The following is a 133,293-nucleotide window of genomic DNA, read 5'->3' on the forward strand; positions in this document are numbered from 1 at the left end:
TGTATATGAAGAATGTGAAAGGAATCTTAAAAAAGAAATTGGAAAAGCTATAAGAAGATACGAGGTTGCTTTGTCAAGTAAGGAAAAAAATAAATCCAAAGGGTTTCTACAGTTATATTAATAGCAAAGGGATAGTGTTGGATAAAATCGGTCCCTTAGAAAATCAAAGTGGTCAGCTATGTATGGGGCCAAAAGAGATAGGGGAGATTTTGAACAGTTTATTTTCTTTGGTACTCACTAAGCAGAAGGATATTAATTTTTTGTAAGGTCAGGGAAACAAGTATGGAATTTACGGAAACAATGACGATTAAAGAGGAGGACGTACTGGGATGTACTTCCAATACTGCAAGTAATATAAAAGTGGATAAATCTCTGGTTCCTGACACGATTTCCCTCAGGACCTTGAGGGAAGTTTGTGAGGAAATAGCAGGGGCTCTGACAGAAATATTTCAAATGTCATTAGAAACGGGGATGGTGACGAAGGATTGGCGTATTGCTCATGTTGTTCCATTGTTTAAAAAGGGTTCTAAGAGTAAACCTAGCAATTATAGGCCTACCAATTTGATGTCAGTGGTTGGAACATGAATGAAATTATTCTTAGAGATGGTATATATAATTATCTGGACAGACAGGGTCTGATTAGAAGCAGTCAACATGGATTTGTGCGTGGAAGGTCAGTTTTGCCAATTTTTATTGAGTTTTTGACGAGGATAAAGCTGTGGATGTGGTCTATTTGGACTTCAGTAAGGCCTTTCAAAATAATTCCGCACGGAATGTTAGTTAGGAATGTTCAGCCGTCAGTTATAAATATTGAAGTAGTAAAATGGATTCAATAGTGGCTGGATGAGAGACCCCAGAGAGTAGTGGTGGATAACTGTTTGTCAGGTTGGAGGCCAGAGACAAGTGGTGTGCCTCAGGGATCTGTACAGGGTCCAATGTTGTTTGATATATACATTAATGATCTTGATGACGGGGTGGTAAATTGGATTAGTAAGTATGCAGATGATACTAAGATAGGTGGCGTTGTTGAAAATGAAGTTGGCTTTCAAAGTTTGCAGAGAGATTTAAGCCAGTTAGAAGAGTGGGCTGAAAGATGACAGATGGAGTTTAATGTTGATAAGTGCGAGCTGCTACATTTTTGTAGGAATAATCCAAATAGGACACACGTGGTAAATAGTAGGGCATTGAAGAATGCAGTAGAACAGAGTGATTAGGAATAATGGTGAATAGTTCCCTGAAGGTGGTTTATCATGTGGATAGGGTGGTGAAGAAAGCTTTTGGTATGCTGGCCTTTTTAAATCAGAGAATTGAGTACAGGAGATGCGATGTAACGTTAAAATTGTACAAGGCATTGGTAAGGCCGAATTTAGAGTATTCTTTACAGAATTATAGGAAAGATGTCAACAAAATAGAAAGAGTACAGAGAATATTTACTGGAATGTTACCTGAGTTTCAGCAACTAAGTTACAGGGAAAGGTTCAACAATTTAGGTCTTTATTCTTTGGAGCGTAGAAGGTTGAGGAGGGGGTACTTGATAGAAGCCTTTAAAATTATGAGGGGGCAGATCGAGTTGACGTGGATAGGCTTTTTCTATAGAGAGTTGGGGAGATTCAAACAAGAGGGCATGAGTTGAGAGTTAGGGGGCAAAAGTTTAGTGGGAACACGAGGGTGAATTTCTTTACTCAGAGAGTGGTAGCTGTGTGGAACGAGCTTCCTGTAGAAGTAGTAGAGGCAGGTTCGGTATTGTAATTTAAAGTAAAATTGGATAGGTATATGGACAGGACAGGAATGGAGGTTTATGGGCTGAATGCGAGTCAGTGGGACTACCTGAGAGTAAGCGCTCGGCACGGATATAGAAGGGCCGATATGGCTGTTACCGTGCTGTAATTGTTATTTGGCTATATGTTTATGATAAAATCCTTGCATCAGTTCTCAAACTAATACCGTTAACCCACTGTGTGCCCACCGCCCTGTATCGGTCTCCAAACTAATCCAGCTATCCTACCCCCGCCCCTCAGATCTATGTCACTCACTAAAATAATCCCACAGTTGTTCCCTTTCCTCACAGCCCGGCATCTATCTCCAAAATAATCACACTCTACTGTGCTGTCCTCACCGGCATGCGTCAGTACCAAAATAATCTCTATACTGATCTCTCCCCACTGCCCCCTGGCAGTTTTCAAAATATTCCCACTGCCCTGTCCTACCCCGCCAAACACGTGTCGGCCTCAAAATGTTCCCATTTTACAACCCTGCCCCCTACCCACGTACAGTCTACAAACAAATCCCAATGCCCCCTCCCCTTTCCCACAAAACTACTTCAGTCCGTAAACTAATCACACGTTCTCGCACGAGGACGATGACAATATCCAACTTTCAACCCACAGATCAGTCATAATCTCACCCGTTTTCGCATTTTCTATTCCAGTATGCATAGGCTTTGTACACAAGATTGCCGGATACGAAGAGCTGGGAAATAAAATTTACTTGATTAATGCCAAGTATCGAAAACTAATTACGGAGCTTCTCTCATTAGGTTACAACAGGAATCCGTGATGGGACGGTGTGGAGGGAGCTTCACTCAGTGCCTGACACGGGTGTGTGTAATGGGACAGTGTGAAGGGGACTTACCTCTGTGTCTGAAGCCGGGTATGTGTGATAGGATGATGTGGAGGGTGATTCACTCTGCATCTGAACCTGTGAGTGTGTGCTGGAAGTGTATGCCGGGTGTACGCTTTGTGTCTGACTTCGGGAGCGTGTGATGGAACTCTTTGTAGCAAGCTTCACTCTGTTTCTGACTCGTGGAGTGCGTGATGTGTCGGTGTGGAGGGAGATTCACTCTGTGTCTGACCCCGGGAGTGTGTGATAGGACGGTGTGGAGGGAGATTCACTCTGTGCCTGACCCCGGGAGTGTGTGATGATTCCTGTCTTACTGTGGGATCTTCCCGTGCTGTGACACATACCGCATCATCCTTTGAATTGATTTCCAGCAGCCTTGAATAACGGTTTGAACATTCTTGCATCGCTTCTTGGAAAGTTGTTTCAGACGTGGATACGTAATAACACCGGTCTTTATTTCTGACCCAGTCCTCGGAACACGTTTGCTCTGAAAATCAGGAACAAGAGATAGTGAGACACAAAGTGTATCTCCCTTTACACCTCCCCATTACACACACCCGGGGTGACACACAGAGTGAAATTCCCTACACGGGGTCCCATCACGCACACCTGAGTTCAGGCACTGTGTGAATATCCCTCCGCAACGTCCCATCGTAAATTAACAAGGATCAGACACAGTGAAGTTCCGTCCACACCATCCATCACACACTCCCGGGGTCAAGACACAGAGTGAATAGAACATAGAACATGGAATAATACGGCACTGTACAGGCCCTGTGGCCCACAATGTTGTTCCGACACTTAAACACTTCCACCCATATACCCTCTACCTTAATTTCCTCCATATAACTGTCTGGTAGTTTTTTAAATTTCACAAGTGTATTTGTCTCCACATACAACTCCGGCAGTGAATTCCAGGCACGGACCACTCTCTCAGTAAAATAAAACTTCCTTTAATAGCCCCTTTGAACTTCACACCCCTTAACTTAAAGCCATGTCCTCCTCTGTTGAGCAGTGGTGCCCTGGGGAAGAGGTGCTGGCTGCCCACTCCATCTATTCCACTTAATATCTTGTATACCTCTATCATGTCTCCTCTCCAGGCATGCGTCATCGTTCCCAGGGTCAGACAAACACATGACCCCACCCCCAAAACACCTCACCCATCCCCTTTTCCCGACATAGCTACTCATCACACGCGCACTGTGTCAAACAGTCCTATCATACATACACGGGGTAAGGCACAGATTTATGATCCCTGCACCGTCCGATCACACACTAACACGGTCAGACGCAGGTTTAATCTCTCTCTCCACGGACCCATCACACACTCCAGGCGTCAGACGTGGAGTGAAGCTCCGTGCACACTGGCTTTTATAAACGCCCGGGGTCAGACGTGGAGTTATGCTCCGTGCACACTGCCTTTTATAAACGCCCGGGGTCAGACGTGGAGTTATGCTCCGTGCACACTGCCTTTTATAAACGCCCGGGGTCAGACGTGGAGTGAATCTCGGTGCACACTGCCTTTTATAAACGCCCGGGGTCAGACGTGGAGTTATGCTCCGTGCACACTGCCTTTTATAAACGCCCGGGGTCAGACGTGGAGTGAATCTCGGTGCACACTGCCTTTTATAAACGCCCGGGGTCAGACGTGGAGTGAAGCTCCGTGCACACTGCCTTTTATAAACGCCCGGGTTCAGACGTGGAGTGAAGCTCCCTGCACACAGCCTTTTATAAACGCCCGGGGTCAGACGTGGAGTGAAGCTCCGTGCACACTGCCTTTTATAAACGCCCGGGGTCAGACGTGGAGTGAAGCTCCATACACACTGCCTTTTATAAACGCCCGGGGTCAGACGTGGAGTGAAGCTCCGTGCACACTGCCTTTTATAAACGCCCGGGGTCGGACGTGGAGTGAAGCTCCGTGCACACCGCCTTTTATAAACGCCCGGGGTCAGTCGTGGAGTGAGGCTCCGTGCACACTGCCTTTTATTAACGCTCGGGGTCAGACGTGGAGTGAGGCTCCGTGCACACTGCCTTTTATTAACGCTCGGGGTCAGACGTGGAGTGAAGCTTCCGTCTGCAATGTCGCATCAAACACTCTCGGAGTCAGACACAGACACTCATTCCAGCGGTCAGGCGCGAAGTGAAGTTTCTTGCACACCGTCCTGTCACACTCTTCCGTGGTCAGATTCTGAGTTTTACTCCTTGCACACAGCGTCTCACACACTCCCTGGATCAAACACAGAGTAAAGCTCCCTCAACACCGCCCCTCACACACTCCTGAATCAGGGAACAGAATTCAGATACCCCACCATGTCCAATCACACACAGCTTGATCAGACATAGTTAAATCTCTCTCTCCACGGCCCCATCACACACTCCAGCGTTCAGACACAGAAAGAAACTCCCTCAGCGCACACGACGAATATCGGAGTGAGAGTGATTCTCCATCGTCTGCTTCTCAACGCACCACATAGATAATTTCTGACACAGAGTGAAGCTGCCTCCACACGACCCCATCTCATACTCCCGAGTCTAACACAGTGTGAATCTCCATCCTTACGTCCCATCACGCAATTCCTGGCAGGTCACAGAGTGAGGCTCTCTCTGATCCGTTCCATCACACCCACCTGTGTTCTCACACAAAGCGAAACTCCGCCCACACCCTCCCATGGCAAACTCACGGGGTCAGAATCCCACCACAATATCCAATCAGACAATCCGGTGTCACAGAGACTAACCATCCATCTGCACTGTCCCATCACACACTCCTGGAATCAAACACAAACGCTCTCTCTCTCTACAATCCCATTACACACTCCGGGAGTCAGACACAGAGTGAAGCTCCCTCTGCAATGTCCCATCACTCACTACACGAATCAGACACATACTGTAGCTGTCTCTCCACGATCCCATCACACACTCCCGGATTCAGACGAAGATTGAAACCCGCTCTGCAACGTCCCATCACACACTCCCGGATTCAGACACAGACTGAATCTCCCTCCACACCATTCCCATCCCACACGCCCGGGGTCAGACACAGACTGAATCTCCCTACACACCGTGCCGTCAAACAATCCCGGATTCGGAGTGAAAATATCTCTCCACGGTGCCATAACACACTTCAGGGGTCAGACATGGGGTGTATCTCTCTGGGCAGTGTCCCATCAGACAAACCCGCTGTCAGACACAGAGTGAAGCTGGATCCGTACTGTCCCATCACACTCTCCTGGATTCAGTGACAGAGGGAACCTCCCTCCATGCACTCCCATCACGCTCGCCGGGTCAAGCATAGAGTGAATCACCCTCCATACCATCTCTTCACACACTCCCGATGTCAAGCACAGAGTGACGCTTCCTCTCTCCATGCTTGTCCTGTGATGAGGAGCGGGTGAAAGAGGGGGATGATGCCTCACCTCTTCTGCTGGTCAATAATTCACAGATTTGAGCCTTGGTTTCGTTGACAGATCTGTACTTCGTTTCCATCTCAGTGAACTGGTGACGGAGATCGCTGTGCATTCCTTTGAGAACGGACAGATTAGAGTTCCGGTGACATGTTTCGTACGACTGACGAATCTGTGATACTGAGAGAGATGGTGAAGGATGTTTAGCGTTTACAGTGACACGTGAGTCAGCGTCACGCTACCGAACGGGTCACAGAGAGTGTTGTGTCAGTGTCACAGTGAAAGGTGTGCTGGTGGCACAGTGGTAGGCGTCGGCGCCACCTTGAGGGGCGTGTCTGTGTCACGCTGTGTGGTATAGCAATGTCCTGGTGAAGGTTTTGTTGTTACCATGCGGGTCTGCATCAGTATCGTGCGGGGCATGTCCGAGTTTCAGTGGGGAACGTGTCGGTGTCACTGTGATAGGAGATTCTGTGCCCCGGCCAGAGTTGTGCCAGATCACAATGAAGTGTATCTCGATGTCAAGACGTGGAAAATGTCAGGGTGAGGGGGCTTGTTGAGACACGGTGGGTGGAGTGTCTGTGCCATGGTGTGAGGTGGGCTGGTTTCACAGAGAGGGGTAAGTCTGTGTCACGGTGAGAGACGTCATGGCCACGCTGTGTGTGAGAGGGTCACGGAGAGGTGTCACGGAGAGGACTATGTCGGTGTCATTGTGAATTTAGGTGTCGGTATCTGTTAAGGGGTTTGCCTGTGTCAGGGTGAGGTGAGGGTAATTGCCTCAGTGAGCGGTGCATTGGTCTTATGTTGAGAAGCTAAACTGTCTCGGTAAGGGGTGTTACAGTCACTTCTGAGTCTTTTTAACGATGCGATGCGGAGCTGATCACATTGAGGAGCGTGAAGATGTCACGGTGTACGCAACCTCAGCGTCACGGTGAAGAACGTGTCGGTGTCATTGTGAGGTGGATTTCGGTGCTTCCTTGAGGAGTTTATCAGTAACACCGTCAGGGGCATGTCCATGTTACTGAAGGGTACCATGCGGTCAGTGTGACTGCCATGTGCGTGTCCAGGCGACGGTCGTGTCGGTGTCGGGTTAGGAGTGTATCTGTGTCTCGTTAAAGGTCGTGACCGTAATAAGTTAAGAGGATTGTTTATGTTATTGTGAATGGCGTGTCGGAGTCAGCATGAGTCTGCATTGTGTTTTTAGTGTCCCTGTTATAGAAGATAGAGCATAGAATTGTACAGCACAGTACAGGCATTTCGGCCCACAATGTTATGCCGACCCATAAACCCTGCCTCCCATATAACTCCCCACATACCTGTCCAGCAGCCTCTTAAATTTCACTGATGAATCTGCCTCCACTACTGACTCAGGCAGTGCATTCCACGCACCAACCACTCTCCGAATAAAAAAAAACTTCCTCTAATATCCCCCTTCAACTTCCTACCCCTTACCTTAAAGCCAGGTCCTGTTCTATTGAGCAGTGCGCCCTTGGGGAAGAGGCGCTAGCTGTCCACTCTACCTATTCCTCTTAATATCTTGTATACCCCTATCATTGCTCCACTCATCCTCCTTCTTTCCAAAGAGTAAAGCCCTAGCTCCCTTAAACTCTGATCATAATTCAGACTCTCTAAACCAGGCAGCATCCTGGTAAATCTCCTCAGTACCCTTTCCAATGCTTCCACATCCTTCCTATAGTGAGGCGACCAGAACCGGACACAGTACTCCAACTGTGGCCTAACTTGAGTTTTTTAGAGCTACACCATTACCTCACTTTCCTGTGGAAAGTGGTCTGTGAGTGAGTGGGCCAGTGAAGGTGTGTAGATTTGAGGCTTTGACTCGAGAGACATCGACGAGAAGAGGCGGTGGACGAGCTTGTTCCCTGTTAGTCTTTGCAATGCCTCCTGAGACGGTGATGTACCTCTCCTGTGAGATGTGGCAGTCTTGGGGGAACTCCCCTCTCCCGCAGAGTCACATCTGCCAGAGGTGCTTGCGGCTGGCCGTTCTGCAAGACCGTGTGAGGAATCTGGAGCAGCAGCTGGATGACCTTCGACTCATTAGGGAGAACGAGGCAGTCATAGCCGAGAGCTACAGGGAGGTAGTCACACCTAGGCCGCGGGAAGTAGGTCGTTGGGTGACAGTCAGAGGGAGGAAAGCGAAGGAGTTTAGACAGTTAGTGCAGAGCACCCCTGTAGCCATTTCCCTGAATAATAAGTTTACCGTCCTGGATGCTGTTGGCGAGGATGACTGACCAGGTGTTAGCCACGGTGGCAGGGCCTCTGGCACTGAGTCTGACCCTGTGGTGCAGAAGGGTGGGACGGAGAGGAGGAGAGCTGTCGTCATTGGAGACTCTATAGTCAGGGGAGCAGACAGGAGATTTTGTGGACGTGAAAAGGAAACCCGCGTGGTTTGTTGCCTCCCGGGTTCCAGGGTCCGGGATGAATCAGACCGTGTGCAAGACATCCTGGTACGAGAGGGAAAGCAACCAGAAGTCGTGATAGATGTTGGTACTAACGACATAGGCTGAAAGAGGGATGAGGTCCTGAAGTGTGAGTTTCAGAAACTGGGCAGAAGGCTGAAGATCAGGACCTCAAGATGGCGTTTTCAGGATTGCTGCCAGTGCTACGTGATAGTGATGGTAAGAATTGGAGGAGATGGCAGTTGAATGCGTGGCTGAGGAGTTGGTGCAGGGGGCAGGGTTTTAGATTTTTGGATCATTGGGATCTATTCTCGGGAAGTTAGGGCGTGTGCAGATTGTATGGGTTGAACCTGAACTCGAGGGGGAGCAATATCCTTGCAAGTATGTTGGCTAGCATGGTTCGGAAGGGTTTAGACTAATTTGCAAGGGGGATAGGACCCGGAGCAACAGAACAGTGAAAGAAGTGCATGGAGTAAAGCCAGATCTAAAATATAGAGCGGCATTGAGGAAAGAGAAGCAGATTAAAGGGTGTAAAGGTAGTAAGGCAGAAGGGCTAAAGTGCGTGTACTTCAATCCAAGAAGCATCAGGAACAAAGGTGATGAACTGAGAGCTTGGATACATACATGGAATTCTGATGCAGTGGCCATTACAGAGACATGGCCGACACCAGGGCAGGAATGGATTCTCAATATTCCTGAACTTCAGTGCTTTAAAGGGGATAGAGATGGGGGAACGGGGGAGGAGGGGTGGCATTGCTGGTCAGAGATACTATTACAGCTGAAGAAAGGGTGGGTATTGTAGCAGGATCCTCTTTTGAGTCAGTATGGGTCAGTCAGGAAACGGAAGGGAGCAGTTGGTGATAAGTGATGTGGAAAATCTAGACAGGTAGAGGAAGGCAGCATACATGAGGTTTAGGAAGCAAGGATCAGATGGGTCTATTGAGGAATATAGGGTAGCAAGAAAGGAGCTTAAGAAGGGGCTGAGAAAAGCAAGAAGGGGGCAAGAGAAGGCCTTGGCGTGTAGCGAAAAAGAAAACCCCAAGGCATTATTCAATCATGTGAACAAAAAAAGAGTGACAGAAGTCAAGATAGGACCGATTCAACGTAAAGTGGGAAGATGTGCCTGGAGGCTGTGGAAGTGAACGAGGTCCACAATGAATACCTCTCCTCGGTATTCACCAATGAGAGTGATCTTGATGACGGAGAGGACAATATGAGTGAGGTTGATGTTCTATAGCATGTTTATATTAAGGGAGAGGAGGAGTTGGATTTGTTAGAATGCATTAGGACGGATAAGTTCCCGGGGCCGGACGGAATATTCTCCAGGCTGCTCCACGAGGCAAGGCAAGAGATTGCCGAGGCTCTGGCTAGGATCTTTATGTCCTCGTTATCCACCGGAAAGGTACCAGAGGATTGGGGTCAGGCGAATGTTGACCCCTTATCCAAAAAAAAAAAAATAGCAGGTATAGGGATAGGGTAGTAGGGATATAAAAAACTGCTTAGGCCACACATGGGGTACCGTGTCCAGTAGGAAGGATGTGGAAAGTGTGGAAGCACTGGAAAGGATACAGAGAAGATTTACCAGGGTGCTGCCTGGTTTAGAGAGTATGGATTATGATCCGAGATTAAGGGAGCTAGGGATTTACTCTTTGGAGAGAAGGAGGATGAGAGGAGACATGATAGAGGTGTACAAGATATTAAGAGGAATAGACAGAGTGGCAGCCATAATTATATTAATTAAAGAACAGTGAGACATACGACTGTGATTGGAAAGCTGTTGGAAAAGATTCTTAGAGGTAGGATCTATGGGCATTTAGAGAATCATGGTCTGTTCAGGGACTGTCAGCATGGCTTTGTGTAAGGCAGAAAGCGTCTAACAAGCCTGATAGAGTTATTTGAATTGGTGAGCAGGCATATAGATGAGAGTACTGCAGTAGATGTGATCTACATGTATTTTAGTAAGGCATTTCTCAAGGTTCCACACGGTAGGCGTATTCAGTAAGTGAGAAGGCATGGGATCCATGGAGGTTTGGCCGGGTGAATTCAGTATTAACTTGCCTGCAGAAGGCAGAGGGTCGTGGTGGAGGGAGTACATTCAGAATGGAGGGTTTTGATTAGTGGTGTACCACAAGGATCTGTTCTGGGACCTATAATTTCCGTGATTTTTATTAGCAACCTGGATATGGTAGTAGAAGTGTGGTTTAGCAAGTTTGCAGACGACACAATGGTTAGTGGTGTTGTAGATCATGTAGAGGATCGTCAAATATTGCAAAGAAACATGGATAGGATGCAAGAGTGGGCTGAGAAGTAGCAGATGGAGATCAACCTGGAGAAGTGTGAGGTGGTTAACTTTGGAAGGATTGACTCCAAGACAGAGTACAAAGTAAATGGCAGGATACATTGTAGTGTGGAGGAGCAGAGGGATCTGGAGGTACATGTCCACAGATCCCTCAAAAGTGCTTCACAGGTAGATAGGGTGGTTAAGAAAGCTTATGGGGTGTTAGCTTTCATAAGTCGATGGATAGAGTTTAAGAGACGCGATGTAATGATGCAGCTCTATAAAACACTGCTTTGGCCACACTTGGAGTACTGTGTCCAGTTCTGGTCACCTCACTATAGGAAAGATGTGGAAGCATTGGAAAGGGTACAGAGAAGATTTACCAGGATGCTGCCTGGTTTAGAGAGTATGCATTATGATCAGAGATTAAGGGAGCTAGGGCTTTACTCTTTGGAGAGAAGGAGGATGAGAGGAGACATGATAGAGGTGTACAAGATATTAACAGGAATAGATAGAGTGGACAGCCAGCACCTCTCCTCCAGGGCACCACTGCTCAGTACAAGAGGATATGACTTTAAGGTAAGGGGAGGGAAGTTCAAGGGGGATATTAGAGGAAAGTTTTTCACTCAGTGAGTGTTTGGTGCGTGGAATGCACTGCCTGAGTCAGTGGTGGAGGCAGATCCAAGAGAGAAGTTTAAGAGACTACTAGACAGGTATATGGAGGAAATTAAGGTGTGGGGTTATATGGGAGGCAGAGCTTGAGCGTCGGCACAACATTGTGGGTTGAAGGGCCTGTAATGTGCTGTACTGTTCTATTTTCTATGTTCTCACCACTCTTAAACGCTATCCCTCGACTTTTGAATGCTAATACCCCATAAGCTTTTTTAAGTACCCTATCTACCTGTGAGGCAAATTTTAGGGGTCTGTGGACTTGTACATCTAGATCCCTCTGTATCCTCCACACTACCATCTGGCCTGGCATTTACTTTTTACACTGCCTTGGAGATTGTCCTTATAAAGTGTATCTCCTCACACTTTTCCGTTTTGAACACCAACTGCTACTTCTCAGTCAACTTCTGCATCCAATAAATGTCTCTCTGCAATTTTCCACAATAATCGACATTATCTACAACGCCACCAAACTTTGTGGCGTCTCTAAACTTGCCAATCCACCCTTCTACCCCCACATCCAGGTCGATAATGAAAATCACGAAAAGTAGAGGTCCCAGAACAGATCCTTGAGGGACACCACTGGTCACAACCCTCCAATCTGAATGTACTCCCCCCACCACAACCCTCTGTTTTCTTCAGAAAAAAATAAATACCGCATTCACCTGGCCAAAAGTCCCTGTATCCCATGCCTTCTCATTTTATGAATTAGCCTACAGTGTGGAACCTTGTCAAACGCCTTACTAAACGCCATCTATATCATATCTACTGCACTACTCTCATCTGTAAGTTTGGTCAACTCCTCAAGTAAATCTATCAGGTTTGTTAGACACGATCTGTCTTTCATAACGCCATGCTGATGGTCTCTGTTCAGACCATTATTCTCTAAATTCTCAGAGATTTTCTGTCTAAGAATCTTTTCCAACAGCTTTCCCACCAGCGACGTAAAGCTCACTGGTCTATAATTACCCGGACTATCCCGACTACCTTTTTCGAGCAAGTGGACAACTTTCGCCTCCCCCCAATTCTGCGGTACCATTCCGGTGGAGAACGAGGACATAACGATCCTAATCAAAGGCTCAGCAATCATTATCCTCACCTCGTGGAGCAGCCTGGGGAAAATTCCGTCAGGTCCCTTTACTTACCCGTTCTCATGAATTTTAACAACTCCAACACTTCATCTCCACTGCAATCAACATGCTCCAGCACATTCAACGACCTTCATATTGTCCTCACTGTCATCAAGTTCTATCTCATTGGTGAATACCGAAGATAAGTATTAATTGAAGACTTCGCTCTCTTCCGCATTCTCCAGGCACAACTTTATCCCACCTTTATCTCTAATCGGTCCTTCCTTCACTCCTGTCTTCCTTTTATTCTTCACATAACGGAGGAATGCCTTACCCTACACTCCAAGGCCTTCTCATGTCCGCTTCTGGCTCTCCTGAGCCCCCTCTTAAGCTCCTTTCTTGCTGTCTTATGTTCCTCAATAGAGGCCCCTGGAGTGTGTGATGGGACGGTGTGGAGGGAGATTCACTCTGTGTCTGTCCCCGGGAGTGTGTGATGGGACGGTGTGGAGGGAGATTCACTCTGTGTCTGTCCCCGGGAGTGTGTGATGGGACGGTGTGGAGGGAGATTCACTCTGTATCTGACACCGGGAGTGTGTAATGGGACGGTGTGGAGGGAGATTCACTCTGTGTCTGACCCCGGGAGTGTGTGATGGGACGGTCTGGAGGGAGATTCGCTCTGTGTCTGACGCCGGGAGTGTGTGATGGGACGGTGTGGAGGGAGATTCACTCTGTGTCTGACCCCGGGTGTGTGTGATGGGACGGTGTGGAGGGAGATTCACTCTGTGTCTGACCCCGGGAGTGTGTGATGGGACGGTGCGGAGGGAGATTCACTCTGTGTCTGACCCCGGGAGTGTGTGATGGGACGGTGCGGAGGGAGATTCACTCTGTGTCTGATCCCGGGAGTGTGTGATGGGACGGTGTGGAGGGAGATTCACTCTGTGTCTGACCTCGGGAGTGTGTGATGGGTCGGTGTGGAGGGAGATTCACTCGGCGTCTGACCCCGGGAGTGTGTCATGGGACGGTGTGGATGAAGATTCACTCTGTGTCTGACCCCGGGAGAGTGTGATGGGACGGTGTGGAGGGAGATTCGCTCTGTGTCTGACCCCGGGAGTGTGTGATGGGACGGTGTGGAGGGAGATTCACTCTGTGTCTGACCCCGGGAGTGTGTGATGGGCCGGTGTGAAGGGAGATTCACTTTGAGTCTGGCCCCGGGAGTGTGTGATGGGACGGTGTGGAGGGAGATTCACTCTGTGTCTGGCTCCGGGAGTGTGTGATGGGACGGTGAGGAGTGAGATTCACTCTGTGTCTGACACCGCGGGGTGTGTGATGGGACGGTGTGGAGGGAGATTCACTCTGTGTCTGACCCCTGGAGTGTGTGATGGGAGGGTGTGGAGGGAGATTCACTCTGTGTCTGACCCCGGGAGTGTGTGATGGGACGGTGTGGAGGGAGATTCACTCTGTGTCTGTCCCCGGGAGTGTGTGATGGGACGGTGTGGAGGGAGATTCACTCTGTGTCTGTCCCCGGGAGTGTGTGATGGGACGGTGTGGAGGGAGATTCACTCTGTGTCTGTCCCCGGGAGTGTGTGATGGGACGGTGTGGAGGGAGATTCACTCTGTATCTGACACCGGGAGTGTGTAATGGGACGGTGTGGAGGGAGATTCACTCTGTGTCTGACCCCGGGAGTGTGTGATGGGACGGTGTGGAGGGAGATTCGCTCTGTGTCTGACGCCGGGAGTGTGTGATGGGACGGTGTGGAGGGAGATTCACTCTGTGTCTGACCCCGGGAGTGTGTGATGGGACGGTGTGGAGGGAGATTCACTCTGTGTCTGACCCCGGGTGTGTGTGATGGGACGGTGTGGAGGGAGATTCACTCTGTGTCTGACCCCGGGAGTGTGTGATGGGCCGGTGTGAAGGGAGATTCACTTTGAGTCTGGCCCCGGGAGTGTGTGATGGGACGGTGTGGAGGGAGATTCACTCTGTGTCTGGCTCCGGGAGTGTGTGATGGGACGGTGAGGAGTGAGATTCACTCTGTGTCTGACACCGCGGGGTGTGTGATGGGACGGTGTGGAGGGAGATTCACTCTGTGTCTGACCCCTGGAGTGTGTGATGGGAGGGTGTGGAGGGAGATTCACTCTGTGTCTGACCCCGGGAGTGTGTGATGGGACGGTGTGGAGGGAGATTCACTCTGTGTCTGTCCCCGGGAGTGTGTGATGGGACGGTGTGGAGGGAGATTCACTCTGTGTCTGTCCCCGGGAGTGTGTGATGGGACGGTGTGGAGGGAGATTCACTCTGTGTCTGTCCCCGGGAGTGTGTGATGGGACGGTGTGGAGGGAGATTCACTCTGTATCTGACACCGGGAGTGTGTAATGGGACGGTGTGGAGGGAGATTCACTCTGTGTCTGACCCCGGGAGTGTGTGATGGGACGGTGTGGAGGGAGATTCGCTCTGTGTCTGACGCCGGGAGTGTGTGACGGGACGGTGTGGAGGGAGATTCACTCTGTGTCTGACCCCGGGAGTGTGTGATGGGACGGTGCGGAGGGAGATTCACTCTGTGTCTGACCCCGGGAGTGTCTGATGGGACGGTGTGGAGGGAGATTCACTCTGTGTCTGACCCCGGGAGTGTGTGATGGGACGGTGCGGAGGGAGATTCACTCTGTGTCTGACCCCGGGAGTGTCTGATGGGACGGTGCGGAGGGAGATTCACTCTGTGTCTGATCCCGGGAGTGTGTGATGGGACGGTGTGGAGGGAGATTCACTCTGTGTCTGACCTCGGGAGTGTGTGATGGGTCGGTGTGGAGGGAGATTCACTCGGCGTCTGACCCCGGGAGTGTGTGATGGGACGGTGTGGATGAAGATTCACTCTGTGTCTGACCCCGGGAGAGTGTGATGGGACGGTGTGGAGGGAGATTCACTCTGTGTCTGACCCCGGGAGTGTGTGATGTGACGGTGTGGAGGGAGATTCACTCTGTGTCTGACCGCGGGAGTGTGTGATGGGACGGTGTGGAGGGAGATTCACTCTGTGTCTGACCCCGGGAGTGTGTGATGGGACGGTGTGGAGGGAGATTCACTCTGTGTCTGACCCCGGGAGTGTGTGATGGGCCGGTGTGGAGGGAGATTCACTTTGAGTCTGGCCCCGGGAGTGTGTGATGGGACGGTGTGGAGGGAGATTCACTCTGTGTCTGGCTCCGGGAGTGTGTGATGGGACGGTGAGGAGTGAGATTCACTCTGTGTCTGACACCGGGGGTGTGTGATGGGACGGTGTGGAGGGAGATTCACTCTGTGTCTGACCCCGGGAGTGTGTGATGGGAGGGTGTGGAGGGAGATTCACTCTGTGTCTGACCCCGGGAGTGTGTGATGTGACGGTGTGGAGGGAGATTCACTCTGTGTCTGACCGCGGGAGTGTGTGATGGGACGGTGTGGAGGGAGATTCACTCTGTGTCTGACCCCGGGAGTGAGTAATGGGACGGTGTGGAGGGAGATTCACTCTGTGTCTGACCCCGGGAGTGTGTGATGGGACGGTGTGGAGGGGGCTTCACACTGTGTCTGACCCCGGGAGTGTGTGATGGGACGGTGCGGAGGGAGCTTCACTCTGTGTTTCACGCCGGTATTCCATCCTCCATCCGTCTCGTACTCGGGACCTCAGTGACTCACGTCTGATATTCGAGCCGATATTAACTGTCTGCGGGCTACAGGAGGGGGACGGTTAGCCAGGAAGGGGGTTAATTTGAGACGAGATCCTGGGCACCCAGACTCTGCCAGTCCGACCTCCCTCAGCCTGGAGCTGAGACGCGACTGTGTCAGTGTGAGGAGCTCCGACCCACTGTTACAGTGCACAGGGTGCGGGGGGCAGCGGAAACCTCAAACAAACTCAAGTCCGACACCAAGGCAGGAAGTTAAAGCGGTTTATTGATTTCATCATGATAAATGATAATTAAACAGTCTGTGAGCTGCTGACTTGCGGGAATGAATACACTGTTGTAGCGATGTACTATGTACAGAGTTAGAGACAACGACACGCAGTCGGTGAGTCTGTTCCAGACTAGTTTATTCAAACTTCGCGGCGCTGGCATTTAATCCCTGGGTATTTGTGAGCCGATGCGCCTGCGCATTTAATCCCGAGCGCCCGCCCTCTCCGAGCGGAAATGACGTCAGAGGTGCTCACCGCGCTGGCTATTTGTGAGTCCATGCGCCTGCGCAGAAAGTGGGTCGCCACACTGTTCCCGACTCACTCACAATTAACTGACCGGTAACAACGGGTGACCGGTAGATTAATCAGTCCCGTCTCTCACCGTCACTCTGCATCCAATCACACTTCAGGGCCGTGTCCGGGATCGAGGGATTTGTCAATTTAACACCATTGTATCGGCCAGACAGCCGAATGCACCGTCCTCGGCAACGGGAGCAAAAGGATTCTCTCCCGGGACACCGGTGTCCCAGACTGAGCCCCGCCCCCCCCCCCCCGGGACACCGGTGTCCCAGACTGAGCCCCGGCCCCCCCCCCCCGGGCTCCTCCTGTCCGGGTAATTCCCCGGGGGGGTCACGCGGGAGAGTCTCGTACACGCACATCCGGCGGAAGTGCGTCACCGCGGGAGCGCTTCCGATATCACCGAGCTCGAGACCGGAGCCAGTTCCGTTAAAACCGTTGGGAATCAGCCCCGGCGCGCGGCCGTTAAAGGTAAGGGCGGGAGGTTAAAGGGGAGGGGGAATTAAAGGGGAGGGTGGAGTTAAAGGGGAATGGGGAGTTAAAGGGGGAGTTAAAGGGGTGGGGGGAGTTAAAGGGGAGGGGGGAGTTAAAGGGGAGGGGGGAGTTAAAGGGGAGGGGGGAGTTAGAGGGGAGGTGGGAGTTAGAGGGGGAGTTAAAGGGGTGGGGGGAGTTAAAGGGGAGGGGGCAGTTAAAGAGGAGGGGTAGTTAAAGGGGAGGGCGGGGAATCGGCTCCATCCCGCGGGCGGGGATGTTCACACATTCAGATGTTCAGATGATCCACTCTCAGTCCGGGTCTGAGTTCCTCCAGAGATCTCAGTTCCTTCCACCCGGTCTCACTGAACCGATTGTACCGCAGCCTGAAACAGAATGGAGAATGAAGATGGAATAAACAGATTACACAACAGTGTCAGTAACAGGGGACCGGGGTTAATGTTTCAACAACACTCACAGACAAATATCACCAGAAAACCCGCGGATCCGCTGACATTTTATCACATTGAACATTAACACAAACACTCACCGGATCCACTCCAGACTCGGGAGGGTCAGTATGAGGCGGCGGAGACCGGGGACAGATCCGTCTGTCAGAGAGTTGAATGTCAGGTTCAGCTCCGTCAGTGATCGATTTGTACTGAGAGCGGAGACGAGATCCTCGGCACCAGAATCTGAGAGACCGACACCCCTCAGCCTGGAGATGAGAGAGAGTGAGGGTGAAGGACACAGAGAGACAGGAGACGGTACAAATCCCCAGTGTTTATCAGTAACACTATTACTGATTACATTAATGTTCAGTGTCAGACACCCAGTGACTGTAAACACAATCTCCCACAGTCTGGTACTTACCACAGTGTCTGTATTTTACACTCCGGGTTCCTCAGAGCCGACAACACCAGTTTCACTCCTGAATCTCCCAGTTTATTACTACTCAGGTCCAGCCCCGTCAGTGATGGGTTTGTACTGAGAGCAGAGACGAGATCCTCGGCCCCAGAATCTGTGAGACCGACACTCTCCAGCCTGGAGATGAGAGAGAGTGAGGGTGAAGGACACAGAGAGACAGGAGACGGTACAAATCCCCAGTGTTTATCAGTAACACAATTACTGATCACATTAATGTTCAGTGTCAGACACCCAGTGACTGTAAACACAATCTCCCACAGTCTGGTACTTACTCCAGTTTCTGTATTTTACACTCCGGGTTCCCCAGAGCCAGAAACACCAGTTTCACTCCTGAATCTCCCAGTTTATTACTACTCAGGTTCAGCTCCGTCAGGGATGTTTTTGTACTGAGAGCGGAGACAAAATCCTCGGCACCAGAATCTGTGAGACCGACACATTTCAGCCTGGAGATGAGAGAGAGTGAGGGTGAAGGACACAGAGAGACAGGAGACGGTACAAATCCCCAGTGTTTATCAGTAACACAATTACTGATCACATTAATGTTCAGTGTCAGACACCCAATGACTGTAAACACAATCTCCCACAGTCTTGTACTTACCCCAGTTTCTGTATTTTACACTCCGGGTTCCTCAGAGCCGCAGACACCAGTTTCACTCCTGAATCTCCCAGGTCATTATAACCCAGGTCCAGCTCCGTCAGTGTTGGGTTTGTACTGAGAGCGGAGACGAGATCCTCGGCACCAGAATCTGTGAGACCGACACCCAACAGCCTGGAGATGAGAGAGAGTGAGGGTGAAGGACACAGAGAGACAGGAGACGGTACAAATCCCCAGTGTTTATCAGTAACACAATTACTGATCACATTAATGTTCAGTGTCAGACACCCAGTGACTGTAAACACAATCTCCCACAGTCTGGTACTTACCACAGTTTCTGTATTTTACACTCCGGGTTCCTCAGAGCCGCAGACACCAGTTTCACTCCTGAATCTCCCAGTTTATTCGCCCCAAGTCTAAACACAAACAGACAAATTGATGAACAAAGTCATACAAACCGTGGGTTTGCGGGTAATTCTCTCACGCGGATATTTCAGGAAACATTAAACCCTTCCGTAAAGCACTGATCGGAGTTCCCATCACTGTCAATGTCCCTCACTGCCCAGCTCCAGGGTATTCACCCAATTTCAGTCATTTAGTCTGTTGCTGTGACCCTGTGAACTCCACATATTCTGTCTCGTTCTCCGTTGGCTAGAAAAGTGTTACTGACCACAGAGTGTCAGAAGGGGCAGGGATGGGGGTGATATAGCCCCACAGTGAGGAAGCTTTGTGAATCGGGAAATGTCGATGGGAAATGGAGGAAGAGACCCCACCTGAGGGAACGGAGGGAAAGACACAAGAGGAAAGGGATGGGGAAACGAGATCCCACAGGAGGAAGTGGGATGGGGAAAAGAGATACCACAGTTATGAGGGGATGGGGAAGGAGAGATCCCACCGGGGGATGGGGAAGAGAGATCCCACAGGAGAAAGGGGGATGAGGATGAGAGATCCCACAGGAGGAAGGGGGATGGGGATGAGAGATCCCACAGGAGGAAGAGGATGGGAAAGAGATATCCCACAGGAGGAAGAGGAAAGGGGAAGAGAGATCCTAGAGGAGGAAGTGGATGGGGAAGAGAGATCCCGCAGTAGGAAGCTGAATCGGGAAAAGAGATCCCACAGGAGAAAGGAGATTGGGAAAAGAGATCTACAGGAGGAAGGGGATGGGGAGGAGATATCCCACAGGAAGAAAGGGATGGGGAAGAGATATCACACAGGAGGGAGTGGATGAGGAAATGAGATCCGGCAGGAAGAAGTGGGATGGGGAAGGGAGATCCCACAGGAAGAAGGGGATGGGGAAGAGGTCCCATAGGAGGAAATGGATGGGGAAAAAGAGATCCCACAGGAGGAAGGGGGATGGGGAAAAGTGATCCCAAAGGAAGGAAGGGATGAGGAAAGGAGATGCCGCAGGAGTTGGGGGGATGGGGAAGAGAGTTCCCACAGGTGGAAGGGGTTAGGAAAGAGAGATCCTATGGGAGGAAAGGGAATGGGAAGGAGAGATCCCACAGGAGGAAGGTGGATGGGGAAGAGAGATCCCACAGGAGGAAGGGGAATGGGGAAGAGGTCCCATAGGAGGAAGGAGATGGGGAAGAGAGATCCAACAGGAGGATGGGGATGGGGAATGTAAGAAGAGAAAGGGTTAAGGTTAGACTGTGCTAAGATCTAAGCTTACAAAACATATGCTGACACATTGCTAAATAAGGATATAAGATTCTTGCAAAACTGTATAGGTACAATCTGTACCTTGTGGTAATCATGAAGAACTAAAAAGGAGTCATTAAGCTAGGAGCTGAGAGCGGAGGTGGATGAAACAGATGGAGATAAGCTGTACTCTTGTGGCTAACTCCAAGGCCGATAAGTGTTTGAAAACTTGGCAGACATGGCTCTGCGGATGGCTAACTCCAAGGACAGAGGATATGAGAAAATGTGTATGTGACCCCCGAAATGTACAAGCCTGTGGGGAGGGGGAGAGTGGAGCTGACTATGAATAATTGTAGGAATGATACAGCAACTGAGGGACACGTGATAACCTACTTGAAACTGTATAAAAGGAAATGAAATGTAATGCTCTGGGCTCAATACTGCTGGAGCAGTTTTGGGTCCGACTCTGCAGACTCGTGAAAAATAAAGCTTTGCCGCTTTGCAGTTTGCTGAGACTCAGAGTGTAAGATTATTTCTGACAGCTGGGGGCTCGTCCGGGATCCCCACTCCGGTCGTGGAGGGCGAGAGGAAGGACATCGGAGAAGGTGCACCCTGCCGAGTTCGGCAGTCCCTGATTCCTTGCTCGTCGTCTGAAACGGCTTGAGCGAGTGAGATCCGGACAGCGCAAGGCGGCAAAGCAGGGAGGAAAGGAGACGGTTCTACGGCACACCGGGTAAGTGAGACTAGCTAACTGAGATCTAGGTGGGTGTGACCGGGTAAAGTAGGTGTGACGACACCTAGAGTAAAAAGAACCGGGCCGGGAAGGGAATAATGGGAGGGGGAAGCTCAAAGGAAGAGGAGCCGGAGAGTTCGGGTTTGTTCCCGAAGGTACCTCCTGATAGCCCCCTCGGTAGAATGTTTGCAGGATGGGGATATGGACGAACAAAGGGAAAGCAGAAAAAGAGAATGGTAGAATATTGCAAATTATGGTCCAAACAGCCAATAACAGGGTCCTCGGTATGGTGGCCACCATTTGGGTCAGATGAGGATTGGGTTAGACAGGCCTTAAACATATATGTAAACTCTAAACCAAATGTGAGAGAGGAAGAAAATGAGTATGCCTCTTGCTGGGTTCCCGGACCAGGAGACTCCGCAAGAAGTTTTAAACTAGAAACTAAAACTAAGGAGGAAGAGCCTCCTTGGGAAGTGTTGAATCATCTACCTCCCCCTTATGTTCCCCGGCCCCAGCAGCCCGAACAAGCTGCTAGTGCTCCGCATCCGGATGATCCACAACGGCAGGCGGAAGAGGAGAGAGAGACGAGGAGAAACAGAAAAAGACCGTTAGGATAATGGTTCAGACAGTACAGCAAGTAACCACAGAAAACAGGGAAAAGAGGGGAACGTGGTCAGACCGAGGCAATGGCCAAGAACCAGGAAGGAAAACGCGAAGGACTCTAAGATGCTTCCACTGTAACGAGGAAGGACATTTTAAACGGGAATGTCCTAAGTATCGGCGAGAGGTCAGGTCATATGCCATGATGGAGGACGAAGACTAGGGGGGTCGGGGGTTCCTACCCTTGGGGAGAAGAAACTATCGACAGGAACCCCTGGTAAATCTGAAATTAGGTCCCCAAGGGTCAGATACAACCTTTATGGTAGATTCGGGTGCTGAAAGATCCAGTGTAATCCAGATACCTCCCGGCGCCCCGAACAGGAACAAGAGTAATGAAGGTATCCGGTATCGGAGGAAAAACGATACAAGTGCCCATTGTGGACAATGTGGAAGTCGGATATGAAGATAGGGCAACAAGGCAAGACCTTCTCCTGCTGCCCTCGGCAGGATTCAACCTATTAGGAAGGGACCTGCAAGTGCAACTGGGCATTGGAACAGTGCCGAACAATGGAGAAATAATAGTAAAATTATTCGCATTAAAAGAAGAGGACGACCAGAAAATAGAGCCCGAGGTGTGGTATAGAGAGGGAAATAGGGGAGGATTGAACATCAGCCCTCTACAGATCACCTTGCTACCGGACGGTCGCCCAGTAAGGAGGAAGCAGTATCCCATTGCGATGGAAGGAAGAAAAGGGCTGCAGCCGGTAATTGAAGGGCTGATCGCAGATGGACTGCTGGAAGAATGTATGTCGCCATATAATACCCCCATCCTCCCGGTGCGAAAGTCGGACGGGACTTATCGGATGGTACAAGACCTGCGGGGTCTAAATGCAGTAGTCCAGACCCGATACCCGGTAGTACCCAACCCGTACACCCTGATGAGTAAAATCTCCCCTGACCATGAATGGTTCAGTGTAATAGATCTAAAAGATGCTTTCTGGAGTTGCCCGCTAGAAGAAAGCAGTCGGGACATGTTTGCGTTTGAATGGGAAAATCCTACAACAGGGCGGAAAAGACAACTCAGATGGACGGTCCTGCCGCAAGGATTCACTGAGTCACCTAACCTATTCGGGCAGGTCTTGGAGCAAGTACTAGCGGAATTCCAATGTGCTCCAGAGAACCAACTGCTACAGTATGTGGATGATTTATTACTATCCGGGCCAACACAGAAAGGGGTGCAGGAAGATACCATCAGATTACTGAACTTCCTAGGGAAAAAGGGGCTACGGGTCTCCAAGAAAAAGTTACAATTCGTGGAAAAGGAAGTAAGGTATCTGGGACACCGGGTCAGTAAGGGACAGCGAAGCATTACCCCAGAAAGGATAGCTGGAATAACAGGGATGTCGCTACCTCGTACCAAGAAGGAGATACGACAGTTCCTGGGGTTAGTGGGGTATTGTCGAATCTGGATTGAGAATTATACTCCCCTGGTGAAATTTCTGTATGATAAACTCGGGCAAGATGAGCAAACAGTAAAATGGACAAAGGAAGAGGAGCAAAAATTCAACTATATCAAGGGGCAATTGATCCGTGCTCCGGTGTTAGTCTTGCCAGCCCTGGAAAAACCATTCCAGCTGTACGTCAACAATGCCGAAGGAATGGCCCAAGGGGTACTCACCCAACTAAGAGGAGGAAAGCGGCAACCCGTGGCTTTCCTGTCAAAAATGTTAGACCCGGTATCGCGTGGATGGCCCACCTGTATCCAAGCAGTGGCAGCGACAGCGGTATTGGTAGAGGAAGCCCGGAAACTAACCTTTGGAGGGAAGATCACAGTGCATTCTCCCCACTCGGTCAGCACCCTACTAGCCCAGAAGGCACATCGGTGGCTCACTGACTCCCGCATTCTAAAGTACGAAACTATACTGATGACCGGAGAAGACCTAAACTTCGCAAAGGATTCCAGTTGCAACCCAGCCCAGTTCCTCTATGGAGGACTAGAAGAAAAGGAGTCAGAACACGACTGTATTGAATTGCTGGACTTGCAAACAAAGAGCCGGGAGGACTTACGGGAAGTTCCCCTGGGAGAAGGACAGGAATTGTATATAGATGGATCCTCACGATGTATTGATGGAGTACGGCACAGCGGATATGCCATCATTGACGGAGAGACTGAAAGAATAGTGGAGTCCGGGAGATTACCGGGAAACTGGTCGGCCCAGTCATGCGAATTATACGCACTCCAGAGGGCTCTGAGGATATTGGAAAAGAGGATCGGAACAATATACACTGACTCTAAGTACGCCTATGGGATAGTACATACCTTTGGGAAGATATGGAAAGAAAGAGGACTGATAACGGCCAGAGGAAAGGGACTGGCACACGAGCAAATGATAAGTATGACATTGGAAGCCCTGGCCCTACCAACTGAGATTGCGGTAGTACATGTACCCGGACACCAAAAAGGATCAACACCTGAAGCAGTAGGGAACCGTCTAGCCGATGGGGAGGCCAAACGAGCAGCCGTTGAAGACCCGATCCAACTCCTGACCTTGATACCAGTGAGGGAAGGACTTACTAAACAACCTATGTTTACCCAAATAGAGATTGATAGCATGAACCAACTAGGAGCCCGAAAAGACACTGATGGTAAATGGACGGTCCCGGATGGGAGACAGGTACTAAATAAGGAAGTAACCCGCAACATCCTCCAACAGTTGCACCATCAAACCCACTGGGGAGTACAGGCCATGTGCGACACAATTCTGAGGGACTATGTATGCAAAGGAATATACACACTGGCCCAGCAAGAGATAACTGGATGTCCGACGTGCCAGCGGATAAACAAGAAAGTGATGCGATCCACTCCAAGAGGTGGCCAGCCACTGGCCATGAGACCGTTCCATAGAGTCCAGATCGACTTTACCGAACTACCCTCAGTGCAGAGATGGAAGTACCTGTTAGTAATAGTGGATCATTTTACCCACTGGGTGGAAGCATACCCGACCACAAAGGCCGATGCGCCTACAGTAGCCCGAATACTACTAGAAAACATAATCCCCAGATATGGGATCATGGGGTCCATAGACTCGGACAGAGGGACACACTTTGCCTCCAAGACGCACCAGTTGATTTGTGATGCATTGAGTATCCAATGGAAATACCATACCCCGTGGCATCCCCAGAGTTCGGGACGGGTGGAAAGGATGAACAGTACCTTAAAGGCGCAATTGACCAAATTAATGCTAGAAACCAAGTTACCCTGGACTAAGTGTCTCCCCATCGCCCTGTTAAGAATCCGAACAGCACCCAGGAAGGATATAGGAATCTCCCCCTATGAAATGCTGTTTGGACTCCCGTATTGGAATAAGGTAGAAGGGTACCCCACGCTACAAGGGGGTGATATTTTTATAAGGAACTATTTACTGGCACTATCTCGTTCCTTTGCAGAACTGCGGAAGAAGGGTCTCTTGGCCCAGACTCCGCCGCTCGACTTTGCTTTACATCAGATCGTGCCTGGAGATTGGGTTCTGGTACGGACCTGGAAGCCGGAGAAGTTACAACCACAGTGGGAAGGCCCTTTCCAGGTCCTGTTAACCACCGAGGCGGCCGTACGAACAAAAGAGAAAGGGTGGACCCACGCATCCAGAATAAAGGGACCAGTTAAGCCTGAGGGACACACGGAGTGGACCTGTGTTCCCAGTGAAGAACCGTTGGTGGTGAAACTGAAAAGGCAACAAAAATGAACTCAATGTGGACTGTTACATTATTGACTGTAATATATTTAATTCTGTATGTGGGAAAAATAGAAGGGAAATGTGACAAGTGTAGGAACCGAGTTTTGGAGAAAGGAAAAGAACGACCCGGGGCCCTTGTGTCACATTCACATGTAAATGACCAATGTTATGGAAAAGAAAAAGAGGAATGTGAAGAGGGAGGAATAAAATATACCCTGAGAAAGAACAGGGGATACCCCGGTGGATCAGTGAGAGAAGAAAAAGGAGAAGGGAGAAGTTGGAGTGTACGAGAAAGTACATGCCCTGAGACAGAATGGATATGTGAAAGGAAAGAAAAAGGAAGGGCAGAGTTTGGTGGAGTCAGAGAAGAATGGGGAACCTATGGAAAAACAAGACCGGAAATGAAGGAAAACCTGTTTATAGACTTAGCAACTCGAATAGCTACAAGTTTAAATGTAAGTGACTGTTGGGTTTGTGGGGGACCCCACATGAGCGAGCAATGGCCATGGATAGGTGAGAGTTTGAGTGTGTGGGAGCTATTGGCTCATGATTGGGATAAGAAAAGGACTGGGAGGACGCAAGAATGGAAGTTAACAAACTATCCGGAAGGACAAGTATGTGTAGAAAGAAAAGGGAAGGTGAAAGTAGGAGAAAGCCCATGTCAGAGTATAAAGTTGGCTAAAACAAAAAATAATGCCACTTGGTGGCCCGAGGAGCCGACTTGGTACATAACTAAAGGGGCAAAGGACAATTGTACGGCTATGGGAAACAATTCGGGAATCTGGAATTGCAGTGGGCATAACCCGTACGAAGGAATTCCCAGTGTTTGGAAAGCCTGGCGGAAAGCAAGGAAAGGAGGATTTGTCCCAGAAGGTCTGTTCTGGATTTGTGGGAATCAGGCATACACCAAATTGCCGAAAGGATGGGGAGGAGTTTGTTTCTTAGGCCTTATAAGGCCAGAGTTCTTCCTCCTACCCCAGGATGAAGATAGGGAATTGGGAATCAAGTTATTTGACTCACTGAGAAGGGAGAAGCGGGAGATAAAGGTGGGAGAATGGGGCGACGAGTGGCCTCCAGCACGCATCATTGAATATTACGGACCAGCAACTTGGGCCCAGGATGGGTCATGGGGTTACCGAACCCCGGTATATATGTTAAATCGAATAATACGCCTACAAGCTGTAGTAGAGGTGATCACCAACCAAACCGCATTGGCTCTGGAATTGCTGGCTGAGCAGCAAAGCCAGATGAGAACAGCCATATACCAAAATCGATTAGCATTGGATTACCTATTGGCCTCCGAGGGAGGGGTCTGTGGAAAGTTCAATCTGACAAACTGTTGCCTAAAGATAAATGATAATGGAAAGGCAGTGTTGAAAATATCCGACAAAATTCGGAAGTTGGCCCATGTGCCAGTACAAACTTGGAGATCCTTAGGGAACCTGAGTTGGCTGGATAGTCTGCTGGGAGGAAGCTGGTGGCGAATAGCCCTGTTAATATTTGGCGGAATACTCATAATGATAATCATATTACCATGCTTAATACCCTGCTTGAGAGCATTAATAACGCGAGTAGTAGTACAGGTAATGCAGCCAGGGAACCCAGCTGACCCGGCTAAAATGCTGTTGCAACGAGGCAGGGAACTGAAAGAGTGGAATCCCTGGACAAATCCTTAGCACACTCTAAAAAGAAAAAGGGTGGAATTGTAAGAAGAGAAAGGGTTAAGGTTAGACTGTGCTAAGATCTAAGCTTACAAAACATATGCTGACACATTGCTAAATAAGGATATAAGATTCTTGCAAAACTGTATAGGTACAATCTGTACCTTGTGGTAATCATGAAGAACTAAAAAGGAGTCATTAAGCTAGGAGCTGAGAGCGGAGGTGGATGAAACAGATGGAGATAAGCTGTACTCTTGTGGCTAACTCCAAGGCCGATAAGTGTTTGAAAACTTGGCAGACATGGCTCTGCGGATGGCTAACTCCAAGGACAGAGGATATGAGAAAATGTGTATGTGACCCCCGAAATGTACAAGCCTGTGGGGAGGGGGAGAGTGGAGCTGACTATGAATAATTGTAGGAATGATACAGCAACTGAGGGACACGTGATAACCTACTTGAAACTGTATAAAAGGAAATGAAATGTAATGCTCTGGGCTCAATACTGCTGGAGCAGTTTTGGGTCCGACTCTGCAGACTCGTGAAAAATAAAGCTTTGCCGCTTTGCAGTTTGCTGAGACTCAGAGTGTAAGATTATTTCTGACAGGGAAGAGAGATCCCACAGGAAGAAGGAGGATGGGGAAGAGATCCCACAGGAGGAAGGAGGATGGGGAAGAGATCCCACAGGGTGAAAGAGATTGGGAAGAAAGATCCCACAGTCGGAAACGGAATCCGCAGGAGAGATCCCACGGGAGAAGGGGAAGGCAATGAGAGATCCCCCGGAGAAAGGGGGATGGGGAAGAAATTTCCAGCAGGAGGAAGTGGATCGGGAAGAGTGATCCCACAGTAGGAAGCACAATCAGGAAGAGAGATCCAACAGGAGGAAGGAGGATGGGGAAGAGAGATCCCACAGGAGAAAGGGGGATGGGTAAGTGAGATCCCACAGGAGGAAGAGGGATGGGGTAGAGAGATCCCACAGGTGGAAAGGTGATGGGGAAGAGAGATCCCACAGTAGGAAGGGGGATGTGGAAGAGAGATCCCACAGGTGGAAATGGGTGGGGAAAAAGAGATCCCTCCGGAGGAAAGGGGGATAGGGAAGAGAGATCCCACAGGAGGAAAGGGGGATAGGGAAGAGAGATCGCACAGGATGAAGGATGATGGGGAAGTGAGATCCCACAGGATGAAGGATGATGGGGAAGAGAGAAGCCACAGGAGGAAGGGGGATGGGGAAGAGAGATCCCACAGGAAGAAGGAGATGGGGAAGAGAGATCCCACAGGAGGAAAGGGGGATAGGGAAGAGAGATCCCACAGGATGAAGGATGATGGGGAAGAGAGATCCCACAGGATGAAGGATGATGGGGAAGAGAGATGCCACAGGAGGAAGGGGGATGGGGAAGAGAGATCCCACAGGAAGAAGGAGATGGGGAAGAGAGATCCCACAGGTGGAAATGGATGGGGAAAATGAGATCCCTCCGGAGGAAAGGGGGATAGGGAAGAGAGATCCCACATGAGGAAGGGCGATGGGGTAGAGAGATCCCACAAGAAGAGGTGGATGGGGAAGAGAGATCCCACAGGAGGAAGGGGATGGGGAAGAGAGATCCTACAGGAGGGCGGGGGTTAGGAAAGAGATCCTATGGGAGGAAGGGCAATGGGACGGAGAGACCCCACAGGGGGAAGTCGGATGGGGCAGGGAGATCCTACAGGAGGGCGGGGGGTTAGGAAAGAGATCCTATGGGAGGAAGGGCAATGGGACGGAGAGACCCCACAGGGGGAAGTCGGATGGGGCAGGGAGATCCCACAGGAGGAAGGGGATGTGGAAGAGAGAACCCACAGGAGGAAGGCGGATGGGGAAGAGATATCCCACAGAAGGAAGGACGTTGGGGAACAGTGATCTCTCTGGAGGAAGGGGGATGGGGAAGAGAGATCCCACAGGAGGAAGGGGATGGGGAAGAAATTTCCGGCAGGAGGAATTGGATGGGGAAGAGAGATCCCACAATAGGAAGCAGAATCAGGAAGAGAGATCCAACAGGAGGTAGGGTGATGGGAAAAAGAGATACCACAGGAGGTAGGGGGATGGGAAAGAGATACCACAGGAGGAAGGGGATCCGGAAGAGAGATCCCACAGGAGGAAGGGAGATGGGGAAGAGAGATCCCACAAAAGGAGGGGGATGGGGAAGAGATATCTCACAGGAGGAAGGGGATGGGGAAGAGAGATCCAACAGGAGGAAGGGAATGGGAAGGTGAGATCCCGCAGGAGGAAATGGATGGTGAAAAAGAGATCCCACAGGAGGAAGGGGGATGGGTAATTTCAACATGCAGGTGAACTTGGAGAAACAGTTTGGTGCTGGACCCCAGGACAGGGAGTTTGTAGAGTGCCTACGGGATGCATTCTTGGAACAGCTTGTACGAGAGCCGACCAGGGACAAGGCTATTCTGGATTTAGTCTTGTGTAATGAACAGGGTTTGATAAGTGATCTTGAAGCAAAGGAGCCATTAGGAGGTAGTGTCCATAACATGATATGTTTTTATCTACAGTTTGAGAAGGATAAGGGCAGCTCGGAGGTGTCAGTGTTGCAGTTGAACAGGGGAAACTATGGAGCCATGAGGGAGGAGCTGGCCAAAGTTGACTGGACGGATAGCCTAGCAGAAAAGACAGTGGAACAGCAATGGCAGGTATTCTTGGGAATAATGCACAAGGTGCAAAATCAGTTCATCCCCAGAGAAGGAAGGATTCAAAGGGGGGAAAGGGGCCACAGTGGTTGACAAAGGAAGTCAGAGATTGCATAGCATTAAAAAAAAAGGAAGTATGACAGAGCTAAGGTGAGTGGAAGGATGGATGATTGGGAAGTTTTTAAGGAACAACAGAACTTAACTAAAAAGGCAATACGGGGAGAAAAAATGAGATACGAACGCAAGCTAGCCAGGAATATAAAGGAAGATAGCATGAGCTTTTTTAGGTATGTGAAGAGAAAGAAGATAGTTAAGAACAATGTTGGGCCCTTGAAGAATGAATTGGGTGAAATTGTTATGGGAAACAGAGAAATGGCAGAAAAATTTAATGAGTACTTTAGATCTGTCTTCACTAGGGAAGACACAAGCAATCTCCCAGATGTATGGATGGGCCAAGGACATAGGGTAACAGAGGAAATGAAACAGATTGACATTAGGAAGGAAACGGTGATGAGTAGACTGATGGGTCTGAAGGCTGACAAATCCCCAGGTCCAGATGGTCTGCACCCTAGGGTACTAAAGGAGGTGGCCCTGAAAATTGCGGATGCATTGGTAATCATTTTCCAATGTTCCTTAGATTCAGGATCAGTTCCTGAGGATTGGAGAATGGCTAATGTTATCCCATTTTTTAAGAAAGGAGGGAGGGAGAAAACAGAGAACTAACGACCTGTCATCCTGACATCGGTGGTGGGGAAGATGCTAGAGTCCATTATTAAGGATGAAATAGTGGCATATCTAGATAGCAGTGATAGGATTGGGCCGAGCCAGCATGGATTTACCAAGGGTAAATCATGCTTGACTAATCTGTTGGAGTTTTTCGAGGATGTAACCAGGAAGTTAGACGGGTGAGATCCAGTGGATGTAGTGTACCTCGATTTTCAGAAGGCATTTGATAAGGTCCCACATAGGAGATTGGTGGGTAAAATCAAAGCTCACGGCATCGGGGGGGAAGACATTGACATGGATAGAAAACTTTTTGGCAGATAGAAAGCAAAGGGTAGCGGTGAATGGGTGTTTCTCGGAATGGCAGGTAGTGACTAGTGGGGTGCCACAGGGCTCGGTATTGGGACCACAGCTTTTTACAATTTACATCAACGATTTAGATGAAGGCATTGAGAATAACATCAGCAAATTTGCTGATGATACTAAGCTGGGTGGCAGTGTGACATGTGATGAGGATGTTAGGAGAATTCAGGGTGACTTGGATAAGCTGGGTGAGTGGGCAGATGACGTTTAATGTGAATAAGTGTGAGGTTATCCACATTGGGAGTAAGCACAGGAAGGCAGATTATTATCTGAACTGTGTAGAGTTAGGTAAGGGAGAAATACAAAGAGATCTAGGAGTCCTTGTTCATCAGTCACTGAAGGTGAATGAGCAAGTGCAGCAGGCAGTGCAGAAGGCTAATGGAATGTTGGCCTTTATTACAAAGGGAATTGAGTACAAGAGCAAGGAAATCCTCTTGCATTTGTACAGAGCCCTGGTGAGACCACAGCTGGAGTATTGTGTACAGTTTTGGTCTCCAGGGTTAAGGAAGGACATCCTGGCTGTAGAGGAAGTGCAGCGTAGATTTACGAGGTTAATTCCTGGGATGTCTGGACTGTCTTACGCAGAGAGGTTAGAGAGACTGGGCTTGTACACACTGGAATTAAGGAGATTGAGAAGGGATCTGATTGAAACATAGAGGTTTAAGGGACTGGACAAGATAGAGGCAGGAAATATGTTCCAGATGCTGGGAGAGTCCAGTAGCAGAGGGCATGGTTTGAGAATAAGGGGTAGGTCATTTAGGACAGAGTTAAGGAAAAATTTCTCCCAGAGAGTTGTGGGTGTCTGGAATGTACTGCCTTGGAAGGAAGTGGAGGCCAATTCTCTGGATGCTTTCAAGAAGAAGCTAGATAGCTATCTTATGGATAGGGGAATCAAGGGATATCGGGACAAGGCAGGAACCGGGTATTGATAGTAGATGATCAGCCATGATCTCAAAATGGCGGTGCAGGCTCGAAGGGCCGAATGGTCTACTTCTGCACCTATTGTCTGTTGTCCCACAGGAGGAAGGGGGATGGGGAAGAGAGATCCCACAGGAGGATGGGGGATGTGGAATAGAGATCCCACAGGAGGACGGGGGATGGGGAGGAAATTTCCAGCAGGAGGAGGTGGATGGGGAAGAGTGATCCCACAGTAGGAAGCAGCATCAGGAAGAGAGATCCAACAGGTGGTAGGGGGATGGGAAGAGAGATACCACAGGAGGAAGGGGATCCGGAAGAGAATTCCCACAGAAGGAAGGGAGATGGGGAAGAGAGATCCCACAAGAGGAAGGAGAATGGGAAAGAGAGATCCCACGGAAGGTAGGGGGCTGGGGAAGAGAGATCCCACAGGAGGATGGGAGATGGGGAAGAGAGATCCCACAGGAGGAATGGGGCTGGGGAAGAGAGATCCCACAGGAGGATGGGAGATGGGGAAGAGAGATCCCACAGGAGGATGGGAGATGGGGAAGAGAGATCCTACAGCAGGATGGGAGATGGGGAAGAGAGATCCCACAAGAGGAAGGAGAATGGGAAAGAGAGATCCCACTGGAGGTAGGGGGCTGGGGAAGAGAGATCCCACAGGAGGTAGGGGGCTGGGGAAGAGAGGTCCCACAGGAGGTAGGGGGCTGGGGAAGAGAGATCCCACAGGAGGAAGGGGGCTGGGGAAGAGAGATCCCACAGGAGGAAGGGAGATGGGGAAGAAAGATCCCACAGGAGGAAGGGGGCTGGGGAAGAGAGATCCCACAGGAGGATGGGAGATGGGGAAGAGAGATCCCACAGGAGGAAGGGGGCTGGGGAAGAGAGATCCCACAGGAGGATGGGAGATGGGGAAGAGAGATCCCACAGGAGGAAGGGGGATGTGGAAGAGAGATCCCACAGAGGGAAGGAGGATTGGGAAGAAATTTCCGGCAGGAGTTATTGGATGCAGAAGAGAGATCCCACAATAGGAAGCAGAATAAGGAAGAGAGATCCAACAGGAGGTAGGGGGATGGGAAAGAGAGATACCACAGGAGGAAGGGGATTGGGAAGAGAGATCCTACTGGAGGTAGGGGGCTGGGGAAGAGAGATCCCACAGGAGGAAGGAGAATGGGAAAGAGAGATCCTACTGGAGGTAGGGGGCTGGGGAAGAGAGATCCCACAGGAGGATAGGAGGATGGGAGATGGGGAAGAGAGATCACACAGGAGGAAGTGGGCTGGGGAAGAGAGATCCCACAGGAGGATGGGAGATGGGGAAGAGAGATCCCACAGGGGGAAGGGGGCTGGGGAAGAGAGATCCCACAGTAGGATGGGAGATGGGGAAGAGAGATCCCACAGGAGGATGGGAGATCAGGAAGAGAGATCCCACAGAGGGAAGGAGGATTGGGAAGAAATTTCCGGCAGGAGTTATTGGATGCAGAAGAGAGATCCCACAATAGGAAGCAGAATCAGGAAGAGAGATCCAACAGGAGGTAGGGGGATGGGAAAGAGAGATACCACAGGAGGAAGGTGATTGGGAAATTTCCAGCAGGAGGAGGTGGATGGGGAAGAGTGATCCCACAGTAGGAAGCGGCATCAGGAAGAGAGATCCTACAGGTGGTAGGGGGATGGGAAAGAGAGATACCACAGGAGAGAGGGGATCCGGAAGAGAATTCCCACAGAAGGAAGGGAGATGGGGAAGAGAGATCCCACAAGAGGAAGGAGAATGGGAAAGAGAGATCCCACTGGAGGTAGGGGGCTGGGGAAGAGAGATCCCACAGGAGGATGGGAGATGGGGAAGAGAGATCCCACAGGAGGATGGGAGATCAGGAAGAGAGATCCCACAGAGGGAAGGAGGATTGGGAAGAAATTTCCGGCAGGAGTTATTGGATGCAGAAGAGAGATCCCACAATAGGAAGCAGAATCAGGAAGAGAGATCCAACAGGAGGTAGGGGGATGGGAAAGAGAGATACCACAGGAGGAAGGTGATTGGGAAATTTCCAGCAGGAGGAGGTGGATGGGGAAGAGTGATCCCACAGTAGGAAGCGGCATCAGGAAGAGAGATCCTACAGGTGGTAGGGGGATGGGAAAGAGAGATACCACAGGAGAGAGGGGATCCGGAAGAGAATTCCCACAGAAGGAAGGGAGATGGGGAAGAGAGATCCCACAAGAGGAAGGAGAATGGGAAAGAGAGATCCCACTGGAGGTAGGGGGCTGGGGAAGAGAGATCCCACAGGAGGATGGGAGATGGGGAAGAGAGATCCCACAGGAGGATGGGAGATGGGGAAGAGAGATCCCACAGGAGGATGGGAGATGGGGAAGAGAGATCCCACAGGAGGAAGGGGGCTGGGGAAGAGAGATCCCACAGGAGGATGGGAGATGGGGAAGAGAGATCCCACAGGAGGAAGGGGGCTGGGGAAGAGAGATCCCACAGGAGGATGGGAGATGTGGAAGAGAGATCCCAGAGGAGGAAGGGGGATGTGGAAGAGAGATCCCACAGAGGGAAGGAGGATTGGGAAGAAATTTCCGGCAGGAGTTATTGGATGCGGAAGAGAGATCCCACAATAGGAAGCAGAATCAGGAAGAGAGATCCAACAGGAGGTAGGGGGATGGGAAAGAGAGATACCACAGGTGGAAGGGGATTGGGAAGAGAGATCCCACAGGAGGAAGGGAGATGGGGAAGAGAGATCCCACAGGAGGATGGGGGATGTGGAATAGAGATCCCACAGTAGGACGGGGGATGGGGAGGAAATTTCCAGCAGGAGGCATTTAGGCAGGAATAATCCAAATAGAACATACAGGGTAAATGGTAGGGCATTGAGGAATGCAGTGGAACAGAGAGATCTAGGAATAACAGTGCATAGTTCCCTGAAGGTGGAGTCTCATGTAGATAGGGTGGTGAAGAAGGCTTTTGGAACGCTGGCCTTTATAAATCAGAGCATTGAGTACAGAAGTTGGGATGTAATGTTAAAATTGTACAAGGCATTGGTAAGGCCAAATTTGGAATATTGTGTACAGTTCTGGTCACCGAATTATAGGAAAGATATCAATAAATTAGAGAGAGTGCAGAGACGATTTACTAGGATGTTACCTGGGTTTCAGCACTTAAGTTACAGAGAAAGGTTGAACAAGTTAGGTCTCTATTCATTGGAGCGTAGAAGGTTGAGGTGGGATTTGATCGAGGTATTTAAAATGTTGAGAGGGATAGATAGAGTTGACGTGAATAGGCTGTTTCCATTGAGAGTAGGGGAGATTCAAACGAGAGGACATGATTTGAGAGTTAGGGGGCAAAAGTTTAAGGGAAACACGAGGGGGACTTTCTTTACTCAGAGAGTGATAGCTGTGTGGAATGAGCTTCCTGTAGAAGTAGTAGAGGCCAGTTCAGTTGTGTCATTTAAGGTAAAGTTGGATAGGTATATGGACAGGAAAGGAGTGGAGGGTTATGGGCTGAGTGCGGGTAGGTGGGACTAGGTGAGATTAAGAGTTCAGCACGGACTAGGAGGGCCGGAATGGCCTGTTTCCGTGCTGTGATTGTTATATGGTTATAGGAGGTGGATGGGGAAGAGTGATCCCACAGTCGGAAGCAGCATCAGGAAGAGAGATCCAACAGGTGGTAGGGGGATGGGAAAGAGAGATACCACAGGAGGAAGGGGATCCGGAAGAGAATTCCCACAGAAGGAAGGGAGATGGGGAAGAGAGATCCCACAAGAGGAAGGAGAATGGGAAAGAGAGATCCCACTGGAGGAAGGGGGCTGGGGAAGAGAGATCCCACAGGAGGATGGGAGATGGGGAAGAGAGATCCCACAGGAGGAAGGGGGATGTGGAAGAGAGATCCCACAGAGGGAAGGAGGATTGGGAAGAAATTTCCGGCAGGAGTTATTGGATGCGGAAGAGAGATCCCACAATAGGAAGCAGAATCAGGAAGAGAGATCCAACAGGAGGTAGGGGGATGGGAAAGAGAGATACCACAGGAGGAAGGGGATTGGGAAGAGAGATCCCACAGGAGGAATGGAGATGGGGAAGAGAGATCCCACAAAAGGAGGGGGATGGGGAAGAGAGATCCCACAGGATGAAGGGGATGAGGAAGAGAGATCTGACAGGAGGAAGGGGGATGGGGAAGAGAGATCCCATAGAAGGAGGGGGGATGGGGAAGAGAGATCCCACAGGAGGTAGGAGGATGGGGAATTTCAACATGCAGGTGAACTGGGAGAAACAGTTTGGTGCTGGACCCCAGGATAGGGGGTTTGTAGAGTGCCTACGGGATGCATTCTTGGAACAGCTTGTACGAGAGCCGACCCAGGACAAGGCTGTTCTGGATTTAGTCTTGTGTAATGAACAGGATTTGATAAGCGATCTTGAAGTAAAGGAGCCATTAGGAGGTAGTGACCATAACATGATATGTTTTTATCTACAGTTTGAGAAGGATAAGGGCAGCTCGGAGGTGTCAGTGTTGCAGTTGAACAGGGGAAACTATGGAGCCATGAGGGAGGAGCTGGCCAAAGTTGACTGGACGGATATCCTAGCAGAAAAGACAGTGGAACAGCAATGGCAGGTATTCTTGGGAATAATGCACAAGGTGCAAAATCAGTTCATCCCCAGAAAGGAAGGATTCAAAGGGGGGAAAGGGGCCACAGTGGTTGACAAAGGAAGTCAGAGATTGCATAGCATTAAAAAAAAAGGAAGTATGACAGAGCTAAGGTGAGTGGGAGGACAGATGATTGGGAAGTTTTTAAAGAACAACAGAACTTAACTTAAAAGGCAATACGGGGAGAATAAAATTAGGTATGAACGCAAGCTAGCCAGGAATATAAAGGAAGATAGCAAAAGCTTTTTACGTATGTGAAGAGAAAGAAGATAGTTAAGAACAATGTTGGGCCCTTGAAGAATGAATTGGGTGAAATTGTTATGGGAAACAGAGATATGGCAGAAGAATTTAATGAGTACTTTAGATCTGTCTTCACTAGGGAAGACACAAGCAATCTCCCAGATGTATGGATGGGCCAAGGACATAGGGTAACAGAGGAACTGAAACAGATTGACATTAGGAAGGAAACGGTGATGAGTAGACTGATGGGGCTGAAGGCTGACAAATCCCCAGGTCCAGATGGTCTGCATCCTAGGGTACTAAAGGAAGTGGCCCTGGAAATTGCGGATGCATTGGTAATCATTTTCCAATGTTCCTTAGATTCAGGATCAGTTCCTGAGGATTGGAGAATGGCTAATGTTATCCCATTTTTTAAGAAAGGAGGGAGGGAGAAAACAGAACTATCGACTTGTCAGCCTGACATCGGTGGTGGGGAAGATGCTAGAGTCCATTATTATCGATGCAATGCTCCTCAGACAGGATGAAGAGGTCAATACTCCCCAATGCCATTAGGCTTTACAATTCAACCGCCAGGACTTAAGAACTTTTTAAAAGCTATTATTAATGCTTTTTGAGATAGTGATTTAGATGCATATCATTTTTTTTTACTGAGTTAAGTATTGTATGTAATTAGTTTTGCTACAACAAGTGTATGGGACATTGGAAAAAAAAAGTTGAATTTCCCCATGGGGATGAATAAAGTATCTATCTTTCTATCTATCTATCTATTAAGGATGAAATAGTGGCATATCTAGATAGCAGTGATAGGATTGGGACGAACCAGCATGGATTTACCAAGGGTAAATCATGCTTGACTAATCTGTTGGAGTTTTTCGAGGATGTAACCAGGAAGTTAGACGGGTGAGATCCAGTGGATGTAGTGTACCTCGATTTTCAGAAGGCATTTGATAAGGTCCCACATAGGAGATTGGTGGGTAAAAATCAAAGCTCACGGCATCGGGGGGAAGACATTGACATGGATAGAAAACTTTTTGGCAGATAGAAAGCAAAGGGTAGCGGTGAATGGGTGTTTCTCGGAATGGCAGGTAGTGACTAGTGGGGTGCCACAGGGCTCGGTATTGGGACCACAGCTTTTTACAATTTACATCAACGATTTAGATGAAGGCATTGAGAATAACATCAGCAAATTTGCTAATGATACTAAGCTGGGTGGCAGTGTGACATGTGATGAGGATGTTAGGAGAATTCAGGGTGACTTGGATAGGCTGGGTGAGTGGGCAGATACTTGGCAGATGATGTTTAATGTGAATAAGTGTGAGGTTATCCACTTTGGGAGTAAGAACAGGAAGGTAGATTATTATCTGAACGGTGTAGAGTTAGGTAAGGGAGAAATACAAAGAGATCTAGGAGTCCTTGTTCATCAGTCACTGAAATTGAATGAGCAAGTACAGCAGGCAGTGCAGAAGGCTAATGGAATGTTGGCCTTTATTACAAAGGGAATTGAGTACAAGAGCAAGGAAATCCTCTTGCATTTGTACAGAGCCCTGGTGAGACCACAGCTGGAGTATTGTGTACAGTTTTGGTCTCCAGGGTTAAGGAAGGACATCCTGGCTGTAGAGGAAGTGCAGCGTAGATTTATGAGGTTAATTCCTGGGATGTCTGGACTGTCTTACGCAGAGAGGTTAGAGAGACTGGGCTTGTACACACTGGAATTAAGGAGATTGAGAAGGGATCTGATTGAAACATAGAGGTTTAAGGGACTGGACAAGATAGAGGCAGGAAATATGTTCCAGATGCTGGGAGAGTCCAGTAGCAGAGGGCATGGTTTGAGAATAAGGGGTAGGTCATTTAGGACAGAGTTAAGGAAAAATTTCTCCCAGAGAGTTGTGGGTGTCTGGAATGTACTGCCTTGGAAGGAAGTGGAGGCCAATTCTCTGGATGCTTTCCAGAAGAAGCTAGATAGCTATCTTATGGATAGGGGAATCAAGGGATATCGGGACAAGGCAGGAACCGGGTATTGATAGTAGATGATCAGCCATGATCTCAAAATGGCGGTGCCGGCTCGAAGGGCCGAATGGTCTACTTCTGCACCTATTGTCTATTGTCCCACAGGAGGAAGGGGGCTGGGGAAGAGAGATCCCACAGGAGGATGGGGGATGTGGAATAGAGATCCCACAGGAGGACGGGGGATGGGGAGGAAATTTCCAGCAGGAGGAGGTGGATGGGGAAGAGTGATCCCACAGTAGGAAGCAGCATCAGGAAGAGAGATCCAACAGGTGGTAGGGGGATGGGAAGAGAGATACCACAGGAGGAAGGGGATCCGGAAGAGAATTCCCACAGAAGGAAGGGAGATGGGGAAGAGAGATCCCACAAGAGGAAGGAGAATGGGAAAGAGAGATCCCACGGAAGGTAGGGGGCTGGGGAAGAGAGATCCCACAGGAGGATGGGAGATGGGGAAGAGAGATCCCACAGGAGGAATGGGGCTGGGGAAGAGAGATCCCACAGGAGGATGGGAGATGGGGAAGGGAGATCCCACAGGAGGATGGGAGATGGGGAAGAGAGATCCTACAGCAGGATGGGAGATGGGGAAGAGAGATCCCACAAGAGGAAGGAGAATGGGAAAGAGAGATCCCACTGGAGGTAGGGGGCTGGGGAAGAGAGATCCCACAGGAGGATGGGAGATGGGGAAGAGAGATCCCACAGGAGGAAGGGAGATGGGGAAGAAAGATCCCACAGGAGGAAGGGGGCTGGGGAAGAGAGATCCCACAGGAGGATGGGAGATGGGGAAGAGAGATCCCACAGGAGGATGGGAGATGGGGAAGAGAGATCCCACAGGAGGAAGGGGGATGTGGAAGAGAGATCCCACAGATGGAAGGAGGATTGGGAAGAAATTTCCGGCAGGAGATATTGGATGCAGAAGAGAGATCCCACAATAGGAAGCAAAATCAGGAAGAGAGATCCAACAGGAGGTAGGGGGATGGGAAAGAGAGATACCACAGGAGGAAGGGGATTGGGAAAGAGAGATCCTACTGGAGGTAGGGGGCTGGGGAAGAGAGATCCCACAGGAGGAAGGAGAATGGGAAAGAGAGATCCTACTGGAGGTAGGGGGCTGGGGAAGAGAGATCCCACAGGAGGATAGGAGGATGGGAGATGGGGAAGAGAGATCACACAGGAGGAAGGGGGCTGGGGAAGAGAGATCCCACAGGAGGATGGGAGATCGGGAAGAGAGATCCCACAGAGGGAAGGAGGATTGGGAAGAAATTTCCGGCAGGAGTTATTGGATGCAGAAGACAGATCCCACAATAGGAAGCAGAATCAGGAAGAGAGATCCAACAGGAGGTAGGGGGATGGGAAAGAGAGATACCACAGGAGGAAGGTGATTGGGAAGAGAGATCCCACAGGAGGAAGGGAGATGGGGAAGAGAGATCCCACAGGAGGATGGGGGATGTGGAATAGAGATCCCACAGGAGGACGGGGGTTGGGGAGGAAATTTCCAGCAGGAGGAGGTGGATGGGGAAGAGTGATCCCACAGTAGGAAGCGGCATCAGGAAGAGAGATCCAACAGGTGGTAGGGGGATGGGAAAGAGAGATCCCACAGGAGGATGGGAGATGGGGAAGAGAGATCCCACAGGAGGATGGGAGATGTGGAAGAGAGATCCCACAGGAGGAAGGGGGATGTGGAAGAGAGATCCCACAGATGGAAGGAGGATTGGGAAGAAATTTCCGGCAGGAGATATTGGATGCAGAAGAGAGATCCCACAATAGGAAGCAAAATCAGGAAGAGAGATCCAACAGGAGGTAGGGGGATGGGAAAGAGAGATACCACAGGAGGAAGGGGATTGGGAAAGAGAGATCCTACTGGAGGTAGGGGGCTGGGGAAGAGAGATCCCACAGGAGGAAGGAGAATGGGAAAGAGAGATCCTACTGGAGGTAGGGGGCTGGGGAAGAGAGATCCCACAGGAGGATAGGAGGATGGGAGATGGGGAAGAGAGATCACACAGGAGGAAGGGGGCTGGGGAAGAGAGATCCCACAGGAGGATGGGAGATCGGGAAGAGAGATCCCACAGAGGGAAGGAGGATTGGGAAGAAATTTCCGGCAGGAGTTATTGGATGCAGAAGACAGATCCCACAATAGGAAGCAGAATCAGGAAGAGAGATCCAACAGGAGGTAGGGGGATGGGAAAGAGAGATACCACAGGAGGAAGGTGATTGGGAAGAGAGATCCCACAGGAGGAAGGGAGATGGGGAAGAGAGATCCCACAGGAGGATGGGGGATGTGGAATAGAGATCCCACAGGAGGACGGGGGTTGGGGAGGAAATTTCCAGCAGGAGGAGGTGGATGGGGAAGAGTGATCCCACAGTAGGAAGCGGCATCAGGAAGAGAGATCCAACAGGTGGTAGGGGGATGGGAAAGAGAGATCCCACAGGAGGATGGGAGATGGGGAAGAGAGATCCCACAGGAGGATGGGAGATGTGGAAGAGAGATCCCACAGGAGGAAGGGGGATGTGGAAGAGAGATCCCACAGAGGGAAGGAGGATTGGGAAGAAATTTCCGGCAGGAGTTATTGGATGCGGAAGAGAGATCCCACAATAGGAAGCAGAATCAGGAAGAGAGATCCAACAGGAGGTAGGGGGATGGGAAAGAGAGATACCACAGGTGGAAGGGGATTGGGATGAGAGATCCCACAGGAGGAAGGGAGATGGGGAAGAGAGATCCCACAGGAGGATGGGGGATGTGGAATAGAGATCCCACAGTAGGACGGGGGATGGGGAGGAAATTTCCAGCAGGAGGCATTTAGGCAGGAATAATCCAAATAGAACATACAGGGTAAATGGTAGGGCATTGAGGAACGCAGTGGAACAGAGAGATCTAGGTATAACAGTGCATAGTTCCCTGAAGGTGGAGTCTTATGTAGATAGGGTGGTGAAGAAGGCTTTTGGAATGCTGGCCTTTATAAATCAGAGCATTGAGTACAGAAGTTGGGATGTAATGTTAAAATTGTACAAGGCATTGGTAAGGCCAAATTTGGAATATTGTGTACAGTTCTGGTCACCAAATTATAGGAAAGATATCAATAAATTAGAGAGAGTGCAGAGACGATTTACTAGGTTGTTACCTGGGTTTCAGCACTTAAGTTACAGAGAACGGTTGAACAAGTTAGGTCTCTATTCATTGGAGCGTAGAAGGTTGAGGTGGGATTTGATCGAGGTATTTAAAATGTTGAGAGGGATAGATAGAGTTGACGTGAATAGGCTGTTTCCATTGAGAGTAGGGGAGATTCAAACGAGAGGACATGATTTGAGAGTTAGGGGGCAAAAGTTTAAGGGAAACACGAGGGGGTCTTTCTTTACTCAGAGAGTGATAGCTGTGTGGAATGAGCTTCCTGTAGAAGTAGTAGAGGCCAGTTCAGTTGTGTCATTTAAGGTAAAGTTGGATAGGTATATGGACAGGAAAGGAGTGGAGGGTTATGGGCTGAGTGCGGGTAGGTGGGACTAGGTGAGATTAAGAGTTCAGCACGGACTAGGAGGGCCGGAATGGCCTGTTTCCGTGCTGTGATTGTTATATGGTTATTGGAGGTGGATGGGGAAGAGTGATCCCACAGTCGGAAGCAGCATCAGGAAGAGAGATCCAACAGGTGGTAGGGGGATGGGAAAGAGAGATACCACAGGAGGAAGGGGATCCGGAAGAGAATTCCCACAGAAGGAAGGGAGATGGGGAAGAGAGATCCCACAAGAGGAAGGAGAATGGGAAAGAGAGATCCCACTGGAGGAAGGGGGCTGGGGAAGAGAGATCCCACAGGAGGATGGGAGATGGGGAAGAGAGATCCCACAGGAGGAAGGGGGATGTGGAAGAGAGATCCCACAGAGGGAAGGAGGATTGGGAAGAAATTTCTGGCAGGAGTTATTGGATGCGGAAGAGAGATCCCACAATAGGAAGCAGAATCAGGAAGAGAGATCCAACAGGAGGTAGGGGGATGGGAAAGAGAGATACCACAGGAGGAAGGGGGATGGGGAAGAGAGATCCCACAGGAGGAAGGGAGATGGGGAAGCGAGATCCCACAGGATGAAGGGGATGAGGAAGAGAGATCTGACAGGAGGAAGGGGGATGGGGAAGAGAGATCCCATAGAAGGAGGGGGGATGGGGAAGAGAGATCCCACAGGAGGTAGGAGGATGGGGAATTTCAACATGCAGGTGAACTGGGAGAAACAGTTTGGTGCTGGACCTCAGGATAGGGGGTTTGTAGAGTGCCTACGGGATGCATTCTTGGAACAGCTTGTACGAGAGCCGACCCAGGACAAGGCTGTTCTGGATTTAGTCTTGTGTAATGAACAGGATTTGATAAGCGATCTTGAAGTAAAGGAGCCATTAGGAGGTAGTGACCATAACATGATATGTTTTTATCTACAGTTTGAGAAGGATAAGGGCAGCTCGGAGGTGTCAGTGTTGCAGTTGAACAGGGGAAACTATGGAGCCATGAGGGAGGAGCTGGCCAAAGTTGACTGGACGGATATCCTAGCAGAAAAGACAGTGGAACAGCAATGGCAGGTATTCTTGGGAATAATGCACAAGGTGCAAAATCAGTTCATCCCCAGAGAAGGAAGGATTCAAAGGGGGGAAAGGGGCCACAGTGGTTGACAAAGGAAGTCAGAGATTGCATAGCATTAAAAAAAAAGGAAGTATGACAGAGCTAAGGTGAGTGGGAGGACAGATGATTGGGAAGTTTTTAAAGAACAACAGAACTTAACTTAAAAGGCAATACGGGGAGAATAAAATTAGGTATGAACGCAAGCTAGCCAGGAATATAAAGGAAGAGAGCAAAAGCTTTTTACGTATGTGAAGAGAAAGAAGATAGTTAAGAACAATGTTGGGCCCTTGAAGAATGAATTGGGTGAAATTGTTATGGGAAACAGAGAAATGGCAGAAGAATTTAATGAGTACTTTAGATCTGTCTTCACTAGGGAAGACACAAGCAATCTCCCAGATGTATGGATGGGCCAAGGACATAGGGTAACAGAGGAACTGAAACAGATTGACATTAGGAAGGAAACGGTGATGAGTAGACTGATGGGGCTGAAGGCTGACAAATCCCCAGGTCCAGATGGTCTGCATCCTAGGGTACTAAAGGAAGTGGCCCTGGAAATTGCGGATGCATTGGTAATCATTTTCCAATGTTCCTTAGATTCAGGATCAGTTCCTGAGGATTGGAGAATGGCTAATGTTATCCCATTTTTTAAGAAAGGAGGGAGGGAGAAAACAGAACTATCGACTTGTCAGCCTGACATCGGTGGTGGGGAAGATGCTAGAGTCCATTATTATCGATGCAATGCTCCTCAGACAGGATGAAGAGGTCAATACTCCCCAATGCCATTAGGCTTTACAATTCAACCGCCAGGACTTAAGAACTTTTTAAAAGCTATTATTAATGCTTTTTGAGATAGTGATTTAGATGCATATCATTTTTTTTTTTTACTGAGTTAAGTATTGTATGTAATTAGTTTTGCTACAACAAGTGTATGGGACATTGGAAAAAAAAAGTTGAATTTCCCCATGGGGATGAATAAAGTATCTATCTTTCTATCTATCTATCTATTAAGGATGAAATAGTGGCATATCTAGATAGCAGTGATAGGATTGGGACGAGCCAGCATGGATTTACCAAGGGTAAATCATGCTTGACTAATCTGTTGGAGTTTTTCGAGGATGTAACCAGGAAGTTAGACGGGTGAGATCCAGTGGATGTAGTGTACCTCGATTTTCAGAAGGCATTTGATAAGGTCCCACATAGGAGATTGGTGGGTAAAATCAAAGCTCACGGCATCGGGGGGAAGACATTGACATGGATAGAAAACTTTTTGGCAGATAGAAAGCAAAGGGTAGCGGTGAATGGGTGTTTCTCGGAATGGCAGGTAGTGACTAGTGGGGTGCCACAGGGCTCGGTATTGGGACCACAGCTTTTTACAATTTACATCAACGATTTAGATGAAGGCATTGAGAATAACATCAGCAAATTTGCTGATGATACTAAGCTGGGTGGCAGTGTGACATGTGATGAGGATGTTAGGAGAATTCAGGGTGACTTGGATAGGCTGGGTGAGTGGGCAGATACTTGGCAGATGATGTTTAATGTGAATAAGTGTGAGGTTATCCACTTTGGGAGTAAGAACAGGAAGGTAGATTATTATCTGAACGGTGTAGAGTTAGGTAAGGGAGAAATACAAAGAGATCTAGGAGTCCTTGTTCATCAGTCACTGAAATTGAATGAGCAAGTACAGCAGGCAGTGCAGAAGGCTAATGGAATGTTGGCCTTTATTACAAAGGGAATTGAGTACAAGAGCAAGGAAATCCTCTTGCATTTGTACAGAGCCCTGGTGAGACCACAGCTGGAGTATTGTGTACAGTTTTGGTCTCCAGGGTTAAGGAAGGACATCCTGGCTGTAGAGGAAGTGCAGCGTAGATTTACGAGGTTAATTCCTGGGATGTCTGGACTGTCTTACGCAGAGAGGTTAGAGAGACTGGGCTTGTACACACTGGAATTAAGGAGATTGAGAAGGGATCTGATTGAAACATAGAGGTTTAAGGGACTGGACAAGATAGAGGCAGGAAATATGTTCCAGATGCTGGGAGAGTCCAGTAGCAGAGGGCATGGTTTGAGAATAAGGGGTAGGTCATTTAGGACAGAGTTAAGGAAAAATTTCTCCCAGAGAGTTGTGGGTGTCTGGAATGCACTGCCTTGGAAGGAAGTGGAGGCCAATTCTCTGGATGCTTTCCAGAAGAAGCTAGATAGCTATCTTATGGATAGAGGAATCAAGGGATATCGGGACAAGGCAGGAACCGGGTATTGATAGTAGATGATCAGCCATGATCTCAAAATGGCGGTGCCGGCTCGAAGGGCCGAATGGTCTACTTCTGCACCTATTGTCTATTGTCCCACAGGAGGAAGGGGGATGGGGAAGAGAGATCCCACAGGAGGATGGGGGATGTGGAATAGAGATCCCACAGGAGGACGGGGGATGGGGAGGAAATTTCCAGCAGGAGGAGGTGGATGGGGAAGAGTGATCCCACAGTAGGAAGCAGCATCAGGAAGAGAGATCCAACAGGTGGTAGGGGGATGGGAAGAGAGATACCACAGGAGGAAGGGGATCCGGAAGAGAATTCCCACAGAAGGAAGGGAGATGGGGAAGAGAGATCCCACAAGAGGAAGGAGAATGGGAAAGAGAGATCCCACGGAAGGTAGTGGGCTGGGGAAGAGAGATCCCACAGGAGGATGGGAGATGGGGAAGAGAGATCCCACAGGAGGAATGGGGCTGGGGAAGAGAGATCCCACAGGAGGATGGGAGATGGGGAAGAGAGATCCCACAGGAGGATGGGAGATGGGGAAGAGAGATCCCACAGGAGGAAGGGAGATGGGGAAGAAAGATCCCACAGGAGGAAGGGGGATGGGGAAGAGAGATCACACAGGAGGATGGGAGATGGGGAAGAGAGATCCCACAGGAGGAAGCAGAATCTGGAAGAGAGATCCAACAGGAGGTAGGGGGATGGGAAAGAGAGATCCCACAGAGGGAAGGAGGATTGGGACGAGAGATCCCACAGGAGGATGGGGGATGGGGAAGGGAGATTCCACAGGAGGAAGGGGATGGGGAAGAGAGATCCCACAGGAAGAAGAGTGATGGGGATGAGAGATCCCACAAGAGGATGGGAATGGGGAAGAGAGATCCCACAGTAAGGGGGATGGGGAAAGTGATCCGACAGGAGGAAAGGGATCGGGATGAGAAATCACACAGAAGGCAGGGGGATGGGGAAGAGAGATCCTATAGGAGGAAGGGGGATGGGGAAAAATGATCGCTTGGGAGGAAGGGGGATGGGTAAAGGAGATTCCACACGAGGAAGGGAATGGGGTAGAGAGATCCCACATGAGGAAGGGGATGGGGTAGAGAAATCCCACAGGAGGAAGGGGGATGGGTAAAGGACATCCCACACGAGGAAGGCGGATGGGGAAGGGAGATTCCACAGGAGGAAGGGGGATGGGTAAAGGAGATCCCACACGAGGAAGGGGGATGGGGAAGGGAGATTCCACAGGAGGAAGGGGATGGGTTATTGAGATCCCAGAGGAGGAAGGGGATGGGGAAGAGAGATCCCTCAGGAAGAAGAGTGATGGGGATGAGAGATCCCACAAGAGGATGGGAATGGGGAAGAGAGGTCCCGCAGTAAGGGGGATGGGAAAAGTGATCCGACAGGAGGAAAGGGATCGGGAAGAGAGATCACACAGAAGGAAGTGGGATGGGGAAGACAGATCCCACAGGAAGATGTGGGATGGGGAAGATAAATCCCACAGAAGGAAGTGGGATGGGGAAGACAGATCCCACAGGAGGAAGTGGGATGGGGAACAGAGTTCCCACAGGTCGAAGGGGGATAGAAAAGAGAGATCCTACGGGAGAAAGGGGAATGGGAAGGAAAGATCCCACAGGTGGAAGGCGGATGGTGAAGGGAGATCCAACAGGAGGAAGAGGGATGGGGAAGAGAGATCCTATAGGAGGAAGGGGGATGGGTAAATGAGATCCTACACGAGGAAGGGGATGGGGAAGAGAGATCCCATAGGAGGAATGGGGATGAGGAAGAGAGATCCCACAGGAGGAAGAGGGATGGGGAAAAATGATCGCTTGGGAGGAAGGGGGATGAGTAAAGGAGATTCCACACGAGGAACGGGATAGGGTAGAGATATCTCACAGTAGGAAGGGGGATGGGTAAAGGACATCCCACACGAGGAAGGGGGATGGGGAAGGGAGATTCCACAGGAGGAAGGGGATGGGTTATCGAGATCCCAGAGGAGGAAGGGGATGGGGAACAGAGTTCCCACAGGTCGAAGGGGGATAGAAAAGAGAGATCCTACGGGAGAAAGGGGAATGGGAAGGAAAGATCCCACAGGAGGAAGGCGGATGGTGAAGGGAGATCCAACAGGAGGAAGAGGGATGGGGAAGATAGATCCTATAGGGGGAAGAGGGATGGGTAAAGGAGATCCTACACGAGGAAGGGGATGGGGAAGAGAGATCCCATAGGAGGAAGGGGGATGAGGAAGAGAGATCCCACAGGAGGAAGTGGGATGGGGAAACATGATCGCTTGGGAGGAAGGGGGATGGGTAAAGGAGATTCCACACGAGGAATGGGACAGGGTAGAGATATCCCACAGTAGGAAGGGGGATGGGTAAAGGACATCCCACACGAGGAAGGGGGATGGGGAAGAGAGATTCCACAGGAGGAAGGGGATGGGGAAGAGAGATCCCATAGGAGGAAGGGGGATGAGGAAGAGAGATCCCACAGGAGGAAGTGGGATGGGGAAAAATGATCGCTTGGGAGGAAGGGGGATGGGTAAAGGAGATTCCACACGAGGAACGGGATAGGGTAGAGATATCCCACAGTAGGAAGGGGGATGGGTAAAGGACATCCCACAGGAGGAAGGGGGATGGGGAAGAGAGATTCCACAGGAGGAAGGGGGATGGGGAAGGGAGATTTCACAGGAGGAAGGGGATGGGTTATCGAGATCCCAGAGGAGGAAGGGGATGGGGAACAGAGTTTCCACAGGTCGAAGGGGGATAGAAAAGAGAGATCCTACGGGAGAAAGGGGAATGGGAAGGAAAGATCCCACAGGAGGAAGGCGGATGGTGAAGGGAGATCCAACAGGAGGAAGAGGGATGGGGAAGAGAGATTCTATAGGGGGAAGGGGGATGGGTAAAGGAGATCCTACACGAGGAAGGGGATGGGGAAGAGAGATCCCACAGGAAGAAGAGTGATGGGGATGAGAGATCCCACAAGAGGATGGGAATGGGGAAGAGAGATCCCACAGTAAGGGGGATGGGGAAAGTGATCCGACAGGAGGAAAGGGATCGGGATGAGAAATCACACAGAAGGCAGGGGGATGGGGAAGAGAGATCCTATAGGAGGAAGGGGGATGGGGAAAAATGATCGCTTGGGAGGAAGGGGGATGGGTAAAGGAGATTCCACACGAGGAAGGGAATGGGGTAGAGAGATCCCACATGAGGAAGGGGATGGGGTAGAGAAATCCCACAGGAGGAAGGGGGATGGGTAAAGGACATCCCACACGAGGAAGGCGGATGGGGAAGGGAGATTCCACAGGAGGAAGGGGGATGGGTAAAGGAGATCCCACACGAGGAAGGGGGATGGGGAAGGGAGATTCCACAGGAGGAAGGGGATGGGTTATTGAGATCCCAGAGGAGGAAGGGGATGGGGAAGAGAGATCCCTCAGGAAGAAGAGTGATGGGGATGAGAGATCCCACAAGAGGATGGGAATGGGGAAGAGAGGTCCCGCAGTAAGGGGGATGGGAAAAGTGATCCGACAGGAGGAAAGGGATCGGGAAGAGAGATCACACAGAAGGAAGTGGGATGGGGAAGACAGATCCCACAGGAAGATGTGGGATGGGGAAGATAAATCCCACAGAAGGAAGTGGGATGGGGAAGACAGATCCCACAGGAGGAAGTGGGATGGGGAACAGAGTTCCCACAGGTCGAAGGGGGATAGAAAAGAGAGATCCTACGGGAGAAAGGGGAATGGGAAGGAAAGATCCCACAGGTGGAAGGCGGATGGTGAAGGGAGATCCAACAGGAGGAAGAGGGATGGGGAAGAGAGATCCTATAGGAGGAAGGGGGATGGGTAAATGAGATCCTACACGAGGAAGGGGATGGGGAAGAGAGATCCCATAGGAGGAATGGGGATGAGGAAGAGAGATCCCACAGGAGGAAGAGGGATGGGGAAAAATGATCGCTTGGGAGGAAGGGGGATGAGTAAAGGAGATTCCACACGAGGAACGGGATAGGGTAGAGATATCTCACAGTAGGAAGGGGGATGGGTAAAGGACATCCCACACGAGGAAGGGGGATGGGGAAGGGAGATTCCACAGGAGGAAGGGGATGGGTTATCGAGATCCCAGAGGAGGAAGGGGATGGGGAACAGAGTTCCCACAGGTCGAAGGGGGATAGAAAAGAGAGATCCTATGGGAGAAAGGGGAATGGGAAGGAAAGATCCCACAGGAGGAAGGCGGATGGTGAAGGGAGATCCAACAGGAGGAAGAGGGATGGGGAAGATAGATCCTATAGGGGGAAGAGGGATGGGTAAAGGAGATCCTACACGAGGAAGGGGATGGGGAAGAGAGATCCCATAGGAGGAAGGGGGATGAGGAAGAGAGATCCCACAGGAGGAAGTGGGATGGGGAAACATGATCGCTTGGGAGGAAGGGGGATGGGTAAAGGAGATTCCACACGAGGAATGGGACAGGGTAGAGATATCCCACAGTAGGAAGGGGGATGGGTAAAGGACATCCCACACGAGGAAGGGGGATGGGGAAGAGAGATTCCACAGGAGGAAGGGGATGGGGAAGAGAGATCCCATAGGAGGAAGGGGGATGAGGAAGAGAGATCCCACAGGAGGAAGTGGGATGGGGAAAAATGATCGCTTGGGAGGAAGGGGGATGGGTAAAGGAGATTCCACACGAGGAACGGGATAGGGTAGAGATATCCCACAGTAGGAAGGGGGATGGGTAAAGGACATCCCACAGGAGGAAGGGGGATGGGGAAGAGAGATTCCACAGGAGGAAGGGGGATGGGGAAGGGAGATTTCACAGGAGGAAGGGGATGGGTTATCGAGATCCCAGAGGAGGAAGGGGATGGGGAACAGAGTTTCCACAGGTCGAAGGGGGATAGAAAAGAGAGATCCTACGGGAGAAAGGGGAATGGGAAGGAAAGATCCCACAGGAGGAAGGCGGATGGTGAAGGGAGATCCAACAGGAGGAAGAGGGATGGGGAAGAGAGATTCTATAGGGGGAAGGGGGATGGGTAAAGGAGATCCTACACGAGGAAGGGGATGGGGAAGAGAGATCCCACAGGAAGAAGAGTGATGGGGATGAGAGATCCCACAAGAGGATGGGAATGGGGAAGAGAGATCCCACAGTAAGGGGGATGGGGAAAGTGATCCGACAGGAGGAAAGGGATCGGGATGAGAAATCACACAGAAGGCAGGGGGATGGGGAAGAGAGATCCTATAGGAGGAAGGGGGATGGGGAAAAATGATCGCTTGGGAGGAAGGGGGATGGGTAAAGGAGATTCCACACGAGGAAGGGAATGGGGTAGAGAGATCCCACATGAGGAAGGGGATGGGGTAGAGAAATCCCACAGGAGGAAGGGGGATGGGTAAAGGACATCCCACACGAGGAAGGCGGATGGGGAAGGGAGATTCCACAGGAGGAAGGGGGATGGGTAAAGGAGATCCCACACGAGGAAGGGGGATGGGGAAGGGAGATTCCACAGGAGGAAGGGGATGGGTTATTGAGATCCCAGAGGAGGAAGGGGATGGGGAAGAGAGATCCCTCAGGAAGAAGAGTGATGGGGATGAGAGATCCCACAAGAGGATGGGAATGGGGAAGAGAGGTCCCGCAGTAAGGGGGATGGGAAAAGTGATCCGACAGGAGGAAAGGGATCGGGAAGAGAGATCACACAGAAGGAAGTGGGATGGGGAAGACAGATCCCACAGGAAGATGTGGGATGGGGAAGATAAATCCCACAGAAGGAAGTGGGATGGGGAAGACAGATCCCACAGGAGGAAGTGGGATGGGGAACAGAGTTCCCACAGGTCGAAGGGGGATAGAAAAGAGAGATCCTACGGGAGAAAGGGGAATGGGAAGGAAAGATCCCACAGGTGGAAGGCGGATGGTGAAGGGAGATCCAACAGGAGGAAGAGGGATGGGGAAGAGAGATCCTATAGGAGGAAGGGGGATGGGTAAATGAGATCCTACACGAGGAAGGGGATGGGGAAGAGAGATCCCATAGGAGGAATGGGGATGAGGAAGAGAGATCCCACAGGAGGAAGAGGGATGGGGAAAAATGATCGCTTGGGAGGAAGGGGGATGAGTAAAGGAGATTCCACACGAGGAACGGGATAGGGTAGAGATATCTCACAGTAGGAAGGGGGATGGGTAAAGGACATCCCACACGAGGAAGGGGGATGGGGAAGGGAGATTCCACAGGAGGAAGGGGATGGGTTATCGAGATCCCAGAGGAGGAAGGGGATGGGGAACAGAGTTCCCACAGGTCGAAGGGGGATAGAAAAGAGAGATCCTATGGGAGAAAGGGGAATGGGAAGGAAAGATCCCACAGGAGGAAGGCGGATGGTGAAGGGAGATCCAACAGGAGGAAGAGGGATGGGGAAGATAGATCCTATAGGGGGAAGAGGGATGGGTAAAGGAGATCCTACACGAGGAAGGGGATGGGGAAGAGAGATCCCATAGGAGGAAGGGGGATGAGGAAGAGAGATCCCACAGGAGGAAGTGGGATGGGGAAACATGATCGCTTGGGAGGAAGGGGGATGGGTAAAGGAGATTCCACACGAGGAATGGGACAGGGTAGAGATATCCCACAGTAGGAAGGGGGATGGGTAAAGGACATCCCACACGAGGAAGGGGGATGGGGAAGAGAGATTCCACAGGAGGAAGGGGATGGGGAAGAGAGATCCCATAGGAGGAAGGGGGATGAGGAAGAGAGATCCCACAGGAGGAAGTGGGATGGGGAAAAATGATCGCTTGGGAGGAAGGGGGATGGGTAAAGGAGATTCCACACGAGGAACGGGATAGGGTAGAGATATCCCACAGTAGGAAGGGGGATGGGTAAAGGACATCCCACAGGAGGAAGGGGGATGGGGAAGAGAGATTCCACAGGAGGAAGGGGGATGGGGAAGGGAGATTTCACAGGAGGAAGGGGATGGGTTATCGAGATCCCAGAGGAGGAAGGGGATGGGGAACAGAGTTTCCACAGGTCGAAGGGGGATAGAAAAGAGAGATCCTACGGGAGAAAGGGGAATGGGAAGGAAAGATCCCACAGGAGGAAGGCGGATGGTGAAGGGAGATCCAACAGGAGGAAGAGGGATGGGGAAGAGAGATTCTATAGGGGGAAGGGGGATGGGTAAAGGAGATCCTACACGAGGAAGGGGATGGGGAAGAGAGATCCCATAGGTGGAAGGGGGATGAGGAAGAGAGATCCCACAGGAGGAAGTGGGATGGGGAAAAATGATCGCTTGGGAGGAAGGGGGATGGGTAAAGGAGATTCCACACGAGGAACGGGATAGGGTAGAGATATCCCACAGTAGGAAGGGGGATGGGTAAAGGACATCCCACACGAGGAAGGGGGATGGGGAACAGAGATTCCACAGGAGGAAGGGGGATGGGGAAGGGAGATTCCACAGGAGGAAGGGGATGGGTTATCGAGATCCCAGAGGAGGGAGGGGATGGGGAAGAGAGATCCCTCAGGAAGAAGAGTGATGGGGATGAGAGATCCCACAAGAGGATGGGAATGGGGAAGAGAGATCCCACAGTAAGGGGGATGGGGAAAGTGATCCGGCAGGAGGAAAGGGATCGGGATGAGAGATCACACAGAAGGCAGGGGGATGGGGATGAGAGATCCCCCAGGAGGAAGGGGGATGGGGAAGAGAGATCCCATGGGAGGAAGGGGGATGGGTAAAGGACATCCCACACGAGGAAGGGGGATGCGGAAGAGAGATCCCACAGGAGGAAGGGGGATGGGGAAGAGAGATCCCACAGGAGGAAGGGGATGGGGAAGAGAGATCCCACAGGAGGAAGAGGGATAGGGAAGAGAGATCCCACAGGAGGAAGGGGGATGTGGAAGAGAGATCCCACAGAGGGAAGGAGGATTGGGAAGAAATTTCCGGCAGGAGTTATTGGATGCGGAAGAGAGATCCCACAATAGGAAGCAGAATCTGGAAGAGAGATCCAACAGGAGGTAGGGGGATGGGAAAGAGAGATCCCACAGAGGGAAGGAGGATTGGGAAGAGAGATCCCACAGGAGGATGGGGGATGGGGAAGGGAGATTCCACAGGAGGAAGGGGATGGGTTATTGAGATCCCAGAGGAGGAAGGGGATGGGGAAGAGAGATCCCTCAGGAAGAAGAGTGATGGGGATGAGAGATCCCACAAGAGGATGGGAATGGGGAAGAGAGATCCCACAGTAAGGGGGATGGGGAAAGTGATCCGACAGGAGGAAAGGGATCGGGAAGAGAGATCACACAGAAGGCAGGGGGATGGGGAAGAGAGATCCTATAGGAGGAAGGGGGATGGGGAAAAATGATCGCTTGGGAGGAAGGGGGATGGGTAAAGGAGATTCCACATGAGGAAGGGGATGGGGTAGAGATATCCCACAGGAGGAAGGGGGATGGGTAAAGGACATCCCACACGAGGAAGGCGGATGGGGAAGGGAGACTCCACAGGAGGAAGGGGGATGGGTAAAGGAGATCCCACACGAGGAAGGGGGATGGGGAAGGGAGATTCCACAGGAGGAAGGGGATGGGTTATTGAGATCCCAGAGGAGGAAGGGGATGGGGAAGAGAGATCCCTCAGGAAGAAGAGTGATGGGGATGAGAGATCCCACAAGAGGATGGGAATGGGGAAGAGAGGTCCCGCAGTAAGGGGGATGGGAAAAGTGATCCGACAGGAGGAAAGGGATCGGGAAGAGAGATCACACAGAAGGCAGGGGGATGGGGAAGAGAGATCCCACAGGAGGAAGGCGGATGGGGAAGAGAGAACCTGTAGGAGGATGGGGGATGGGGAAAAATGATCCCGTAGTAGGAAATGGGATGGGGAAAAGAGATACTACAGTTATGGGGGGATTGGGAAGAGTGTTCCCACAGTTGGAAGGGGGATATGAAAGAGAGATCCTGCAGGAGGAAAGGTCACGGGGAAGAGAGATCCCACAGGAGGAAGGGGATGGGGAAGAGTGTTCCCACAGGTGGAAGGGGGATAGGACAGAGAGAGCCTGCAGGAGGAAAGGTCACGGGGAAGGAGAGATCCCACAGGAGGAAGGCGGATGGGGAAGAGAAATCCCACAGAAGGAAGTGGGATGGGGAAGACAGATCGACAGGAAGATGTGGGATGGGGAAGACAGATCCCACAGGAGGAAGTGGGATGGGGAACAGAGTTCCCACAGGTCGAAGGGGGATAGAAAAGAGAGATCCTAGGGAGAAAGGGGAATGGGAAGGAAAGATCCCACAGGAGGAAGGCGGATGGTGAAGGGAGATCCAACAGGAGGAAGAGGGATGGGGAAGAGAGATCCTATAGGAGGAAGGGGGATGGGTAAATGAGATCCTACACGAGGAAGGGGATGGGGAAGAGAGATCCCATAGGAGGAATGGGGATGAGGAAGAGAGATCCCACAGGAGGAAGAGGGATGGGGAAAAATGATCGCTTGGGAGGAAGGGGGATGAGTAAAGGAGATTCCACACGAGGAACGGGATAGGGTAGAGATATCTCACAGTAGGAAGGGGGATGGGTAAAGGACATCCCACACGAGGAAGGGGGATGGGGAAGGGAGATTCCACAGGAGGAAGGGGATGGGTTATCGAGATCCCAGAGGAGGAAGGGGATGGGGAACAGAGTTCCCACAGGTCGAAGGGGGATAGAAAAGAGAGATCCTACGGGAGAAAGGGGAATGGGAAGGAAAGATCCCACAGGAGGAAGGCAGATGGTGAAGGGAGATCCAACAGGAGGAAGAGGGATGGGGAAGATAGAACCTATAGGGGGAAGAGGGATGGGTAAAGGAGATCCTACACGAGGAAGGGGATGGGGAAGAGAGATCCCATAGGAGGAAGGGGGATGAGGAAGAGAGATCCCACAGGAGGAAGTGGGATGGGGAAACATGATCGCTTGGGAGGAAGGGGGATGGGTAAAGGAGATTCCACACGAGGAATGGGACAGGGTAGAGATATCCCACAGTAGGAAGGGGGATGGGTAAAGGACATCCCACACGAGGAAGGGGGATGGGGAAGAGAGATTCCACAGGAGGAAGGGGAATGGGGAAGGGAGATTCCACAGGAGGAAGGGGATGGGGAAGAGAGATCCCATAGGAGGAAGGGGGATGAGGAAGAGAGATCCCACAGGAGGAAGTGGGATGGGGAAACATGATCGCTTGGGAGGAAGGGGGATGGGTAAAGGAGATTCCACACGAGGAATGGGACAGGGTAGAGATATCCCACAGTAGGAAGGGGGATGGGTAAAGGACATCCCACACGAGGAAGGGGGATGGGGAAGAGAGATTCCACAGGAGGAAGGGGAATGGGGAAGGGAGATTCCACAGGAGGAAGGGGATGGGGAAGAGAGATCCCATAGGAGGAAGGGGGATGAGGAAGAGAGATCCCACAGGAGGAAGTGGGATGGGGAAAAATGATCGCTTGGGAGGAAGGGGGATGGGTAAAGGAGATTCCACACGAGGAACAGGATAGGGTAGAGATATCCCACAGTAGGAAGGGGGATGGGTAAAGGACATCCCACAGGAGGAAGGGGGATGGGGAAGAGAGATTCCACAGGAGGAAGGGGAATGGGGAAGGGAGATTCCACAGGAGGAAGGGGATGGGGAAGAGAGATCCCACAGTAAGGGGGATGGGGAAAGTGATCCGACAGGAGGAAAGGGATCGGGATGAGAGATCACACAGTAGGAAGGGGGATGGGTAAAGGACATCCCACACGAGGAAGGGGGATGGGGAAGAGAGATTCCACAGGAGGAAGGGGAATGGGGAAGGGAGATTCCACAGGAGGAAGGGGATGGGGAAGAGAGATCCCATAGGAGGAAGGGGGATGAGGAAGAGAGATCCCACAGGAGGAAGTGGGATGGGGAAAAATGATCGCTTGGGAGGAAGGGGGATGGGTAAAGGAGATTCCACACGAGGAACGGGATAGGGTAGAGATATCCCACAGTAGGAAGGGGGATGGGTAAAGGACATCCCACAGGAGGAAGGGGGATGGGGAAGAGAGATTCCACAGGAGGAAGGGGGATGGGGAAGGGAGATTTCACAGGAGGAAGGGGATGGGCTATCGAGATCCCAGAGGAGGAAGGGGATGGGGAACAGAGTTTCCACAGGTCGAAGGGGGATAGAAAAGAGAGATCCTACGGGAGAAAGGGGAATGGGAAGGAAAGATCCCACAGTAGGAAGGCGGATGGTGAAGGGAGATCCAACAGGAGGAAGAGGGATGGGGAAGAGAGATCCTATAGGAGGAAGGGGGATGGGTAAATGAGATCCTACACGAGGAAGGGGATGGGGAAGAGAGATTCTATAGGGGGAAGGGGGATGGGTAAAGGAGATCCTACATGAGGAAGGGGATGGGGAAGAGAGATCCCACAGGAGGAAGTGGGATGGGGAAAATTGATCGCTTGGGAGGAAGGGGGATGGGTAAAGGAGATTCCACACGAGGAACGGGATAGGGTAGAGATATCCCACAGTAGGAAGGGGGATGGGTAAAGGACATCCCACACGAGGAAGGGGGATGGGGAACAGAGATTCCACAGGAGGAAGGGGGATGGGGAAGGGAGATTCCACAGGAGGAAGGGGATGGGTTATCGAGATCCCAGAGGAGGAAGGGGATGGGGAAGAGAGATCCCTCAGGAAGAAGAGTGATGGGGATGAGAGATCCCACAAGAGGATGGGAATGGGGAAGAGAGATCCCACAGTAAGGGGGATGGGGAAAGTGATCCGACAGGAGGAAAGGGATCGGGATGAGAGATCACACAGAAGGCAGGGGGATGGGGATGAGAGATCCCCCAGGAGGAAGGGGGATGGGGAAGAGAGATCCCACAGGAGGAAGGGGGATGGGTAAAGGACATCCCACACGAGGAAGGGGGATGCGGAAGAGAGATCCCACAGGAGGAAGGGGGATGGGGAAGAGAGATCCCACAGGAGGAAGGGGATGGGGAAGAGAGATCCCACAGGAGGAAGAGGGATGGGGAAGAGAGATCCCAGAGGAGTAAGTGGATATAGTAGAGAAATCCCGCAGTAGGAAGCTGAATCAGGAAGGGAGATCGAAGGGGAGGAAGAAGATCGGGAAAAGAATTCTACATGGGGATGCGGATGGGGAAGAGAGATCCCACAGGAAGAAAGGATTGGGGAAGAGATATCCCACAGGAGGAAGGAGATCGCGAAAAGAGATCCCTCAGGAGGAAGGTGAATGGGGAAGAGAGATCCCACAGGAGGAAGCTGGATGTTGATAAGTGATCCTGCAGTAGGAAATGGGATGGGGAAAAGAGATACTACAGTTATGGGGGGATTGGGAAGAGCGTTCCCACAGGTGGAAGGGGGATAGGAAAGAGAGATCCTGCAGGAGGAAAGGTCACGGGGAAGAGAGATCCCACAAGAGGAAGGGGATGGGGAACAGAGTTCCCACAGGTCGAAGGGGGATAGAAAAGAGAGATCCTACGGGAGAAAGGGGAATGGGAAGGAAAGATCCCACAGGAGGAAGGCAGATGGTGAAGGGAGATCCAACAGGAGGAAGAGGGATGGGGAAGATAGATCCTATAGGGGGAAGAGGGATGGGTAAAGGAGATCCTACACGAGGAAGGGGATGGGGAAGAGAGATCCCATAGGAGGAAGGGGGATGAGGAAGAGAGATCCCACAGGAGGAAGTGGGATGGGGAAACATGATCGCTTGGGAGGAAGGGGGATGGGTAAAGGAGATTCCACACGAGGAATGGGACAGGGTAGAGATATCCCACAGTAGGAAGGGGGATGGGTAAAGGACATCCCACACGAGGAAGGGGGATGGGGAAGAGAGATTCCACAGGAGGAAGGGGAATGGGGAAGGGAGATTCCACAGGAGGAAGGGGATGGGGAAGAGAGATCCCATAGGAGGAAGGGGGATGAGGAAGAGAGATCCCACAGGAGGAAGTGGGATGGGGAAACATGATCGCTTGGGAGGAAGGGGGATGGGTAAAGGAGATTCCACACGAGGAATGGGACAGGGTAGAGATATCCCACAGTAGGAAGGGGGATGGGTAAAGGACATCCCACACGAGGAAGGGGGATGGGGAAGAGAGATTCCACAGGAGGAAGGGGAATGGGGAAGGGAGATTCCACAGGAGGAAGGGGATGGGGAAGAGAGATCCCATAGGAGGAAGGGGGATGAGGAAGAGAGATCCCACAGGAGGAAGTGGGATGGGGAAAAATGATCGCTTGGGAGGAAGGGGGATGGGTAAAGGAGATTCCACACGAGGAACGGGATAGGGTAGAGATATCCCACAGTAGGAAGGGGGATGGGTAAAGGACATCCCACAGGAGGAAGGGGGATGGGGAAGAGAGATTCCACAGGAGGAAGGGGGATGGGGAAGGGAGATTTCACAGGAGGAAGGGGATGGGTTATCGAGATCCCAGAGGAGGAAGGGGATGGGGAACGGAGTTTCCACAGGTCGAAGGGGGATAGAAAAGAGAGATCCTACGGGAGAAAGGGGAATGGGAAGGAAAGATCCCACAGGAGGAAGGCGGATGGTGAAGGGAGATCCAACAGGAGGAAGAGGGATGGGGAAGAGAGATCCTATAGGAGGAAGGGGGATGGGTAAATGAGATCCTACACGAGGAAGGGGATGGGGAAGAGAGATTCTATAGGGGGAAGGGGGATGGGTAAAGGAGATCCTACATGAGGAAGGGGATGGGGAAGAGAGATCCCACAGGAGGAAGTGGGATGGGGAAAATTGATCGCTTGGGAGGAAGGGGGATGGGTAAAGGAGATTCCACACGAGGAACGGGATAGGGTAGAGATATCCCACAGTAGGAAGGGGGATGGGTAAAGGACATCCCACACGAGGAAGGGGGATGGGGAACAGAGATTCCACAGGAGGAAGGGGGATGGGGAAGGGAGATTCCACAGGAGGAAGGGGATGGGTTATCGAGATCCCAGAGGAGGAAGGGGATGGGGAAGAGAGATCCCTCAGGAAGAAGAGTGATGGGGATGAGAGATCCCACAAGAGGATGGGAATGGGGAAGAGAGATCCCACAGTAAGGGGGATGGGGAAAGTGATCCGACAGGAGGAAAGGGATCGGGATGAGAGATCACACAGAAGGCAGGGGGATGGGGATGAGAGATCCCCCAGGAGGAAGGGGGATGGGGAAGAGAGATCCCACAGGAGGAAGGGGGATGGGTAAAGGACATCCCACACGAGGAAGGGGGATGCGGAAGAGAGATCCCACAGGAGGAAGGGGGATGGGGAAGAGAGATCCCACAGGAGGAAGGGGATGGGGAAGAGAGATCCCACAGGAGGAAGAGGGATGGGGAAGAGAGATCCCAGAGGAGTAAGTGGATATAGTAGAGAAATCCCGCAGTAGGAAGCTGAATCAGGAAGGGAGATCGAAGGGGAGGAAGAAGATCGGGAAAAGAATTCTACATGGGGATGCGGATGGGGAAGAGAGATCCCACAGGAAGAAAGGATTGGGGAAGAGATATCCCACAGGAGGAAGGAGATCGCGAAAAGAGATCCCTCAGGAGGAAGGTGAATGGGGAAGAGAGATCCCACAGGAGGAAGCTGGATGTTGATAAGTGATCCTGCAGTAGGAAATGGGATGGGGAAAAGAGATACTACAGTTATGGGGGGATTGGGAAGAGCGTTCCCACAGGTGGAAGGGGGATAGGAAAGAGAGATCCTGCAGGAGGAAAGGTCACGGGGAAGAGAGATCCCACAAGAGGAAGGGGATGGGGAAGAGAGATCCCACTCGAGGAAGGGGGATAGGAAAGTGATCCTACGGGAGGAATGGGGATGTGAAGGAGAGATCCCACAGGAGGAAGGCGGATGGTGAAGGGAGATCCAACAGGAGGAAGAGGGATGGGGAAGAGAGATCCTATAGGAGGAAGGGGGATGGGTAAAGGAGATCCTACACGAGGAAGGGGATGGGGAAGAGAGATCCCATAGGAGGAAGGGGGATGGGGAAGAGAGATACCACAGGAGGAAGTGGGATGGGGAACAGAGTTCCCACAGGTCGAAGGGGGATGGAAAAGAGAGATCCTACTGGAGAAAGGGGAATGGGAAGGAGCGATCCCACAGGAGGAAGGCGGATGGGGAAGAGAGATCCTACAGGAGGAAGGGGGATGGGGAAGAGAGATCCTACAGGAGGAAGGGGGATGGGGAAGAGAGATCCCACAGGAGGAAGGGGATGGGGAAGAGAGATCTCAGAGGAGGAAGGGGGATGGGGAAGAGAGATCCTATAGGAGGAAGGGGGATGGGGAAAGTGATCCGACAGGAGGAAGGGGATGGAGAAGAGAGATCACACAGGAGGAAAGGGATCGGGATGTGAGATTCCACAGGAGGAAGGGGATGGGGAAGAGAGATCCCACAGGAGGAAGGGGGATCTGGAAGAGAGATCACACAGGAGGAAGGAGTTGGGAAGAGAGATCCCACAGGAGGAAGGAGTTGGGAATAGAGATCCCATAGGAGGAAGGGGGATGGGGAAAGTGATCCCACAGGAGGAAGGGGGATCTGGAAGTGAGATCACACAGGAGGAAGGAGTTGGGAAGAGAGATCCCACAGGAGGAAGGGGGATGGGGAAGAGAGATCCCACAGGAGGAAGGGAGATTGGGAAGAGAGATCCCACAGGAGGAAGGGGATCGGGAAGAGAGATCCCACAGGAGGAAGGGGATCTGGAAGAGAGATCACACAGGACGGAGGAGTTGGGAAGAGAGATCACACAGGTGGAAGGAGTTGGGAAGAGAGATCCCACAGGTGGAAGGAGTTGGGAAGAGATATCCCACAGGAGGAAGGGGATGGGGAAGAGTGATCCCACAGGAGGAAGGGGGATGGGGAAGAGAGATCCTATAGGAGGAAGGGGGATGGGGAAAAATGATCGCTTGGGAGGAAGGGGGATGGGTAAAGGAGATTCCACACGAGGATGGGGATAGGGTAGAGATATCCCACAGGAGGAAGGGGGATGGGTAAAGGAGATCCCACACGAGGAAGGGGGTTGGGGAAGAGAGATTCCACAGGAGGAAGGGGGATGGGGAAGAGAGATCCCTCAAGAAGAAGAGTGATGGGGATGAGAGATCCCAGAAGAGGATGGGAATGGGGAAGAGAGATCCCACAGGAGGAAGGGGGATGGGGAAGAGAGATCCCACAGGAGGAAGGGGGATGGGGAAGAGAGATCCCACAGGAGGAAGGGGATGGGGAAAGTGATCCCACAGGAGGAAGGGGATGGAGAAGTGAGATACCACAGGAGGTAAGGGATGGGGATGTGAGATCCCATAGGAGGAAGGGGATGGGGAAGAGAGATCCCACAGGAGGAAGGGGGATCTGGAAGAGAGATCACACAGGAGGAAGGAGTTTGGAAGAGAGATCCCACAGGAGGAAGGAGTTGGGAAGAGAGATCCCACAGGAGGAAGCTGGATGTTGATAAGTGATCCCGCAGTAGGAAATGGGATGGGGAAAAGAGATACTACAGTTATGGGGGGATTGGGAAGAGCGTTCCCACAGGTGGAAGGGGGATAGGAAAGAGAGATCCTGCAGGAGGAAAGGTCACGGGGAAGAGAGATCCCACAGGAGGAAGGGGATGGGGAAGAGAGATCCCACTCGAGGAAGGGGGATAGGAAAGTGATCCTACGGGAGGAATGGGGATGTGAAGGAGAGATCCCACAGGAGGAAGGCGGATGGGGAAGAGAAATCCCACAGAAGGAAGTGGGATGGGGAAGACTGATCCCACAGGAAGAATTGGGCTGGGGAAGATAAATCCCACAGAAGGAAGTGGGATGGGGAAGACAGATCCCACAGGAGGAAGGCGGATGGTGAAGGGAGATCCAACAGGAGGAAGAGGGATGGGGAAGAGAGATCCTATAGGAGGAAGGGGGATGGGTAAAGGAGATCCTACACGAGGAAGGGGATGGGGAAGAGAGATCCCATAGGAGGAAGGGGGATGGGGAAGAGAGATACCACAGGAGGAAGTGGGATGCGGAACAGAGTTCCCACAGGTCGAAGGGGGATGGAAAAGAGAGATCCTACGGGAGAAAGGGGAATGGGAAGGAGCGATCCCACAGGAGGAAGGCGGATGGGGAAGAGAGATCCTACAGGAGGAAGGGGGATGGGGAAGAGAGATCCTACAGGAGGAAGGGGGATGGGGAAGAGAGATCCTACAGGAGGAAGGGGGATGGGGAAGAGAGATCCCACAGGAGGAAGGGGATGGGGAAGAGAGATCCCAGAGGAGGAAGGGGGATGGGGAAGAGAGATCCCACAGGAGGAAGGGGGATGGGTAAAGGACATCCCACACGAGGAAGGGGGATGCGGAAGAGAGATCCCACAGGAGGAAGGGGGATGGGGAAGAGAGATCCCACAGGAGGAAGGGGATGGGGAAGAGAGATCCCACAGGAGGAAGAGGGATGGGGAAGAGAGATCCCAGAGGAGTAAGTGGATATAGTAGAGAAATCCCGCAGTAGGAAGCTGAATCAGGAAGGGAGATCGAAGGGGAGGAAGAAGATCGGGAAAAGAATTCTACATGGGGATGCGGATGGGGAAGAGAGATCCCACAGGAAGAAAGGATTGGGGAAGAGATATCCCACAGGAGGAAGGAGATCGCGAAAAGAGATCCCTCAGGAGGAAGGTGAATGGGGAAGAGAGATCCCACAGGAGGAAGCTGGATGTTGATAAGTGATCCTGCAGTAGGAAATGGGATGGGGAAAAGAGATACTACAGTTATGGGGGGATTGGGAAGAGCGTTCCCACAGGTGGAAGGGGGATAGGAAAGAGAGATCCTGCAGGAGGAAAGGTCACGGGGAAGAGAGATCCCACAAGAGGAAGGGGATGGGGAAGAGAGATCCCACTCGAGGAAGGGGGATAGGAAAGTGATACTACGGGAGGAATGGGGATGTGAAGGAGAGATCCCACAGGAGGAAGGCGGATGGTGAAGGGAGATCCAACAGGAGGAAGAGGGATGGGGAAGAGAGATCCTATAGGAGGAAGGGGGATGGGTAAAGGAGATCCTACACGAGGAAGGGGATGGGGAAGAGAGATCCCATAGGAGGAAGGGGGATGGGGAAGAGAGATACCACAGGAGGAAGTGGGATGGGGAACAGAGTTCCCACAGGTCGAAGGGGGATGGAAAAGAGAGATCCTACTGGAGAAAGGGGAATGGGAAGGAGCGATCCCACAGGAGGAAGGCGGATGGGGAAGAGAGATCCTACAGGAGGAAGGGGGATGGGGAAGAGAGATCCTACAGGAGGAAGGGGGATGGGGAAGAGAGATCCCACAGGAGGAAGGGGATGGGGAAGAGAGATCTCAGAGGAGGAAGGGGGATGGGGAAGAGAGATCCTATAGGAGGAAGGGGGATGGGGAAAGTGATCCGACAGGAGGAAGGGGATGGAGAAGAGAGATCACACAGGAGGAAAGGGATCGGGATGTGAGATTCCACAGGAGGAAGGGGATGGGGAAGAGAGATCCCACAGGAGGAAGGGGGATCTGGAAGAGAGATCACACAGGAGGAAGGAGTTGGGAAGAGAGATCCCACAGGAGGAAGGAGTTGGGAATAGAGATCCCATAGGAGGAAGGGGGATGGGGAAAGTGATCCCACAGGAGGAAGGGGGATCTGGAAGTGAGATCACACAGGAGGAAGGAGTTGGGAAGAGAGATCCCACAGGAGGAAGGGGGATGGGGAAGAGAGATCCCACAGGAGGAAGGGAGATGGGGAAGAGAGATCCCACAGGAGGAAGGGGATCGGGAAGAGAGATCCCACAGGAGGAAGGGGATCTGGAAGAGAGATCACACAGGAGGGAGGAGTTGGGAAGAGAGATCACACAGGTGGAAGGAGTTGGGAAGAGAGATCCCACAGGTGGAAGGAGTTGGGAAGAGATATCCCACAGGAGGAAGGGGATGGGGAAGAGAGATCCCACAGGAGGAAGGGGGATGGGGAAGAGAGATCCTATAGGAGGAAGGGGGATGGGGAAAAATGATCGCTTGGGAGGAAGGGGGATGGGTAAAGGAGATTCCACACGAGGATGGGGATAGGGTAGAGATATCCCACAGGAGGAAGGGGGATGGGTAAAGGAGATCCCACACGAGGAAGGGGGTTGGGGAAGAGAGATTCCACAGGAGGAAGGGGGATGGGGAAGAGAGATCCCTCAAGAAGAAGAGTGATGGGGATGAGAGATCCCAGAAGAGGATGGGAATGGGGAAGAGAGATCCCACAGGAGGAAGGGGGATGGGGAAGAGAGATCCCACAGGAGGAAGGGGGATGGGGAAGTGAGATCCCACAGGAGGAAGGGGGATGGGGAAAGTGATCCCACAGGAGGAAGGGGATGGAGAAGTGAGATACCACAGGAGGTAAGGGATGGGGATGTGAGATCCCATAGGAGGAAGGGGATGGGGAAGAGAGATCCCACAGGAGGAAGGGGGATCTGGAAGAGAGATCACACAGGAGGAAGGAGTTTGGAAGAGAGATCCCACAGGAGGAAGGAGTTGGGAAGAGAGATCCCACAGGAGGAAGCTGGATGTTGATAAGTGATCCCGCAGTAGGAAATGGGATGGGGAAAAGAGATACTACAGTTATGGGGGGATTGGGAAGAGCGTTCCCACAGGTGGAAGGGGGATAGGAAAGAGAGATCCTGCAGGAGGAAAGGTCACGGGGAAGAGAGATCCCACAGGAGGAAGGGGATGGGGAAGAGAGATCCCACTCGAGGAAGGGGGATAGGAAAGTGATCCTACGGGAGGAATGGGGATGTGAAGGAGAGATCCCACAGGAGGAAGGCGGATGGGGAAGAGAAATCCCACAGAAGGAAGTGGGATGGGGAAGACTGATCCCACAGGAAGAATTGGGCTGGGGAAGATAAATCCCACAGAAGGAAGTGGGATGGGGAAGACAGATCCCACAGGAGGAAGGCGGATGGTGAAGGGAGATCCAACAGGAGGAAGAGGGATGGGGAAGAGAGATCCTATAGGAGGAAGGGGGATGGGTAAAGGAGATCCTACACGAGGAAGGGGATGGGGAAGAGAGATCCCATAGGAGGAAGGGGGATGGGGAAGAGAGATACCACAGGAGGAAGTGGGATGGGGAACAGAGTTCCCACAGGTCGAAGGGGGATGGAAAAGAGAGATCCTACGGGAGAAAGGGGAATGGGAAGGAGCGATCCCACAGGAGGAAGGCGGATGGGGAAGAGAGATCCTACAGGAGGAAGGGGGATGGGGAAGAGAGATCCTACAGGAGGAAGGGGGATGGGGAAGAGAGATCCTACAGGAGGAAGGGGGATGGGGAAGAGAGATCCCACAGGAGGAAGGGGATGGGGAAGAGAGATCCCAGAGGAGGAAGGGGGATGGGGAAGAGAGATCCTATAGGAGGAAGGGGGATGGGGAAAAATGATCGCTTGGGAGGAAGGGGGATGGGTAAAGGAGATTTCACACGAGGAACGGGATAGGGTAGAGATATCCCACAGTAGGAAGGGGGATGGGTAAAGGACATCCCACACGAGGAAGGGGGATGGGGAAGAGAGATTCCACAGGAGGAAGGGGGATGGGGAAGGGAGATTCCACAGGAAGAAGGGGATGGGTTATCGAGATCCCAGAGGAGGAAGGGGATGGGGAAGAGAGATCCCACAGGAGGAAGGGGGATGGGGAAGAGAGATCCCATAGGTGGAAGGGGGATGGGGAAGAGAGATCCCATAGGAGGAAGGGGGATGGGGAAGAGAGATACCACAGGAGGAAGTGGGATGGGGAACAGAGTTCCCACAGGTCGAAGGGGGATGGAAAAGAGAGATCCTACGGGAGAAAGGGGAATGGGAAGGAGCGATCCCACAGGAGGAAGGCGGATGGGGAAGAGAGATCCTACAGGAGGAAGGGGGATGGGGAAGAGAGATCCTACAGGAGGAAGGGGGATGGGGAAGAGAGATCCCACAGGAGGAAGGGGATGGGGAAGAGAGATCCCAGAGGAGGAAGGGGGATGGGGAAGAGAGATCCTATAGGAGGAAGGGGGATGGGGAAAAATGATCGCTTGGGAGGAAGGGGGATGGGTAAAGGAGATTCCACACGAGGAAGGGGATGGGGTAGAGATATCGCACAGGAGGAAGGGGAATGGGTAAAGGACATCCCACACGAGGAAGGGGGATGGGGAAGAGAGATTCCACAGGAGGAAGGGGGATGGGGAAGAGAGATCCCACAGGAGGAAGGGGGATGGGGAAGAGAGATCCTATAGGAGGAAGGGGGATGGGGAAAAATGATCGCTTGGGAGGAAGGGGGATGGGTAAAGGAGATTTCACACGAGGAACGGGATAGGGTAGAGATATCCCACAGTAGGAAGGGGGATGGGTAAAGGACATCCCACACGAGGAAGCGGGATGGGGAAGAGAGATTCCACAGGAGGAAGGGGGATGGGGAAGGGAGATTCCACAGGAAGAAGGGGATGGGTTATTGAGATCCCAGAGGAGGAAGTGGATGGGGAAGAGAGATCCCTCAGGAAGAAGAGTGATGGGGATGAGAGATCCCACAAGAGAATGGGAATGGGGAAGAGAGATCCCACAGTAAGGGGGATGGGGAAAGTGATCCGACAGGAGGAAAGGGATCGGGATGAGAGATCACACAGAAGGCAGGGGGATGGGGAAGAGAGATCCCACAGGAGGAAGGGGGATGGGGAAAGTGATCCGACAGGAGGAAGGGGATGGAGAAGAGAGATCACACAGGAGGAAAGGGATCGGGATGTGAGATCCCACAGGAGGAAGAGGATGGGGAAGAGAGATCCCACAGGAGGAAGGGGGATCTGGAAGAGAGATCACACAGGAGGAAGGAGTTGGGAAGAGAGATCCCACAGGAGGAAGGAGTTGGGAATAGAGATCCCATAGGAGGAAGGGGGATGGGGAAGAGAGATACCACAGGAGGAAAGGGATCGGGATGTGAGATCCCATAGGAGGAAGGGGATGGGGAAGAGAGATCCCACAGGAGGAAGGGGGATCTGGAAGTGAGATCACACAGGAGGAAGGGGGATGGGGAAGAGAGATCCCACAGGAGGAAAGGGATCGGGATGTGAGATCCCACAGGAGGAAGGGGGATGGGTAAAGGACATCCCACACGAGGAAGGGGGATGGGGAAGGGAGATTCCACAGGAGGAAGGGGATGGGTTATCGAGATCCCAGAGGAGGAAGGGGATGGGGAACAGAGTTCCCACAGGTCGAAGGGGGATAGAAAAGAGAGATCCTACGGGAGAAAGGGGAATGGGAAGGAAAGATCCCACAGGAGGAAGGCAGATGGTGAAGGGAGATCCAACAGGAGGAAGAGGGATGGGGAAGATAGAACCTATAGGGGGAAGAGGGATGGGTAAAGGAGATCCTACACGAGGAAGGGGATGGGGAAGAGAGATCCCATAGGAGGAAGGGGGATGAGGAAGAGAGATCCCACAGGAGGAAGTGGGATGGGGAAACATGATCGCTTGGGAGGAAGGGGGATGGGTAAAGGAGATTCCACACGAGGAATGGGACAGGGTAGAGATATCCCACAGTAGGAAGGGGGATGGGTAAAGGACATCCCACACGAGGAAGGGGGATGGGGAAGAGAGATTCCACAGGAGGAAGGGGAATGGGGAAGGGAGATTCCACAGGAGGAAGGGGATGGGGAAGAGAGATCCCATAGGAGGAAGGGGGATGAGGAAGAGAGATCCCACAGGAGGAAGTGGGATGGGGAAACATGATCGCTTGGGAGGAAGGGGGATGGGTAAAGGAGATTCCACACGAGGAATGGGACAGGGTAGAGATATCCCACAGTAGGAAGGGGGATGGGTAAAGGACATCCCACACGAGGAAGGGGGATGGGGAAGAGAGATTCCACAGGAGGAAGGGGAATGGGGAAGGGAGATTCCACAGGAGGAAGGGGATGGGGAAGAGAGATCCCATAGGAGGAAGGGGGATGAGGAAGAGAGATCCCACAGGAGGAAGTGGGATGGGGAAAAATGATCGCTTGGGAGGAAGGGGGATGGGTAAAGGAGATTCCACACGAGGAACAGGATAGGGTAGAGATATCCCACAGTAGGAAGGGGGATGGGTAAAGGACATCCCACAGGAGGAAGGGGGATGGGGAAGAGAGATTCCACAGGAGGAAGGGGAATGGGGAAGGGAGATTCCACAGGAGGAAGGGGATGGGGAAGAGAGATCCCACAGTAAGGGGGATGGGGAAAGTGATCCGACAGGAGGAAAGGGATCGGGATGAGAGATCACACAGTAGGAAGGGGGATGGGTAAAGGACATCCCACACGAGGAAGGGGGATGGGGAAGAGAGATTCCACAGGAGGAAGGGGAATGGGGAAGGGAGATTCCACAGGAGGAAGGGGATGGGGAAGAGAGATCCCATAGGAGGAAGGGGGATGAGGAAGAGAGATCCCACAGGAGGAAGTGGGATGGGGAAAAATGATCGCTTGGGAGGAAGGGGGATGGGTAAAGGAGATTCCACACGAGGAACGGGATAGGGTAGAGATATCCCACAGTAGGAAGGGGGATGGGTAAAGGACATCCCACAGGAGGAAGGGGGATGGGGAAGAGAGATTCCACAGGAGGAAGGGGGATGGGGAAGGGAGATTTCACAGGAGGAAGGGGATGGGCTATCGAGATCCCAGAGGAGGAAGGGGATGGGGAACAGAGTTTCCACAGGTCGAAGGGGGATAGAAAAGAGAGATCCTACGGGAGAAAGGGGAATGGGAAGGAAAGATCCCACAGTAGGAAGGCGGATGGTGAAGGGAGATCCAACAGGAGGAAGAGGGATGGGGAAGAGAGATCCTATAGGAGGAAGGGGGATGGGTAAATGAGATCCTACACGAGGAAGGGGATGGGGAAGAGAGATTCTATAGGGGGAAGGGGGATGGGTAAAGGAGATCCTACATGAGGAAGGGGATGGGGAAGAGAGATCCCACAGGAGGAAGTGGGATGGGGAAAATTGATCGCTTGGGAGGAAGGGGGATGGGTAAAGGAGATTCCACACGAGGAACGGGATAGGGTAGAGATATCCCACAGTAGGAAGGGGGATGGGTAAAGGACATCCCACACGAGGAAGGGGGATGGGGAACAGAGATTCCACAGGAGGAAGGGGGATGGGGAAGGGAGATTCCACAGGAGGAAGGGGATGGGTTATCGAGATCCCAGAGGAGGAAGGGGATGGGGAAGAGAGATCCCTCAGGAAGAAGAGTGATGGGGATGAGAGATCCCACAAGAGGATGGGAATGGGGAAGAGAGATCCCACAGTAAGGGGGATGGGGAAAGTGATCCGACAGGAGGAAAGGGATCGGGATGAGAGATCACACAGAAGGCAGGGGGATGGGGATGAGAGATCCCCCAGGAGGAAGGGGGATGGGGAAGAGAGATCCCACAGGAGGAAGGGGGATGGGTAAAGGACATCCCACACGAGGAAGGGGGATGCGGAAGAGAGATCCCACAGGAGGAAGGGGGATGGGGAAGAGAGATCCCACAGGAGGAAGGGGATGGGGAAGAGAGATCCCACAGGAGGAAGAGGGATGGGGAAGAGAGATCCCAGAGGAGTAAGTGGATATAGTAGAGAAATCCCGCAGTAGGAAGCTGAATCAGGAAGGGAGATCGAAGGGGAGGAAGAAGATCGGGAAAAGAATTCTACATGGGGATGCGGATGGGGAAGAGAGATCCCACAGGAAGAAAGGATTGGGGAAGAGATATCCCACAGGAGGAAGGAGATCGCGAAAAGAGATCCCTCAGGAGGAAGGTGAATGGGGAAGAGAGATCCCACAGGAGGAAGCTGGATGTTGATAAGTGATCCTGCAGTAGGAAATGGGATGGGGAAAAGAGATACTACAGTTATGGGGGGATTGGGAAGAGCGTTCCCACAGGTGGAAGGGGGATAGGAAAGAGAGATCCTGCAGGAGGAAAGGTCACGGGGAAGAGAGATCCCACAAGAGGAAGGGGATGGGGAACAGAGTTCCCACAGGTCGAAGGGGGATAGAAAAGAGAGATCCTACGGGAGAAAGGGGAATGGGAAGGAAAGATCCCACAGGAGGAAGGCAGATGGTGAAGGGAGATCCAACAGGAGGAAGAGGGATGGGGAAGATAGATCCTATAGGGGGAAGAGGGATGGGTAAAGGAGATCCTACACGAGGAAGGGGATGGGGAAGAGAGATCCCATAGGAGGAAGGGGGATGAGGAAGAGAGATCCCACAGGAGGAAGTGGGATGGGGAAACATGATCGCTTGGGAGGAAGGGGGATGGGTAAAGGAGATTCCACACGAGGAATGGGACAGGGTAGAGATATCCCACAGTAGGAAGGGGGATGGGTAAAGGACATCCCACACGAGGAAGGGGGATGGGGAAGAGAGATTCCACAGGAGGAAGGGGAATGGGGAAGGGAGATTCCACAGGAGGAAGGGGATGGGGAAGAGAGATCCCATAGGAGGAAGGGGGATGAGGAAGAGAGATCCCACAGGAGGAAGTGGGATGGGGAAACATGATCGCTTGGGAGGAAGGGGGATGGGTAAAGGAGATTCCACACGAGGAATGGGACAGGGTAGAGATATCCCACAGTAGGAAGGGGGATGGGTAAAGGACATCCCACACGAGGAAGGGGGATGGGGAAGAGAGATTCCACAGGAGGAAGGGGAATGGGGAAGGGAGATTCCACAGGAGGAAGGGGATGGGGAAGAGAGATCCCATAGGAGGAAGGGGGATGAGGAAGAGAGATCCCACAGGAGGAAGTGGGATGGGGAAAAATGATCGCTTGGGAGGAAGGGGGATGGGTAAAGGAGATTCCACACGAGGAACGGGATAGGGTAGAGATATCCCACAGTAGGAAGGGGGATGGGTAAAGGACATCCCACAGGAGGAAGGGGGATGGGGAAGAGAGATTCCACAGGAGGAAGGGGGATGGGGAAGGGAGATTTCACAGGAGGAAGGGGATGGGTTATCGAGATCCCAGAGGAGGAAGGGGATGGGGAACGGAGTTTCCACAGGTCGAAGGGGGATAGAAAAGAGAGATCCTACGGGAGAAAGGGGAATGGGAAGGAAAGATCCCACAGGAGGAAGGCGGATGGTGAAGGGAGATCCAACAGGAGGAAGAGGGATGGGGAAGAGAGATCCTATAGGAGGAAGGGGGATGGGTAAATGAGATCCTACACGAGGAAGGGGATGGGGAAGAGAGATTCTATAGGGGGAAGGGGGATGGGTAAAGGAGATCCTACATGAGGAAGGGGATGGGGAAGAGAGATCCCACAGGAGGAAGTGGGATGGGGAAAATTGATCGCTTGGGAGGAAGGGGGATGGGTAAAGGAGATTCCACACGAGGAACGGGATAGGGTAGAGATATCCCACAGTAGGAAGGGGGATGGGTAAAGGACATCCCACACGAGGAAGGGGGATGGGGAACAGAGATTCCACAGGAGGAAGGGGGATGGGGAAGGGAGATTCCACAGGAGGAAGGGGATGGGTTATCGAGATCCCAGAGGAGGAAGGGGATGGGGAAGAGAGATCCCTCAGGAAGAAGAGTGATGGGGATGAGAGATCCCACAAGAGGATGGGAATGGGGAAGAGAGATCCCACAGTAAGGGGGATGGGGAAAGTGATCCGACAGGAGGAAAGGGATCGGGATGAGAGATCACACAGAAGGCAGGGGGATGGGGATGAGAGATCCCCCAGGAGGAAGGGGGATGGGGAAGAGAGATCCCACAGGAGGAAGGGGGATGGGTAAAGGACATCCCACACGAGGAAGGGGGATGCGGAAGAGAGATCCCACAGGAGGAAGGGGGATGGGGAAGAGAGATCCCACAGGAGGAAGGGGATGGGGAAGAGAGATCCCACAGGAGGAAGAGGGATGGGGAAGAGAGATCCCAGAGGAGTAAGTGGATATAGTAGAGAAATCCCGCAGTAGGAAGCTGAATCAGGAAGGGAGATCGAAGGGGAGGAAGAAGATCGGGAAAAGAATTCTACATGGGGATGCGGATGGGGAAGAGAGATCCCACAGGAAGAAAGGATTGGGGAAGAGATATCCCACAGGAGGAAGGAGATCGCGAAAAGAGATCCCTCAGGAGGAAGGTGAATGGGGAAGAGAGATCCCACAGGAGGAAGCTGGATGTTGATAAGTGATCCTGCAGTAGGAAATGGGATGGGGAAAAGAGATACTACAGTTATGGGGGGATTGGGAAGAGCGTTCCCACAGGTGGAAGGGGGATAGGAAAGAGAGATCCTGCAGGAGGAAAGGTCACGGGGAAGAGAGATCCCACAAGAGGAAGGGGATGGGGAAGAGAGATCCCACTCGAGGAAGGGGGATAGGAAAGTGATCCTACGGGAGGAATGGGGATGTGAAGGAGAGATCCCACAGGAGGAAGGCGGATGGTGAAGGGAGATCCAACAGGAGGAAGAGGGATGGGGAAGAGAGATCCTATAGGAGGAAGGGGGATGGGTAAAGGAGATCCTACACGAGGAAGGGGATGGGGAAGAGAGATCCCATAGGAGGAAGGGGGATGGGGAAGAGAGATACCACAGGAGGAAGTGGGATGGGGAACAGAGTTCCCACAGGTCGAAGGGGGATGGAAAAGAGAGATCCTACTGGAGAAAGGGGAATGGGAAGGAGCGATCCCACAGGAGGAAGGCGGATGGGGAAGAGAGATCCTACAGGAGGAAGGGGGATGGGGAAGAGAGATCCTACAGGAGGAAGGGGGATGGGGAAGAGAGATCCCACAGGAGGAAGGGGATGGGGAAGAGAGATCTCAGAGGAGGAAGGGGGATGGGGAAGAGAGATCCTATAGGAGGAAGGGGGATGGGGAAAGTGATCCGACAGGAGGAAGGGGATGGAGAAGAGAGATCACACAGGAGGAAAGGGATCGGGATGTGAGATTCCACAGGAGGAAGGGGATGGGGAAGAGAGATCCCACAGGAGGAAGGGGGATCTGGAAGAGAGATCACACAGGAGGAAGGAGTTGGGAAGAGAGATCCCACAGGAGGAAGGAGTTGGGAATAGAGATCCCATAGGAGGAAGGGGGATGGGGAAAGTGATCCCACAGGAGGAAGGGGGATCTGGAAGTGAGATCACACAGGAGGAAGGAGTTGGGAAGAGAGATCCCACAGGAGGAAGGGGGATGGGGAAGAGAGATCCCACAGGAGGAAGGGAGATTGGGAAGAGAGATCCCACAGGAGGAAGGGGATCGGGAAGAGAGATCCCACAGGAGGAAGGGGATCTGGAAGAGAGATCACACAGGACGGAGGAGTTGGGAAGAGAGATCACACAGGTGGAAGGAGTTGGGAAGAGAGATCCCACAGGTGGAAGGAGTTGGGAAGAGATATCCCACAGGAGGAAGGGGATGGGGAAGAGTGATCCCACAGGAGGAAGGGGGATGGGGAAGAGAGATCCTATAGGAGGAAGGGGGATGGGGAAAAATGATCGCTTGGGAGGAAGGGGGATGGGTAAAGGAGATTCCACACGAGGATGGGGATAGGGTAGAGATATCCCACAGGAGGAAGGGGGATGGGTAAAGGAGATCCCACACGAGGAAGGGGGTTGGGGAAGAGAGATTCCACAGGAGGAAGGGGGATGGGGAAGAGAGATCCCTCAAGAAGAAGAGTGATGGGGATGAGAGATCCCAGAAGAGGATGGGAATGGGGAAGAGAGATCCCACAGGAGGAAGGGGGATGGGGAAGAGAGATCCCACAGGAGGAAGGGGGATGGGGAAGAGAGATCCCACAGGAGGAAGGGGATGGGGAAAGTGATCCCACAGGAGGAAGGGGATGGAGAAGTGAGATACCACAGGAGGTAAGGGATGGGGATGTGAGATCCCATAGGAGGAAGGGGATGGGGAAGAGAGATCCCACAGGAGGAAGGGGGATCTGGAAGAGAGATCACACAGGAGGAAGGAGTTTGGAAGAGAGATCCCACAGGAGGAAGGAGTTGGGAAGAGAGATCCCACAGGAGGAAGCTGGATGTTGATAAGTGATCCCGCAGTAGGAAATGGGATGGGGAAAAGAGATACTACAGTTATGGGGGGATTGGGAAGAGCGTTCCCACAGGTGGAAGGGGGATAGGAAAGAGAGATCCTGCAGGAGGAAAGGTCACGGGGAAGAGAGATCCCACAGGAGGAAGGGGATGGGGAAGAGAGATCCCACTCGAGGAAGGGGGATAGGAAAGTGATCCTACGGGAGGAATGGGGATGTGAAGGAGAGATCCCACAGGAGGAAGGCGGATGGGGAAGAGAAATCCCACAGAAGGAAGTGGGATGGGGAAGACTGATCCCACAGGAAGAATTGGGCTGGGGAAGATAAATCCCACAGAAGGAAGTGGGATGGGGAAGACAGATCCCACAGGAGGAAGGCGGATGGTGAAGGGAGATCCAACAGGAGGAAGAGGGATGGGGAAGAGAGATCCTATAGGAGGAAGGGGGATGGGTAAAGGAGATCCTACACGAGGAAGGGGATGGGGAAGAGAGATCCCATAGGAGGAAGGGGGATGGGGAAGAGAGATACCACAGGAGGAAGTGGGATGCGGAACAGAGTTCCCACAGGTCGAAGGGGGATGGAAAAGAGAGATCCTACGGGAGAAAGGGGAATGGGAAGGAGCGATCCCACAGGAGGAAGGCGGATGGGGAAGAGAGATCCTACAGGAGGAAGGGGGATGGGGAAGAGAGATCCTACAGGAGGAAGGGGGATGGGGAAGAGAGATCCTACAGGAGGAAGGGGGATGGGGAAGAGAGATCCCACAGGAGGAAGGGGATGGGGAAGAGAGATCCCAGAGGAGGAAGGGGGATGGGGAAGAGAGATCCCACAGGAGGAAGGGGGATGGGTAAAGGACATCCCACACGAGGAAGGGGGATGCGGAAGAGAGATCCCACAGGAGGAAGGGGGATGGGGAAGAGAGATCCCACAGGAGGAAGGGGATGGGGAAGAGAGATCCCACAGGAGGAAGAGGGATGGGGAAGAGAGATCCCAGAGGAGTAAGTGGATATAGTAGAGAAATCCCGCAGTAGGAAGCTGAATCAGGAAGGGAGATCGAAGGGGAGGAAGAAGATCGGGAAAAGAATTCTACATGGGGATGCGGATGGGGAAGAGAGATCCCACAGGAAGAAAGGATTGGGGAAGAGATATCCCACAGGAGGAAGGAGATCGCGAAAAGAGATCCCTCAGGAGGAAGGTGAATGGGGAAGAGAGATCCCACAGGAGGAAGCTGGATGTTGATAAGTGATCCTGCAGTAGGAAATGGGATGGGGAAAAGAGATACTACAGTTATGGGGGGATTGGGAAGAGCGTTCCCACAGGTGGAAGGGGGATAGGAAAGAGAGATCCTGCAGGAGGAAAGGTCACGGGGAAGAGAGATCCCACAAGAGGAAGGGGATGGGGAAGAGAGATCCCACTCGAGGAAGGGGGATAGGAAAGTGATACTACGGGAGGAATGGGGATGTGAAGGAGAGATCCCACAGGAGGAAGGCGGATGGTGAAGGGAGATCCAACAGGAGGAAGAGGGATGGGGAAGAGAGATCCTATAGGAGGAAGGGGGATGGGTAAAGGAGATCCTACACGAGGAAGGGGATGGGGAAGAGAGATCCCATAGGAGGAAGGGGGATGGGGAAGAGAGATACCACAGGAGGAAGTGGGATGGGGAACAGAGTTCCCACAGGTCGAAGGGGGATGGAAAAGAGAGATCCTACTGGAGAAAGGGGAATGGGAAGGAGCGATCCCACAGGAGGAAGGCGGATGGGGAAGAGAGATCCTACAGGAGGAAGGGGGATGGGGAAGAGAGATCCTACAGGAGGAAGGGGGATGGGGAAGAGAGATCCCACAGGAGGAAGGGGATGGGGAAGAGAGATCTCAGAGGAGGAAGGGGGATGGGGAAGAGAGATCCTATAGGAGGAAGGGGGATGGGGAAAGTGATCCGACAGGAGGAAGGGGATGGAGAAGAGAGATCACACAGGAGGAAAGGGATCGGGATGTGAGATTCCACAGGAGGAAGGGGATGGGGAAGAGAGATCCCACAGGAGGAAGGGGGATCTGGAAGAGAGATCACACAGGAGGAAGGAGTTGGGAAGAGAGATCCCACAGGAGGAAGGAGTTGGGAATAGAGATCCCATAGGAGGAAGGGGGATGGGGAAAGTGATCCCACAGGAGGAAGGGGGATCTGGAAGTGAGATCACACAGGAGGAAGGAGTTGGGAAGAGAGATCCCACAGGAGGAAGGGGGATGGGGAAGAGAGATCCCACAGGAGGAAGGGAGATGGGGAAGAGAGATCCCACAGGAGGAAGGGGATCGGGAAGAGAGATCCCACAGGAGGAAGGGGATCTGGAAGAGAGATCACACAGGAGGGAGGAGTTGGGAAGAGAGATCACACAGGTGGAAGGAGTTGGGAAGAGAGATCCCACAGGTGGAAGGAGTTGGGAAGAGATATCCCACAGGAGGAAGGGGATGGGGAAGAGAGATCCCACAGGAGGAAGGGGGATGGGGAAGAGAGATCCTATAGGAGGAAGGGGGATGGGGAAAAATGATCGCTTGGGAGGAAGGGGGATGGGTAAAGGAGATTCCACACGAGGATGGGGATAGGGTAGAGATATCCCACAGGAGGAAGGGGGATGGGTAAAGGAGATCCCACACGAGGAAGGGGGTTGGGGAAGAGAGATTCCACAGGAGGAAGGGGGATGGGGAAGAGAGATCCCTCAAGAAGAAGAGTGATGGGGATGAGAGATCCCAGAAGAGGATGGGAATGGGGAAGAGAGATCCCACAGGAGGAAGGGGGATGGGGAAGAGAGATCCCACAGGAGGAAGGGGGATGGGGAAGTGAGATCCCACAGGAGGAAGGGGGATGGGGAAAGTGATCCCACAGGAGGAAGGGGATGGAGAAGTGAGATACCACAGGAGGTAAGGGATGGGGATGTGAGATCCCATAGGAGGAAGGGGATGGGGAAGAGAGATCCCACAGGAGGAAGGGGGATCTGGAAGAGAGATCACACAGGAGGAAGGAGTTTGGAAGAGAGATCCCACAGGAGGAAGGAGTTGGGAAGAGAGATCCCACAGGAGGAAGCTGGATGTTGATAAGTGATCCCGCAGTAGGAAATGGGATGGGGAAAAGAGATACTACAGTTATGGGGGGATTGGGAAGAGCGTTCCCACAGGTGGAAGGGGGATAGGAAAGAGAGATCCTGCAGGAGGAAAGGTCACGGGGAAGAGAGATCCCACAGGAGGAAGGGGATGGGGAAGAGAGATCCCACTCGAGGAAGGGGGATAGGAAAGTGATCCTACGGGAGGAATGGGGATGTGAAGGAGAGATCCCACAGGAGGAAGGCGGATGGGGAAGAGAAATCCCACAGAAGGAAGTGGGATGGGGAAGACTGATCCCACAGGAAGAATTGGGCTGGGGAAGATAAATCCCACAGAAGGAAGTGGGATGGGGAAGACAGATCCCACAGGAGGAAGGCGGATGGTGAAGGGAGATCCAACAGGAGGAAGAGGGATGGGGAAGAGAGATCCTATAGGAGGAAGGGGGATGGGTAAAGGAGATCCTACACGAGGAAGGGGATGGGGAAGAGAGATCCCATAGGAGGAAGGGGGATGGGGAAGAGAGATACCACAGGAGGAAGTGGGATGGGGAACAGAGTTCCCACAGGTCGAAGGGGGATGGAAAAGAGAGATCCTACGGGAGAAAGGGGAATGGGAAGGAGCGATCCCACAGGAGGAAGGCGGATGGGGAAGAGAGATCCTACAGGAGGAAGGGGGATGGGGAAGAGAGATCCTACAGGAGGAAGGGGGATGGGGAAGAGAGATCCTACAGGAGGAAGGGGGATGGGGAAGAGAGATCCCACAGGAGGAAGGGGATGGGGAAGAGAGATCCCAGAGGAGGAAGGGGGATGGGGAAGAGAGATCCTATAGGAGGAAGGGGGATGGGGAAAAATGATCGCTTGGGAGGAAGGGGGATGGGTAAAGGAGATTTCACACGAGGAACGGGATAGGGTAGAGATATCCCACAGTAGGAAGGGGGATGGGTAAAGGACATCCCACACGAGGAAGGGGGATGGGGAAGAGAGATTCCACAGGAGGAAGGGGGATGGGGAAGGGAGATTCCACAGGAAGAAGGGGATGGGTTATCGAGATCCCAGAGGAGGAAGGGGATGGGGAAGAGAGATCCCACAGGAGGAAGGGGGATGGGGAAGAGAGATCCCATAGGTGGAAGGGGGATGGGGAAGAGAGATCCCATAGGAGGAAGGGGGATGGGGAAGAGAGATACCACAGGAGGAAGTGGGATGGGGAACAGAGTTCCCACAGGTCGAAGGGGGATGGAAAAGAGAGATCCTACGGGAGAAAGGGGAATGGGAAGGAGCGATCCCACAGGAGGAAGGCGGATGGGGAAGAGAGATCCTACAGGAGGAAGGGGGATGGGGAAGAGAGATCCTACAGGAGGAAGGGGGATGGGGAAGAGAGATCCCACAGGAGGAAGGGGATGGGGAAGAGAGATCCCAGAGGAGGAAGGGGGATGGGGAAGAGAGATCCTATAGGAGGAAGGGGGATGGGGAAAAATGATCGCTTGGGAGGAAGGGGGATGGGTAAAGGAGATTCCACACGAGGAAGGGGATGGGGTAGAGATATCGCACAGGAGGAAGGGGAATGGGTAAAGGACATCCCACACGAGGAAGGGGGATGGGGAAGAGAGATTCCACAGGAGGAAGGGGGATGGGGAAGAGAGATCCCACAGGAGGAAGGGGGATGGGGAAGAGAGATCCTATAGGAGGAAGGGGGATGGGGAAAAATGATCGCTTGGGAGGAAGGGGGATGGGTAAAGGAGATTTCACACGAGGAACGGGATAGGGTAGAGATATCCCACAGTAGGAAGGGGGATGGGTAAAGGACATCCCACACGAGGAAGCGGGATGGGGAAGAGAGATTCCACAGGAGGAAGGGGGATGGGGAAGGGAGATTCCACAGGAAGAAGGGGATGGGTTATTGAGATCCCAGAGGAGGAAGTGGATGGGGAAGAGAGATCCCTCAGGAAGAAGAGTGATGGGGATGAGAGATCCCACAAGAGAATGGGAATGGGGAAGAGAGATCCCACAGTAAGGGGGATGGGGAAAGTGATCCGACAGGAGGAAAGGGATCGGGATGAGAGATCACACAGAAGGCAGGGGGATGGGGAAGAGAGATCCCACAGGAGGAAGGGGGATGGGGAAAGTGATCCGACAGGAGGAAGGGGATGGAGAAGAGAGATCACACAGGAGGAAAGGGATCGGGATGTGAGATCCCACAGGAGGAAGAGGATGGGGAAGAGAGATCCCACAGGAGGAAGGGGGATCTGGAAGAGAGATCACACAGGAGGAAGGAGTTGGGAAGAGAGATCCCACAGGAGGAAGGAGTTGGGAATAGAGATCCCATAGGAGGAAGGGGGATGGGGAAGAGAGATACCACAGGAGGAAAGGGATCGGGATGTGAGATCCCATAGGAGGAAGGGGATGGGGAAGAGAGATCCCACAGGAGGAAGGGGGATCTGGAAGTGAGATCACACAGGAGGAAGGGGGATGGGGAAGAGAGATCCCACAGGAGGAAAGGGATCGGGATGTGAGATCCCACAGGAGGAAGAGGATGGGGAAGAGAGATCCCACAGGAGGAAGGGGGATCTGGAAGAGAGATCACACAGGAGGAAGGAGTTGGGAAGAGAGATCCCACAGGAGGAAGGAGTTGGGAATAGAGATCCCATAGGAGGAAGGGGGATGGGGAAGAGAGATACCACAGGAGGAAAGGGATCGGGATGTGAGATCCCATAGGAGGAAGGGGATGGGGAAGAGAGATCCCACAGGAGGAAGGGGGATCTGGAAGTGAGATCACACAGGAGGAAGGGGGATGGGGAAGAGAGATCCCACAGGAGGAAGGGAGATGGGGAAGAGAGATCCCACAGGAGGAAGGGGATCGGGAAGACAGATCCCACAGGAGGAAGGGGATCCGGAAGAGAGATCCCACAGGAGGAAGTGGGATCTGGAAAAGAGATCACACAGGAGGGAGGAGTTGGGAAGAGAGATCACACAGGTGGAAGGAGTTGGGAAGAGAGATCCCACAGGAGGAAGGGGATGGGGAAGAGAGATCCCACAGGTCGAAGGGGGAATGGGGAAGAGAGATCCCACAGGAGGAAGGGGGATGGGGAAGAGAGTTCCCACAGGAGGAAGGGGGATGGGGAAGAGAGATCCCACAGGAGGAAGGGGGATGGGGAAAGTGATCCCACAGGAGGAAGGGGATGGAGAAGTGAGATACCACAGTAGGTAAGGGATCGGGATGTGAGATCCCATAGGAGGAAGGGGATGGGGAAGAGAGATCCCACAGGAGGAAGGGGGATCTGGAAGAGAGATCACACAGGAGGAAGGAGTTTGGAAGAGAGATCCCACAGGAGGAAGGAGTTGGGAAGAGAGATCCCACAGGAGGAAGGGGGATGGGGAAGAGAGATCCTATAGGAGGAAGGGGGATGGGGAAAAATGATCGCTTGGGAGGAAGGGGGATGGGTAAAGGAGATTCCACACGAGGATGGGGATAGGGTAGAGATATCCCACAGGAGGAAGGGGGATGGGTAAAGGAGATCCCACACGAGGAAGGGGGTTGGGGAAGAGAGATTCCACAGGAGGAAGGGGGATGGGGAAGAGAGATCCCTCAGGAAGAAGAGTGATGGGGATGAGAGATCCCAGAAGAGGATGGGAATGGGGAAGAGAGATCCCACAGTAAGGGGGATGGGGAAAGTGATCCGACAGGAGGAAGGGGATGGGTTATCGAGATCCGACAGGAGGAAGGGGATGGGGAAGAGAGATACCACAGGAGGAAAGGGATCGGGAAGTGAGATTCCATAGGAGGAAGGGGGATGGGGAAGAGAGATTCCATAGGAGGAAGGGGGATGGGGAAGAGAGATCCCACAGGATGAAGGGGGATGGGGAAGGGTGATCGCACGGGATGAAGGGGGGTGGCATTTGTCACAATTGATCTCAATCTGATTTACTGCAGTTTTACCCAAATCCGTTTACTTTGAAACAGCACAATGGAACCTTTTCACAGTTCTGAGTGAGAGAACTGTTCAAGTTACCTCAACTCCTGGCATTTGTGCAGCCCGGGTCCCAGCCGCTGGATTCCTTCACACTGAATGTAGCAGTCCTCCAGGTTGAGGTGTTTTATTGTATCACAGAGTCCGATGGCATGAGACAGGATCGTGCAGTCAATAGGGGTCAGTATCATTCCACTGAATGACAATGTTTCCACAGATCCCAGTGCGGCCTGAGCCAGTCCACGATTCTGAGACTCAAACAGATAGTGCAATGTGTTCAGGAGTCTCCTTCTACCAGTGTCATCCGTGTTTCTACTCTGGCGTTTAACCTTGTTCTTCAACCAGTCAATCACCCGGCAGGTTGTTTGATGAGGAAATGGACCCAGAAACTCCTCCAGGGCCCGAGCTGTCATTGGGTTGGAGAGACCAGCAACAAAACGGAGAAATACCTCAAATCGCCCATCTTTTGTCTTGTGGGCTTCAGTGAGGAATTTCAGGATATCCTCGGGATGTACAGTCAGGAATTGTGCGACTGCAGCTACAAACTCCTGGATGGTGAGGTGTGGGAATGTGTACACCACGCTGTGGGCAGAATCCACTCTCTCCAAAAGCTCCATCAGGAACCCGGACAGGAACTGCGAAGGCTGCAGATTGAACTTGATCAAATCTCCGTCTGCAAACACAATCTTCTTCTCGGAAACTCCTCTGTAGGCCATCTGACCCACCCTGAGTAACACATCACGGGGTCTCTCAATCTCACGGCCGTGATTTTTCAGGATGTTGTAAATATAGTAGGAGTACAGTTGTGTGATGGTCTTGGGAACTCGCTGCGGGTCCCTGACTCTTTGTGTGAAGAAGGGGCCCAGTGCCAGAGCAAGGATCCAGCAGTAGGAGGGGTTGTAGCTCATGGTGTACAGGATCTCGTTCTCCTGGACGTGTTTGAAAACAGCTGCTGCCACCGTCTGATCTTCAAAATGCCTGTTGAAATATTCCTTCCGTTCCTCACCAACAAATCCCAGGATTTCAGCCCAGACACCGATCTTCGCCTTTTTCAATAAATGTAACGCAGTGGGGCGGGTGGTCACCAACACTGAACACCCTGGGAGCAGCTTGCCCTGAATTAAACTGTACACAATGTCAGACACCTTGCACCGGAATTCAGGATCTGTGCATGAGTCCTGAGGGTCCGTGTTTCTCCGGCTGTCAGCAAAATCAATTGTGTCGTTGAATTCATCCAAACCATCAAATATAAATAGCATTCCCTCTGGGTTCTTCCACAGTGATTTCAGGACATTCCCGAGGTAAGGATAGAAAAACAGCACCAGGTTCGAGAGGTTTATTGTACAATTGATCGTGTTTAAATCTCGGAACTTGAAACTGAAGACGAACTGGAACTGTTGGTAAATTTTTCCCGTGGCCCAGTCATTTACAATCTTTTGTACCATTGTGGTTTTCCCGATCCCTGGGACTCCGGCCACTGCTGCCGAACTCCCAGATTTGGATTTACTCCGGGAAAAGCTGCTCTGGAACAACTGATCAGTCCGGATTTTTTCCAGCTCCCTGCGGAGATGTTTCTGTCTATAATCCTCGTGGTCTCTGCCTCTTGCCAGCAGCTCATGTTCCACCAGTGTCCAATCTCGAAGAGTAGAAATGACCGTGAGCTCAGCGTATCGATCAACCAGCTGGAAAACCTTCACCTTCTCCCTCATCAGGATCGTGTTCACTCTCAGTGTTTCAGTTTGTGCCCGCAGAGTCTCCTTGTGTTTCTGTTGAACATCTTCCATGGGAACAGAGAACATATTCAAAATGTTAACTAGCTCAACTGACAAAGGTCTTTATAACTGCATTCCAATATTCAGTGTTTGAGATTATATGAATTAATTCAATGCTTCCATGGATATTAGGACAGAAAGTAAAATTCTGTTCACACACACAGGAACTAACAGCGATGATTGTCTCAGAAAAATATCCAATCCTCATATTTTGACACTAATTACTGATGGAGGTGAACATTCCCCGATATCCTATTGCAATCCTGACTGCACTCCCGTTACAACATTTCACTGCATTTAAAGCATTGTTGCGTCATTAACAGATGATGTTAATGTTGACCTGGTGTGGGAATATGGAGAGCAGGACAACGTGCATTTTGGCAAAGCTACACACTGGGGTGTCACGGGTGTCCACTGCTCTTGCATCAAAACAGGAGCAGAATATGCCGGAAATACTCAAGTCGGGCAGTGCCTGGGGAAGAATCACAGTGAACCTGTGGATTGATAACCCATCGGAATGACAAGAAAGAAAATGGCTAGTTTTCAATCGCAGTGATGGAGAATTAGTGGAAAGATGGAATCTCTGTTAATGGAAGAAACCACAAGCGTCTGTCCCAGTGATGTACGTCGTGTTTGTGGGAAAGGGTGATGAAGTCTTGATAACTGCTACTCATCAGTCTTGCTGTGGGGTGTGGGGCTCTGTCTAATGAGGCCTCCGTCTGTCAGAGTCGACTGAGGATGTCCTGCCCCTGCAAGCCAGGTCACTCCGATATGGAGAGGAAGCTTTTGCCGATGTAGCAAGCTCCCTCTCTCCCTGCATCTGATGAACAAAAAGGAACGGCAGAGGCTGACACAGCTTGGCACCAGAGGTGTTTCGGAAGATGCCAGTCTGCGTTGAACACCGTTTAACACTGACTTAGGGGCTATAGATCCACTGGGTTTACTCCCAAACTCTTCCCCATGAGGGGTACAGTTACAGAGCAGTGGATGTTTGAGATCAGAGCTTTCCTGTTGCTGGGTGAACTGCCAATCACGGCCGACCAGACCCATCTGCCCAAAGTGACTGGTTGTAAGGAACCAGTAACCCGCCTTTACCCCTTCTGCTGTCGGAAGAAACGCTTCCACCGGGCTTAGTGGCTGAGCCAAACGCTTGCATCCCAGCTGCCCGTTTTCCTACTGTTCCCATGTCTGCAGATCCCAACAGTCACCAATGATCGTGCCATCATTCAGCACCACACACACACACACACACACACACACACACACACACACACACACACACACACACACACACACACACACACACACACACACACACACACACACACACACACACACACACACACACCCCCCCCCCCCCCCCCGGGAAGAGACAAGGACTGAGGGTATGCTTTGCTTCATGGTCCTGAATGCTTGGTGGAACCCCGGCATGTCCATGCCCTCAAATCCTTTTGTTCCCCGCATCTGGAGCACCTGGTGCTGCTGCGTAAAACTTTCAGGTTACTGCAGGAGTTCCCGGCTGTTATTATCACAGCTGTGTAATACGTCCCCCAGATGTGTGTTATTGTCACCGAGGGGGAATGTTTGCCACCAGAAACCAGTCAGGATTGCCCAAACCAGCAACTCTGGATCAGCCGTTCCGTGTGAACAGCACTTGCCGCGTGACCGACAGCTTACATTGCCGGTGATCAGCTGGAGCTCAGGAAACGCAGCTCCGATCTGGGCAAAGTCATCCAGACAGTGAAACGACAATACAGAGACAGGATTCGGGGACAACTCTCCGACAACAACACACACAGCTTATGGCAAGGTCTACACACCGTCACTGATTTCAGCTTACATTGCCGGTGATCAGCTGGAGCTCAGGAAACACAGCTCCGATCTGGGAAAAGTCATCCAGGCAGTGAAACGACAATACAGAGACAGGATTCGGGGACAACTCTCCGCCAACAACACGCACAGCTTATGGCCAGGTCTACACACCGTCACTGATTTCACAGCTCAGTGCAGTGATGCTGCCTCTCGCCCAGAGGAGCTAAATCTTTTCACGCTCGGTTCGACATCGCCGACACTGAGCCCCCGAGGAGAGCCGCCAAAGCGGTCTGCACATTGGTCATCTTTGAGTCTGAAGTACGCGGGTGTTTCCAGCGAGTGGACAGTCACAAGGCTGCGGGACCGGATGGCATCCCAGGGAGATTAATCGGAATTTGCGCGGGACAACTGGACAGGTGTGTTTACAGATATTTTTTAGTTTCTCCCCCTCAAAGTGTAGAGTGCCCTCCTGCTTCAAATCATCCACCATTGTCGTTGTACCTGAAACCACCAAGGCAGCATGTCTGAACGTCTGGCGTCCTATCACATGCACCTCAATAATAAGCAAATGCTTTGCGAGGCTGTCTATGGACTACATCTGCAGCTTGCTGCCACACACACTGGACCCACTACAATCCTCCTACTGACACAACCGATCGACACAATACTCACTGCTCTACACACTGTCTTTAAACATCCCGAGAAGAGGGATGTTTATGTGAGAATGCTGCTCTTGGACTACAGTTCAGCATTCAACACCATCATTCCTTCCAGGCTTGACCAGAAGCTCAGTGACCTCGGCCTTCACCCTGTCTTGTGCAGCGTGATCGTGGAGTTCCTGTCAGATCGCCGGCAAGTGGTAAGAGTGGGCTCCCTCACCTCTGCCACTCAATATAGGTGCCCCTCAGGGCTGCGTCCTTAAGCCCCCTCCTTTACTCTCTGTATACGCATGACTGTGTCGCCACCCACAGCTCCAATCTGCTAATTAAATTTGCTGACGATACTACATTTATTGGCCAAATCTCAAATAATACCGAGGTAGCCTACACGGAAGAAGTAGATAGATAGATAGATACTTTATTCATCCCCATGGGGAAATTCAACCTTTTTTCCAATGTCCCATACACTTGTTGTAGCAAAACTAATTACATACAATACTTAACTCAGTAAAAATATGATATGCATCTAAATCACTATCTCAAAAAGCATTAATAATAGCTTTAAAAAAAAGTTCTTAAGTCCTGGCGGTTGAATTGTAAAGCCTAATGGCATTGGGGAGTATTGACCTCTTCATCCTGTCTGAGGAGCATTGCATCGATAGTAACCTGTCGCTGAAACTGCTTCTCTGTCTCTGGATGGTGCTATGTAGAGGATGTTCAGGGTTTTCCATAATTGACCGTAGTCTACTCAGCGCCCTTCGCTCAGCTACCGATGTTAAACTCTCCAGTACTTTGCCCACGACAGAGCCCGCCTTCCTTACCAGCTTATTAAGACGTGAGGCGTCCCTCTTCTTAATGCTTCCTCCCCAACACGCCACCACAAAGAAGAGGGCGCTCTCCACAACTGACCTATAGAACATCTTCAGCATCTCACTACAGACATTGAATGACGCCAACCTTCTAAGGAAGTACAGTCAACTCTGTGCCTTCCTGCACAAGGCATCTGTGTTGGCAGTCCAGTCTAGCTTCTCGTCTAACTGTACTCCCAGATACTTGTAGGTCTTAACCTGCTCCACACATTCTCCATTAATGATCACTGGCTCCATATGAGGCCTAGATCTCCTAAAGTCCACCACCATCTCCTTGGTCTTGGTGATATTGAGACGCAGGTAGTTTGAGTTGCACCATATCACAAAGTCCTGTATCAGTTTCCTATACTCCTCCTCCTGTCCATTCCTGACGCACCCCACTATGGCCGTGTCATCAGCGAACTTCTGCACATGGCAGGACTCCGAGTTATATTGGAAGTCTGATGTGTACAGGGTGAACAGGACCGGAGAGAGTACGGTTCCCTGCGGCGCTCCTGTGCTGCTGACCACCGTGTCAGACCTACAGTCTCCCAACCGCACATACTGAGGTCTATCTGTCAAGTAGTCCACTATCCAATCCACCATGTGAGAGTCTACTCCCATCTCCGTTAGTTTGTGCCTTAAGATCTTGGGCTGGATGGTGTTAAAGGCACTAGAGAAGTCAAGGAATGTAATCCTCACAGCACAACTGACCCCATCTAGGTGAGAGAGTGATTTGTGCAGCAAATACGTGATAGCATCCTCCACTCCCACCTTCTCCTTATACGCAAACTGAAGAGTCAACACCCTGACACAATGGTGTCAAGAAAACAACTTCTCCCTCAATGTCGGAAAAACGAAGGAGATGGTTGCAATGTCGCAAAATCAGGAGGAGTGGAGATAGGCTAACCCCTGTTGACCTCAATGGATCTGGGGTTGAGAGTGTGAACAGCTTTAAGTTCCTCGGCAGAAACATCACTGAGGACCTCACGTGGTCTGTGCACACCAGCTGTGGGTGAAAGAAAGGCACAACAGCACCTCTTTCACCTCAGATGGTTGAGGAGGTTTGGTATGGGCCTCCGAATGCGAACAATTTTCTACAGGGGTGCAACTGAGAGCATCCCGACTGGCTGCGTCACTGCCTGGTACGGGAACCGTACTTCCCTCGATCGCAGGACTCTGCGGACAGTGGTGCGGACAGCCCAGCCCATCTGCAGATGTGAACTTCCCACTATTCATGACATTACAGAGACAGGAGGGTAAAAAGGGACCAGAGGATCATTCTGGACCCAAGTCTCACAACGCACACACTGTCCCAGCTCCTCCCATCAGAGAACCGGCACCGCAGCTTAAAAGCCAGGACCATCATGCTCCGGGACAGCTTCTTCCACCAGGCCAACGGACTGATTAAATCACGCTGATACAATCCTGTTTCTACAATTGTGCTGCTGGCACTGAAAACAGTTTTCACAACTTCTGTCCGTGATATTAAACCTGATTCTGAGAGTTTTTATCTGACTGTTGTGTCATTTGTTTTCGATCTGTGACGCATCATACTCACACCGTCCTATTTCGTATCAAAGTGCGCTCCAGTGCACATGGTGTCTGCTAGAAATTGTTCTTTAAGTTCTTACTTTTCTTTGCGTATTTTCTAGATCCGCTTCAGACCAGGAAACTATACCAAAAGAATCCATCAATATGGGCCCAGTGAATGTTTACTCCCTTTGTTATACTTTTACTGTTCAGCTCTGTTTGGCAGATTTCCTTCATCCTTGATGTAAATTCAGATTTTCCTTTATCACAAGATGATCTATTTTCCTTGCTTATTGATATCCTACGTATATGTTTCATATTCATCCATCGGCTGCCTTGTATCCTGATGCTCTGTTTGATATTCTGCCGGCTTTATTGCACCTTTCTTTATGTTTCATGTTCTGTACTTTTCTAGTCTCAAGTTTATACCTTTGGAAATTAGTTCCATTATTTGAATTATTTGTCTTAGCTTTACTGATGCAAGAGCAAATAATTTCAAATCATCAATGTATAGCAGTGTCAAGGTATAATTTGTTTTTTTTTTCTGATTTTATACCTGAGATTTCTCCGTTTCAGTAAATTATGAGCGGGTTTAAAGCCGGACAAAACCATAGTGGGCTTAAAGATTCACAATGGGAAATCCCTACATTTATTTTGATAACGGTGGTTGTTCATTTGTGGTTGTTAATAGGGTGATTATTGTCCACCAGTGCTTTATTAGATGTTGTTGAAATTTCACAAGTCTTGGATGAATCTTATATATACTTGGAACTTCTGTTAACCAACCAAGGGAGAGAATCAAATGTTTTTTGATACAATTTAACATTGAAAGATGTCTGCTTTCCTCAGTGTTTGATATAGAATTACATAATTGATTATCAGTTGTTCCTTAAATTCGTCCATAAGCTAAAGGTATTCTTTCTGCTTTTCTGTACGTATTATGGTTATCTAAATAAGTGATTATTGTTTATGAGATACATAATGTTGCAATATTATATATAAATTTTTCTTATTATTAGGAGCCAGTAATAACATAGTAGGTGACCATTCAATAGTCATAAATGCAGAATTAAAGCTGTCCTTGAGGCTGCTGGTACGTACCTTCAGCTTTTTATATTTTTTTGCCGCATGGGAGTATGAAAGGCAGAATGTTTGAGGGTTCATCAGCAAGGCTTTGGGTGGGGTCTGTGTCTGGCTAACTTAATTGAGTTCCTCCAGGAGGTGACAAAGGTGATGGATGAAGTTACAGATGGATGTTGTCTACTTGGATATTGGTAGAATCTTTGACAAGGTTCCCAATGGGAGGCTCATACACAAGGTTAACATGCCTGGGAACTGTGGTGAATTGCCCTGGCTGGCGGGGAACCATATTGTGAGAAATTGCTTTCGCTGGCGGGTGGTGAATCTGTGAAAAAATTGTCATAGATGGCAGAGGAAGACAGGTCAATGGGTATACTAAAATGTAGGTCTATGTTCCTGATTCGGAAGAACGTCAACATTTACAGAAGGCAGGATAATGGGGTTGAGAGGAATTGCGGAGCAAATTCATTGAGCTGAATGGCTTAATTGTCCGCTTAAGTCTGATGGTTTTAAGGTGCATCTAGAGTATTGTGTTCACTTCTGATTGTCCAGCAGTGGGAATGATTGGAGAGGGTGCAGAACAGGTTCACCAGGATGTTGCTTGGATTCGGTGGCATGTGAGGTAAGTAGAGGTTTGAGAATCAGAATTGAGTGCAGCTGCTATTACGAAGAAGGTGCTTCGGAATCTGAAAGGTCTGAAGAGAGAAAGGTCACCTGGACTGGGTCATACAGTGTGTCAGGAGCCTGTCTGGGGTGTGTGGGGATTCCCAGAGCGTTAGGACCCGGAGCGAAGCGTTCAGAGACACAAGGGCTGGATTAATACATTAACAGCTGGAAAAATACACTTTACAATGTTCAGGCTGCAACGAGAGATGATCTGAATTGTAACCTGAAACCAGAGATCGGCGAATGATTGATGGTGGATTTTCGTTCCCAGATTCTGCCAAGTCACAGTCTAACATTTGAGATGTGGTTTGAACGGAACATTTCATCACTCACCTATCAGTTCAGTGGGTAACTCAGACAACCCTTGTGCGATGTTTATGTATTCCTCTGGGTCAGGACCTGTTTAAATCAAAAAAAGAGTTCATGAAAACAGAACTAAAATAATTACAACTATTCAGTTCAATGTGCCTTTGTGTTCAGTGCGTGTTTTTAACATACCGAGCTCCTGTATTTCCCTCAGTATCCTGTCCAACTTCGGTAACTCAGTCCTCCACATCACAAAGGATTCCCACATCGCCCTCCGGGCCCGGGAGCCTTTGCCCATCACCAAACTGAGGAAGAGTCTGGAACTCTCTGTCCGGTTTCCCTTCTCTGTCAGTTCAGTGACTTTCTATAAAAGCAGACAATTAATTTATTGTGGAGTAGATGGACAGACATGGCGAATCTCACAGATTAATATTCATCCTGGATTAATGAGCTGAGGTGAGTTTGACCGACGGTCCTGATAAGATGCAAAATTAATTTTAGACTGAATGCCTGTTCAACAGTCCAGATATGTAGCCCTTGCACTTATGTCATACAACGATATGACTATTACAGCACAGTAACACAGTCCGTGCCGAGCGCTTACTCTCACCTAGTCCCACCTACCTGCACTCAGCCCATAACCCTCCATTCCTTTCCTGTCCATATACATATCCAGTTTTTAAAATGACAATATTGAACCTGCCTTTGCCACTTCTACTGTAAGCTCATTCCACACAGTTACCACTCTCTGAGTAAAGAAGTTCCCCCTCGTGTTACCCCTAAACTTTTGCCCCCAACTCTCAACTCATGTCCTCTTGTTTGAATCTCGCCTACTCCCAATGGAAAGAAGCCTATCCACGTCAACTCTATCCATCCCCTCATAATTTTAAATGCCTCTATCAAGTTCCCCCCTCCCCTCAAACTTCAATGCTCTAAAGAATAAAGACTTAACTTGTTCAACCTTTCTCTGTACTTCGGTGCTGAAACCCAGGTAACATTCTAGTAAATCTCCTCTGTACTCTCTATATTTTGTTGACATCTTTCCTATAATTCGGTGGCGAGAACTGTACACAATACTCCAAATTTGGCCTTACCAATGCCTTGTACAATTTATCTTTACTTCCCAACTCCTGTACTCAATGCTCTGATTTATAGAGGCCAGCATACCAAAAGCTTTCTTCACCACCCTATCCACATGAGATTCCACCGTCAGGGAACTATGCACCATTATTCCTAGATCACTCTGTTATACTGCATTCCTCAATGCCCTACCATTTACCATGTATGTCCTATTTTGATTAGTCCTACAAAAATATAGCACCTCACACTTATCAGCATTAAACTCCATCTGCCATCTTTCAGCCCACTCTTCTAACTGTCCTAAATCTCTTTGTAAGATTTGACAACTACATCATTTTCCACAACACCACATATCTTAGAATCCTCTGCATACTTAGTAATCCAATGTACCACCCCATCATCCAGATCATTAATGTATATGACAAACAACATTGGACCCAGTACAGATCCCGAGGCACACCACTAGTCACCGGCCTCCAATCTGACAAACAGTTATCCACCACTACTCTCTGGCATCTCCCATCTAGCCACTGTTGAATCCATTTTACTACTTCAATACTAATACCTAACGATTGAACCTTCCTAACTAACCTTCCGTGCGGAACCTTGTCAAAGGTCTGACTGAGGTCCGGTACACTGATAAATACAGCAGGTGTGAGAGGAGAAGGTGACTCTGAACCTGCAGTTCCCAGTGCTCCCCACCTGAACAGCTGAAACAGATCTACTGAAGACAAAGGTCTGACTGAGGTCCGGTACACTGATAAATACAGCAGGTGTGAGAGGAGAAGGTGACTCTGAACCTACAGTTCCCAGTGCTCCCCACCTGAACAGCTGAAACAGATCTACTGAAGACAAAGGTCTTACTGAGGTGCGGTACACGAATAAATACAGCAGGTGTGAGAGGAGAAGGTGACTCTGAACCTGCAGTTCCCAGTGCTACCCACCTGAACAGCTGAAACAGATCTACTGAAGACAAAGTTCTTACTGAGGTGCGGTACACGAATAAATACAGCAGGTGTGAGAGGAGAAGGTGACTCTGAACCTACAGTTCCCAGTGCTCCCCACCTGAACAGCTGAAACAGATCTACTGAAGACAAAGGTCTGACTGAGGTCCGGTACACGGATAAATACAGCAGGTGTGAGAGGAGAAGGTGACTCTGAACCTGCAGTTCCCAGTGCTCCCCACCTGAACAGCTGAAACAGATCTACTGAAGACAAAGGTCTGATTGAGGTCCGGTACACTGATAAATACAGCAGGTGTGAGAGGAGAAGGTGACTCTGAACCTACAGTTCCCAGTGCTCCCCACCTGAACAGCTGAAACAGATCTACTGAAGACAAAGGTCTGACTGAGGTCCGGTACACTGATAAATACAGCAGGTGTGAGAGGAGAAGGTGACTCTGAACCTGCAGTTCCCAGTGTTCCCCACCTGAACAGCCGAAACAGATCTACTGAAGACAAAGGTCTGACTGAGGTCCGGTACACTGATAAATACAGCAGGTGTGAGAGGAGAAGGTGACTCTGAACCTGCAGTTCCCAGTGCTCCCCACCTGAACAGCTGAAACAGATCTACTGAAGACAAAGGTCTGACTGGGGTGCGGTACACGAATAAATACAGCAGGTGTGAGAGGAGAAGGTGACTCTGAACCTACAGTTCCCAGTGCTCCCCACCTGAACAGCTGAAACAGATCTACTGAAGACAAAGGTCTGACTGAGGTCCGGTACACTGATAAATACAGCAGGTGTGAGAGGAGAAGGTGACTCTGAACCTGCAGTTCCCAGTGCTCCCCACCTGAACAGCTGAAACAGATCTACTGAAGACAAAGGTCTGATTGAGGTCCGGTACACTGATAAATACAGCAGGTGTGAGAGGAGAAGGTGACTCTGAACCTACAGTTCCCAGTGCTCCCCACCTGAACAGCTGAAACAGATCTACTGAAGACAAAGGTCTGACTGAGGTCCGGTACACTGATAAATACAGCAGGTGTGAGAGGAGAAGGTGACTCTGAACCTGCAGTTCCCAGTGTTCCCCACCTGAACAGCCGAAACAGATCTACTGAAGACAAAGGTCTGACTGAGGTCCGGTACACTGATAAATACAGCAGGTGTGAGAGGAGAAGGTGACTCTGAACCTGCAGTTCCCAGTGTTCCCCACCTGAACAGCTGAAACAGATCTACTGAAGACAAAGGTCTGACTGAGGTCCGGTACACTGATAAATACAGCAGGTGTGAGAGGAGAAGGTGACTCTGAACCTGCAGTTCCCAGTGCTCCCCACCTGAACAGCCGAAACAGATCTACTGAAGACAAAGGTTTGACTGAGGTCCGGTACACTGATAAATACAGCAGGTGTGAGAGGAGAAGGTGACATTGAACCTGCAGTTCCCAGTGCTCCCCACCTGAACAGCTGAAACAGATCTACTGAAGACAAAGGTCTGACTGAGGTCCGGTACACTGATAAATACAGCAGGTGTGAGAGGAGAAGGTGACTCTGAACCTACAGTTCCCAGTGCTCCCCACCTGAACAGCCGAAACAGATCTACTGAAGACAAAGGTCTGACTGAGGTCCGGTACACTGATAAATACAGCAGGTGTGAGAGGAGAAGGTGACTCTGAACCTGCAGTTCCCAGTGCTCCCCACCTGAACAGCTGAAACAGATCTACTGAAGACAAAGGTCTGACTGAGGTCCGGTACACTGACATTGAACCTGAAGTTCCCAGTGCTCCCCACCTGAACAGCCGAAACAGATCTACTGAAGACAAAGGTTTGACTGAGGTCCGGTACACTGATAAATACAGCAGGTGTGAGAGGAGAAGGTGACATTGAACCTGCAGTTCCCAGTGCTCCCCACCTGAACAGCTGAAACAGATCTACTGAAGACAAAGGTCTGACTGAGGTCCGGTACACTGATAAATACAGCAGGTGTGAGAGGAGAAGGTGACTCTGAACCCGCAGTTCCCAGTGCTCCCCACCTGAACAGTTGAAACAGATCTACTGAAGTCAAAGGTCTGACTGAGGTCCGGTACACTGATAAATACAGCAGGTGTGAGAGGAGAAGGTGACTCTGAACCTACAGTTCCCAGTGCTACCCACCTGAACAGCTGAAACAGATCTACTGAAGACAAAGGTCTGACTGAGGTCCGGTACACTGATAAATACAGCAGGTGTGAGAGGAGAAGGTGACTCTGAACCTGCAGTTCCCAGTGCTCCCCACCTGAACAGCTGAAACAGATCTACTGAAGACAAAGGTCTGACTGAGGTCCGGTACACTGATAAATACAGCAGGTGTGAGAGGAGAAGGTGACTCTGAACCTGCAGTTCCCAGTGCTCCCCACCTGAACAGCTGAAACAGATCTACTGAAGACAAAGGTCTGACTGGGGTCCGGTACACTGATAAATACAGCAGGTGTGAGAGGAGAAGGTGACTCTGAACCTGCAGTTCCCAGTGCTCCCCACCTGAACAGCTGAAACAGATCTACTGAAGACAAGTCAGAGATCAAAGTCTCCATTGCCATGTAGAACTCCTAGAATGTGCAGGAGATTAATATTGATCACTATTCCCTCTGATACCAGCAGTTCAGTGACAATACACTAAATACACTCACCTCATGTTCTTCTCTACTGAAATGTCCCTGCTTTGTCAACATCCAAACGAGTCTTTCAACTTTTTCTTCAATCGCTTGTTTGAGTCTGTCCCCGTAGAACTTTGTCAGTTGGTACAGTCGATACTCGCCCTCCTCTGCTAGGAGGTCGGAGATTGTAAACTCTGGCTCTGCGAATATAAAATGAGAATGTAGTCACAAACTCAAATATCACTTGTCTCCACTGTTTCACCCAGCCCTAACAAACCAGTCATGTCTTGAACCTCAATGTTTACCTGCTTTCAGCTGGAAACACTTATTTTGCCCTAATCTCCGACACTGGCCTTAAAAAACCGACCCATCAATGCGCTGTGCTAGACGTTCCCAGAAGGAACCCATTCACCAGAAACCTGTCTCTCCCACCGTCCCACCCACTCACCGATTTCAGTTTAAAATGGGCAATAAATGTTGGGACTGTCGCTTCCCAGAGATACTCTCTCTATCCTGGCGAATACATTTCCCATAACTCATATCCTGGAAATTCTCTCTTATCCGGAGAGCTGCATTTCCTCCGATACACATCCTGGAAATCCTCAGAACAGGTAGGACATTTCCTGTAGTGCGGTAACCGGTGCCACACTACACCGCATGCACCACGCCCACACTTTTCCCCTCTCTGACCAACCCTCCAACAAGGAATCACATTTACCCACTTCCCACCTCATTCTGCGAACACATCACCCTCGTGTTTCACTCACCCACTCCCTGTTGGGCACTTGACAATTCCGTGTTTAATGAGTTTCCGAGCTGACAGGCAGTCGCCTCACTTGTGCTGGTTCCAGGGACCTGCTCAGTCTCTCTGACGTCACTGTCTCTGGGCTGACAGGCAGTCGCTTCACTTGTGCTGGTTCCAGGGTCCTGCTCAGTGTCTCTGACGTCACTGTCTCTGGGCTGACAGGCACTCGCCTCACTTGTGCCGGTTCCAGGGACCTGCTCAGTCTCTCTGACGTCACTGTCTCTGGGCTGACAGGCAGTCGCCTCACGTGTGCTGGGTCCAGGGTCCTGCTCAGTGTCTCTGACGTCACTGTCTCTGGGCTGAATTTGCTCCTCCTCCTCTGCGGCCGGACCGCATTCCATTGGGACATTGCTCTCAATCTGACCCTGCTTTGGAACCTTGCTTCCCGTGTCCCGATCATCTTCCCTCGATGAGTTGCCTGGTAAAAGCCTCTTGAGTACTTTCTGTACCAGATTTAATTTCGCACCTGCAGTAAATGATGAATTGCAGGTTTAGAGTGATTTATGCTCGAACAAGGATTCACAATGGGTGTCTGCAATGGAGCTGGGACTCCGGCTGACCGGATTTGGAGTGGGACTGTGCTGGTGAATGTGAACCACACCTCCTGCCAGGTGACCATCCCGGTAAGCCAGTGAGTGGACACATCCACTCCCAGTAAAAGAACTGGATAGACACAGTAATACTGATCACCGACTACGCATTAGCTGAACACACCAATAACCGGCGGTTATTAATAGAGAGACATTAGGAGATACCGGGAATTACCACTGGGATTATCTCCCATAAACATAAATCTCCCTGGATCACAAACTGTCAGTCACCTGTATCACTCACAGACAAGCCACTGGATTACTCGGGGTCCGATCCTCCAGATCAAACATTCTCCGGTTGCTTTGTCACACACTGTCTTGTCCCCTGGGTCAAAGACTGACCACTGCCTTGAGATGGACAACGTCCCGTCCCCTGGGTTACAGATTGAACATAACCTTGAAGCCCAGGATGCCTGGTCCCCTGGGTCCCATTACGTCTCCTGGATAATAATTGTCATGTAGCAACTATACAATTCATTGGCAAAGGGAGAGTCTTGCGTGCAGTTCCAGTAGCTAAACAAAGTCTCGCTGAGAGAGTTTTGCATTTACTAAGGATGCAGTTGCTAACAATCTACAGGATGGATGGGATTCAGCTGGAAAGAGTGTCGGGGAGATTCACAAGTATGTTACCAGATGGGGTTGTTTGTTATCTGGTTCGGCTGGGACAATTTGCCCCGGAACACGGGAGCTTGAAGGGTAAACTTGCACACGTAAAACAGAATCAGGTTTATTATCACAGGCATGTGTCGTGAAATTTGTTAACTTAACAGCAGCAGTTCAATGCAATAGGTAATCTAGCAGGGAAAAAATAGTAATGATTAAAATTAAAAAAAAATAAGTACACAAGTAAACCAATTATGTATATTGAATAGATTTTTTAAAAATGTGCAAAAACAGAAAGACTGTATATTTTGAACAAAGTTAGGTAGTGTCCAAAGATTCAATGTCCATTTAGGAATGGAATGGCAGAGAGGACGAATCTGTTCCTGAATCGCTGAGTGTGTGCATTCAGGCTTCTGTACCTCCTCCCTGATGGTAACAGTGAGAAAAGGGTATGCCTTAGGTGCTGGACGTCCTTAATAATGGACGCTGCCTTTCTGAGACACCGCTCCCTGAATATTTACAACTTCCGGCAGCTTCTCTCGGTCCTGTGCAGTTGCCCCTCCATACCAGACAGTGACAGACCGATGCAGACCACAAATGAAGTGTCTCCTGATGCTCAGCCATTTCCAAGGCTGGCAATGTTCTCGGCTCGGCTACAGAAAACTGAGTTCGGAAAACTCCCCTCATCTACTTTGCGCAGCGAGGGGGGAGTTGAGAGCTGCCCGGACAAAACCTGAAATGTTGTATTATCGCACAATCTCTGAAATCCAGGAAATGCTCTTGTCACCTGCCTCTGAATTTTGTAAATGAAAGTTGGAGATGTCTTTCACCTCTAAACAGGCCCTGATGTGCAACAAACCCTGAGCCTAGATAATGTTGTAGGGGTGGAACTGGGCTCTCTGACGGTGGTGTCTGAAAAGAGGATGCTGTCCAAGTTGCATGCCATCTTGGAAAATGCTCCCCTCCACTCCATAATGTACTGGTCAGGCACAGGAGTACATTCAGCCAGAGACTCATTCCACCGAGATGCAACACAGAGCGTCATAGGAAGTCATTCCTGCCTGTGGCCATCAAACTTTACAACTCCTCCCTCGGAGTGTCAGACACCCTGAGCCAATAGGCGGGTCCTGGACTTATTTCCACTTGGCATGATTAAATTATTATTATTTATGGTTTTATATTGCTATACTTCTACACTACCCGTGGTTGGTGCGGCTGTAACGAAATCCAATTTCCCTCGGGATCAATAATGTATGTCCGTCTGTCTGTAGACTTATACATAACAAACAACACCGCTGTCACATTCCTGTTCGTGTTTCACTCTCAACCTGCTGATTCGGGGTCTCCGGCTCCTTTCACTCAGGTGAAGCTTTGCCTGGTGAGTGGAGTCATTCGACCATTACTGGTGTCAGGTCCCTGCGCTGGAACTGTTGGACTGATCGATTACACAAAGGCACTTTACCAGTGGGATCAATGACACTGCTTGATGAAACTTTTCTCTGCCCTGTTAGCGCCTGAGTAAGCTTCTTCATCTGAACTATTGTGCACCAACAGGGCAGAAGTTTAGTTATAAAGATCCAGGTGAACATACCTGTAGCCATTCTGATTCTGACTGACTGTTGTTGATTGTCGTCGTCTTGTTTACACTCTGATCCGGGTGCTGGACAGCTCCACCTGCTGGTGATGACCTGTATTACACACAACAAGCAGACAGTGAGGTCAGAGAGAATTGGATTACTTTGCAAATGTGACAGTATCTGTATCAGAGCCGCAGTTCGCATCAACTCCCAAACCATATCTGTATGTCTGTCCAGTGATATCTGGAGCATCCTTCCGATAGAGGCACAGAAAAACAGATCACAGATACTGACCCTTCAGCCCATCGAGACAATGCTGACCACAATATGCACTGAGATGGTCCTAATTTTCAGGCCTTTGGTACAGGGTCAAACAGGAACATAACTTAATTGTAAAACCTAATTCTGCTTAATCACAGATTCGCAGGTTCTGACAATTTATTAGTAGAAAAGCACTTGATGACGACAGGGTATGTAAATGTAAATTATTGGTTGGCATTTGCTAGTTAGGACTGAGTGAAATGTGGTGCTGGGACATTTAGCTTCAACAGGGTTTGCTCTCAGCAGAGGCTCGCACGACGATATACTCGAGGCTAAGTATATCATTGCAGCTTGCAATAGACAGAGGAGTCAATGACATGTTGCTGTAGTTCATGGTGATTCCACATTTCTGCAATCACTGCAGCAGGAAACAACAACGGCGTCTTCTAACAGGAGGAGATTCTCCACGCATTTTGAGATAATTGTGACGTAACACAGACGAAGCAAGGAAAGGTCAGAGGTGATGTTGGAAATGGACAAGCAGTGTGAGGGAATGTGCGTGGCTTCGCAGAGCTGATGCTGACATCTGCAATGATTGTGACTGAGTCTGATAGAGGCATAAATGGTATTTCTAGGCTTACTCAGTCTGACTCCAGCTATTTTCTACTTCCCTTGGTACGGAAATGTAATGACTAAAGAACTAGCGTTTGAGTGACTGAGACTCACCAAACTTTCTCCAGAGTGAGTCAATGGAAACTCTGATTCAGACTGAGGGTAAATTGTTCTACTCAGAGAGGTGTGGATGGCTGGATTGCCCTGTCTGTTATGGAGGTGGAAGCAAATACAATGGGGGCTTCTAAGCGATGTTTAGATAAGCACATGGGTGTGAGGAAGATTGAGAGGATATGGACATTGTGTTGGAGGGAGTCATTAGTTTATTTCGGGGGGTGTTGATTTACTTTTCAGCTGGTTTGGCACACCATTGTGGCGGGAAGGCCTGTTCCTGCGATGTACTGTTCCATGTTCTGTTCTACCTTCAGCACCAGGAGTTTCTCTTTGACTCCCACTGGCCGATGGACAGGTGCTAGTCAAGGGGAATTTCCAAATACGAATTGAATTCTGAAACCCCGGTCTCTTTCTACCGGTGCAAACACAAAACAGCGTAGTTAACCACAGCCTCTCCCTGTGAGGGATGGAATGGGGACTCGTTCTCTGCTTTGCTTCCAAAGGAACTTCACAACCAAACACCTGAGCACAGAACAGAAATACTCGCTCAACATCTCATAAACCCGGACAGCTTGATCCCCTGACTCATTTTATCTGGATCAGATCAGGTGTGGTATCCCAGGTCCAACCTCAGAGGGTCACAGCCCACACCGAGAGAGACTCACATCTTTCCCACATCTCACAATGAGAGATTCACGCTACCAATATCCAGCCCCCGGAGACGTCTGCGTCATTGCGGACGGAGGAACATCAAGCCGCGTCTGTAAAAGCACCAACACAGACCGAAGCCCAGACACTGCCAGTTCCATATTCCTGGAGCCCCCATCCCAAGATTGTATCTCAAGCACCAACTCTCTCAGGGCTGTTTGCTGCTGGTAATATGCGGCAGTGTCTCAGCTAATCCCAGTTCAAAAACATACACCCCACACCAACCCACGGCAGAACTGGAGCCTGATGATCCTTTGTCTGGACGGGGATCAGCCGGGAAACGTGGGCATTGGTTCACAAAGAGGGCGCTGGTACTTGTCTCCGCAGTTACATTGAGCACAGTTGTTCATTATTTTATTGTTGAGTGCGGTGTAGCCCAGGTCAATTAGCAGCCCTTTTCCTCGACGTGTAACAGGAACAAAATGTTTTAAATATAAAATTGAAAATATAGCACTCAGTACAGGAGATTTTTTTTTGTTCTTTTGACGTAGAAACGATTCACCGACGGCAAGACGTTTGACACCCAGAACAGAATTGCATAAATACTATCCCTGCAATCTTCTTCATTCCATCCCGGACAGTAAATGCTCAAAGCACCCTCGTCCCTGAGGCCACTCTCTCTCCTCTGAGAGTCAGCAACCAGAGAGCGAGAAACATGTTCAACACTCTCTGCAGCTCTGGTGAGCTGTTGCCCTGGCGACGGAGGGAGTGGCTCGCAAAGATAACCGAACAGGGAAACAACAAACTCAGTGTCACATGTTCTCAGTTTCATTGTGACGAAGATGAACTGAACATTCAGCCATTTTGTAATGGTGACACTAAAATTCCGGTGGTTGTTTTTACCCTGTCGAGGTGCATTCAGTAAATCTCATGGTGGTTCCAGCTCTACAGAACTCTCAGCAGTGTAGATGCTGGTCCAACATAAAAACAAATTGTTGGATATGACCCTTCTGCAACAAATGTCGATGATGTGCAGAAGTTTCAATTGAGATTCACAGAGACCTTAGAGCACAGACACAGGACTGTTAGCCCATCCAGTCCGTGCCGTGTTCGGTGTGGTCCCATCCCCCCGCACCCAGACCACAGCCCTCTATACCTCTCTCATCTAGATACCCACCCAAACATCGCTCAAATACCACAATCGAACCTTCATCTCTCACTACTGCTGGGAGCTGGTTCCCCATTCGCACCACCCAGTGAGTGAAGTAGTTCCCCCTCAGATTCCCCTTCAATGTGTCAGTTTTTGCCCCAAATCCATGATCTTACCCAGCCTGAGGGGAAAATGTCTCCCTGCATTCACCCAGCTTATAGCATCATAGATTTCTGTATCTCTAGCAGGGGTTCCCAACTTGGGGTCCATAGACCCTTCCTTTAATTGTAGGGCAAAATGGCTTAGAAAAGTTGGAACCCTGCTAGGGTACCCCGTCATTCACTTGTATTCCAGGTAATAAAGTTTAACCTGTTCAAACTATCAGTATAATTAATTCCTGAAATACCAGCAATGTCCGTGTAATTTTCCCTGCACTCTGTCACGCTTATCGGGTAACTTTCCTCCAAGTAGCTGACCAGAACTGCAGACAATTCTGCCTATTGTAAAATCACGGTGCCCTTGACAACTTTAGCATTAATATCCCAACCCCTCTTCGTAATAGCCTGCGTTGTGAAGGTCAATCTGCCCAAAACTCTCTTTATGACTCTGGTGCTACCTTAAAGGAATTGTGGATCTGTAACACCCACACCAGGACAATCGGGCTCAAAACAGTTATTTTCCCCAAGTAGTAAGCCTGATCAACACCTCTACTCACTAACCCACGCTCCACACCCCACCCACTACCAGTTTAACATTTCCTGACAGTTCCAGACACACCTGTGCCTAACGTCACTTTATGGACAGACAATCAATGTCACTTTCCGTATGTCCAGACATTCCTGTACCCACCGTCAACTTATGAACATAGAATCAATGTCACAGACCTGAACTGGCCTCTACTACTTTAACAGGAAGCTCATTCCACACAGCTATCACTCTCTGAGTAAAGAAATACCCCCTCGTGTTTCCCTTAAACTTTTGCCCCCTAAATCTCAAATCATGTCCTCTCGTTTGAATCTCCCCTACTCTCAATGGAAACAGCCTATTCACGTCAACTCTATCTATCCCTCTCAAAATTTTAAATACCTCGATCAAATCCGCCCTCAACCTACGCTCCAATGAATAGAGACCTAACTTCTTCAACCTTTCTCTGTAACTTAAGTGCTGAAACCCAGGTAACATCCTAGTAAATCGTCTCTGCACTCTTTCTAATTTATTGATATCTTTCCTATAATTCGGTGACCAGAACTGTACACAATATTCCAAATTTGGCCTTACCAATGCCTTATACAATTTTAACATTACATCCCAACTTCTGTACTCAATGCTCTGATTTATAAAGGCCAGCGTTCCAAAAGACTTCTTCACCACCCTATCTACATGAGACTCCACCTTCAGGGAACTATGCACTGTTATTCCTAGATCTCTCTGTTCCACTGCATTCCTCAATGCCCTACCATTTACCCTGTATGTTCTATTTGGATTATTCCTGCCAAAATGTAGAATTTCTGTATCTCTAGCAGGGGTTCCCAACTTGGGGTCCATAGACCCTTCCTTTAATTGTAGGGCAAAATGGCTTAGAAAAGTTGGAACCCTGCTCGGGTACCCCGTCATTCCCTTGTATCCAGGTAATAAAGTTTAACCTGTTCAAACTATCACTATAATTAATTCCTGAAATACCAGCAATGTCCGTGTAATTTTCCCTGCACTCTGTCACGCTGATCGGTAACTTTCCTCCAAGTAGCTGACCAGAACTGCAGACAATTCTGCCTATTGTAGAATCACGGTGCCCTTTACAACTTTAGCATTAATATCCCAACCCCTCTTCGTAATAGCCTGCGTTGTGAAGGTCAATCTGCCCAAAACTCTCTTTGTGACTCTGGTGCTACCTTAAAGGAATTGTGGATCTGTAACATCCACGCCAGGACAATCAGGCTCAAAACAGTTATTTTCCCCAAGTAGTAAGCCTGATCATCACCTCTACTCACTAACCCACGCTCCACACCCCACCCACTGCCAGTGTAACATTTCCTGACAGTTCACTTTATGGACAGACAATCAATGTCACTCTCCGTATGTCCAGACATTCCTGTACCCAACGTCAACTTATGAACATAGAATCAATGTCACAGACCAGACAATTGTGCAATACTGCAAAGGAAGAATCGCTGATTCAAAAATGCAATCGAGTAGAAGGCTATATTAACAGCAAAGATATGCACAAAAAAAGGAAATTACTGGGATTAAGGAAACCTCCTCTACAGGATGCATAACAGATGAATAAAGTATGTGAGAGCTTGATTCAGTATATAGAGCAGCTTTTTCTGAAGATAGTAGAGGGGAACCCCCAGATATTAAACACCCTAATTCTGGTCCACCGATTGCCAAAGAAGAAATAACTAAAGCAATGAAAAGCATGAATCATGGTAAGGCCACCGGACCTGTTGAAATATCAATGGAACTGATACACGCCCAAGAAGATCTGGGCATAGACATTCTTTCTGAAGTGTTTAATGGCGTATATGAATCTGGTGTATTCCCTGACGATCTCTTGAAATCAGTGTTTATAACTCTGCCTAAAATTCCTGGAACTATTGACTGTGAAAGTTATAGAAGAATCAGTCTTGTGAATCACATAATAAGGATTTTGTTGAGAATTGTTCTGATTCGAATCAAAAACAAGTTAAGGCCAGAAATTTCTAAACTGCAATAAGGGTCTATTTAGGATAGAGGAGCTAGGAACACAATTGTCATACTACGAATACTTTCAGAAAGGGCAATTGAATATCAAAATGATGTATTTTTATGATTTATTGAGTTCACTAAAGCATTCGACAAAGTCAACATGAAAAATTATTTCAAATGCTCAGTAAACTAAACATTGACAGAACGGACCAATAATGTCTTCAAAATGTATTTTGGAATCAAATGGTGGAGGTAAAAATTGATGATTTAATAAGCATTTGGACTAAAATTCAAACAGGAGTTAGGCAGAGATGCGTTACCTCACTGAAATTATTTAATATCTATACTTAAATGATTTTCAAAGAAATAGAAGACCTAAACGGGATAAAAATTTGAGGTGTTATCATCAACAATATGAGATATGCAGATGATACCACCCGAATAGCAAGTGCTGCAGAAGGCCTACAAATACTCCGAGACAAAGTAGCACAAACAAGTGCAGATTTTGGTCTGACCATCAATTGTAAAAAAAAATCCAAATATATCATAACATCAAAAGAGCAGAATTCTCCCAAGTGCCAATTGTCCATCGGTAACAAAAGAGATTGAACAAAAGACCGGCTGTAATTACCATGGTAGCTTTATATCACAAGATGCTGGAAGTAAAGTAAAAATAAAAATAAGAATTGCCATTGCCAAAAACAACTTCCAAAAAATGAAATCTATTTTTCCCAACAGACACATTTCTGTGACAACAAAGCTTAGGCTACTAAAATGATACATCTGGTCAATCTTGCTGTATGCTTCCCAAACATGGACGATAACACCAGAACTCCAAAGAAACTTACAAGCAGCAGAAATGTGGTTTCTCAGAAGAATTCTGAAAATATCATCTAGAGATGGGGTAACTAATGAGACAGTACTCCAACATGCCCAGACAAAAAGATCTTTAATGAGAATATTACATGAGAGGAAATTTAAATTCCTGGGCCATGTCATTAGAAAGGGAGAAATAGAATGTCTTACATTGCAAGGCCGTATGCCTGGGAAACGTGACAGAGGAAGGCAAAGAAGAAAATATATGGACACTGTGAAAGAATTAACAGATCTAAGTGTGCGAGGTATCATCGACGCTGTGAGGGATCATTGGATGTGGAGAGTCATGATCGGCCAGGCATGTAAGGTGCAAGTCACATGCAGAAGAAGAATCAATGTCAGTCTCAGATGTCCAGACACTCCTGTGCTTAACCTCACTTTATGGACAGACAATCAATGTCAGTCTCATATGTCCAGACACTCCTGCGCTTAACCTCACTTTATGGACAGACAATCAATATTTTAAAACGATCATACTTTATTTATCGTGTTTTGTCTATTATTGTGGTCTCCATCATTTTTTTTTCTGTCTTGCTTTGGATTCAGAGTAACAATTATTTCGTTCTCCTTCACACTTGTGTACTGGAGTGACATAAAACAATTTTGTATCTTGAACCCTGGGGAGAATACCACGACCATCCACATTATCTAATCTCCCACTTGATTCCATCAGCTCCGACAATGTCACCCTCATTCTCCTCTGGAATAAAGATCCAGCTCGGCCAAACGCTTCCTATGACTCGGCCCTCTAGTCCAAGCAACATCTTCAGCAATCTCTTCTGCACCCTCTCCAGTTTCAAATATATTTACGGCAGTAGGGTGAACACAACTGTACATAATACTCTGTGTAGCCAAGTAGATTCATACACAAATCAATGGCATGAATAGTGAATTACAGAGGTCTCAACGCCGACACACACACCCCACTCGTCACAGGCCTCCATTCGCTAAAACCATCTTCAATCATCTCCCTCTGCTTCTTGTTCTCGAGCCCGGAGATAATCCTCCTCGCCAGCTCCCCTTGACTCCTTCCTGACCGAACCTCCCCGATCAGCTGCCACGCGGGATTTTTTACAGACTTTACCAAAGTTCAGATAAACAACATCACTGCCCAACTTCACCCAACTCCCTAGTGAACTCTTAAATAATCTCCAAAATAGTTGACAGATATGATGTCCTCTTGGGCAGTGTAGAGGGTGATTTCCCCATGACTAATGCCCAAACGCCCGAGACCAGCTTCACTCCAGACTGAGAAAGTTCCGATCTGTGGAATTACCAACCTGGACTGAAGCCCGCATACTGCCAGTTCCATATCCTCAGAATCACCAGCCCAATATCATCACCCATACACTGACGCTTTGGTGCCGGCGATTTGCCGTGGTGTTCCTGCCATGTCCGATTCACAGACTAAGGTGGAACTGGAACCTAATGACCCTCTGCCGGGGCCGGGGCTCAGGCTGATTCACCGGTCTGTGTGGAGGATGCGGATACACTTCAGCCTGTCCCCAGCAGCTATAACCGAGCACATTTGATCACAATTTTCCTGCTGTGTGGGATCTTGCCCAGCACAGCTGGCTGCTATGTTTCCCGCAGTGCAGCAGAAACAAAATGTAAAATTACAAAGTAGAAAACGCTGGGAACTCAGTACATCAAACTACATCTCTGAAAGGTGAAATGGTGGAAAACTGTCCAAGATCTGCTGAGCGTCTCCAGTATTTTTCTCCTCCTCACTTTAAATTTCCTGCAACTGTAGTATTTCCTCCCTCTTCATTTTAATGCACAGATAGTAACTGATTGCCACCCGTGACTGTCAATGCCACCCCACCCCAACCAATGTGTCAGTTGTCAGTTCATTCTGACCCTGGTGTAACACAGCCCATGCAGTCAATGCCCACAGCATCTTTTCCCCCCACTATCGCTCTGTGCATTTGCCCCTGAGGCCACTGTCTCTGCGCTGAGAGGCCGTGACAACAGAACCAAAGAAACACTCGCTGCAGCTCTGACAGGCTGATGGAAATAGAGGAAGTGGCTCACTGAAAATAACCGAAAAAGGAAATAACAAACTCATCATGTGCTACAAGTGTCGTTTTGACAAAGACGAACACTGCAGCCATTTTGTAACGCTGAAACTAAAATTGAAATGGCCGCTTTTACCCCGCCGTGTGTTGATGTCAAATAAACCTCTGCCTGAACGGGGGAAAGATGCATCTACTCATACACGTGGAGCAGTGTCCCGAGGGTGAGATCACTCTGTTTAACCCTCGCTGTCTGCAAGCACACAACGGGCCGAACGACCGCTTCCGGTGTGATGGAAGCGTGTAAATCAATTACCGACCCCAGGCGTCGATCCAGGTGAAGTCTGGATCCGCTACCGGGCCGGGTGATGGAGGTAAAGTTCCCCAGGTACATCTTAATGCGTGTGTTTAATCTCGGCATCACCACCTCATCCCGCTCCTGGGAGCAGAACACCAGGGGCTGAGCGGCGGCTCATCTCAGGCCGTCCGGCGTGAAGGTCCCATAACCCGGACCGACCACGACAGGTTGGATCCAGGAAGCGGGACGAGGCCGCCAGTTCGAGGAAGTTAACGGGACTCTCTGCCCGACATCAGGTACCCTCAACCACACCCCTCACCCGAATCGGCTTCAGTACTCACCGATGGGAAATTGTTGGTCGCGTTCACCCCTAATGACCCCAATGCTCACCGCTGAGAACTTGATCAATTTGTCCCGCAGACAGTATCGGTCCACCAGCTCCCAGCCGACGACCCGCTTCAACAGAGGACGGAAAGAGAAGCACCGCCCATCCGGAGACTGTGAGAGCGGGGGCGGGGCCTCGGAAGCGAGAACCTCAGATGCTGCGGATCTGTGTTTGAAATGGGAGCCAGACGCTGGATCACGTGACGGGTGGAGGGACTCCCTCCTGAACTGGGGTCTCTGCTCCTCGACCCTCACACACTGCCCGACCTACCTGCCGCATTTTAAACCTTATTCCATACTTACACCAGCTACATTTTTAATTTTCCCCTCTGTATCTTTCCCGTCCCCATCGCTCCGCCTCCCGGTTCCTGGAGCTTTGCGGGTTCGATTCCATCCCGGTCCGATACACAATGCCCACCCGAACAGGAATTCCGCGGGTTTCATTGAAATCACTTGTATGTTTATAAACAATAATTTCTATTCACAATCCTCCGGAGCCTCACTGAACAGGAACCCTGTAACATCAAGTGAGAAACAGCAGTAGGAGGCTATTCTGCCCCTCCAACCATCAACAAGATGGCGGCTGCTCTCCCATCTCAGCCCACATGTTTCTCCCCGATCCTCATTTCCTCGATCCCTTCGGTCTCCATACATCTGCCGGCCTCTGATTTATGTGAAGACGATCACTGAGACTCCACCGTCTTGCAGGAATTAGTCTGGTGAATCTCTAAAGGAAACACTCTCTAACTTCTTATAATCCTCCATAGAATTAAATTCTATTTCTGCAGCCCTGTGTTACCCCCACAACTCACCTTCCACCCATGTCACTATTTCCACCTTGCCACCTCCCCTCTCACCTGGATCCACCTCTCTCTCCCCAGCTCTTGCCCCATCCCTACCCCTCACCGCTTTTCTCTGAATATTTCCTGTCCACTCTCAGTCCAGAGGGAGGGTCTCGGCCCGAAATGTTGACGGTCCATTTCCTTCCACAGCCGCTGCCCGACCCACTGTGTTCCTCCGGCAGTTTGTTCTTTGGTCTGTGTAACCCGTGTTAGTATGGGGAGTGGGATTTTACACCAAATACTCTCAGATGCTGGGGTCAAAGGAACACGTACAACACGCTGGAGGAACTCAGCAGGTCGGGCAGCTTCCGTGGACACGAACTGTCAACGTTTCAGACCGAGACCCTTCGGCAGGACTGAGAGGGAGGGGGCAGGGACACTACAGTCTGTGGTGGGAAAGCTGTTGGAAAAGATTCTTAGAGATAGGATCTATGGGTATTTAGAGAATCATGGTCTGACCAGGTATAATCAGCATGGCTTTGTGAAGGGCAGATCGTGCCTACCAAGCCAGATAGGGTTATTTGAGGAGGTGAGCAGGCATATAGATGAGGGTCGTGCACTGGATGTGATCTACATGGATTTTAGTAAGGCATTTGACAAGGTTCCACACGGTAGGCTTATTCAGAAAGTCAGAAGGCATGGGATCCAGGGAAGTTTGGCCAGGTGGATTCAGAATTGGCTTGCCTGCAGAAGGCAGAGGGTTGTGGTGGAGGGAGTACATTCAGATTGGAGGCTTGTGACTAGTGGTGTCCCACAAGGATCGGTTCTGGGACCACTACTTTTTGTGATTATTATTAACGACCTGGATGTGAGGGCAGAAGGGTGGGTTGGCAAGTTTGCAGACGACACAAAGGTTGGTGGTGTTGTAGATAGTGTACAGGGTTGTCAACGATTGGGGAGAGACAATGACAGGATGCAGAAGTGGGCTGAGAAGTGGCAGATGGAGTTGAACCCGGAGAAGTGTGAGGTGGTACACTTTGGAAGGACAAACTCCAAGGCATAGTACAAAGTAAATGGCAGGATACTTGGGAGTGTGGAGGAGCAGAGGGGTCTGGGGGTACATGTCCACAGACCCCTGAATGTTGCCTCACAGGTAGATAGGCTAGTTAAGAAAGCTTTTGGGTTGTTAGGATTCATAAGTCGAGTGACAAGGTTTAATAGACGCGATGTAATGATGCAGCTCTATAAAACTCGAGTTAGGCCACACTTGGAGTACTGTGTCCAGTTCTGGCCGCCTCACTATAAGAAGGATGTGGAAGCGTTGGAAAGGGTACAGAGGAGATTTACCAGGATGCTGCCTGGTTTAGAGAGTATGGATTTCGATCAGAGATTAAGGGAGCTAGGGCTTTACTCTGGAGAGAAGGATGAGAAGAGACATGATAGAGGTGTACAAGATATTAAGAGGAATAGACAGAGTGGACAGCCAGCGCCTCTTCTCCAGGGCACCACTGCTCAGTACAAGAGGACATGGTTTTAAGGTAAGGGGAGTGAAGTTCAAGGAGGATATTAGAGGAAGGTTTTTCACTCAGAGAGTGGTTGTTGCGTGGAATGCACTGCCTGTCAGTGGTGAAGGCAGATACACTAGTGAAGTTTAAGAGACTGTTAGACAGGTATATGGAGGAATTTAATGTGGGAGGTTATATCACAGGCAGGGTTTGAGGGTCGGAACAACATTGTGGGCTGAAGGGCCTGTAATGTGCTGTACTATTCTATGTTCTATAAAGTAGGGGGAAGGGTGGGAAGGAGAAGGATTTTCGGTGCCAGGTGAAAACCCGGTAAGGGGAAAGATCAAGGGGTGGGGGAGGGGATGCAGGATGGGGTGAGGCAGGAAAGGTAGAGAAGGAGTGTAAGGGGAAAGCACTATGTGTAGTTGAAGAAGGCAGAATCATGAGAGAGATGATATTTGTGGCAAATATGATTATGTGATATGTATGTACAATATCTGAAGTATATCTTATGGAAATGTTTGTTTGATGATGAACCAATAAAAAAATAAATTACAAAAAAGTAAATTTACTGATGACACAAAGGCTGGGGGTGTTGTGGATAGTGTGCAGGGATGTCGAGGTTACAGCGGGACATTGATAGGATGGAAAACTGTGCTGAGAAGTGGCAGAGGGCGTTCAACCCAGATAATTGTGAGGTGGTTCATTTTGGTAGGTCAAATATCATGGCAGAATGTCGTATTAATGGTAAGACTCTTGGCAGTGTGGAGGATCAGTGGGATCTTGGGGTCCGAGTCCATAGGACACTCAATGCAGCTGCGCAGGTTGACTCTGTGGTTAAGAAGGCGTATGGTGTATTGGCCTTCATCAACCATGGGATGAGTTCAAGAGTCAAGAAGTAAAGTTACAGCTATTTAGGATCCTGGTCAGACCCAACTTGGAGTACTGGATTCAGTTCTGATCCCCTCAGTACTGAAAGGATGTGGAAACTATTCAAAGTTTGCAGATGAGATTCATAAGGATTTTTCAGGATTGGGGAGCAAGCCTTATGAGCATAGGTTGAGTGAACTTGGCGTTTTCACCTTCGACAGATGCAGGATGAGATTCCCACTAGACTAAACATTGACGGAACGGACCAATAATCTCTTCAAAATGTATATTGGAATCAAATGGTGGAGGTAAAAATTGATTATTTAATAAGCATTTGGACTAAAATTCAAACAGGAGTTAGACAGAGATGTGTTGCCTCACTGAAATTATTTAATATCTATACTGAAATTATTTTCAAAGAAATAGAAGACCTAAATGGGATAGAAATTGGAGGTGTTAACATCAACAATATGAGATATACAGATGATACCACCCGAATAGCAAGTGCTGCAGAAGGCCTACAAATCCTCCGAGACAAAGTAGCACAAACAAGTGCAGATTTTAGTCTGACCATCAATTGTAAAAAAAAAATCCAAATATATCGTCACATCAGAAGAGCAGAATTCTCCCAAGTGCCAATTGTCCATCGGTAACAAACGAGATTGAACAAAAGACCGGCTGTAATTACCATGGTAGCTTTATATCACAAGATGCTGGAAGTAAAGTAGAAATAAAAAGAAGAATTGCCATTGCCAAAAACAACTTCCAAAAAATGAAATCTATTTTTCCCAACAGACACATTTCTGTGACAACAAGGCTTAGGCTACTAAAATGCTACATCTGGTCAATCTTGCTGTATGCTTCCGAAACATGGACGATAACATCAGAACTGCAACGAAACTTAGAAGCAACAGAAATGTGGTTTCTCAGAAGAATTCTGAAAATATCATCTAGAGATGGGGTAACTAATGAGACAGTACTTCAACATGCTCAGACAAAAAGATCTTTAATGAGAATATTACATGAGAGGAAACTTAAATTCCTGGGCCATGTCATTAGAAAGGGAGAAATAGAATGTCTTACATTGCAAGGCCGTATGCCTGGGAAACGTGACAGAGGAAGGCAAAGAAGAAAATATATGGACACTGTGAAAGAATTAACAGATCTAAGTGTGCGAGGTATCATCGACGCTGTGAGGGATCATTGGATGTGGAGAGTCATGATCGGCCAGGCATGTAAGGCGCAAGTCACATGCAGAAGAATCAATGTCAGTCTCATATGTCCAGACACTCCTGTGCTTAACCTCACTTTATGGACAGACAATCAATATTTTTAAACGATCATACTTTATGTATCGTGTTTTGTCTATTATTGTGGTCTCCATCATTTTTCTTTTTCTGTCTTGCTTTGGATTCAGAGTAACAATTATTTCGTTCTCCTTCACACTTGTGTACTGGAGTGACATAAAACAATTTTGTATCTTGAACCCTGGGGAGAATACCACGACCATCCACATTATCTAATCTCCCACTTGATTCCATCAGCTCCGACAATGTCACCCTCATTCTCCTCTGGAATAAAGATCCAGCTCGGCCAAACGCTTCCTATGACTCGGCCCTCTAGTCCAAGCAACATCTTCAGCAATCTCTTCTGCACCCTCTCCAGTTTCAAATATATTTACGGCAGTAGGGTGAACACAACTGTACATAATACTCTGTGTAGCCAAGTAGATTCATACACAAATCAATGGCATGAATAGTGAATTACAGAGGTCTCAACGCCGACACACACACCCCACTCGTCACAGGCCTCCATTCGCTAAAACCATCTTCAATCATCTCCCTCTGCTTCTTGTTCTCGAGCCCGGAGTGAATCCTCCTCGCCAGCTCCCCGTGAATCCCACGTGACCGAACCTCCCCGATCAGCTGCCACGCGGGATTTTTTACAGACTTTACCAAAGTTCAGATAAACAACATCACTGCCCAACTTCACCCAACTCCCTAGTGAACTCTTAAATAATCTCCAAAATACCTGACAGATACGATGTCCTATTGGGCAGTGTAGAGGGTGATTTCCCCATGACTAATGCCCAAACTCCCGAGACTTCAGCTTCACTCCATACTGATAAAATTCCGATCCCGGCTGTGGAATTACCAACCTGGACTGAAGCCCGCATACTGCCCGTTCCATATCCTCAGAATCACCAGCCCAATATTATCACCCATACACAGACGCTTTGGTGCGGGCGATTTGCCGTGGTGTTCCTGCCATGTCCGATTCACAAACTAGGGTGGAACTGGAACCTAATGACCCTCTGCCGGGGCCGGGGCTCAGACTGGTTCCCCGGTCTGTGTAGAGGATGCGGATACACTTCAGCCTGACCCCAGCAGCAAAACCGAGCACATTTGATCAATCTTGCCCAGCACAGCTGGCTGCCATTTTTCCCGCAGTGTAGCAGGAACAAAATGTAAAATTACAAAGTAGAAAACGCTGGGAACTCAGTACATTAAACTACATCTCTGAAAGGTGAAATGGTGGAAGACTGTCCGAGATCTGCTGAGCGTCTCCAGTATTTTTCTCCTCCTCACTTTAAATTTCCTGCAACTGTAGTATTTCCTCCCTCTTCATTTTAATGCACAGATAGTAACTGATTGCCACCCGTGACTGTCAATGCCACCCCACCCCAACCAATGTGTCAGTTGTCAGTTCATTCTGACCCTGGTGTAACACAGCCCATACAGTCAATGCTCACAGCATCTTTTCCCCCCACTATCGCTCTGTGCATTTGCCCCTGAGGCCACTGTCTCTGCGCTGAGAGGCCGTGACAACAGAACCAAAGAAACACTCGCTGCAGCTCTGACAGGCTGATGGAAATAGAGGAAGTGGCTCACTGAAAATAACCGAAAAAGGAAATAACAAACTCATCATGTGATACAAGTGTCGTTTTGACAAAGACGAACACTGCAGCCATTTTGTAACGCTGAAACTAAAATTGAAATGGCCGCTTTTACCCCGCCCCGTTCAAATAAACCTCTGTCTGAACGGGGGAAACATGCTTCTACTCATACACGTGGAGCAGTGTCCCGAGGGTGAGATCACTCTGTTCAGCCCTCGCTGTCTGCAAGCACACAACGGGCCGAACGGCCGCTTCCGGTGTGATGGAAGCATGAAAAACAATTACCGACCCCAGGCGTCGATCCAGGTGAAGTCTGGATCCGCTACCGGGCCGGGTGATGGAGGTAAAGTTCCCCAGGTACATCTTAATGCGTGTGTTTAATCTCGGCATCGCCACCTCATCCCGCTCCTGGGACCAGAACACCAGGGGCTGAGCGGCGGCTCATCTCAGGCGGTCCGGCGTGAAGGTCCCATAACCCGGACCGACCACGACAGGTTGGATCCAGGAAGCGGGACGAGGCCGCCAGTTCGAGGATTTTAACGGGACTCTCTGCCCGACATCAGGTACCCTCAACCACACCCCTCACCCGAATCGGCTTCAGTACTCACCGATGGGAAATTGTTGGTCGCGTTCACCCCTAATGACCGGCCTCAATGTTCACCGATGAGAACTTGATTAATTTGTCCCGCAAAGAGCGATCGGTCCACCTGCTCCCCGCCGACGACCCGCTTCAACAGAGGACGGAAAGAGAAGCACCGCCCATCCGGAGACTGTGAGAGCGGGGGCGGGGCCTCGGAAGCGAGAACCTCAGATGCTGCGGATCTGTGTTTGAAATGGGAGCCAGACCCTGGATCACGTGACGGGTGGAGGGACTCCCTCCTGAACTGGGGTCTCTGCTCCTCGCCCCTCACACACTGACCGACCTACCTGCCGCATTTTAAACCTTATTCCATACTTACACCAGCTACATTTTTAATTTTCCCCTCTGTATCTTTCCCGTCCCCATCGCTCCGCCTCCCGGTTCCTGGAGCTTTGCGGGTTCGATTCCATCCCGGTCCGATACACAATGCGCACCCGAACAAGAATTCCGCGGGTTTCATTGAAATCACTTGTATGTTTATAAACAGTAACTTCTATTCACAATCCTCCGGAGCCTCACTGAACAGGAACCCTGTAACATCAAGTGAGAAACAGCAGTAGGAGGCTATTCTGCCCCTCCAACCATCAACAAGATGGCGGCTGCTCTCCCATCTCAGCCCACATGTTTCTCCCCGATCCTCATTTCCTCGATCCCTTCGGTCTCCATACATCTGCCGGCCTCTGATTTATGTGAAGATGATCACTGAGACTTCATCGTCCTCCAGGAATCAGTCTGGCGAATCTCTAAAGCAAACACTGTCCAACTTCTTATAATCCTCCATAGAATTAAATTCTATTTCTGCAGCCCTGTGTTACCCCCACAACTCACCTTCCACCCATGTCACTATTTCCACCTTGCCACCTCCCCCCTCACCTGGATCCACCTCTCTCTCCCCAGCTCTTGCCCCATCCCTACCCCTCACCGCTTTTCTCTGAATATTTCCTGTCCACTCTCAGTCCAGAGGGAGGGTCTCGGCCCGAAATGTTGACGGTCCATTTCCTTCCACAGCCGCTGCCCGACCCACTGTGTTCCTCCGGCAGTTTGTTCTTTGGTCTGTATAACCCGTGTTAGTATGGGGAGGGGGATTTTACACCAAATACTCTCAGATGCTGGGGTCAAAGGAACACGTACAACACGCTGGAGGAACTCAGCAGGTTGGGCAGCTTCCGTGGACACGAACTGTCAACGTTTCAGACCGAGACCCTTCGGCAGGATTGAGAGGGAGGGGGCAGGGTCACTATAGTCTGTGGTGGGAAAGCTGTTGAAAAAGATTCTTAGACATAGGATCTATGGGCATTTAGAGAATCATGGTCTGATCAGGTATAGTCAGCATGGCTTTGTGAAGGGCAGATCGTGCCTAACAAGCCCGATAGAGTTCTTTGAGCAGGTGACCAGGCATATAGATGAGGGTAGTGCACTGGATGTGATCTACATGGATTTTAGTAAGGCATTTGACAAGGTTCCACATGGTAGGCTTATTCAGAAAGTCAGAAGGCATGGGATCGAGGAAAGTTTGGCCAGGTGGATTCAGAATTGGCTTGCCTGCAGAAGGCAGAGGGTCGTGGTGGAGGGAGTACATTCAGATTGGAAGCTTGTGACTAGTGGTGTCCCACAAGGATCGGTTCTGGGACCTCTACTTTTTGTGATTTTTATTAACGACCTGGATGTGAGGGCAGAAGGGTGGGTTGGCAAGTTTGCAGTCGACACAAAGGTTGGTGGTGTTGTAGATAGTGTACAGGGTTGTCAACGATTGGGGACAGACAATGACAGGATGCAGAAGTGGGGTGAGAAGTGGCAGATGGAGTTGAACCCGGAGAAGTGTGAGGTGGTACACTTTGGAAGGACAAACTCCAAGGCAGAGTACAAAGTAAATGGCAGGATACTTGATAGTGTAGAGGAGCAGAGGGATCTGGGGGTACATGTCCACAGATCCCTGAAAGTTGCCTCACAGGTAGATAGGGTAGTTAAGAAAGCTTATGGGGTGTTAGCATTCATAAGTCGAGGGATAGAGTTTAAGAGACGCGATGTAATGATGCATCTCTATAAAACTCTAGTTAGGCCACACTTGGAGTACTGTACCCAGTTCTGGCCGCCTCACTATAGGAAGGATGTGGAAGCGTTGGAAAGGGTACAGAGGGGATTTACCAGGATGCTGCTTGGTTTAGAGAGTATAGATTATGATCAGAGATTAAGGGAGTTAGGGCTTTACTGTGGAGAGAAGGATGAGAAGAGACATGATAGAGGTGTACAAGATATTAAGAGTGGACAGCCAGCGCCTCTTCTCCAGGGCACCACTGCTCAGTACAAGAGGATATGGTTTTAAGGTAAGGGGAGCGAAGTTCAAGGAGGATATTAGAGGAAGGTTTTTCACTCAGAGAGTGGTTGTTGCGTGGAATGCACTGTCTGTCAGTGGTGGAGGCAGATACACTAGTCAAGTTTAAGAGACTGTTAGACAGGTATATGGAGGAATTTAATGTGGGAGGTTATATCACAGGCAGGGTTTGAGGGTTGGAACAACATTGTGGGCCGAAGGGCCTGTAATGTGCTGTACTATTCTATGTTCTATAAAGTAGGAGGAAGGGTGGGAAGGAGAAGGATTTTCGGTGCCAGGTGAAAACCCGGTAAGGGGAAAGATCAAGGGGTGGGGGAGAGGAAGCAGGGTGGGGTTAGGCAGGAAAGGTAGAGAAGGAGTGTAAGGGGAAAGCACTATGTGTAGTTGAAGAAGGCAGAATCATGAGAGAGATGATATTTGTGGCAAATATGATTATGTGATATGTATGTACAATATCTGAAGTATATCTTATGGAAATGTTTGTTTGATGATAAACCAATAAAAAAATAAATTACAAAAAAAGTAAATTTACTGATGACACAAAGGCTGGGGGTGTTGTGGATAGTGTGGAGGGCTGTCGAGGTTACAGCGGGACATTGATAGGATGGAAAACTGGGCTGAGAAGTGGCAGAGGGCGTTCAACCCAGATAATTGTGAGGTGGTTCATTTTGGTAGGTCAAATATGAAGACAGAACATAATAATGGTAAGACTCTTGGCAGTGTGGAGGATCAGAGGGATCTTGGGGTCCGAGTCCATAGGACGCTCAATGCAGCTGCGCAGGTTGACTCTGTGGTTAAGAAGGCGTACGGTGTATTGGCCTTCATCAACCATGGGATGAGTTCAAGAGTCAAGAGGTAAAGTTACAGCTATTTAGGATCCTGGTCAGACCCAACTTGGAGTCCTGGATTCAGTTCTGATCCCCTCAGTACTGAAAGGATGTGGAAACTATACAAAGTTTGCAGAAGAGATTCATAAGGATTTTTCAGGATTGGGGAGCAAGCCTTATGAGAATAGGTTGAGTGAACTTGGCGTTTTCGCCTTCGACAGATGGAGGATGAGATTCCCACTAAACTAAACATTGACGGAACGGACCAATAATCTCTTCAAAATGTATATTGGAATCAAATGGTGGAGGTAAAAATTGATGATTTAATAAGCATTTGGACTAAAATTCAAACAGGAGTTAGACAGAGATGTATTGCCTCACTGAAATTATTTAATATCTATACTGAAATTATTTTCAAAGAAATAGAAGACCTAAATGGGATAGAAATTGGAGGTGTTAACATCAACAATATGAGATATGCAGATGATACCACCCGAATAGCAAGTGCTGCAGAAGGCCTACAAATACTCCGAGACAAAGTAGCACAAACAAGTGCAGATTTTGGTCTGACCATCAATTGTAAAAAAAAATCCAAATATATCATAACATCAAAAGAGCAGAATTCTCCCAAGTGCCAATTGTCCATCGGTAACAAAAGAGATTGAACAAAAGACAGGCTGTAATTACCATGGTAGCTTTATATCACAAGATGCTGGAAGTAAAGTAGAAATAAAAAGAAGAATTGTCATTGCCAAAAACAACTTCCAAAAAATGAAATCTATTTTTCCCAACAGACACATTTCTGTGACAACAAGGCTTAGGCTACTAAAATGCTACATCTGGTCAATCTTGCTGTATGCTTCCGAAACATGGACGATAACATCAGAACTGCAACGAAACTTAGAAGCAACAGAAATGTGGTTTCTCAGAAGAATTCTGAAAATATCATCTAGAGATGGGGTAACTAATGAGGCAGTACTCCAACATGCCCAGACAAAAAGATCTTTAATGAGAATATTACATGAGAGGAAACTTCAATTCCCAGGCCACGTCATTAGAAAGGGAGAAATAGAATGTCTTACATTGCAAGGCCGTATGCCTGGGAAACGTGACAGAGGAAGGCAAAGAGGAAAATATATGGACGCTGTGAAAGAATGAACAGATCTAAGTGTGCGAGGTATCATCAACGCTGTGAGGGATCATTGGATGTGGAGAGTCATGATCGGCCAGGCATGTAAGGCGCAAGTCACATGCAGAAGAAGAATCAATGTCAGTCTCAGATGTCCAGACACTCCTGTGCTTAACCTCACTTTATGGACAGACAATCAATGTCAGTCTCATATGTCCAGACACTCCTGTGCTTAACCTCACTTTATGGACAGACAATCAATGTCAGTCTCATATGTCCAGACACTCCTGTGCTTAACCTCATTTTATGGACAGACAATCAATGTCAGTCTCAGATGTCCAGACACTCCTGTGCTTAACCTCACTTTATGGACAGACAATCAATGTCAGTCTCATATGTCCAGACACTCCTGTGCTTAACCTCACTTTATGGACAAGCGATCAATATTTTTAAACGATCATACTTTATGTATCGTGTTTTGTCTATTATTGTGGTCTCCATCATTTTTTTTCTGTCTTGCTTTGGATCCAGAGTTACAATTATTTCGTTCTCCTTCACACTTGTGTACTGGAGTGACATAAAACAATTTAGGATCTTGAACCCTGGGGAGAATACCACGACCATCCACATTATCTAATCTCCCACTTGATTCCATCAGCTCCTACAATGTCACCCTCATTCTCCTCTGGAATAAAGATCCAGCTCGGCCAAACGCTTCCTATGACTCGGCCCTCTAGTCCAGGCAACGTCTTCAGTAATCTCTTCCGCACCCTCACCAGCTTCAAATATATTTACTACAGTAGGGTGAACACAACTGTACATAATACTCTGTGTAGCCATGTTGATTCATACACAAATCAATGGCATGAATAGTGAATTACAGAGGTCTTAACACTGACACACACACCCCACTCGTCACAGGCCTCCATTCGCTAAAGCCATCTTCAATCATCTCCCTCTGCTTCTTGTTCTCGAACCCGGAGTGAATCCTCCTCGCCAGCTCCCCGTGAATCCCACGTGACCGAACCTCCCCAATCAGCTGACGCGCGGTATTTTGTTACAGACTTTACCAAAGTTCAGATAAACAACATCACTGCACAATTTCACCCTACTCCCGAGTGAACTCTTAAATAATATCCAAAATACTTGACAGATACGATGTCCTATTGGGCAGTGTAGAGGGTGATTTCCCCATGACTAATGCCCAACCGCCCGAGACCAGCTTCACTCCAGACTGAGAAAATTCCGATCCCAGCTGTGGAATTACCAACCTGGACTGAAGCCCGCATACTGCCAGTTCCATATCCTCAGACTCACCAGCCCAATATTATCACCCATACACAGACGCTTTGGTGCCGGCGATTTGCCGTGGTGTTCCTGCCATTTCCGATTCACAGACTAAGGTGGAACTGGAACCTAATGACCCTCTGCCGGGGCCGGGGCTCAGACTGGTTCCACGGTCTGTGAAGAGGATGCGGATACATTTCAGCCTGACCCCAGCAGCTATAACCGAGCACATTTGATCACACAATCTTCCTGCTGTGTGGGATCTTGCCCAGCACAGCTGGCTGCCATGTTTCCCGCAGTGTAGCAGGAACAAAATGTAAAATTACAAAGTAGAAAATGCTGGGAACTCAGTACATCAGACTACATCTCTGAAAGGTGAAATGGTGGAAGACCCAGTTCCAGAACTGAGACTGTCCGAGATCTGCTGAGCGTCTCCAGTATCTTTCTCCTCCTTACTTTAAATTTCCTGCAACTGTAGTATTTCCTCCCTCTTCATTTTAATGCACAGATAGTAACTGATTGCCACCCGTGACTGTCAATGCCACCCCACCCCAACCAATGTGTCAGTTGTCAGTTCATTCTGACCCTGGTGTAACACAGCCCATACAGTCAATGCTCACAGCATCCTTTCCCCCCACTATCGCTCTGTCAGTTGTCAGTTCATTCTGACCCTGGTGTAACACAGCCCATACAGTCAATGCTCACAGCATCCTTTCCCCCCACTATCGCTCTGTGCATTTGCCCCTGAGGCCGCTGTCTCTGCGCTGAGAGGCCGTGACCACAGAACCAGTGAAACACTCGCTGCAGCTCTGACGAGCCGTTACCATGGAAACAGAGGAAGTGGCTCACTGAAAATAACCGAAAAAGGAAAGAACAAACTCACCATGTTCTACAAGTGTCGTTATGACAAAGACGAACACTGCAGCCATTTTGTAACGGTGAAACTAAAATTGAAATGGCCGCTTTTACCCCGCCCCGTTCAAATAAACCTCTGTCTGAACGGGGGAAATATACATCTACTCATACACGTGAAGCAGTGTCCCGAGGGTGAGATCACTCTGTTTAACCCTCGCTGTCTGCAAGCACACAACGGGCCGAACGGCCGCTTCCGGTGTGATGTAAGCATGTAAATCAATTACCGACCCCAGGCGTCGATCCAGGTGAAGTCTGGATCCGCTACCGGGCCGGGTGATGGAGGTAAAGTTCCACAGGTACATCTTAATGCGTGTGTTTAATCTCGGCATCACCACATCATCCCGCTCCTGGGACCAGAACACCAGGGGTGACACATAGTCAGCATGGCTTTGTGAAGGGCAGATCGTGCCTAACAAACCCGATAGAGTTCTTTGAGCAGGTGACCAGGCATATAGATGGGGGTAGTGCAGTGGATGTGATCTACATGGATTTTAATCAGGCATTTGACAAGGTTCCACACGGTAGGCTTATTCAGAAAGTCAGAAGGCATGGGATCCAGGGAAGTTTGGCCAGGTGGATTCAGAATTGGCTTGCCCGCAGAAGGCAGAGGGTCGTGGTGGAGGGAGTACATTCAGATTGGAGGGTTGTGACTAGTGGTGTCCCACAAGGATCGGTTCTGGGACCTCTACTTCTTGTGATTTTTATTAACGACCTGGATGTGGGGGTAGAAGGGTGGGTTGGGAAGTCTGCAGACGACACAAAGGTTGGTGGTGTTGTAGATAGTGTACAGGATTGTCAACGATTGGGGAGAGACATTGATAGGATGCAGAAGTGGGCTGAGAAGTGGCAGATGGAGTTCAACCCGGTAAAGTGTGAGGTGGCACACTTTGGAAGGACAAACTCCAAGGCAGAGTACAAAGTAAATGGCAGGATACTTGGGAGTGTGGAGGAGCAGAGGGGTCTGGGGGTACATGTCCACAGACCCCTGAAAGTTGCCTCACAGGTAGATAGGGTAGTTAAGAAAGCTTTTGGGGTGTTAGGATTCATAAGTCGAGGGACAGAGTTTAATAGACGCGATGTAATGATGCATCTATATAAAACTCTAGTTAGGCCACAATTGGAGTACTGTGTCCAGTTCTGGCCGCCTCACTATAAGAAGGATGTGGAAGCGTTGGAAAGGGTACAGAGGAGATTTAAAAAGGAATCCGGTTGTTTTAGAGAGTATAGATTATGATCAGAGATTAACGGAGCTAGGGCTTTACTCTTTGGAGAGAAGGAGGATGAGAGGAGACATGATAGAGGTGTACAAGATATTAAGAGGAATTGACAGAGTGGATAGCCAGCGCCTCTTCCCCAGGGCACCACTGCTCAGTACAAGAGGACATGGCTTTAAGGTAAGGGGAGGGAAGTTCAAGGGGGATATTAGAGGAAGGATTTTCACTCAGAGAGTGTTTGTTGCGTGGAATGCAATGACAGTCATTGGTGGAGACAGATACACTAGTCAAGTTTAAGAGTCTGTTAGACAGGTATATGGAGGAATTTAATGTGGCAGGCAGGGTTTGAGGGTCGGAACAACATTGTGGGCCGAAGGGCCTGCAATGTGCTGTACTATTCTATGTTCTATAAAGAAGGGGGAAGGGTGGGAAGGCGAAGGCTTTTCGGTGCCAGGTGAAAAACCGGTAAGGGGAAAGATCAAGGGGTGGGGGAGGGGAAGCTGGGTGGGGTTAGGCAGGAAAGGTAGAGAAGGAAAGGTGGAGAGCAGAATGTGTATTGAAGAAGGCAGAATCATGAGAGCGATTATATTTGTGGCAAATATGATTATGTAATATGTATGTACAATATCTGAAGTATATCTCATGGAAATGTTTGTTTGATGATGAACTTCAATAAAAAATAAATTACAAAAAAAGTAAATTTACTGATGACACAAAGGTTGGGGGTGTTGTGGATAGTGTGGAGGGCTGTCGAGGTTACAGCGGGACATTGATAGGATGGAAAACTGTGCTGAGAAGTGGCAAAGGGAGTTCAACCCAGATAATTGTGAGGTGGTTCATTTTGGTAGGTCAAATATCATGGCAGAATGTCGTATTAATGGCAAGACCCTTGGCAGTGTGGAGGATCAGCGGGATCTTGGGGTCCGAGTCCATAGGACACTGAATGCAGCTGCGCAGATTGACTCTATGGTTAAGAAGGCGTACGGTTCATTGGCCTTCATCAACCATGGGATGAGTTCAAGAGTCAAGTGGTAAAGTTACCGCTATTTAGGATCCTGGTCAGACCCAACTTGGAGTACTGGACTCAGTCCTGGTCCCCTCAGTACTGAAAGGTTGTAGAAACTATACAAAGTTTGCAGAAGAGATTTACAAGGATTTTTTCAGGATTGGGGAGCATGCCCTATGAGAATAGGTTGAGTGAACTTGGCCCTTTTCTCCTTCGACAGATGGAGGATGAGATGTGACCTGATAGAGGTGTATAAGATGATGAGAGGCATTGATCGTGTGGATAGTCAGAGGCTTTTTCTCAGGGCTGAAATGGCTGACGCGAGAGGACACAGTTTTAACAGGCTTGGAAATAGGTACCGAGGGGATGTCTGGGTAAGGTTTTTGTACGCAGAGAGTGGTGAGTGCGAGGAATGGGCTGCCGGCGACGGTGGTGGAGGCGGATAGAGTGGGGTGTTTTAGGGGAATTTTGGGCAAGTACATGGAATGTGGAAGAATAGAGGGCTGATGAGTAACCCTAGGAATTCTGGAAAGTAAGTTCATGTTTGGTACAGCACTGTCGGCCGAAAGGCCAGTGTATTATGTTACAGGTTCTCTATGTTTCTATGCGTCTGTGTTCTCAGTTCATCCCATACCGCCAATGCTCACAGCATCCTTTCCTCCCACTATCATTCTGTTTCATTTGCTCCTGAGGCCACTGTCTCTACCCTGAGAGGTGGTGAGCACTGAGCGTTAAAAAAATGTGCAGCTCTCCTTGCAGCTCTGGTGGGCCGTTACCCTGGAAACGGAGGAAGTAGCTCACCACAAAATAACCGAAAAGAGAAATGACAAACTCGACATCGTATGATGTGAGTTTCATTGTGACAAAGGTTGACACTGCAGCCATTTTAAAATGAAGAATCTAAAACTGTAAAGTCTGCTTTTAACGTGCTCTATTCAGTTAATTCTCTAGTAGTTCTGGCTAACAAAAATGATCAATAGTTAGCGATCAATAATATGTTAACCTCTGCCGTAAATATACGCTGTGACAGCCTCAATCACCACATGTTGCTACAAACTCCACAGATTGAACACTCTTTTGCTGACGAAGTTTCTCTCATCTCAGTTTTAAAGGGAAGCTTGTTTATTCCGAGGCTGTCCTCTGAGACCCCAGACTCTCTGTCTGATGGAAACATCCTCCCCATGTCCACTGGATGTGATCTACATGGATTTCAGTAAAGCATTTGACAAGGTTCCACACGGTAGGCTTATTCAGAAAGTCAGAAGGCATGGGATCCAGGGATGTTTGGCCAGGTGGATTCAGAATTGGCTTGTCTGCAGAAGGCAGAGTGTCGTGGTGGAGGGAGTACATTCAGATTGGAGGGTTGTGACTAGTGGTGTCCCACAAGGATCTATTCTGGGACCTCTACTTTTTGTGATCTTTATTAACGACCTGGATGTGGGGGTAGAAGGGTGGGTTAGCAAGTCTGCAGACGACACAAAGGTTGGTGGTGTTGTAGATAGTGTACAGGGTTGTCAGCGATTGGGGAGAGACATTGATAGGATGCAGAAGTGGGCTGAGAAGTGGCAGAAGGAGTTCAACCCGGAGAAGTGTGAGGTGCTACACTTTGGAAGGACAAACTCCAAGGCAGAGTACAAAGTAAATGGCAGGATACTTGGGAGTGTGGAGGAGCAGAGGGGTCTGGGGGTACATGTCCACAGACCCCTGAAAGTTGCCTCACAGGTAGATAGGGTAGTTAAGAAAGCTTTTGGGGTGTTAGGATTCATAAGTCGAGGGACAGAGTTTAATAGACGCGATGTAATGATGCAGTTCTATAAAACTCTGGTTAGGCCACACTTGGAGTACTGTGTCCAGTTCTGGCTGCCTCACTATAGGAAGATGTGGAAGCATTGGAAAGGGTACAGAGGAGATTTACCAGGATGCTGCTTGGTTTAGAGAGTATGCATTATGATCACAGATTAAGGGAGCTAGGGCTTTACTCTTTGGCGAGAAGGAGGATGAGAGGAGCCATGATAGAGGTGTACAAGATATTAAGAGGAATAGACAGAGTGGACAGCCAGCTCTTCTTCCCCAGGGCACTACAAGAGGACATGACTTTAAGGTAAGGGGAGGGAAGTTCAAGGAGGATATTAGAGGAAGGTTTTTCACTCAGAGAGTGGTTGGTGCGTGGAATGCACTGCCTGTCAGTGGTGGAGGCAGATACACTAGTCAAGTTTAAGAGTCTGTTAGAAAGGTATATGGAGGAATTTAATGTGGAAGGTTATATGGCAGGCAGGGTTTGAGGGTCGGAACAACATTGTGGGCCGAAGGGCCTGTAATGTGCTGTACTATTCTACGTTCTATAAAGAAGGCGGAAGGGTGGGAAGGAGAAGGATTTTCGGTGCCAGGTGAAAAACCGGTAAGGGGAAAGATCAAAGGGTGGGGGAGGGGAAGCTGGGTGGGGTTAGGCAGGAAAGGTAGAGAGCAGAATGTGTATTGAAGAAGGCAGAATCATGAGAGCGATTATATTTGTGGCAAATATGATTATGTAATATGTATGTACAATATCTGAAGTATATCTCATGGAAATGTTTGTTTGATGATGAACTTCAATAAAAAATAAATTACAAAAAAAGTAAATTTACTGATGACACAACGTTTGGGGGTGTTGTGGATAGTGTGGAGGGCTGTCGAGGTTACAGCGGGACATTGATAGGATGGAAAACTGTGCTGAGAAGTGGCAAAGGGAGTTCAACCCAGATAATTGTGAGGTGGTTCATTTTGGTAGGTCAAATATCATGGCAGAATGTCGTATTAATGGCAAGACTCTTGGCAGTGTGGAGGATCAGAGGGATCTTGGGGTCCGAGTCCATAGGACACTCAATGCAGCTGCGCAGGTTGACTCTGTGGTTAAGAAGGCGTACGGTTCATTGGCCTTCATCAACCATGGGATGAGTTCAAGAGTCAAGTGGTAAAGTTACAGCTATTTAGGATCCTGGTCAGACCCAACTTGGAGTACTGGACTCAGTCCTGGTCCCCTCAGTACTGAAAGGTTGTAGAAACTATACAATGTTTGCAGAAGAGATTTACAAGGATTTTTTCAGGATTGGGGAGCATGCCCTATGAGAATAGGTTGAGTGAACTTGGCCCTTTTCTCCTTCGACAGATGGAGGATGAGATGTGACCTGATAGAGGTGTATAAGATGATGAGAGGCATTGATCGTGTGGATAGTCAGAGGCTTTATCTCAGGACTGAAATGGCTAACGCGAGAGGACACAGTTTTAAGATATTTGGAAGTAGGTACCGAGGGGATGTCTGGGTCAGGTTTTTGTACGCAGACAGTGGGGAGTGCGTGGAATGGGCTGCCGGTGACGGTGGTGGAGGCGGATAGAGTGCGGTGTTTCAGGAGAATTTTGGACAAGTACATGGAATGTGGAAGAATAGAGGGCTGATGGGTAACCCTAGGAATTCTGGAAAGTAAGTTCATGTTTGGGACAGCACTCTTGGCCGAAGGGCCAGTGTATTATGTTATAGGTTCTCTATGTTTCTATGCGTCTATGTTCTCAGTTCATTCCATACCGCCAATGCTCACAGCATCCTTTCCTCCCACTATCATTCTGTTTCATTTGCTCCTGAGGCCACTGTCTCTACCCTGAGAGGCGGTGAACACTGAGCGTTAAAAAAATGTGCAGCTCTTCTTGCAGCTCTGGTGGGCCGTTACCCTGGAAAAGGAGGAATTAGCTCACCACAAAATAACCGAAAAGGGAAATGACAAACTCGACATCGTATGCTGTGAGTTTCATTGTGACAAAGGTTGACACTGCAGCCATTTTGAAATGAAGAATCTAAAACTGTAAAGTCTGCTTTTAACGTCCTGTATTCAGTTAATTCTCTAGTAGTTCTGGCTAACAAAAAATGATCAATAGTTAGCGATCAATAATATATTAACCCCTGCCGTAAATATACGCAGTGAGAACCTCAATCACCATCTGTTGCTACAAACTCCACAGATTGAACACTCTTTTGCTGACGAAGTTTCTGTCATCTCAGTTTTAAAGGGAAGGTTGATTATTCCGAGGCTGTCCTCTCAGACCCCAGGCTCTCCGTCTGGCGGAAACATCCTCCCCATGCCCACTGTACCCAGGCTGTTCAGCATTCTGTGGGTTTCAATAAGACCCCGTCCCCCTCTAAACTGCTGAACTCCATGGAGTACAGGCCCAGCGTCATCAAAGGCTTGTCACGCATTAACCCTTCCATTCCTGGGATTACTCGTGTGAACCATCTCAGCAACTGTTGTACTGAACACATTTCCAGGAATAACAGGGAAAGTGGTGCCCAGGATAATTTACAGGGAAAAGTTGGCGTTTCCTTACTGTTCCACGAAGTACATCAAAACATGCACCTGTGCACAGGTCCATTTCCAGAGGAGCAAAGTTCGTGATTTACGTTCACACTCGTTCGTCAGAATGGCCTCAACTATTTTCCATTTTTTAGTGCAGATGTCCAGCATCTGGAGATTTCCACCGAGTGACAGATAGGTGACAGTGAGGGGGGATTTCCAGACACAGTTTGAACACCAAACCCACGGGTCTAATTCTACTGTTTCAAATACAGAACGGCCCATTTACTCACAGCCTGTCTCTGTGAGGGATGGGATGGTAACTCATCCTTTCCTCAGGATAGCAGTCATTACTTCCAAAGGAACTTCCAGAAACAAACATCTGAGCCCAGGGCAGAAATACCCGCTCAACACCTCATCAACACGGGCAGCTTGAACCCCGGGTCCATTGTACTTGGATCTAAAACCGTGATATCTCAGGACGCAGCTCCCCCCCTCCCCATCTGTGGAAGTACAGGCCTGGGCCAAATCCCAGATACTGACAGCTCCATATGCCCGGTGTTTGCCAGGATTACAGCTCAATCAGCAACTCGCCCAGCACTCCTTGTTGCCAGTAATCGGCCATTCAGAGTTCAAACACTAACACTCCGACATCAACCTGCGGCAGAACGGGAACCTGATGATCCTCTGACTGAGGCAGAGAGCGGGCTGGAAAATCCGGGCGCGGGGCGCCAGCAGGCGGGTATAAAGTTTCACGATGTCTCCACCAGCTAAAGTGAACACATTTTATTATTATCCTATTGTTAAATGAGATCTTGCCCAGCACAATTGCCCGTCGCATTTCCTGCAGGCTAATCCGACTAAAACGTTGTAAGTACAAAATTGAAAGTGATTGACAATTGAAAGAGGCGCAGGGAAATAAAGTTGACTTTATTACTTGCATCCTTCACGTACACGGGGTGTAAAAAAAATCTTTAGGTCTCCGTCTAAATAGGCAATGAACAAGTTATTGTTATTTATAGTGAATAGTATGTGCGGCAATACAACATGGAAATACTGTGGTGTCAGCATGAATTAATCAGTCCGTTGGCCTGGTGGAAGAAGCTGTCCCGGAGCATGATGGTCCTGGTTTTTATGCTGCGGTGCCGTTTCTCGGATGACAGCTGCTGGAACAGTTTGTGGTTGGGGTGACTCGGGTCCCCAGTGGTCTAAGGTGAAGGAGGTGCTGCTGTGCCTTTTCCACCACACAGCTGGCATGTACAGACCACGTCAGATCCTCGGTGATGCTGATGCCCAGGAACCTAAAGCTATACACCTTGCTGACCCCAGATCCATTGATGCCAACAGGGGCCAGCCTGTCTCCAATCCCCCTGTCGCCCACAACCAGCTCCTTTGTTTGTGCCGCATTGAGGGAGAGATTGTTTTCTTCACACCGCTGTGTCGGGGTGATGACTTCTTCCCTGCCGGCTGCCCCGTTGTTATTTGAGGTTAGGCCAGTCAGTGTAGAGTCATCAGCAAATTTGATTAGCAGATTTGAGCTGTGGGTGGCGACGCAGTCATTGGTGTACGGAGAGTAAAGGAGAGGGCGAGGTTAAACAGCTCTGAGGGGCACCTGTATAGACGGTCGGAGGGGCAGAGGTGAGGGAGCCCACTCTTACCACCTGCCGACGATCTGACAGGAAGTCCAGGACCCAGCTACACAAGGCAGGGTGAAGGCCGGGGTCTCTGAGCTTCTTGTCGATACTTCACGCCTTCGTATGTCTACTGCTCTGCCCATGACTGCAAGGAACTGCAGAGAACTTTGGAGAACAGAGAAGATCAGAGAAACAGGCCGCCCCTCCATGGACTCTTCCTACACTTCCCCCGCCTCGGAAAAGCAGGTCATGTACTCAAAGGTCCACACAACCTGGACATTCTTCCTGCAAACCCGCTCCCCCATCGGGGAAGAGATACAAAACACTTAAAGCGCGAACCACCAGGCTCAAGGACTGCTTTCTGTCTGCGGTTATCAGCCAATTGAATGGTCCCCAGTACGATAAAATGGACTCGACCTGACAACGTAACTCGACGTTGCCTGCACCATGTGTCTATCTGCACTGCACTTTCTCTGCAGCCATAATGCTTTGTTACAGCTGTTGCTTTGTCGTATATCAGCTCAATGTACTGTTGTAATGTATCGATCTGTGTGGATAGCACGTCAGGCAAGGTTTTCACTGTAGCTCAGTACGTGATCATAATAAACCAATTCCCTGTTTTAATTGTGTGAAAATATTAGCCAGACTGAGCTTCTGCTTTGGAAACTCAGTGCGAAACTTAACTGAACTGTTCTCATTTCCGAGAAATACAAATGATTGGAAAAGGCTTCAATCTCGCATTAAGATCTAAGGTAACGGGGATCACGTGACCGATGTTGCATTTCCCATACCAATTATCAGAATCAGGTTTAATATCACCAGCATATATCCTGAAATTTGTCATCACTATCGATTTTAACAACTGCGAATTACGATAAGAATATACATATTAAATTGTTAAATTGTGAAACAGTAAGAAATATAATAAATGTAATGAACTGTTTCAATTGTGTAGAAATATTTGACTGACTGGGTTGTTGAGCTTAATTGAAATGTACACATTTATCAGAAAGTCAGGTGAATTGTGAAAGTTAAATTCTCAAATAATTAGGTAATATACCCGGATATATTCGCTGCAATATGGCAGGGCGAAAGAGTGGAATAAAACATACTGCCATATTGCAGAATGAAAATATTGCAGAAATGTAAGTCGTGGATTATGCAGAGGCCTGTCGGAGGTTACAGCGGGACATTGATTGGATGCATAATTGGTCTGAGAAGTAGCTGATGGAGTTCAGCCCAGATACGCGTGAAGTGGTTCAGTTTGGTAGATCAATAATATGGCAGAATATTGTATCAATCCTAAGAATCTTAGCACTGTGGAGGATCAGAGAGACCTTTGGGTCCGCGCCCCTGGTCAGACCCCACTTGGAGTACTGTGCTTTGTTCTGGTCGCCTCACTACAGGAAGGAAGTGGAAGCCATAGAAAGGGTGCAGAGGAGGATCGCAGGGATCTTTCCTCAATTGGGAAACATGCCTTATGATAATAGGTTAAGTGAACTTTGCCTTTTATCCTTGGAGCGACGGAGGCCCAGACGTGACTGGACAGAGGTGGAAAAGTTGATGAGAGGCATTAATCCTGTGGATAGTCAAAGGCATTTTTTTCCCCCAGGGCTGAAAAGGTTGCCACAAGAGGACACAGTTTTTAAGGTGCTGGGGAGTTGGTACAGAGGAGATGTCAGGGGTATGATTTTTACTCAGAGAGTGGTGAGTGTGGGGAATGGGTTGCCGACAACGGTGGTGGGGGCGGATACGATAGGGTCTTTGAAGAGACTTTTGAATAGGTACATGGAGCTACTGAAGGTCTATAGGTAAGCCTAGTAATTTCAAAAGAGGGGATGTTTTCGGTACAATGTATGGGCCGAAGAGCCTGTATTGTGCTGTAGGTTTCCTGTGATTCTATGCAAACTACGCAACACAGAACATGGGTCCCAGCAACATACCATCCAGGACTCTCGTTCTCTCCACAGAACCTCCGTTTGTTACCCATATTAACGAATCCCCTGTCAGGACAGCTCGCCTCTGCTCTCCCTCACATTCCTTTCTGAGCCACAGAACATTAAACAGAGACACCAAACTGCTGTCAGCAACTACCACACACACACACACACTCACACACACACACACACACACACACACACACACACACACACACACCACACACCCACACACACACACACACACACCACACACACACACACACACACACACCACACACACACACACACACACACACCAGTATCCCGCACCATTGCAGCACACTCTAATGGTGTCAGAAAAACTGTCAAACGCTCTCCCTTCTCCGTTCTCCCCCTCTCAACAATACCCAGCCTTTCGGCGTTCGAGGCTCGAATTGAGTGTGGCTCTCAGAGATGGTCTGTGTGTGTGTGACCGATGCTGTGTGCGAGAAGAGCAAGGAAGGGGAGGAGAGAAGAGGCAACGGGAAGGGTGTTAAGGTTGCAGATACTAATGAAAGTGGGTGTGGAACCACACGACGGGCCTATGCATACAGAGATGTGCAGAGGCTCAGATCCTGGTGATAGATATTCAGTGGAAAGGGGGAGGTGGAATACTAGACGCCATCTCTCGCTGGTACTCCCCACAATTGCCTGTGACACAGAGAGGGAGGAAGTAGTGAGCAGGGGGCGACGCAGATGGGGAACGATTAGAAGATGGAGTGTATCACGGAAACACGGATGGGCCTAGGAGAGTGAGTGAGAGAGAGGCAGCAGACCAAAAAAGAGGAGAGTCCGCGTAGAAAGAGGAAAAGGGTGAGGGAGTAGACAGAGAGTGTGTGGGTGGGCGAAGAGTGTGTGTGAGAGAGAGACAGAGAAAGAGAGACAGAAAAATAACCCTGATATCGTCCAAACAAACACGACCAGGGTCAGACACAGTGTAAAACTCCCTTCACACTGTCCGTGAACACAATGACGGTGTACGACACAGAGTGAATCTCCCTCCACACCGTCCTATCACACACTCCCCCGGCTCAGACACAGAGTGAATCTCCCTCCACACCGTCCCATCACACACTCCCGGGGTCAGACACAGAGTGAATCTCCTTCCACACCTTCCCATCACACACTTCCGTGGTCAGACACAGAGTGAATCTCCCTCCACACCGTCCCATCACACACTCCCGGGGTCAGACACAGAGTGAATCTCCCTCCATATTGTCCCATCACACACTCCCGGGATCAGACACAGAGTGAATCTCCCACCACCCCATCCCATCACACACTCCCGGGGTCAGACACAGAGTGAATCTCCTTCCACACCTTCCCATCACACACTTCCGTGGACAGACACAGAGTGAACCTCCCTCCACACCGTCCCATCACACACTCCCGGGGTCAGACACAGAGTGAATCTCCCTCCATATTGTCCTACTCACACACTCCCGGGATCAGACAGAGAGTGAATCTCCCTCCACCCCGTCCCATCACACACTCCCGGGGTCAGACACAGAGTGAATATCCCTCCCACACCGTCCCATCACACCACCCCCGGGGTCAGACACAGAGTGAATCTCCCTCCGCATCATCCCAACACACACTCCCGTAGTCAGACACAAAGTGAATCTCCCTCCACACCGTCCCATCACACACACCCGGGTCAGACACAGAGTGAATCCACCCTCCACACTGTCCCATCACACACACCCCGGGGTCAGACACAGAGTGAATCTCCATCCACACCGTCCCATCACACACTCCCGGGGTCAGACACAGAGTGAATCTCCCTCCACACACCGTCACATCACACCACTCCCGGGCTCAGACACAGAGTCAATCTCCCTCCCACACCGTCACATCACACACTCCCGAGGTCAGACACAAAGTGAATCTCCCTCCACACTGTCCCATCACACACTCCCGGGCTCAGACACAGAGTGAATCTCCCTCCACCACCGTCCCATCACACACTCCCGGTGTCAGACACACAGTGAAACTTCCTCCACACCGTCCCATCAGACACCTCAGGGGTCTGACAGCGAGTCTTTCGCACTCTATCTGTCTGTCTTTCTGTATCTCTCCCTCTCTCTCTCCCCTTTCTCTCTCCCTCTCTTTCTCTCTCTCTCCCCCCCCCCCCCTCTTTCTCTCTCTGTCCTTAAGATTAGGAGTGGGGGGATGGGGGATGTTACCTCACCTTTCCTGCTGGTCAACAGTTATCGGAGGAATTTGCTTTCGGGGATAGAGAGAATCTGGTTGAGGAGTAAGCATTCTAGAGACAGTTGGTCTGGCAGAGGACCAGAAAGGAATTCGCGGTTATCCTGGATTCAGCGTTGGAGATGGTCTGTGTGAGTGTGTGACCGGATGCTGTGCTGCGAGAAGAAGGAAGGGGAAGAGTGAAGAGGCCAGAGAAAGGGTGTTAAGATTGCAGATACTGAATCAAGTGGTGTGGAACCACACGACCGGCCTGTGCATACAGAGCTGTGCAGAGGCTCAGATTCTGGTGATAGATACCCAGTGGAAGGGCGAGGAGTAATACTAGACGTCACTTCTCCCTGATACCAAAACAATTGCCTGTGACACAGGGAGGGGGAAGGAGGGATCAGGGGCGCGATATAGATGTTAGAACGTTTAGCAGAAGGAGAGTATCTTGGAGACGGAGATGGCGAAGGGATCGAACAGGATGTGAGAGGGGGTAGAGAGAGAGTATGAAATAGAGGCGGTAGAGCAAAAGAGAAGTGAGTGC

At 49.9% G+C, this 133,293-nt stretch overlaps 2 protein-coding genes and 1 long non-coding RNA gene across 3 annotated transcripts; 1 reads left to right on the forward strand and 2 right to left on the reverse strand.

Annotated features, from left to right (window-relative positions):
• Positions 1-2,403: 2,403 nt before the first annotated feature.
• LOC140724049 (uncharacterized) lies at positions 2,404-6,198 on the reverse strand. The gene is made up of 3 exons (XR_012098026.1): positions 6,036-6,198; positions 2,964-3,106; positions 2,404-2,469 (listed from the first exon to the last, which is right to left on the reverse strand). It is a non-coding gene; the product is annotated as an uncharacterized lncRNA (long non-coding RNA).
• An 11,129-nt stretch (positions 6,199-17,327) lies between these two features.
• Positions 17,328-113,970, reverse strand: LOC140724056 (NACHT, LRR and PYD domains-containing protein 3-like). The gene is made up of 13 exons (XM_073038541.1): positions 113,954-113,970; positions 98,211-98,307; positions 95,389-95,892; positions 94,655-94,821; positions 90,164-90,335; positions 89,999-90,064; positions 81,338-83,072; positions 18,982-19,068; positions 18,656-18,826; positions 18,330-18,500; positions 18,004-18,174; positions 17,681-17,848; positions 17,328-17,516 (listed from the first exon to the last, which is right to left on the reverse strand). Exons 2-13 carry the CDS (start codon positions 98,218-98,220, stop codon positions 17,420-17,422), a joined length of 3,519 nt encoding a protein of 1,172 aa, XP_072894642.1. The 5' UTR covers positions 98,221-98,307; positions 113,954-113,970; the 3' UTR covers positions 17,328-17,419.
• Positions 20,278-27,587, forward strand: LOC140724052 (endogenous retrovirus group 3 member 1 Env polyprotein-like). Its single transcript, XM_073038538.1, has 2 exons — positions 20,278-21,023; positions 25,071-27,587. The coding sequence occupies exon 2, from the start codon at positions 25,363-25,365 to the stop codon at positions 27,031-27,033; it is 1,671 nt and encodes a 556-aa protein (XP_072894639.1). The 5' UTR covers positions 20,278-21,023; positions 25,071-25,362; the 3' UTR covers positions 27,034-27,587.
• Positions 113,971-133,293: the final 19,323 nt, after the last annotated feature.

This window comes from Hemitrygon akajei, unplaced genomic scaffold, assembly GCF_048418815.1.
Source record: "Hemitrygon akajei unplaced genomic scaffold, sHemAka1.3 Scf000155, whole genome shotgun sequence".
NCBI lineage: Eukaryota > Metazoa > Chordata > Chondrichthyes > Myliobatiformes > Dasyatidae > Hemitrygon > Hemitrygon akajei.

What these genes read in the sequence shown, in the direction of transcription:
- LOC140724052 (XM_073038538.1), top strand. Translation starts at nt 25,363, where the DNA reads ATGAACTCAATGTGGACTGTTACATTATTGACTGTAATATATTTAATT.
- LOC140724056 (XM_073038541.1), bottom strand. An exon ending in GAGGGAAATACAGGAGCTCG is followed by an intron (nt 90,065 to 90,163) that starts GTATGTTAAAAA and finishes TGATTTAAACAG; the next exon opens with GTCCTGACCCAGAGGAATAC. An exon ending in CCGAGTCTGGAGTGGATCCG is followed by an intron (nt 17,517 to 17,680) that starts GTGAGTGTTTGT and finishes ATTCTGTTTCAG; the next exon opens with GCTGCGGTACAATCGGTTCA.